At 45.2% G+C, this 144,179-nt stretch overlaps 1 protein-coding gene and 2 long non-coding RNA genes across 7 annotated transcripts in view; 1 reads left to right on the top strand and 2 right to left on the bottom strand.

Moving 5' to 3' along the window:
• The first annotated feature begins 31,185 nt into the window (after positions 1 to 31,185).
• On the top strand, positions 31,186 to 115,699 carry GNB1L (G protein subunit beta 1 like). 5 transcript variants are annotated; one of them, XM_082203400.1, is made up of 8 exons: positions 31,186 to 31,290; positions 33,818 to 33,888; positions 78,720 to 78,860; positions 80,293 to 80,421; positions 84,778 to 84,940; positions 92,572 to 92,670; positions 101,693 to 101,908; positions 115,258 to 115,699. In XM_082203400.1, exons 3-8 carry the CDS (start codon positions 78,745 to 78,747, stop codon positions 115,522 to 115,524), a joined length of 990 nt encoding a protein of 329 aa, XP_082059526.1. In that variant the 5' UTR covers positions 31,186 to 31,290; positions 33,818 to 33,888; positions 78,720 to 78,744; the 3' UTR covers positions 115,525 to 115,699. The 5 variants fall into 5 exon arrangements, with proteins under 5 accessions (XP_082059526.1, XP_082059530.1, XP_082059528.1 ...); XM_082203401.1 differs by lacking the exon at positions 31,186 to 31,290 and adding an exon at positions 32,436 to 32,576; XM_082203404.1 differs by lacking the exon at positions 101,693 to 101,908.
• On the bottom strand, positions 66,441 to 76,083 carry LOC309521221. The gene is made up of 3 exons (XR_014214578.1): positions 75,800 to 76,083; positions 73,940 to 74,162; positions 66,441 to 66,693 (listed from the first exon to the last, which is right to left on the bottom strand). It is a non-coding gene; the product is annotated as an uncharacterized lncRNA (long non-coding RNA).
• Positions 115,700 to 144,150: 28,451 nt separating the features above from the next.
• The window catches only part of LOC309521217, a 57,190-nt gene continuing 57,161 nt past the window's right edge, over positions 144,151 to 144,179 (bottom strand). The window contains exon 2 of the long non-coding RNA XR_014214574.1: positions 144,151 to 144,179. This exon is cut by the window's right edge and continues 1,885 nt beyond it. This is a non-coding gene — a long non-coding RNA (uncharacterized lncRNA).

Genomic DNA, 144,179 nt, shown 5'->3' with positions numbered 1-144,179 from the left:
AACCTCAGTCCTGAGGGCCACATGTGGTCCTCTAGACCTCTCTATGTGGCCCTTGGGACTTCTCCCACACCCCCTCTATAAAAATGACACTTGCTCTTCTGCTCACTTTCGCCTCTGGCCCTGTTCTCCAATGGCACGTGGCCCTCAGAAGGCTGGCCGTATGAGAATTTGGCCCTCGGGCTGAACAGAGCAGAGGCAACAGGCCGGGGGAATTCCTGGCTACTGCTTCTCGTGTCAGGTGGCTTCGGTGAGATCGTGGCCTGATCCATAGCTGGCAACTTTTCCCTTTTATTGCGAGGAATCCTATTCGGAATAAGGGAATTTCCCTTAAAAAGGGGAAAAGTTGACAGCTATGGCCTGATCCCCAGGGGCAAGGCAGGGGTAAAGCAGTCAGCCTCAGCCTTGAAAGCAGCTCTTCCTAATGACTCTTGTTAATGTATTTGCTCCAAAGGGAGAAAGGAAGTGTATCTTTTCCCCCTTCCAGCCTCACGCTAAGGGAAACTGCGTAACCACAGCTGAGAATGTCAGGAAACCCAGGCCTTTTCCTTAGAGAGGTTGGTAATAATTCCCGTATGCTGTTGGCAGAGGAGCTTTCGAGATAATCCGGAAAGCATTGCTCTTAAATGCAGCGGTTTTGGGAATCTCACCAGACTTACTTCATTCTTTCTATCACTGTTGTGTTTTTCAGGCACCAGATAGATAGGGTGCGAAAGGCAGGGAGGTGGAATTGACGGAGCAAAGAGCAGGAAACCATTCATTGAGCAAATGGGGCAACCAAAGGCCATCACTCATTTTCTTACAATGCCATTGACACCTGTTTGGACTCCCCCCCCCCCTCATTGTGTTGGGGAGGCTGATGTTTTACATTCATGGTGGGATAGATAGATAGATAGATAGATAGATGATAGATAGATAGATAGATAGATAGATAGATAGATAGATAGATGATAGATAGATATAGATAGATAGGCATAGTTGTCAACTTTTCCCTTTTTTAAAGGGAAATTCCCTTATTTCGAATAGGATTCCTTGCAAGAAAAGGGAAAAGTTGACAGCTATGTAGATAGGTGAGGGATGCAGGTGGCGCTGTGGGTTAAGCCACAGGGCTAGGGCTTGCCGATCAGAAGGTCGGCGATTTGAATCCCTGCGACGGGGTGAGCTCCCATGGCTCAGTCCCAGCTCCTGCCCACCTAGCAGTTCGAAAGCACGTCAAAGTGCAAGTACTGTAGATAAATAGGTACCGCTCTGGTGTGAAGGTAAACAGTGTTTCCGTGCACTGCTCTGGTTCACTAGAAGTGGCTTAGTCATGCTGGCCACATGACCCAGAAGATATACGCCTGCTCCCTCGACCAATAAAGCGAGATGAGCGCCACAACCCCAGAGTCGGCCATGACTGGACCTAATGGTCAGGGGTCCCTTTACCTTTACCTTTACCTTTATGTAGATAGGTAGGTAGGTAGAGCATCGTTCAATGCTTATCAGAGCAGCCGATGAAGGCAGGAGCTGAAATATAAAATATATCCTCTTTTGTTAATCACGATAACATATGTATTGTTTTGGTGGGCGACCCTTTTGGGGCCACATAGCTATCATGGGCAGGACCAGAGGCAAATGTGGGCAGAGAAAGGAAGGTGCATTTTATTTCATTTTTTTCTGCCCCCCCCCCCAGAATTTCTAAGCCCTGTATGCCCCTGTTCATATCTGATGATGGTTTATCTCTCTTAACTAACCGATATATCCATATCTATGGCCCTCACAGAGCCACGCTTCCTGGTGTTATAAGAATCTAAGGTCTCAAATATATAAAACAAATGTTCAAAAAATTACAAGGCAAACACATACATAAGTATATAAACCACGTGTCTGAAATAGTCCAGGAGAACAATCCTGAAACCATTTTGACCCACCCAGTGACCTCAAATATTCCTCTGCAGTAGGGAGGGAAATGGGGGAGGCCTTCCCATTGTCTCTTTCCTTACAAATCCTGTCTTAAGGGCGTATTTGTGTATGGATAGGGTGAGCCCGTGACCTGGATCCAGGAATTAAAGCATTTACCATCACAAAAGAATGGTTGGCTGCCCAGGTAAAGCAACCAGTGACCATTATCAAGTATCCTGGCAGACAGGATTTCTGCTGGAGACTGCCTCTTTCTGTGATATATTTCTGCTGGAGACCACCTCTTTCTGTGATGTACGTATGATGTTTTGGGGGGTGGTCTTGGGCTACAGGGTGGGCAATTTCAAAAGTCTATATAAAGGTAGCACACCATTGTTCTGGGTTCCTCCTCCCTCCTGCGTGTGGCGAGTGAGGACCCTGTTGCAACAGTTTAATAAAGATCAGGCTTACGAGCTGCTTTGCTTCTCAGTACAGTCATACCTCGGGTTACAGACGCTTCAGGTTGCGTTTTTTCAGGTTGCGTATCGCCGAAACCCGGAAGTACCGGAACGGGTTACGTCCGGGTTTCGGTGGTCGCGCATGCGCAGAAGCGCCGAATCGCAACCCACGCATGCGCAGATACAGGTTGCGAATGCTGCGGGTTGCGAATGTGCATCCTGCACGGATCACGTTCGCGACCCGAGCGTCCACTGTATTCTCTGGCTGGCCTCTGTTATTTTCTCCTCCTGATAGGGGACCTACTTAAGGACTCTGTATGGGCTCTTGGATACCCCATAAGGGAAAAGGAGCAGTTTTTTCTTATAACACTGGGAACAGGGCCAACCCACCCAGGAGGCATGGTGAAGCGACCGCCTCGGGTGGCAGGATCCACATGGGCAACAGAAGGAATGCATCGCCAGCTGCTGCTGCTGTGGTAGCAGCGATGGCTCTGGCAAAAACTTTGGAGTCCAGATCTGCCATCTCCTCAGCAGCAGCAGCACCCCCCATGCCTCTACAGTCATCTGTCACCCTAGGAAGGGAGGAAATGGTAGGTGTTCCCTCTGGGGTCTCCTGGGGTCTGCATGTGCCCAGTGAGATTCAGAGTGCACCCCTTTCCCCTCCACCACGGCCTTTGATTCCCACCCCCAGTTTCCAATGTAGATCTTCCTTCACCCCTTCCCTGGTGCTGGTGGGTGTTATGTACTGAAGTTCTCACCCTGGGCCAGCAGGGGGATACTGTAGATAGTTTTCACTCAGGTTTGCATACGCAAATAAGGGATTGAAAGTGACGTTCAGTGATTGGATAGTTACAGAAAGTTGTTACTGTTGCTTTGTAGTTCAGCTCTATATAAGCAGGCTGGCTGAACCCTTCAGTTCTGTTCTGTTCTGGCCTGTGAATAAACAAGAGCTGTCTGAAGAATCGCTGTGTCGTCTGATATGTTCACCCACAGCTTAACAGTGGGGGTGCCATTTTGTGGTTTGCCTCAGCCACCAAAATGTCTCGGGATCGCCGAAATGTCTGGGAATTGTAACTTTGTGAGGGGAAGGGGGGGGGTCTCCTTACAACTCTCAGCGCCCTTAATGAACTACAGTTCCCAGAATTCTCTGCTTTAAATGCACAGTGCAGATGAGATCTGAACCATCAAAGTCACTGTAATGGGGAGAAGCCAGACTCTTGTGTTGTTGAACAATTGTTTTTCTCATTATTTACAACCAATGTACATTGTTGTTGTTTTCCTGCCAGAGCGCTAGAGGCAATTTAGGTTTGATAAGAATGACTTGATAGTGATCTCAGGCTGATTCTGCGACAAGCATCCTGAAACATAACGTCACAAACAAATATTCAGTTTACAAAAAAAGATTCACACGCGATTGCCCACGATGAAAGAATCAACACCAGCCTTCCTGAACCACATTGACACAACAGTGTGGTGTAGTTGTTAGGGATGCCAGTAGCCCCCCTTGGGGTGGGTAGAATTACCTCGGGGGCACTGAGGCAAGGGGGGTGCTGGAGGTGTAAATAGCTCTCAGAAAAACTGGTATCAGTTTTTATAAAGAGTTTTGTTTAATTCATTAGACTCGATTGTTTTAATTGGATTTTGAATAAATGTGCAATTCACGGTTACTATTTTGAATTTTATTGGCTTATCTCCTTTGGCGGGCCTTGCAAGCTGCTGTTCTGCATAATGCTTTATAAGTAGCCTTGAAAGCTGAACATTTCTCTCATCCTACTCCTCTGGGTCTCCTCCGCTGCAGAGTGGATGGCAAGTCTCCCTTTGGTGATAAAGAAAAAGGCCCCATCGCCGTGCCTGTGAAAACATTTGCCGCTATCTTGCCATACTGACAGCAAGCCCTCCTTTTTCAAAATAAAAATTGTGAACTGAGGACAAGGTGCTCTGGATCAACAGAGGCAATGCAAGTGTCGCGGCAGCAATAAATCCTTGCAAGGACAAACTTCAGAAATAATAATGAAGTCTTTAGTGGTCATTTGAAGCCAGTAACCATGGTCAAAGGAAATGCGTGGGGTAGAACTAACAGCAATGGGTGGAAATTGCAGTAAGAAAGAAATATTAGGAGAGGGGTATAGAATAAGAGGTTAAAGCTATGGTTTTCCTAGTAGTGATGTATTGAAGTGAGAGCTGGACCATAAAGAAGGCTGATCGCCGAAGAATTGATGCTTTTGAATTATGGTGCTGGAGGAGACTCTTGAGAGTCCCATGGACTGCAAGAAGATCAAACCTATCCATTCTGAAGGAAATCAGCCCTGAGTGCTCACTGGAAGGACAGATCCTGAAGCTGAGGCTCCAATACTTTGGCCACCTCATGAGAAGAGAAGACTCCCTGGAAAAGATCCTGACGTTGGGAAAGATTGAGGGCACAAGGAGAAGGGGATGACAGAGATGGTTGGACAGTGTTCTCGAAGCTACCAACATGAATTTGACCAAAATGCGGGAGGCAATGGAAGACAAGAGTGCCTGGCGTGCTCTGGTCCATGGGGTCACGAAGAGTCGGACATGACTAAACAACTAAACAATAACAGCAACCATACCCTCCAACATTTCTCCAGTAAAAATAGGGGCATCCTAAAGAAAGGTGGGGCATTCTGGGATCAAATAAGAAACCAGGATGGCTTCTGTAAAACAGCGACGTCCCTGGAAAATAGGGACACTTGGAGGGTCTGGTAGATTGAACGATGTAAGAGGAAGTGGGAGAGAGTGTCACTTTTTCCAACTTCCTCCTTCAGCTCTATGCTCTTTTCAAGGGAGAAAAAGGCAAACACCCTCATGCCCAAGGGGGCAGTAAATGGGGTCTCAGAGGCTTTGTGATCACAGGGGAAAACCTCAAGGATGCCATGGCATCCATGGGCAGTGTGTTGCCGCCCCCTGATTTAAATGGGTCATTGTGCTTTTCCCAGTTCTCCAAATGGTGAGGACAACCCAGGGTGCAGAAGGGCTTACAGTCGTACCTTGCTTCTCAAACACCTTGGTACTTGTATGTTTTGGCTCCCGAACGCTGCAAACCTGGAAGTAAGTGTTCTGGTTTGCGAACGTTTTTTGGAAGCTGAACATCCGACGCAGCTCCTGCAGCCAATCGGAAGCCACGCCTTGTTTTTCGTAAACGGTTTTGGGAGTCGAATGGACTTCCGGAACCAATTAAGTTTGAGAACCGTACCTCTGTTCGCTCTCCTTTGGAATGAGGTCGTCGTAGACATTCCTGGAGAGATAACTGAAGCTCAGTCATAGAGCATCCCGCTTGACATGCAGAAAGTGTCAGGTCCAATCCCTGCTGTTTTCAGGTAGGGATGACAAAGAACTCACTGCCAATCACTAGACAATACTGAGCTAGATGGACTAGTCTTGAAGGAGGTGAGGACAGGTGACCCCACCTAGGCCCGAAGTCACCCCCCACTCAATAATCAGCCCAGGCCTCAAAACTGTCCAAAATTCCCTTTCTCTCTCCTAAAAATCCACAGCTAAATTTTGCCTCTGCTTTTCTCACAAGATGCTGTACATAGGCAAAATGTTACTTTTATCAGCACGAGAAGGCTTCAAAAGGCTGATGAATAGGCTCTGTTCAAAGCAAGCCTGAGAACTGAGTCTTACCTCATTCAGTTGCAACATCTTGGACATGCTGAACTGCAAGGCTCCTCGACCCCCTTGGCTTCTCACCCCCCCTTTCCCAAAGACAGGAGCTTTCTGTTCCTGCTCAGGAAACACATCATGGGGCAGGATTCTTGAAGAGGAGGAGAAAGGGGAGGGAACTAGAAGGGGAATACAGTGGTGCCTCGCAAGACGAAAAGAATCCGTTCTGTGATTCTCTTCGTCTAGCGGTTTTTTCGTCTTGCGAAGCAAGCCCATTGAAGGATTAGCGGATTAGTGGCTTTTAGCGGCTTATCTGCTGATCGGATCAGCTGATAAGCGGCTTAGTGGCTTAGAAAAAGGGGGGAGGGAAAAAAACCAGCAGGAACTCGCAAGACATTGTCGTCTTGCGAAGCAAGCCGATAGGAAATTCGTTTTGCGAAGCACCTCCAAAACGGAAAACTCTTTCGTCTAGCGAGTTTTCCGTCTTGCGAGGCTTTCGTCTTGCGGGGCACCACTGTATATGCTCTGTGCAAATGACTGTGAACCCGTGATTGTTTTGTGAATCTATCACACTTGCTCCTTCTACCAGTTCATGGATGGTAGAAATAAAGCTTTTTCTCCGAAACTATTCCTTGAGTGTCTGTTTTGACTCCCATCTCCCTTTCCCGGGTGCAATACTTTTTCCCACCCGAGGGCAAAGCCTCATAAGGCTGTAGCCTGACTCAGTAAAAAACAGCTTCTAGTGTTGCTCACTTTGGTATGTATGTATGTATGTATGTATGTATGTATGTATGCATTTATGTATTTATTTATTTATTGATAGTATTTCTGTCCCAAGCATCCTCTGTTTTCCCCCTCCTGAAATGCCACGCCAACCCACTATGCCTTAATTGCATTTATGCTGCTAATCTTAGGTTGAATTTGGCCCAGTATTTCTGGAATTCCGTTAATCTTTAGCATTCTTTAAAATAAAATTAAAAAATAGGGTCAGATTGCAACCAAATGGTAACTGATTCCTATAAAGAACTTGAACGCTTTATAGAATTACAGTCCTCCTCCTGCCCAAACAAATTTGGGGTATTGCTTTCGGATTCAACTTTTTTTACTGGAGGCATTAAAATACTTACGTCAGTCACCCAACCAAATAAAACAAACATATTGAATGGGGTCTATTATACAGGTCGTCGGTTTTTGTTTTTGTTTTTTTAAAAAAACTAGAAACAAATATCCCACAGGTCTGTTCTTTATTTATAAGGGTTATTTTTTGCATTTCTCATCTAAGCTCATATTAAACGGGATTGTGGTTTCCACATCTGCTAGGCTGATGCCCGGCTTAAGCTGCAGCCCAAGATGAATTTGGGCACCCTCCAAAATGCTAAATGGAAAACACACAGCTCGACTGCGGCGATCTTAAAAGACCTCAGACGCCAACTGGAAATCCAACCAGAGCATACAAAGGGCCGGCAACCTTTTTTTACATCTGGCAACACATTTTGAATGTTGAGAAAGGGCACCAGTCACAAAATGGCTGCCGGAATGGGTGTGGCCTAACACAAAATGGCTGCCACCTCCAGAAGAACACACACAAAAAGGAAACTTTTCCCACTTGGCTCCCATTGGTTCTGCCCACCGTCCGACCTATTGAAAGGGATGCACATCACTAGGGTTGCATCTACACCAAAGTTTGAGGAGGAGATGTTCAGGGAAATCGAAGCAATAATGAGGCAAAATGTCATCAGGTGTCCATAGTTGGCATTTCTTGACTTTTCTTTGGGAGATAATGCAGATCTGCACTCTAAATCCTGTTTTGAACCATTATTGCTAGCAGCAAGACCAGTGATAGTTGGATCCTGGAAGCTTTTGCAGAGTGCCACACTGACTTCATGGTCCAAGAAATATTGGCCACTAGCATTAACAGAAAAAGCTAACCAATAAAAGAAAAATACCAAAGGAAATGAAAACAAAAGACACATTTTCAGTAGACTGGTACCCCTTTATTACATACACAGCAATAGGGGAGAATGGTCGGTCCCCCTCACATTGCATAATTTTTTAGCTGGTAGGATTGTATGCTGCAGCCAATGTTTTCACACAACAGGAAACATGATGTTGTGAGATTTATCTCCTGAGAGTAATCCAAATTCATGTCTCCTGTGGTGGGGTACGATGATTTAAAATAAAAAATAAAAATACATACTATATGTGTCTCTGTGTGTGTCGGTCATTAATCGTTGTAAGAAGCTGGGCTTTCCCCCTCTTTTCTACTGAATTTCACTGCTGTGTGACAGTCGTAAACAATTCCTTCCACAAATGAATAAAGGTAGGTGGACACAAACAGGTCTGAAAATGCTTCCGAGTCGATATTCAGCATCTGGATCCCGACCCGGAGAGCTGAAGATGTGACGGGAAGATTTTTCACCTATGCTCTTGTCTCTTGGCAATTGCCAAGGAATAAGTTATGCCTCTGAGATGCAGGACTGTGGAGGCTGTCAGGCAGAGTGTGAGCTATATTCAGGGCCAGATTCACGTATAAGCTAAACAAGCTATATCTTAGGGCCCCACTCTCTTGGGATCCCCCCCAAAAAATTAAATAAAAAAAACCTGGATGTACATTTCCAAAACAAGATAAAAAACAAATAAAATAAAACCTACATGCAGCAGCAGCAGCAGCAGTGTTTTGTGTTGTAGCTCCTATGATGGAAGTAATGGGCCCCGTCTGCTGGCCTGCTCCCTAAAATATCACTGGTTTGCTCATTTCTATATATAGGGTGCCTACATTCTGCATGATCTGGTTGCATGGCAACATGTGCAAATGGCTTTAGATATAATAATAATAATAATAATAATAATAATAATAATAATAATAATAATAATATATTATTTATACCCCGCCCATCTGGCTGGGCTCCCCAGCCACTCTGGGCGGCTTCCAAAAGAATATTAAAATACTATAATACATCAAACATTAAAAGCTTCCCGAAACACGGCTGCCTTCAGATGTCTTCTAAAAGCCTGGTAGTTGTTGTTCTCTTTGACATCTGGTGGGAGGGTGTTCCACAGGGAAGGTGCCACTACCGAGAAGGCCCTCTGCCTGGTTCCCTGTAACTTGGCTTCTCGCAGTGAGGGAACTGCCAGAAGGCCCTCGGAGCTGGACCTCAGATACCTAGTAGGTCCATAAATTACCATATAGCATATATTCAACACAAAAAACAACAACAATTTGGTGTTGACAAAGGACAGCTGGACATATAAAGGACCCAATTACCTTCAGTAAATGGGTAGGCAAACTAAAGCCTGGGGGCTGGATCCGGCCCAATCGCCTTCTAAATCCGGCCTGCGGACGGTCCGGGAATCAGAGTGTTTTTACATGAGTAGAATGTGTGCTTTTATTTAAAATGCATCTCTGGGTTATTTGTGGGGCATAGGAATTCGTTCATCCCCGCCCCCCTCCAAATATAGTCCGGACCCCCACAAGGTCCGAGGGACAGTGGCCCGGCCCCCTGCTGAAAAAGTTTGCTGACCCCTGCTTCAGTAGCTTAGGGCCTCATCAAACCTAAATCTGGCCCTGGCTACATTGGTGCCAACCCCCAACCTCAAAGCAGGAGTCTATAGCCAGAAAGAGTGGCTCCTGAAATATACTCGGAGTTGAGAGTGGATTTCTTGCTCTTTATTCAGCTCATAGTGGTGAGGAGGAATGAATGAAGTCCCCTCAAAGTATCTGCTTTATATACATTATTTACACAATGGGCTGCACATGATTGGCTAATTCCGGAATTCTACTGTAAGCCAATCAGGTTGTGGATTCACTTCTATCTCGAGCATGATTGAGTGGTTCCTGCCAACCAATCATACTGCTGCATTGTTCTAGGCCCAATCAGACTGCTGCATTCTGAATCCTATTGTTCTAGGACCAATCAGACTGCTGCATTTTGGATCCTATTGTTCTAGGACCAATCAGACTGCTGCAGTTTGGATCCTATTCAACTCAGTCCATAACAGCTCCCTTCATTGTACAGATCTGGCTGTGCTTTTCATGTGCTGAGCTATAACACACCGCCAGCCTCAGGTTTCGCTAGAGCACAGCCTGCAAAGTCCTTTCTTCATCAAATTAACCTAGATACAAGCAAGATCCATTAAAGGAAATGACAATTCATGTCGCAGCAGAGACCTCCTGCTCCTCCCCACCCAAGTCCAAACAATGATCTCTGAAGCCCAACTCAACCCTTTTCTACTCTGCCCCCACCCCACAAAACAGTAATTATGATGTTTTCCTCTAGAGCAGGTTTGATCCTGACACACGAATGACGCACCGCCGTGCCATAAAAACATGTTCTTTCAGATTACAGTGGCATCGTTTGAAAAGGGATGGTTCAGGCGGTGTTAGAAAATCGCACACGCGCCGATGTGCAACACGGCCGATGCTGTGATGACAAGTAATTCTCTGGTTCTTTCAGTCTCATTTGACACTGCGGGAAGTTCAGAAGAATCTGAGGAGAGACCGTTTTGGAGGCTGCAGTGTCCTTCTGCAAAGCTGTAGGGCAGGGGCCCTGGGGGGGCCTGAGAGCCGTGCTCCCTTGGGGCCACATACAAGGGGCAGTGGGCTCAGATACAAAAAATGGGTGGGGCAGCTCATGCAAATTTTATTTTTGCACAGCAGGCTGGTTTCTACACACAACTCATTCCCTCTGTAGGCAAGAATAGTGCGATTCATGGAGCATGAAGCTCATAAGCTCACAGTTGTGGGTTCGAATCCTACTTTGGGCAAAAGATTCTTGCATGGCAGGGGGTTGGACTAGATGACTCCTGTGGTCCCTACCAAATCTAAAAAAGAGATTCTAAACTTGTGGGAAGTGCTTCCTTTTAACTGTCCCCAACCTCCCAAAATTCAACTGCAGTGGATGGCCCCAAATTCCAGTATAATAATAATAATAATAATAATAATAATAATAATAATAATAATGGGCGGCTTCCATAGAAACCAAAAAACACTAAAATATCATACATTAAAAGCTTCCCTGAACAGGACTGCCTTAAGATGTCTTCTGAATGTCAGGTAGTTGTTTATCGTTTTGACATCTGATGGAAGGGCGTTCCACAGGGCGGGCGCCACTACCGAGAAGGCCCTCTGCCTGGTTCCCTGTAGCTATGCTTCTCACAGTGAGGAAACCGCCAGAAGGCCCTTGGCGCTGGACCTCAGTGTCTGGGCAGAACGATGGGGGTCGAGACGCTCCTTCAGGTATACTGGACCGAGGCCGTTTAGGGCTTTAAAGGTCAACATTATGAGAGAAGGGAAGCGGAAAGTATTTTTTTTCTGACTTTTTACACACCATGCATAATATTATACAGGTCCTCCCACTTACCTGCTTTCGTTTCTAAGTCTGTAACACCCATCCCTAAAAGCTAACCTATACCTTGGGATCATAGAGTTGCACCTCCAGCATCCCTGAGAGGTCCAGCCTCTGCCTCAATCAGTGGCGTAGCGTGGGGGGTGCAGGGGGGGCCGGCCGCACCGGCCGGAACATCTGGGGGGGCGCTCGCACTCGCAGCTCTCTGCCCCTACCTGGCTCACTCACTCTCTCTCACTGCAGTGCTGGCTGTGCGAATCCGATCTGAGCCGCTGGGTCGCTGCCCACTGTGGAGGGGGTGGGTGCCAGGCGTGCGGTGCGGAGAGAGAGCGAGGGACTATCTGGGGGAGGGACAGTGCGGCGGCCGCCCAGCGCAGCGCTGAGCGCGGGAGAGAACCACACCAGACCAGACCAGGCAGCAGCAAGAAGAAGCTGGCAGTGGCGGTAAGTTAGGGGTTAGGGGGCGCAAATTACTTGCCTTGCCCCGGGTTAGGGGGCGCAAATTACTTGCCTTGCCCCGGGTGCTGACAACCCACGCTACGCCGCTGGCCTCAATACTTCCAGTGACAGTATTGCTATGTACTGAAGTTCTCACCTTGGCCACCAGGAGTATTGTGTATGTAGTTTTCACTCAGGTCCACGTCAGTTATTTTAGGCGGGAAACCCTGGGTTGTTGTTGCTACATTGTTGACAGCTGGCTGCCTATAAAAGCAGGCCGGCTGAGCTGCTTGCTGTTCAGTTCTGTCCAGCTTACAAATAAAGAGCTGCTTTGGAAGAATCGCTGTGTCGTCTGCTATGTCTACCCACTATTCAACAAGTATGTTCCGCTGCTGAATAGTCACAGTTATGAAGGTCAAAGTGGTGGCCTCCAGACCTTGGACTACAACTCCCAGCAGCCCCAGCAGGATGGCCAGTGGTCAGGAAGGATGGGAAGAGTAGTAGAGCAATGTCTGGAAGGCACTGTGTTGGCTACCCATGTGCAGAGGAGGGAGACCAAGATGATAAATTGTCCGGAAACCCAGCTTTATGGGGAACGGTTAAGAGAGTTAGTTTAGCCAGGAGAACAGAAGACCGAGATGTGATACAACAGCTTTCTTCAAATACCTAAAGGGCTGTCACATGGAAGATGGAGGAAGCTTGAACCCAAACCAATGGATTCAAAGGAGATTCCGACCGAGTAACAGTAATGTGTTTCTGATGGTAAGAGCTGATCAACAGAGGAATGGACTCCCTCAGAAGGTTGTAGACTCTGCTTCATTTGGAGGTCTTTAAGCAGAGGTTGGATGGCCATCTGTCATGGATGCTTTAGCTGAGATTCCTGCATTGCAGGGGGTTGGACTAGATGACCCCACAGGGTGCCTTACAACTCCATAATTCTATTATTCTATGTTGCTGTTTAATCATTTAGTCATGTCCGACTCTTAATGACCCCATGGACCAGAGCACGCCAGGCACTCCTGTCTTCCACTGCCTCCCAAAATTTGGTCAAACTCATGTTAGTAGCTTCGAGAACACTGTCCAACCATCTCGTCCTGTCGTCCCCTTCTCCTTGTGCCCTCCATCTTTCCCAACATCAGGGTCTTTTCCAGGGAGTCTTCTCTTCTCATGAGGTGCCAAAGTATTGCAGCCTCAGCTTCAGGACCCTGGAAAACACCCTTTCACATGCGGACCCTGAGAACTTGCCAAGCAGGGAATGTGGCCCTTAGGCTGAAAAGGTTTCCCCCACCTCTGGCCTAAATGGTTTCCAGAGCAAGGATAATAAGTGCAGGAGGGTAAAAGTGCAATAAACATTCTCTTCCTTCTCTAATGGCAAAAAATTAAATAAAAATGTCTCTCAGACAGGGATAGCCTTCTCCCACTTTGTTAGCACAGGAAGAAAAATAAGGAGAGTTTGGTTCCATTTCGGTATGCAAGTTTTGTTTCCCTTCCACTTCTCAGGAATCTTTTTCTTCCCTGTCAGCTGTTTGCATGAAGGAACTGACTACACAAGTGAAAACATTTCCATGGCCCTGACATTTCATTGTTCAAAAGGCAAGAGGGTCACTCAAAGCAAACTCCCTCCAGAGCTAGACCAAGGGTTTCTGAACGCTATCCTGTGCGGAATGTAGGAAGGTAATATATACACTGTTGAGACCTGCTGTTACTCACACGGGAGGATCATGGCTTAATGGTACATCCCTGGCGTCTCCAGCAGACAATCCCTGCCTGGAACCCTGGAGAGCTTCTGCCAGTGTCAACAAAACACTGGGAAACTGGCCTGCGAGCGCCCCAGTTGGAGAACAGCCTTTACCAAAGGTGTTGTGGGCTTCAAAGACGCTTGAACTCAGGACGCATAGGAGAAACGTGCAAAGAAGAAGGCACGCTTGGCAAACCCTCACCGTGATCAACTCCCACCCAGAAACCTATGTACCCACTGTGGAAGGACATGTGGATCCAGAATTGGCCTCCACAGTCACCTACGGACTCATTGTTAAAACTGTGTTCATGGAAGACAATCTTACTTGACTACGAGTGATCGCCAAAGAAGAAGAAGATGGACAAATGGTGTTGTCTCCACCAGGGGCAGCAAACATGGCACCCTCCAGATGTTGGACTACAATTCCCATCATTCCTGACCATCGACTATGGGGCTGATGGGTCCTGTAGTCCAGCAACATCTGGAGAGACCATGTAGGCTACCCATGGTCTACATCTGGTTTTCTACATCTGGCACATCACATTGGTATAGCAGGAAAGGAGATTCAAGGGCAATCAAAGAAACATTTAAGCATTCAGTGTTGTGTAGCATACTATAGTATCTATATCTATCTATATCTATCTATCTATCTATCTATCTATCTATCTATCTATCTTCTATCTAATTTGCAGAATATGGATAGATTTCCCCTCCCAAAATGAGAGTAAGAGCATCAGGTGATAGCGAGGTCAATCCTAGCTGTGATGCAGAATCGCCGTTCGGATAAAGGGCTAGGGAAAACTCGTTTATTAATTATATTTTGGGAATAATTCCTGCTGTTATGCAGCTATATTGTTTTATACTTTCCGTGTGTCCTGAGATATAATAATAATAATAATAATAATAATAATAATAATTATTATTATTATTATTATTATTTATACCCCGCCCATTTGGCTGAGTTTCCCCAGCCACTCTGGGCGGCTTCCAATAGAGCGTTAAAAACAATACAGCATTAAATATTAAAAACTTCCCTAAACAGGGCTGCCTTCAGATGTCTTTTAAAGATAAGGTAGCTGCTTATTTCCTTCACATCTGAAGGAAGGGCGTTCCACAGGGCGGGCGCCACTACTGAGAAGGCCCTCTGTCTGGTTCCCTGTAACATGGCTTCTCGCAGGGAGGGAACCGCCAGAAGGCCCTCAGTGCTGGACCTCAGTGTCTGGGCTGAACGATGGGGGTGGAGACGCTATTAAAAAGTGGTTGTGTTCTGTGTTATATAAATCAAGCACCGCAAGGCGTTGTTTATTTTTGTTTTCCAATGCAATTTCTTATCAATAAAAAATTCAGTGTGGCGAGAGCAAATTCTTACAGTGGTACCTCAGGTTAAGTACTTAATTCGTTCCAGAGGTCTGTTCTTAACCTGAAACTGTTCTTAACCTGAAGCACCACTTTAGCTAATGGGGCTTCCTGCTGCTGCCGCCACACAATTTCTGTTCTCATCCTGAAGCAAAGTTCTTAACCTGAAGCACTATTTCTGGGTTAGCGGAGTCTGTAACCTGAAGCGTATGTAACCTGAAGCGTATGTAACCCGAGGTACCACTGTATTCTAAACAAGTGGCTCTGAGAAAAAAAGTTATGGTGCCACTGTGGTCTACACACAAACTGACTAGCTAAAATGCTGCATTTTTCATGAGGACTATTTTTTTAATAATTAAAAACCGATGTGGATATGCAGAGAACTGAGCTTAAAACTGGAAAAATGAGAAACTGAAATTGAGCATGCATATCTCCATAGTTGCTATCTAGCTGGGGGTGATGGGTGTTGTAATCTAACAATTCCTGGATTCCCAAGGCTGAAGCACACTGTTTCAGGACGCTTCTGTTAGCTTGCATGAAACCCAAGCAAGACATAGGTGAACACTCAAAAGTAAACACTTTGATTTTATTTCCTAGCTAATCAAAGCCTCCACCCCCTTCCCCAGGGAAAGGGTGTCTGATTTTGGCAACTGTTCTGAAGCCCAAAGCAGGTTTTCAATTGTTACATCAGAAAACGTGCCAAATAATAAAGAATGTTGCTTTTTTTTAAGAGAGAAGGGGAGGCAGAAACAGCCCTTGGTTCTACAGAACTTCTCAACAACTTGACTAATACAATAATTGCTGCACTTATATTGCACTGCCTGGTGGCAATGTGTTTGTGTGTGTGTGTGTGTGTGTGTGTGTGTGTGTGTGTGTGTGTCTTTCATTAAGAGCATTTGTTCTCTCTACAAAATTAACACTGAAAATCAACTTTCCATTTTTTAATCATTATTACCAGCCATCAACAGCAAGGAAGGCGATCAACAACATCTAGACAGAGAAACGAAGCACATATTATTTACTTTTCCCTGCGACAAAGATCTACGTAACTAGGGGCTGTTAATCTTTATTTTAAGATTAAAAATAAGATGAGAGGTATACTAGGTTTAAGTTCAGTTCAGAGCCGCTGCTGAACGTTTTGCTTTGATTTTGCTGATCTTGGCTAAATTTTAATAGTACTGTTTATTGGCCAATGGCCAAAGTATTTGTGTGCTTATATCATATGTTGGCAGCGATTTTAACAGGCTGCAATTATGAAGGCTTTGTGTTACCTGCACCAGGACAAAATCTGGCAACTGGTGCCAAATTAGTCACCCTGAGAACACCAGCGTGTTCTTTCATTCTCTACCGAAATTGGCTTCCTAGTTCTCAAGGTTGTTAACAAAATCTGGATGCGTTGGGGCAATTGCTCAGATCCAGGGAAACCTCATCAAAGGCAGTGTGTTGCAATGGTTAGAGTTTGGGAACTAAGGCTGCGTACACACTGCCAGTTGTTTTCCTCCCCTCTCAGTTTGGATTCAAGCTGGTTTGGGGGGAAAGGCATCAAAACACGCAAAACAACAAATTGTGATTATCCAGCAGTGGGTGTGAACTTAAATGGGAGTGTGTACATGATCTAAGAAGCTTGACATGAAGTCACACAGAAGGTGCACGGTACATTGTAAATAGTTAAACTCCAACAAGACTTTGGCTTCTGAAGTCTTTATTTTCGGAATTGTAGGTGCCGAAATCCCAAGGGAGCAGAAAAGACTATTTATGTACGCGACCACGGCTGCGTGGATGTTATTGGCCCCAAGATGGAAAGAAGATAAAGTCCCGACCAGAGAAGAATGGCAGATGAAGTTGATCGACTATGCTCCAATTGGCAAAAATGACCAGAAGAATCAGAAGCCAGGAAGACCAAAGTTTTAATAAGGAATGGGGAAAATTTACAATTTGTCTTAAAAACCAGTAAACAGTTAAAAATTGTTAGTAGGATTGGAATAACACTTGTAGTTTAATGGTGAATTTTGGGTTGTAAAAGATCTGGATTATTATAAAAGATGCAGGAGGAAATGACTAACAATAGGGGAGAAGTCAAGTCCAGGAGATTCTTTGGAATCTTGTTTTTATGATGTATGTTGGATATGTGTTTGTAAAAAAATTAATTTGAAAACCAAATAAATAAATAAACAAACAAATATTTAAGAAACTTGCACTCAGCACTTTAAAAAAATGACATCCCCACAAGGGCACAGCCATTCACAAGGGGCAGGGATGGTTATACAGAACACCTGTGTATAAATACACTAAAATAAATACTGTATTTTTCACTCCATAAGACACACTTTTCCCCTCCTAAAAAGTAAGGGGAAATGTATGTGCATCTTACGGAGCGAATGCAGGGGGGAGGCAGGCAGGAAAAGCCCCCAAGAGCCGCACACTGACACTGGAGAGGCTGCGCGTGGCTAAAGAAGCCAAGACAGCGAGCAGGATCCATCCCGCTGGCTGTCCTGGCTTGTGCCATAGCCGCGCAAAGCCAGAGGGGCTGCGCGCAGCTATGGCACAAGCCAAGACAGCCAGCGGGATGGATCCCGCTCACTGTCTTGGCTTCTTTGCTCTTTGGGGCTGGGGGGGGGCTTGGGCTTCCCCCCAGCAGCCCCGAGAAGCTCTGGAAGAAGCGGACAGGCTTTTTTTCCCTTTATTTCCCCCTCTAAAAACTAGGTGCGCCTTATGGTCCGGTGCGCCTTAATGAGCAAAAAATACGGTACATTCTCTTGATTTTAGGCACGCAAATGACTCTCTGAGCCTTGAGAAGCTTTCTCATTCTGCCTCGTCCGGTGTTCTTGAAGAAAAGGGACTCTCGTCTGTCTGTTGGGAACTGTTTTGGGAACAAATAAATAGGCGAGAGGTACAGGAGCATTAACAAAATTTCTCAGAGGGTTGTGTTGCAGAACTTAATGATGCTGACTCAAGTCACATGTAAAGATTTTATGAGACCGTTAAATGGCATTAAGTAAAAAAAAGAGAGACTTCGATATAACGACTGCAACAGCCTGTGCTGAGAAAATATATGCTTCTTTGATACAGATCCTGCTTTTTGGAACCCGAGGTTGCAATTCAATATACTTTTATCCCGGGGAGCATGCGTCCTTAGAAACAATGAAGCTTAATTCTGGGTAAGCATGTGTAGCAAGAGTGGTCTCGAAAAGTTACTGGAAAACAACTGCCATCAACCTCCATTAGCTCGGCCAATGGGCAGGGATGATATGAGCTGTACTCCTGCAACATCTAGAGGTCCCCTATCCGTGATTTATAGGCTCTATAGAAAGCTTGTCTAGGGACGCAGGTGGCGCTGTGGGTTAAACCACAGAGCCTAGGACTTGCTGATCAGAAGGTCGGCGGTTCGAATCCCTGCGACGGGGTGAGCTCCCGTTGCTCGGTCCCTGCTCCTGCTAACCTAGTTCAAAAGCACGTCAAAGTGCAAGTAGATAAATAGGTACCGCTCCAGTGGGAAGGTAAACAGCATTTCCATGCGCTGCTCTGGTTCACCAGAAGTGGCTTAGTCATGCTGGCCACATGACCCGGAAGCTGTACGCCGGCTCCCTCGGCCAATAAAGCAAGATGAGCGCCGCAACCCCAGAGTCGGCCACGACTGGACCTAATGGTCTGGGGTCCCTTTACCTTTACCTAGAAAGCTTGTCTACATCACCACCAGTGCCTTTGGAGATAGCAATCATACTCCCCAGAGGAAGCAGACTCTGCTGGATTTGCTAACTTTGGGGTGATTGGAAGTCTGCCTTTATTCACCTTCTTGGTGTAACTGTAAACTGTGGTTTCATTAAACCGGGACCTTAAGTGCTAACGAAGGTAGGAGGCAAGGAGAGGAGTTGGGAAGGAGTGTGAAAATAAGGAGAACCTTGTTGGGTCAGGCCAGAGGAGTTCCTCTAGCACTCCATTCTCACAGTGGCCAGCTGGATGCCTATAGGACGCCTGCTCTCCTCGCATGTGATTATCAGCAACTAGTACAGTGGTTCCTCGGGTTACAGACGCTTCAGGTTACAGACTCAGCTAACCCAGAAACAGTACCTCGGGTTAAGAACTTTGCTTCAGGATGAGAACAGAAATTGTGCGGCGGCGATGTGGTGGCAGCAGGAGGCCCCATTAGTTAAAGTGGTGCTTCAGGTTAAGAACAGTTTCAGGTTAAGAATCGACCTCCAGAACGAATTAAGTTCTTAACCCGAGGTACCACTGTATTATGAGGCAGACTGCCTCCAACAGTGGAGGGAGAACATAACCACTTCATGGACTTTCATAGGCTTATCACCTACAGTGGTACCTCAGGTCACATACGCTTCAGGTTACAGACTCCGCTAACCCAGAAATAGTGCTTCAGGTTAAGAACTTTGCTTCAGGATGAGAACAGAAATTGTGTGGCGGCAGCAGCAGGAGGCCCCCATTGGCTAAAGGGGTGCTTCAGGTTAAGAACAGTTTCAGGTTAAGAATGGACCTCCGGAATGAATTAAGTACTTAACCTGAGGTACCACTGTACAGATTTGTCTGACAGACCTGCTTTTAAAACCATCCAAGTTGGCTTCCATCACTACCACCTGTGGGAGTGAATCCCATAATAATGATAATGATAATTATAAAGATAATAAAGATAATAAAGATAATAAAGATAATAAAGATAATAATAATTATTATTTATACCCCGCCCATCTGGCTGGGCTTCCCCAGTCACTCTGGGTGGCTTCCAACAAAATATTAAAATACAATGATGCATCAAACATTAAAAGCTTCCCTAAACAGGGCTGCCTTCAGATGTCTTCTAAAAGTCTGGTAGTAGTAGTTCTCTTTCTTTGACATCTAGTTTGACTTCTGCTGTGTGAATAAATCTTTTCTTTTGTCTGCCCTGGATGTCTTTGAGTAACGAGAGCGGGAAAACAATTTTTTGCTGTCCGCTTTCTCCACACTCTCTGCTTTCTGCCTAACTGTAGGGCCGGCCCTGACTAGAACACAGTTTAGCAGCTAGGAACAAGCAATAAATTCAGAGAATAGGAAAGTCAGAGGTGGCATTATAGAGAAGTATGAAATTATGCATTCGTGCCACCTCTGACTTGACTTTTCTCTGAATTTATTCCTTGATCCCAGCTGCTAAACTCTGTTCTAGCCAGGGCCGGCCCTATTATTAGGCAGGAGGTTGTTCCCTGGCCTTAGATTTCCATTGAGGATAGAGTTGCATGTACCACAGAGCCTGCCCTGTGCCCCCCTAACTAGCCTGCTGCCCTCCAGTGTTATGGAGGATACTGTTATTATTTAAATAACTTATAATGCCGCTCCATGCCAAAATGGGCTTCTAAGCAGTTTACAGGTATAAAAACCAATTGCACGAGCATTAAAATATAAACATTCACAATGAAAATGCATAATGAAACAATCCATTTAAAACAACACAGCACTTAAAACAGTAGACTCAGGTTTGGCAATCAAGGGAAAACCTACGGTAACAGCTGCATACTCAAAAATCGGCAGAATGCCAGTGCAGATGGGACTTCTCATATTTCAGCAGTGTGGCCATTTTGTAATGCCACTGTCTTAATAATAATTTATAATAATAATAATTTATTATTTATACCCCGCCCATCTGGCTGGGCTTCCCCAGCCACTCTGGGCGGCTTCCAAAAAAATATTAAAATACTGTAATGCATCAAACATTAAAAGCTTCCCTAAACAGGGCTGCCTTCAGATGTCTTCTAAAAGTTTGGTAGTTATTTTTCTCTTTGACATCTGGTGGGAGGGTGTTCCACAGGGCGGGCGCCACTACCGAGAAGGCCCTCTGCCTGGTTCCCTGTAACTTGGCTTCTCGCAGCGAAGGAACCGCCAGAAGGCCCTCAGCGCTGGACCTCAGTGTCTGGGCAGAACGATGGAGGTGGAGACGCTCCTTCAGATATACTGGACCTTGGTCGTTTAGGGCTTTAAAGGTCAGCACCAACACTTTGAATTGTGCTCGGAAACGTACTGGGAGCCAATGTAGGTCTTTCAAGATGTAGGTCATCAGTGGAAAAACTCACCTCTGCATCGCCACAAGTTGATTTTCAGTAGGTTGTGGCAAGACTAACCAGGTCTCATTTGTTGATCTTAATGACCATACAGGGCAATATACTGACATAATTTTCAACTGTCACTCCAGCTGAATAAATGTATGTGGAATGGAGGGAACTAGAATAGTGTCCACCATAAGCAGCAAAAAGTCGTTGTCTGGCCTTGAGCTTAGCAAACTGAGCCGTGAGTGTGGAAACCAAGCCACTGACTCCATTTGCAGGCTGGCCTCATATTAGGTTGGAGGCGTATCTGTTGATGGATTTGCTCTTTAAGCTCCACCATTTAATTTCCAGTTCAGAGTGCCTGTTCTGTTTTCTTTTCATAAGCAGAACAGTCATGTATGAAAGAAAACTCCCACTTAGGCTCTCAAATATTTCCATCCTTTTATGATGATGGCCTTGACTGGGGAGCTGATAGCATTGTCTATGTTTTTCTTTACCCGCTAAGGGAGTAGGAAAATCCTCCTCTCCTTTCTTTTTAACCATTTGGAGAAGTTCCACTATAATGTCAAGTCACTTGCATCTCCTATGCTATAAATCAACTGTACTCTAGTTATCATATCTTGCAGTGTCCTTCTAATAGATCCTCCTACCTCACATATTAAGGTTTTTTCAGCTGGCAACAGTGATTGATTCCCCCCCCCTTGTCCCCACTGCTATACTCTCCTGCAAGATTTCCCACCAGTTCTTCTTTTTTAAAGTATTGTAATATTAAATTATTAGGACGCGGGTGGTGCTGTGGGTTAAACCACAGAGCCTAGGACTTGCCGATCAGAAGGTCGGCGGTTCGAATCCCCGCAACGGGGTGAGCTCCCGTTGCTGGGTCCCTGCTCCTGCCAACCTAGCAGTTCGAAAGCACATCAAAGTGCAAGTAGATAAATAGGTACCGCTCCGGCGGGAAGGTAAACGGCGTTTCCGTGCGTTGCTCTGGTTTGCCAGAAGCGGCTTAGTCATGCTGGCCACATGACCCAGAAGCTGTATGCCGGCTCCCTCAGCCAATAAAGCGAGACGAGCGCCGCAACCCCAGAGTCAGTCACGACTGGACCTATTGGCAGGGGTCCCTTTACCTTTTATTATTAAATTAATCAGCCATGTAATGCAGGGAAGGGGAACCTGTGCCCCCCCCGATGTTGGACTCCCATTAGCCAATGGTCAGGGGTGATGGGAGGTACATATTTCGGCAACATCTGGAGGGCCAGTTTCTCCACTCCATAGTGGCCTCCTCCACATATCACAGTAAACCAGGCATGGCCAAACTTAGCCCTCCAGATGTTTCGGGACTACAACTCCCATCATCCCTAGCTAAGAGGACCAGTGGTCAGGGATGATGGCAATTGTAGTCCCAAAACAGTTGGAGGGCCAAGTTTGGCCATGCCTGCAGTGAACTATAAACGTGCTGGTCTTGGCCATGATTCCTGGCTTAGCGTTAGGTCCAACCCAGGGTCATGGCTTATTTCATTCCACACAAACAATCATCTGTAGCTAAGGATTCCGTTCAACGTTTAAAGATGGAAATACCCAATTTGCTCTTTCCAAGCAATATGCAAACTGGAATACAGCCACTGTTCCAAATTTGCACTTCTCCCAATTTTGCAAGGCCATCCTCCAGCTGGGGAATGTGTCAGTTCCAAAAGTCAGTTTGGTTTATTGTGTTTAGCAAGCATTGTGTTTTCACAAACAACAACAACAACAACAACAACAATGGGAATACTGCTACTAATGATGGTTTACATTTCCACTTGCTGAGCCCTAGTGGATGAAACACCGTATTTTTCTGTGTATAAGACGCCCCCCATGTATAAGACGACCCCTATTTTTTGAGCCCCAAATCAAGAAATAAATAATTGCAACATTCCTTGTATAAGATGACCCCCAATTTTAAACTTTAAAAATTTGGGGGGGGGGGGACATAGTCTTATACATGGGAAAATACAGTATTTCCCATCCCAGCCTTAAGTTTTGCTATATGAATCTGTAAAGCCTTAACAATGAATTTAGATGTTCTAAATCTAAAGCCTCTCTCTCTCTCTCAATTTATTTATTTGGTTTTTCAAATTAAAGTTTTACAATCATATATCCAACATACATCATAAAAACAAGATTCCAAAGAATCTTCCAGACTTCCCTCCTCCCCTTTGTGGGCCCTATTATGAATCATTTCCTCCTGCATCTTTTATAACGATCCAAATCTTTTACATCTCCATTATATCCAAAATTCACCATGAAGCTACAAGTGCAGGATATATATCTCTCAACCTCGGACAGCAAAAGACAGGTCTTTGCAAGAGACGACCTTCCCTCCTGCGATCTTAGCAATGGGTGGATGTGATTGTTTCTGAGATTGTCACAGAAAGGGCACACAAGGAGTACATGAATTATGTCTTCTACTGATAACAGAGTTGCAGCTGCAAACTCTATCCTTCTTAGGAACTCCTTTATGTCGGCCCGTCCAGTCTGCGGATGGAAGGACGTTTAGTCTTGCCTGTGTAAAGGCTATCCTCATTTTAACATTTGGTAAATCTACCAGGTATCTAGGTAGGCAATGGATAAAGGTAAAGGTAAAGGGACCCCTGACCATTAGGTCCAGTCGTGGCCGACTCTGGGGTTGCGGCGCTCATCTAATTTTACTGGCCGAGGGAGCCGGCGTACAGCTTCCGGGTCACAACTGTTTAAAGTAGTATCATAGCGCTTTAAATGCATGGCGCTAATTCAGCATTGCTCAATTGATAGTGGCCAGTCTTTACGCTAATATATGCCTTTTTTTACCCACTGAGAGTCGCCAAGATGCAATCACAGGTGGCTGAGATCAAGACCTGTCAATCTAATAAATTGCATGCTTCTTTTATCCCATTGTATCCATTCCCTGGGGACGTGGGTGGCGCTGTGGGTTAAACCACAGAGCCTAGGACTTGCCGATCAGAAGGTCGGTGGTTCAGATCCCCGCGACGGGGTGAGCTCCCGTTGCTCGGTCCCTGCTCCTGCCAACCTAGCAGTTCGAAAGCACGTCAAAGTGCAAGTAGATAAATAGGTACCGCTCCGGCGGGAAGGTAAACGGCATTTCCGTGCGCAGCTCTGGTTCGCCAGAAGCGGCTTAGTCATGCTGGCCACATGACCCGGAAGCTGTACGCCGGCTCCCTCGGCCAATAAAGTGAGATGAGCGCTGCAACCCCAGAGTCGGTCACGACTGGACCTAATGGTCAGGGGTCCCTCTACCTTTTAATGTGCTATTGTTGCATTGAATACCTGCAGAATACCTGCAAAAAAACCCAAACCCGCCCATCAGAGTGCCTGCAGAACTCTCAGGAGCCTCCATTCCCTGTGACGTTCTAACCCAACCTTATTTTTTAAAACACATTAAACACAGCAAGGCAACCAAACTCCCATTGACAATTATGTCCCTAGACATCCTCAAAGCCTTTGATTGCTTGGAGTGGAAATACATACTAGCAGTACTAACTAACATGAAATTTGGCCCCAACTTCCTACAAATCCTCAAACAAATATACTCCCAAGCCTCAGCAAAATGCAGAACTAACAATATGGATTCTAACACTATAGCTATCCAAAGAGGCACGAAACAAGGATGCCCACTGTCTCCCTTCTTATTTATCCTGGCTCTGGAACCCCTAGCAATCCGCATCCGAGCAGCCGCAGACATCAAGGGAGTGGAAATAAAAGGCAGGACCTATAAATTAGGGCTCTTTGCAGATGACCTAATGGTCACAACACCAGACCCCGTAAGCACAGCAACCTCCCTAATCAGAGAACTCAACGCATTTGCAATGGTGTCGGGCCTACAGGTAAATTTCACAAAGTCAGAAGCTATGTGCTTCAATACCCCTCCTCACACCCAAAAAGAACTCACGAAGGTCACCAAAATAAAACTTTGCCACACCAAGTTCAGATACCTAGGGGTACAAATAACCAGAAACCTCAATAAATTGTACCTCCACAACTACAAGCCCCTGTGGCGACAAATTAACAAAGACCTAAAGAGATGGAATAACATGAATTTCACTCTCTCAGACAAAATAGCCATGATCAAAATGATCACACTCCCAAAACTAACCTACCTATTCCAAACCCTCCCAATCTGGATCCCCTCAACCCAACTTCACAGTTGGCAGAGAAAACTACACTCTTTCATCTTCTCACATAAAAAACCAAGAATAAGCCCCAAATACCTGCACCTCCCCACCTCAGAAGGAGGATAATAATAATAATAATAATAATAATAATAATAATAATAATAATTTATTATTTATACCCCGCCCATCTGGCTGGGCCTCCCCAGCCACTCTGGGCGGCTTCCATAAAAACCAAAAATACAATAAAATATCACACGTTAAAAACTTCCCTGAACAGGGCTGCCTTAAGATGTCTCCTGAATGTCAGGTAGTTGTTTATCGCCTTGACATCTGCTGGAAGGGTGTTCCACAGGGCGGGCGCCACTACCGAGAAGGCCCTCTGCCTGGTTCCCTGTAGCTTTGCTTCTCGCAGTGAGGGAACCGCCAGAAGGCCCTCGGCGCTGGACCTCAGCGTCCGGGCAGACTGATGGGGGTGGAGACGCTCCTTCAGGTATACTGGACCGAGGCCGTTTAGGGCTTTAAAGGTCAGCACCAACACTTTGAATTGTGCTCGGAAACGTACTGGGAGCCAATGCAGGTCTTTCAAGACCGGTGTTATATGGTCTCGGCGGCCGCTCCCAGTCACCAGTCTAGCTGCCGCATTCTGGATTAGTTGTAGTTGTAGTTGTAGTTTCCGAGTCACCTTCAAAGGTAGCCCCACGTAGAGTGCATTGCAGTAGTCCAAGCGGGAGATAACCAGAGCATGCACCACTCTGGCGAGACAGTCCGCAGGCAGATAGGGTCTCAGCCTACGTACCAGATGGAGCTGGTAAACAGCTGCCCTGGACACAGATTTGACCTGTGCCTCCATGGACAGCTGTGAGTCCAAAATGACTCCCAGGCTGCGCACCTGGTCCTTCAGGGGCACAGTTACCCCATTCAGGACCAGGGAATCCTCCACACCTGCCCGCCTCCTCCCCAACATAGAAGCATATTACAACGCCAACCAAATACGCCATATAATCCCATATATACTAGAAGATGAGACAAAACAATGGGTACACCTAGAGAAGGACACAATTGAAAACACCTGCACCACAACATACCCACTCCTCCCAAACAAACTAAAGAAAATTCCCACAACACTTAACAGGTACACACAGACCATGCTCAAAGCATGGAAAACACAAATAGGCAAACTATCCCCAACCCCATCCCCACTAATCCCCCTGGCATACCACCCATTATTCCACCATGCAGCACAAAACCTCCAGATAAAAACCTGGCGAACCAAAGGCTTGTATCGCCTAATAGACTTTTATAAAAATAACAAACCCTTGTCAACACAAGAAATACAAGACAAACTAGAAGACACCCAAATGCCCTGGTTAACACAACACCAACTACATGCCCTCTTAAACAACCCAACAGTAAAATCAGCAGCAACTAGGCCCCTGACAACCTTCGAAAACCTCCTTCTAACAACAAAGGGAAACGGTAAAGGGATGGTATCCGCAATATACAAAATACTACTCCAAAATCCCGCAAACCCCCTAGACGCAATCAAAAAACAATGGGAGAATGACATAGGCTATGAGATTAACCCCACTCAGTGGACCAGAATGTGGTCTAAACCCCCCTTTAAATCCATATCAACGAAAAGAAAAGAACTCACACTGAAACTCACCTACAGGTGGTACCTAACACCAAGGAAACTAGCGCTAATACACCCAGGAACCTCACCAAAATGCTGGAGAGGGTGCACCTCCACAGGCACATACTTCCACATGTGGTGGGAGTGTCCCAAAATCCAACTGTTCTGGACAACAGCCATACAAGAAATTTGTAAAATAACTAAGCAAGTAATAGACACCACCCCAGAATTGGCCCTACTAAACATCTTCCAAGACAACAATGCTCATTTACACCACAAAGAACTCATAACCCACCTGCTCTCAGCAGCCAGAAACACCATAACCAGACACTGGAGAGACCTGTCAGGAGTAAGCATGGACCAATGGTATCAAATAGTATGGGAAACAGCCCTACCAGAAAAATTAACTAATAAACTGAAACTGACACGGGGACAAACAGAAGAAGACACCTTTACCCCGGTATGGCTCCCCTTTATCACACACACAGCCCAACAGGACAGTGACAATAATCCACCAACAGCATACAAATCAATATGGCTAACCTGATCCAAAACACCCACCCACCTCACTCACACACGAAAACAAAGATCACCACAGCCAATCACAAACAACCACCCACACCCTAGGCCAACCCCAACCTCTCTCCCCACCAAAGGAACACAAGTGAACAACACAAGCAACGCTGACACCAAACTCTACATACATTAAACATAATAGAAACACCGCCACCCGACCCCACCCTTATCCATCTTCCCTCTCTCCACCCCTTTCTTTTTTCTCTCCTTTTTTTATTTTTATTTTTATTTTTATTTTCTTCTCCCCCTAATGCCTCAACAAATGAAACGGATTTGTAAAAATGTTACATGGGGAAAAAATATATATGAGGCACTACACTTCTGTAAAACAAGAAAATCCTTAATAAAATATTTTTTTTTAAAAAAAAACACATTAAATTGCCTGTCAGCAGGGGTCCTCCTTTACTATTCTGCAAAACAATAGGTCCATATTGCCAATTACCAGCCAAATTGTGCTTCAATCTGCTGCTTTTAGGGCAAGCTGCCAGCAGCTCCCTTTCTGCTTGTTTAGTAGCCCTCGTATTTAGCATTATGAGGAATCAGGCTTAAAGGCTCAAATGTGGCATTTTGGACAGTTTGAACGATCTATAAAATAAGAAACCAGCTCAGGGTGGTTGTTTTTGAGGGTTTTTTTTTTTTTGTAAGCTTGCAATGTCTAGACATGCTCCTTCTTTCGTTTTCTTCGACATGCCCAACCACCACACAGCGATATTACCACTTTTTCTTTCTTCTCTCGCTCCCCCCACCCAAGCAATCAGACACGGCATAATAAACCGCCAGCGAGACCCCCACCCTGCTGTCTGCAAAATAAACATTCTTATTGTGGCCGCGGCCAAGCTCCTTAGGGAGAGCTTTAAGTCTGAAAATCCAAAAGACACACTGTGTCCCTTCTAATAATTTAATAGTCGAGTGCCCCTTTATTTGCTCATTCTGTGGTGTCATGGAAGTTTTCAAAGATGCTGGCTTAGGTTTCGGGATTAGGTGAAACCAGAGCGCTTTAAACCTCTTTAGAGGCCTGGGATTAGGCCTACATCAGGTCTAATGCAGCCTTTTCTGTGCAAAGCTAAATTAAACAGCAAGAATATTTGTTGCACTCTTCGCTGCACAGGTGTTTGGCAGCTTCCCAGAAAGACTAAAGGAACCACTGGGGGGAGCAAGGGAAGGGAAGGGGGTGGGAGGGTGCCGTCGAAACCTGAGCGTTAGCTAAGTACTGCCGTATCGCTTGCAAACCTGGGGTCCCTTCTCCTTGCCCCCAAAGAGCGGTCTGAGTGGTTTAAAGCATGGGTATCGTTTTTATGACTCTCCCCCATCCCCCCCGCCCTCAACACGAACGCGAGTAAATTGAATATCTACGGCACAAACGGACCAAGGGCTCGGTATGGCGTGTGGGTAAAAACCACGGATTGCTTCGCAGCGAATGGATACGCACCGGTTGGCCAAACAGCTGCATTGTGTTGCAAGAACACAAGTGGGACCAATGTGACAAAAAAAAAAGAGCAAAATGCGGTAGCAGGGAGTATTCTTGATCAGAATCCGCCACATGGGCCCATGGGCTGCCCACTCGGCGAGTCCCCACATGCCGTGCCAAACCAGCGCAGCACATCGACTCACTTCCGCGGTGCCGGAAATCGCATCTGCGCAGATGGAGCAATGGGAGTTCACCCCATCGTGGGGATTTGAACCGCCAATCTTCTGATAGGCAAGCCCAAGAGGCTCAGTGGACCCAAGTACCTAACCATCTCAGGCCCTCTGGTTGGCAGGGGAGTCCCCGTTCCTGATGCCACTTCTGGCTGTTCTTACAGGGTCGTCATGGTGGTGGCTCCTCATCTGTGGAAAGCCCTCCCTGGTGAGGCTCATCTCTCCCTCTCTCATGATGTACTTTCAGCAGAAATTTTAAAACATTCCCATTTACCCAGGCATTTGATGGCTGAAAGACCCTAGTCACAGCAACGATTAGTAACAGTGAGTTATTGGATTGCTTTTAAATGCTTTAAAAATGTTTTAATTGTTTTTGTTTGTTTGTTTTGTGTTTTTTAATGGTAGTTTTGCCATTCTGATGATTGCTGCCCTGGGCTCCTTTGGGAGGAAGGGTGGTATAGAGATAATTAATAACAATAAGAAGATTACTGGGGACAGATCCGTGCACCTCAGAAAGTGTATTGTACACCTAGAAAAGGTCAACCAAAAGAATCAAAGAACTGGAGCGACTTCCCTATGAGGAAAGGTTACAACATTTTTTGGGGGGGTTTAGCTTTAGGAAAAAAGAGTAATGGGATAGATAGGTGATAGAGGTATGCAAAATGATGTACAGTGTGGAGAAAGTTGTTCAAGAGAACTCAGGGACATCCAATGAAGCTGAATATAGAAGATTCAGTAAATGCAAAAGGGCAGTCCTTCATACAGCTCATAGTTCACAGTGTAAAATTTGTGACTAAGGATGTTGTGATGGTCGCTAACTTAAGATGGCTTGAAGGGGTTTAGACAACTTCAGGACCCACCTACACTATACATTTAAAGCAGTATTTTGCCACTTTAAACAGTCATGGCTTCCCGCAAATAATCCTGGGAAGTGGTTTGTTAAAAGTGGTTAGGAGACCCCCTTTTCCCCTCTTGAAGCTTTGTAAAGGGCATTGTGGGAAATTAAATGGGCTCCCAACCACCAAGGACCACTGTCTGGTGAACTCACAGCCTGGGGGGGGGGAGCAGGCCTTCAGTAGCCAAGGGTTCTGTAGACATTTTTGTCTTGCAGGTCAGACACCTGGAGCTCCTTGGAGGAAAGGTGGAATGGAAAATCAATCAATCAATCAATCAATCATGCACCCTTTTCTATGGCCTTTGACCTGATCCAACAAGGCTCTTCTTAGATCCCCTTATGGTCCATCCCCTTATGACATTAGTCATTAGATCCACTGAAGTCAATGGATGTGACTTAAGTCTTAATGTCAATGAATCTACGCAGGACTTAGCTGGATACAACCCCATGATTCCAGTCCTCTTCGTTTTTGCCAAAAGGGCTGATTCACATAGGAAGCTCTCTTCTACAGAGTCAGACCAGACTCTTATCTAGCTGAGTAATGTACTGCAAACTGGCAGTGACGCTCTGGGTTTGAGACTTAAAAGAGTTTCACTGGAAGAATGAACATTGAGCATTTTTTGTGCAAAGTAGGAGCTCTGGGACGTGGGTGGCGCTGTGGGTTAAACTACAGAGCCTAGGACTTGCCGATCAGAAGGTCAGCGGTTTGAATCCCCGCAACGGGGTGAGCTCCCGTTGTTCGGTCCCTGCTCCTGCCAACCTAGCAGCTTGAAAGCGCACCAGTGCAAGTGGATAAATAGGTACCACTCCAGCGGGAAGGTAAATGGTGTTTCCGTGTACTGCTCTGGTTTGCCAGATGCGGCTTAGTCATGCTGGCCACATGACCCGGAAGCTGTACGCCGGCTCCCTCGGGCAATAAAGCGAGATGAGCACTGCAACCCCAGAGTCGGCCACGACTGGACCTAATGGTCAGGGGTCCCTTTTACCTTTAGGAGCTCTACCTTTTAGCGTGCAAAAGAATGCAAAGGCTACTGGACCTGTAACAGTTGTGCAGAGCAGTAAAGAGAAGAGACAGATTCTACTGGTGCAGGCAGCTTGTCCTCCAATCTACACCTGGGGATTGATTGATTGCTCGAACACAACTATTAAAAGCGCAGTGAGTGTGTCCCCCTTTTCCTTTTGCAACCGGCCACCTCCACCTACCGCTAAATACATACCCCTTTGCCACACGTACCCCTTTGCTAGCGCCCCCATTAACACCTGCCCCTCCCTCCCTCCAAAACTCCAGATTTGCAACATTCCTCAACGTTCCACCGCGCAGGGCTGCAGCCCAGCCGAGGAATCAAGCCCGCGCATGCGCCGCGGAGCAGCGAAAGCCTTGCCGCAGAGGCGCTCGAGCCGCCTCGGAGTCCCCGTCACGTGACGGTGTTGTCGGCGCGCCCGCGCGCTCTCTCTCCTTCTCTGTGCTCCATGCGTAGCCCTGCGCGCTGTGCAGCCGGGCAGGCATCGCCTGCAGATCGCCGATCGATCGTCTTCCTCATGGGTGAGGAATGTAATGTAGTTAGCGAGTGAGGGGGGATATTTGTGGGGAGGGGCGAATGGGGGCTTCAGTTAGTGTGTGTGTGGGGGAGAGGCCTGTTGGAGAAGAGGCCACTCTCCTATCCAGTAAGGCCTTCTTTGGATTCCCCCCACGCTCCGTAGCTTTGGTTTTACAGCTGCAGAGCAGGTTGAAATTCAACCGGTCTAGCCTTGCCTGTGGTGAGGGGGGGGGCTTTGACGCCTCCAATAATGCGGCACTCTTGGGATACTCCTCCCCCTCTGGCAGGCCTAAGTTAGCAGCTGTGAGGCAGGCAGGAACCCAACAGGGCAAGCCTTTAACCTTACCTGGTGAGGCATGCTTTTGGGTTGCATGGTGGTCCCCTGCTCAGCCCATCCACCCCCACTTGGCGTGGCCTTTTTAAAAAATAATCATAATTTTTATTAATTTTCCATTTAAACATATATAATCACATTGTTATTGATTGATTTGATTTATTACGGCCATTGGCCCATATCTAAAACAATACATCAAGATTTATCCATAAACAAACAATTTAAACAGTTCCAAGTTAAAACACCCATATAAAACCAATTTTACTTCAATTAAGTAAACACTATATACAATAAGCTCCCTCTATGTCAACCGCAATTCAAATCCCTCGGATTTTGGGGGATATGCGTCTTAGTTCTGGCACTTATTGATGGTTCTTAAGTTTGGCTAAGCTGTCAGAGTCGTACAGTGATCCATTTCTCCTCTTATGAAATAAGACATTAATCAGGTATCTAGCGACTGCAAGGGATCTACTTGAGTCTTCGTCGTTTAATAAGTATATTATTTGGGCTTCCTGAGGTCTGTCCTAATGTCGTATTAATACCCTCTGCATTGTTATTATCCACTTCTTTGGCTCTTTAGAGCCTGTCGACTTCCTTCCCTCCCACCTCTTGGCTTTCAAAACTAACCTTTATATCACAGCATTCTATATATTTTCCAATTCTAATGTAACTCATTACTAAATACTGTACCTCAAAATTTAAATAAATATAGAAAGGTTAAAAAAAAAACCTTCTCATTACAAGTCTTCAGATAACCCTCCTAGCGTTGTTAATTGCTTACAACGATCTTTCAAATGTTGTATAAATTTACTTCAGTCTTTTTGGAATATTTGATTGTGCTGGTTTTGGATTTTTCCTGTCAGTTCCGCAAAGTCCATCATTTTCACCTGCCGCTCTTCTTCTGTTGGTACTTTGGCCTGGCCTTCAACAGCTGGAATGCAGGGAGAAATTCAACAGGTGCAATTTCCTATAGAAAGGTTGCAGTATTATAGGGTGGAAGGGGGCTTGACGCAGGGAATTCAGCAGGTGTTGCCTTGCCTGCAGGGACAAGAGCCATTTTATTTGGTAAGGGGCTTTCTTTGGATTCCTGCTGGCAGAGCTAAGTCTCTTGCAGCCGTGGAGCAGGACTCCAACAGGTAGAGCTGGCATCTTTACTGTATATGGCACAGCGCTCTTTCGACTGCATGCTGCCCCCTTCCTGCCCGCGCAGTGATGCAGAATGTGAATACCAGGGCAGGGAATGGAATGGAATAGAAAAGGAAATAAAAGCAGCTAAGCAACTCATAACGTAAGCAAAAACACATAACACAACACACCATCAAACAAACAGGACAGCTAAAAACAACAGAGCGGGTTGAACAATGATCAGCTTACAAAACTTAAAATGCCTGCGCAGATAAATATGTCTTAGCCTGGCATTGGAAAACTAACAATGGTGGCGCCAGACATACCTGAAATGGGAGAGGTGTTAAACAGATGGGACACCACAGTGGCTTTAACAAGAGGTTAAAAACCCAACAGGAATTACTTCCCTTCTAGATATTCTGGGTGAGGCCTTTCCAGCATAAAATGAGAAGGATTCCTCCATCTAAGTAAAATAAGATTAATACAATGATAAAGAAGCTTAAACCCAATAGTGAACTGGTGGTAACCTTCTGCACATTGACTCTCATGCTTTCACAGTGTCAGACAAAAGCCTTATCATTTCCCCAGGCTTTTAAAATGTTAGATCATTTGTTGCATTGACCATGTTTATTATTTTTCTATTAGGTATTTGTTTTATTGCTGACGTGTGTGTGTGTGTGTAAAAACTAAGCTTATATGGTGGGTGGGGAATAATTTTCTTAAATAACCAAATAAAGATGCACCCTTTGAAGGTGAAGCTGTGTTTTTAACAGGAGTGAGCAAGGCAGGAATCCGAAAGGTGTGGTCTTCCCTTGTGAATACAGGGTATGAGGCAGGATTTGTTGCTGAACCTGTCCCTCCTCCCTAGCATTTCCCCCTTGCCTTACCAACTGAATGCGGGCAAAAAAATCCAACAGGTGTCATCTTCTTCATTGACATACAGTGAATTTCTGCCTGTCCCTTGATGCCAGTTAAGAAACAGGAGCACTTGCAGAAAGTGAATCTGGCAATCAGAAATGATAGAGATGATACTGAATGGTTCAATAGCTAATAGATAACTTTCCTTCTTTTAGACATTGCATGTTTTTTCAAGTGTGTGTGAGGTTGCCTCTTCAAGGACTAGTACCTGCCAGCTACAGTTTCTGTAAGTATCTGGGTTTAAAATAATGAACCTTTTTGCGATTTTTAAAATATCTGCTCGTCCATAAGAACACAAGAGCCTGTTGACACTGGCGGAGGAAGAGGCGTGTGTGGGGAGCGCCTTGCCCCCGGGATGCACGCCAGCCCCGCCCCCACCTGCTCTCCACCCCCGCCGCCCCCCATGCCAGAGCATGAAGCTCCGCCAGTGCCTGCTGAATGAAGCCAGGGGCCCATATAGTTCATCACTCTGTTCTCACAGGGGCCAAGTAGATGCTTCTGGGAAATTCGCAAGCTGGACCCAGGCACAAGAGCCTCTCCCCCCTGTAGTTTCCAGCAATAGGTATTCAGAACCATTACAGTGGTACATCGGGTTACATACGCTTCAGGTTACATACACGTCAGGTTACAGACTCTGCTAATCCAGAAATAGTACCTCGGGTTAAGAACTTTGTTTCAGGATGAGAACAGAAATCGCGTGGCGGCGGCATGGCAGCAGCAGGAGGCCCCATTAGCTAAAGTGGTGCTTCAGGTTAAGAACAGTTTCAGGTTAAGAACGGACCTCCGGAACGAATTAAGTACTTAACCTGAGGTACCACTGTACTGCCTCCAACCGTGGAGGCAGAGCATAGCCAATGTTAGCCTTCTCCCTCATGAATTTGTCTATTCTTTTGTTAAAGTCATTAAATTGGTGGTCTTGTTTTAGGCCATTAAGAGATGGATTGATTCAAAATATTGTTTCTTTATACAAAAAAATTATAGATTGCTATTTCATAAACTATGTGAAAGCAGTGTACAGCAAAAATACGTAAGACCATACAATAAAAACCACATAAGAAAGTTAAAAACAGGCATCACTTAACCATTCTGTGAAGATGTATTATTAATTTCTTGCATAGGCCTGGCAGGATGGAATTTTTTTCAGCAGGTGTAGAAAGAGAAGGTGCCATACCAGTCTTCATCAATATGATCAAGGAGCAATAAAAATATATTTAAATTATGTCAAATTCCATCTATAGCAGCCACTTAAATTATAACCTTAAGCTTGGTATTAATAACCAACAAATACCGTATTTTTTGCACCATAACACTCACCTTTTTCCTCCTAGAAAGTAAGGGGAAATGTCTGTGCGTGTTATGGAGGAAATGCCTACGGGTGGCATGCCTACAGATTTTCCTCCTCTAAAAACTACGTGTGTGTTATGGTTGGGTGCGTGTTATAGAGCGAAAAATACGGGTAAGTGCATGAGCAAATAAGTCTTGCTTGGGCACAAGTGAGGGGCCACCATTAAAAAGGCCTGTCTTTGTGTCGCAACCATATGCAGCTACATCAGAGGGGGACACACAGAGAAGGGGTTCAGATGAATGCAGGTTCTGTGTTCTCTCTGATATACTACATGCACTTCCCTGCCTGGTCATGTAAAGATGATTTCTTACTTGCTCCAGGCGAGTGGTTGTTTTCAAGCTTACAAGTAGGGATGCAATAATATTCCTGTAGTTTTATCTGTTCATCAATTCTTGTAGTAGGCTTAGGGGGGGGGAATGCAAATTGCCCGTGACCTGGAGCATTTCCTTTTTAGGTCAATCAGTTTGCTGATTTTTTGCCTCATTTACCTGAGCTTATAATATTGCTCGGCGCACCTCATTTTAGGCAGCGAGCCAAGATAATAAGCGCATCCAAATGTGTAATTTTGCACAAAGCAGCCTCTGGTGCCTTTGGGTCCTTTGCAAATAAGCAGGAACAATTTTTAAGGGATGTTTGGACATGCTGGAGACCAGCAAGGTAACTTAAATCAGGAGCAGTACATCAGAATAGGTGTGCACACGTGTGATCAGTGGTGGCTGGGGCCCATTTGGACAGGCAGGGAACCCGGACAGTAGGTGGAGCCAGAGGCAATGGCAGGCAGAGCCAAAAAATTCTACTTTCATCGCCACCCTCTTCCCTCCTGAGTTCTAGAAGGGCAACGCTGAGACTCAGGAGGTGAAAGCTGTCAGGCAGGGCCACCCCAAAGGCCTTTTTGCAAGTAAGAAGGCAGGCAGGTGGGGCATTCACCTTAATGGACCCAGCCTCCACTGGGTGCAATGAAGCGTTTCGTTCCAGGCAGCATTTTCGTTCCAGTTTGGAATTATCATCTTAAGAGCACTTCAAACCCCTGTGCAGAAGATCAGGGGAAGAAGGGGAAAAAAACTTCCTCTTTTGCTATGCCAGCTTTCAGGTTGAAACACCCTTTTCAGGGATTTCTGCTATCGCCATTGACAATGCAGCTGGCTTCCGGGCGGGTGCATTGATCAACTCCCTCACTGGTTGAGGCAGCACAGTGCAGAGGGACTCCTCCACCTCAACTAAACATCCCCCAGCCTGTCCTAGGCTACGATCCTAAGCGCATGTGCTAGGAACATCCTCTGAACTCTGTATTTGTATGCAAGCATGCATGGGACGCGGCTGCTAATGTCACTTATTTCACAGTAGGAGAGTTTGGGCAATTGTATCTTGACTGGTTTGTTCACTTGCACTGCGAAGGGAGGAACAAAGAGTTTACTTGGGCAGGCAAAAGGCTCATTCATATTTCTGCTTATTAAGCCGAGATAAGGATCACTCGGATGTGGTTAACAGGTTACACTGATGCAGGCATTTTGTGCTAAGGAAAAAACAACAACACAGTGTTTTGGAGGGTAGTAGTGTAAGCAGGTACAGGGTTTTTTTTGGGGGGGGGGGTTAGCAGAGCCCAGTCGTATGTCCATTTTAGTTGGAGGTAAGTCCCACTGGGTTCAATGAGGCCTCATCCTCCGTAATATGTACCACTGCACTTGCACTGTGGAAATATCCTATGCATGTTTTTAAATGTTTTGCTCAATACAGTTTACTCCCTAGTCAATGTACTTGGGTTTTAGTTTAAATATCTTTGGATCAATAGGGTCAAAAGCTTATGAAATGCTGATGGATATGCAAACCACTTTTATTCCTGATTAAAACAGCTGCTTTGGACTATTACAAATGCAATTTTTGGAGACGTCTTGAACTGGCATCATTAGGGCTCCAGAGGGCAGCTGGTGCTTGGGATCTTTGTACCATGAGATCATATCAAACCACCTCCCAGATATTTAATCTCAGTGACCTGTAAATGCCCAAACAAGTGACCCACACCTTATAATTTTGTGCAATTTGAATTTGATGGTCTCTCTCTCTCTTTTATTATGACTCTTGAATGCTAACTGCCAACCCTGTGGTTCAAGACCTTGCTGAAAAAGGTGGAGTTAAAGAGCAGTATTGCCATCTAGGCAAGAAAAGCCCTTCTAAATTCTATTGATCTCAATGGGAGGATTACCTAAATATGGGCTTAGATTGCTCCGTTTGAGATTGGTGGGACTTGAAAGGCTTGGTTCTCAGTATGTGTTTTCATGGTGAAATGGTCAAATCACTGCTTAGAGAGTCTTGTAGTTTAGGAGGAGATGAGAAGTAGAGTATCGCTGCTGTAGTAAGCAATTAATTTATTAGTGATTTAGAGAACAAACTTCAGATTATGTTTTTGAACCTAAGACGAGCCTGCTGGATCAGACCAATGGTCCGTGTAGTCCAGTGGTCAGCAACCTAAGGCCCATGGGCCGGAAGCGGCCTATGAGGGTTTCTTAACCGGCCCATGAGCCGCCCCTGAACCAAGCCGCCAGCTTGGTGAGTCCCCATGCGCTGTGCTAAACTGGCGCAGCACGGCATGGGGACTCTCTTCTGCGGCTCCAGAAATTGATTCTGCGCATGCCCAGATGCCAGAAATCGCGTCTGCGCATGTCTGCGGCTCTGGAAATCACTTCTGTGCATGCCCAGACACGGGAAATCACTTCTGTGCAGGCGTGATTTTGGGCATCTGGGCATGCGCAGAAGCGATTTCTGGCGCCGCAGACATAACCAGACGCGATTTCAAGCATCACACTGCGCCGGTCCGGCCCACAGAGGATCTCCATGGGAGTGATCTGGCCCATGCACGGGAAGCCTTGCTGACCCCGATGTAGTCGAAGATCCTGTTCCCAGATGTCCGTGGGAAGCCTGCAAGCCGGTCATGAGTGCAGCAGCACTCTGCCCACCTGTGATTCCCGGGAACTGACATTCAGAGGCGTGCTGCCTCTGGCAGTGCAGGTGGGACATTGCTTCCCGTTGACAAGAGACCACCTGCTGCTGGTTTGAGCTGCTGAGAACTATAGGCCAAAACATCTGAAAAGCACCAGATTGTGGGATCTAATTCTGAGTAGACTTGTCTAGGATAGTTCTGTAAACACTGGAGCCTGCCTTTGTGATTTGGTGCCCAAAATGTTGTAGGCTGGCCATAGCTCACAAACCTTACCAATTACTTATGAGCTTTGGATAATCTCTCTCTCTTTTTTGTATCTTTTAATATTTGGGGTTAAGCAATGAAAACAGTAGTTGAATGGGGTGCTGATCATACAGAAAGACTCTGTTTATTATCTAGGAACATACCCTACTTTTCCATGTATAAGACTATGTTTTTTTCTTTAAAAACCATGCTAAAAAGTGGGGGTCGTCTTGATTGGTTGCTGCTGCGGCTGTCATCGGCTATTGTGCATGTTATTGGTTGCTGTGTCAATGGGTGGTGTTGACTGGCTGTTGCTCTGGCAGTTGGGCGGGCGATTGGCAGCTTCTGCTGGCGATGGGGACAGATGGGAGGCGGATTTTGCGACGCGGGCAGGCGAGCGATTTTTGGCAATCCCCCCCTGAAAAAAGCTCAACAACTCTGTGCCATCTCCCCCCATTTTCTTAAATTTGAATCTCCCCAAAATAGGGGGTGTCCTATACATGGGGGCGTCTTATAGATGGAAAAGTACGGTATATACTGAGTCAGATTGCTGCTTCGTCTTGCTCAGTATTACCTACCTAAATTAACTAGGATTTTCGGGAGGGGTTGCTTCCAGTCTTACCTGAAGATGCCTGGGATCGAACCTGGGATCTTTTGCATTCAAGGCAGAGGCTCTCCCATTGAACTATGGCTCCTTCCCTACAAAGTCTATAAAGTTATTGTACTCCACACACTCGTGCTTAGCATATGAGGGCATTTGTCTGAACACAGCTTATTTCTTTATTTAAATGTAACGGCATTATTCAGTCACTGTAATATTTTCTTCATAACCTTAAATCATTGTCCCTCACATGTTGTTAAGGTTCCTAGCCAGACATTTTCCTGTTCTTTCTGTATAAACCATGAATTGCAGACACTATTGTATTGCGTATTCTCGTGTCTTTTTATAGAATTTCTTTTTTGTCCCTCAGGGTGAAGATTTTCCATAAGCTTATCCATAAAAAACACACATAGATCTGTTTCACTGGCAGCCTAAAAACTGTGAACCAGTCAGCTGTAACGAGTTGGCTTTCGTCAAGAAAAAACAACTAATTCTCAGGATTCCCTTTTCCAAGATAGATGAATGTGCTCTGCCCCTATTGGAGGAGGAGTAAGTTCTGAGCGGTGAAAAAGTCAACACTCAAACTTTCCCCCTTTCTCTCTTTTTTGCTTATATATATAAAAAAGTCACCATCAAGTGGAAATTTGCATAAATGTCCAATCTAACCCAAGTGTTTTGGGTTTTTTTGGTGTGTGTCTGTGTGTGTATAGGATCTGAAAAGGAAGGAATATTGCTTTGATCCAACACACCCAGATGGATGGATTTACTGCTTCTTTAATATTAAAATGTCGACATATGAAAAAAGTGAGGTTGGCAGGATGAGTCAAGGGTTTCGAATTAACACAGGCTCAACATCCATTGTTTAAACTCCTGAGCCGTTTCAAAATTATGAGCCTCTCTGGAGCAGTTAAAGTGATCCCCCTAAAAATGAGAATAAAATGAACCTATGAAAACACTTTTTAGCTCTCGATCTTCCTGAGACTTGAGGACAAATTTCTCTCCCAGGAACTTTGTTTAAACATGGACAAAAGTGGGTTCTGTGGGCTTTGGTTTGGCCGTACACAGTGGCTGCATTTTGATGGGTCTTATGCTGGCTCTGTTAGTATTGATGTTGCGGAGGTAGTTGGGGAATGTTCCTCAGGGGCAGAAGGGTTGGTGCACCCATAGCTCCCCCATAGGTGTTAGAGGGAAGCACCCAGCTCAGTTGGAGAGCACAGATAGTGGGACCAGAGGCAAAAGTGGATGGAGCAACATGTGCAATTCTTAGCTGCTGTATTTCAGATACAAAAAAATTGCCAGATGTTTATATGACATTGTCTCCTCCATCTCTCCATTCTCAAGCAAAAGATGTTATCACAGTTCAAGGACACGCTCAAGCCTGGCAAAAGCACTTAAGGCAAGCTTCCTTAACCTCGGCCCTCCAGATGTTTTTGGCCTACAACTCCCATGATCCCTAGCTAGCAGGACCAGTGGTCAGGGATGATGTAGTCTCAAAACATCTGGAGGGACGAGGTTGAGGAATCCTGATTATTGGTAGACCTAGGACTACTGGTGGACCAGGGACTGGGCATAAAGATCTCTGGATGAATCACATGATGATGTTTGAATGGGTGGTGTTTATGGGCTGTCAGTCATTCCCTGTCTCCTCCAGAAGGGTGAATTACCCATCCTCTGCTGGCATCTTTCCAGACATCCGGCCACAACAAAGTCAGGCAGCCCCGACCTGACTGCCTTCTTTCTTAGAACTAGTCTAGAAGGTGGCATTTGGCTATTAACTTACTGCTGCTTAGTCTCAGTGTTAAATAACTCAGCAGGGAGGAAGATGGCTACAGAACTAGAATTGACTCTGCCTGTCATTTGTTAAGGCTGCCCCTATTGTTGGCCTTATACCCAACCAGTCCCAATGAACGCCAACAACCACGAGTCTCAGGTTTACTGTCCCAGGCCAAATGTTTTCTGCGAGGATTGAGCACCCTCCCTGTTGCATCTTGTTTGGTACTTCAAGAGAAAGATACTGCCTATAAAAATTAGGCAAGACTTTCCAAACCCACACAGCTGCAGCGGTTTCCCCAGGGAAGCAGTCTGTTCTGCAAGGCTGATAGTAGAAAGAGTAACCAGAGTATTAAGTGGAAGGCCAAACTTTGGCTCTGTGTTGATTAGAAAGAAAATCCTGGTTGTAAAAATAAATGAGTTTGATGCATTATTTTCCTAAATATTCTTTCCCCCAACCTGGGCCATAAATCTATTTTATGGTTCGCATGAGAGAGGGTGGAGAAACTCCTTTTTTATGTAATCTTCCCAGAAACTGAAAGGCACATGAGTTGGAATGCTCATCCAAAAATGCGCAGCCAGATTAGGCTTTTCATTATTTTCCTTAGCCCAACAATATTTCACTTCATTTAGCCACTGGCTGACAAAGCTTGAGCTTGCTCCATGTTTTTCTGTATCACAGTTGGGGGACCCATAAGCCTTCCAGATGTTGTCGGCCTCCATCTCCCATCAGCCGTGGGCCTCCAAATGCAGTTGGACTTCATCTGTTCCGGTCCAGCATGGTTGGGGATGTAGGGAGTTTCAGTCCTGCAACATCTGGAGAACCACAGGTTCCCCATCCTTGGTCTTCCATTGATTCTCATCTAGTAGGTCACAAGCTACACTGGGGTCGCATGCTGGTTTAAGGTGACTGACCAGTGGAACTCGCTCCCACAGGAAACAGTAATGCCCACCAGCCTGGGTGGCTTTAAAAGAGGATTAGACGAATTCATGGAGGAAAAGACTTTCAATGGCTATTAGCCATGATGGAGGCAACATCTTTTCTGAATACCAGTTGCTGGAAACTGCAGACAGGGAGGGTGCTCTTGTGCGCAGGTCCTGTTTGTGGGTTTTTCCTAGGTATCTGGATGGCCTCTGTGAAAACAGGATCCTGGACTACATGGGCCATTGGTCTGACCAAGCGGGGTCTTCTTACATTATGTAACCTTAGATATTTTCTTTCTTAAATAATTTTTGATGATGATGAGGAGACAGTAAGAGATGGGACGTGCTTAAATGCTTAAAAGGGGATCCCATGATGAAGATGGACCCCTGGTCTTAGAAAGTCAAAAGCTATTCATCCAAACTTGTTGCTTTCAAAGTCTGAAGTCGCTGCTCGATGGAAACACGAGGCCTTTCCTAATCGCTCTTTGAATGTGTGCATTCATTAATACAGTGGTACCTCAGGTTACATACGCTTCAGGTTACATACGCTTCAGGTTACAGACTCCCCTAACCCAGAAATAGTACCTCGGGTTAAGAACTTTGCTTCAGGATGAGAACAGAAATTGTGCGGCACAGCGGCAGCAGGAGGCCCCATTAGTTAAAGTGGTGCTTCAAGTTAAGAATAGTTTCAGGTTAAGAACAGACCTCCAGAACGAATTAAGTTCTTAACCCAAGATACCACTGTACAAGTGTTTCCTTGTCCTAATGAATCATCCTGACACTGTGTGTTGTGATGGATTGTCTTGGGATAATTTGCCTACTTCTTAATATTATAGGTGTTTCGTTACACTTTGGGCCCAAGTGACTGCCAGTTTTCACACCTGGGCGAGGGTGTTGCCAGCTGAGCGGTTCATCCTTGTCATGCCGTTAATTATCCTTGGAGAAGCTCAGGAGCAGGGGTCAGCAAACTTTTTCAGCAGGTCTGTCCCTCAGACCTTGTGGGGGGGGCAGACTATATTTTTTGTGGGGGAGGTGAACGAATTCCTATGGCCCACAAATAACCCAGAGGTGCATTTTAAATAAAAGGACACATTCTACTCATGTAAAAATACGCTGATTCCCGGACCGTCCGTGAGCCGGATTTAGAAGGCGATTGGGCTGGATCCGGCCCCCGGGCCTTAGTTTGCCTACCCATGCTCAGGAGTGTGTTTCTCCCCTTACCCTTTTCACTTCGGGAACTTTTTTGGTGACAACCTTTGAGAAGCCAGGCTCATAGCTCTTTCTCAGGTGTCTCTGTTTGCTTTATCAGACGTTCAGAAATCAGAAACCCAACCATAGAATTGACACTGCCAACATAAGTTGACTGAGCATAGAGGCGATGAGGCCTAAAAAGACTTCTGATATGACCGGTGTTTGGAACAACTTTTGTAACTACAGTGGTACCTCGGGTTAAGTACTTAATTCGTTCCGGAGGTCCGTACTTAACCTGAAACTGTTCTTAACCTGAAGACCACTTTAGCTAATGGGTCCTCCTGCTGCTGCTGTGCCGCCGGAGCCCGATTTCTGTTCTCATCCTGAAGCAAAGTTCTTAACCCGAGGTACTATTTCTGGGTTAGCAGAGTCTGTAACTTGAAGCATCTGTAACCTGAAGCGTATGTAACCCGAGGTACCACTGTACTCTGAAGTAACTGAGTAGTTTCAGCTACATATGTCACCTTGAGCACATTGGTGGCAGGCTGGCTTAAACAAATGAATAAAGCACATGTTACGAGGCAGACACAGGGTTCCTGATGTAAGGGCCTGGGAAGGCTGAGCCAAGAGATTTTGCTGTCTGAGGCAGAAGAACAAATGTCACAAATCCCTGCAAAAGTTCATAGTAAGTCCCCAGGTTTTGGCACCTGAGGCCACCTACCCCTACCCTTAGAAGTAAAAATATAGTGGTAATAAATTTGCCCTTTCATGATGCCAAAAACCAGTTGCCCAAGGCGGCCTCCTGACTCTGTCTAATAGTTGGGCCGGCTCAGGCCAAGGCATTTGAAAGAGATAATTGGTAGGGAGGAAGAGGATATTTAGTCTTCTCCCCCCACCCCTAGCCACCAAGTCTCCCCGGCAGATTTGCTCTCCCCCCTTGCCCATTTTAGCCCATTCTTCCTGTGGCGGCTTGGCGATCAGAAGTAAGCCCAGCTGAGGGGAAAGTGTGTTTGAGGCTGGAGCATATGTGCAGACGAGGTTGATGTGGTGGTGCAGGGGAGGGTTAAGCACCGCCCACCCGCCAGTTCTCACTGACAAATGCCCCGCCCCCACGTGGGCGCTCCCTTGGCAAGCGCAGGTTTGGGAATGCAAGCCGTTCCGCCTGAAGAGCTTAAGCCAAAGGCTTATTACATGCATATTTCCTGAGATCATCCTTTCAGATACTTGAAGCAATTTATTTTTATGAGTCAAGAGATGTGATGATGAGGGATCCGGTCTCTGCATAGGACAAACCTTCCAACATCTTGAATGCCTTCCGAACAACTTCAGATGGATGCATTTCAGAATCTGTTTTGTTTATTTAAAAAATGTATATGATACCCATCAAGTAGTACAGTTAATGGAAATCGAAAGCAATGGACCAATAACAAAACAGGGTTGTAAGGTGGTGATATGTTTGCCATCTCCAAATATCTGAAGGGCTGTCACATGGAAAATGGGAAAAACTTGGGTATTTTTGTCACTTCAGAGCAGGGGTCAGCAAACTTTTTCAGCAGGGGGCCGGTCCATTGTCCCTCAGACCTTGTGGGGGGCTGGATTATATTTTGGAGCGGGGGGGGGGGGTGGAGAACGAATTGCCCCACAAATAACCCAGAGATGCATTTTAAATAAAAGCACACATTCTACTCATGTAAAAGCACCAGGCAGGCCCCACAAATAACCCAGAGATGCATTTTAAATAAAAGGACACATTCTACTCATGTAAAAACACACTGATTCCCGCACCATCCACGGGTGGGATTTAGAAGGCGATTGGGCTGGATCCGGCCCCCAGGCCTTAGTTTGTGCCTACCCATGCTTCAGAGGATAGGAACTATAACAATGGATTCTTATTACAGTGGTACCTCAGGTTAAGTACTTAATTTGTTCCGGAGGTCCGTACTTAACCTGAAACTGTTCTTAACCTGAAGCACCACTTTAGCTAATGGGTCCTCCTGCTGCCGCGCCGCCGGAGCACGATTTCTGTTCTCATCCTGAAGCAAGGTTCTTACCCTGAAGCACTATTTCTGGGTTAGCAGAGTCTGTAACCTGAAGCGTATGTAACCTGAAGCGTATGTAACCTGAGGTACCACTGTACAAGAAAGAAGATTCCGACTTAACATTAGGAAGACAATACTGACAGTGAGAGCTGTTTGACAGTGGAATGGTTTACCTTGGAAGGTGGTGGGCTTACCTTCCTGGAGGTTTTTAAACAGGTTGGAAGGCCATCTGCCAGGGATTCTTAAGCTGTGATTCCTGCATACCAGGTGGTTGGACTAGACTTCCAACCCTTCAGTTACATGAGTCTTTGGACGAACAGGCCAAACCTTACGCCAAAGAATAAACGGACATATATCTGACATCAAGAATCACAAAACAGAGAAACCAGTAGGAGAACACTTCAATCTCCCAGGACATTCTATACAAGATCTCAAAGTAGCTGTTTTACTACAAAGGAATTTCAGAAATAGACTGGAAAGAGAAGCTGCTGAATTGCAACTCATTACCAAACTTAAAACCATGGAGAGACCTGGTCTGAACAAAGACATTGGATTCTTATCTCATTATACATGACTAAGCCATTTTTCACCTTCTCACCCCTTGCCTTTTCCTGTAAGACCTATTGCAGTCGTTAAGAGTCGTCAACAGGCTCATCTCAGCTATCTGCCAATCTCCCATTCCCACCACCCTTCTAAGTAATACCCCTCCCCACCTTCTCACTATATAGAAGGATCTGGCAACTTCTGTTTCAGTGTATCTGAAGAAGTGTGCATGCACACGAAAGCTCATACCAAGAACTAACTTAGTTGGTCTTTAAGGTGCTACTGGAAGGAATTTTTTTCTTTAAATATAGTTATTATATATACTGCTAGAAAACAGAGGTAGATGTCAGGGTGGAGAAACATCTCCTGCCAGCAAGGTAAAGCATGTAACGGATCGATAAATCATCAATCAACACCCAAGCATCCGTCCTGCCTGCGGAACTGAATGAAGCGAGGAAGAATGGAAAACTTGGACAGAATGCAAATGTGGACATACACGAGCATTTGAAATCTTCTTTCTCCCAACTAGTTTTTGGTGCTGTTCCATAGCGGGTGGAGGCGGAATTAATTGTTCTTTAATTGCAGTGGGGTGATAGGGCTTGGCTTCTTACGCACACCCTGCCATGCTTATCCCGCGGCTAACCTCTCTGAAGATTGAAGATAAGCTTCCGAGTTTGTTCCTAAGAATGGGTGAGACTGTCACATATGCAAGGCCTGTGCCACAAAGCAGTCAATCTGGACTGGTTGGATTTGGCCCTGCTCTTCTGCCTCCGGTGGAGCTAAGTCCAGGGCCTAATGTGTCCTAGTTTTGTATTCAAACCATCTTTGTTTCATCCTGGCACTCAGCCCTTGATGGCGCAGGAATATAGTTCACTACCATTTCCCAGGTCAGATGGGTCATCTTGCCCAGCAGAGTTGACCCTGGATGGCAGGGTTTCTGGCAAAAGCCCTTTCCCATTTCCTGCTACTGGGTCTTCCTTTTTATTTTTTTAAACTGTAGAAGACTGCGATGAACCTGGGACTTTCTTCCTGCTTCTCGCCGCATAGAGCCAAGATCTGTTGGCTCCTAGCAATCTTCTCCTTTTTGTTTTCATTTAAGAAGTGTTGGATAGGATGAAAGCATTCTCTGCAAATCCAAGCGAATCCCTTAGACACATTTTATTTTCTCATGGCCGTATAACAAGCTTCCCAGGATAACAAATCATTTTGTTTTAAGTGAGCAAAATAATCCTTTTTTTGAAAGAGAGAGGGAGAGAGGGAATCCAGGAATTGGCATGTATATGGAACATCCAGGTTGACTGCTCATCCGAGATTAAAAGGAAACGGCTGGAGTTGTTATCTCAGAAGGCTTTCATTCATCCTTCTAATTGTCTTCCTCCTTGGCATATGACACCTCCTTCGCTCCTGCGCTTGGCAGTGAGTTCATGGATTTGGACTCTAAAACCTCAAAATGTCTGGGGCATTGTGGAAAAAGTGGCATACCTCGGACCGATTTGTGTTTTTCTTTTCTCCGTGTTCAGTTCTCTGTTTTCGTTTTTTATAAAGTTGACATTGGAGAAGCCTCTTTTCTCAATTTAACAATTAAAGGACTCGGTTGTTTCCTCTTCCATTCATGGAAGAAAAGCTTTTTATAGCAAGTTTTTCCATTTGCGATCGCACTTCCTTGCGAGACCTCCATCCTCCCCAAACAAAACGATCGGAAACTTTCTCTCGCATTCCTAAATGTTGGGTCTGCTCATAAAAATGACTCCCTTTCCAGCTTGGAGACTTATCTTCTGGTGTTACTTGTTGCTTATTTCCCTGTATCTGATTTTTTTTTCCAATGCAGAGGTTTAATGAGTTTACAGATTGGAATGGGTAGACTTGTACAAACCCATGCTCAGTTGATCTTCTGAATATCCAAGATTTATTAGCGGGGTGGGTGGGTGTGAAAATTAATTGGTTTGCCTTTTTTTAAAAAAATGTATTTGTCTTACATAACCCCATTAAATTTACTGTAATTAGTAATTATTAAAATTAGTTGATAGGTTAATTAGGATTCTCCCTGTAGGGATGAACAGCTAGGCACATTGCCTTGACACCCATGAGCGAGTTCAGTTAAAAGGCAGCACTTAAATCACATAATTTGTAGGCTCTTCTCCCATCTGTGAACCAGGGAAGTGCCAGATGCCACAAGGCAGGCATAGGCAAACTCAGCTCTCCAGATGTTGTGGGACTCCAGCTCCCATCAGCCTCAGCCAACATTGCCAACGGTCAGGGATGATGGGTGCTGTAGTCCAGGAACATTTGGAGCAGGGTCTCCAGCTGGTTTTTGGACTGCAGCGCCCATCATCCTGAGCTAGCAGGATCAGTGGTCAGGGATGATGGGAACTGTAGTCCAAAAACAAGCTGGAGACCCAAGTTTGGGAAACCCTGATCTAGAGGGCCACAGGTTCCCATCTGTGCCATAAGGGTGTGAGTGAGAAGTCAGGGCCTGGCTCCATGCATGTAGCAAAATGAGGAGTGGCATGCATTGCACCACGGCAAATGAGAGACCTTGAGGACTTCCTGATCCCTGATGTCCCTGCCCGATCCCTGATAAATAAGAGCAAAGCATTTTTCCACTTGCATAATGGAGATGTTTTCTGCTGAGGCTCCATAAAACTGCTGTTGGGAAGGTTATTTAGGTAGCGTCCTTAATTGCAAGTAGCAAAACTGCGGTGGAAACTTTGAATCTATCATTAAGAGTTTAATCACGCTTCCTCATGCTCCAGATCCGGGAGATCAAATGTTTACATCTTCATCTGTCAGCCAGCTGCATGGCGAGTTATTGCAGCATGTTTCTTAAGTGTCACTTTCTATTAAGTAGCGTTTCAGTTTGGTTCGCCAGTTGTTTGTAGCTCTGGCGTAGTTATGTGGTGGGTGTGGAACCTTTAACGCAGCCTAGGTTGAAATTCTGTGTTTCTGCATAGAGGGGTGTTGGCAGGATTTCTGGCAGAGGGAGCTAGCCGTCTAATCTGTGCTGCAGTGCCCCCTGCCAGGGTGGCCAGAAGTGGTACTGCGGCTCATCTCTCTTGGCTCGCCTCCCCTTTGTTTTTGCCTGATCACCAGCTGCCAGCCTGCCTTTGCGCTAGGGTGGCCACTAAATGCATCACCCCCAAAAGAGGAGAAAAGGAGGCAGATTTGCATATGCTAATTTTTATATGCAGGTGCAAACTAAGAAGCTTCAAAAGAGAACTGAGAAGTTAAAGAAATCTCACCATAATGGGAAAAGACCGTGACTGGGTGAGCCACATGCTTGCTTAGTCTGTTGCTCACTGTTGATGAAAAACTTTAGGTATTTATTAAATTTAAATACAACACATAAAAAGTGCTTTTGAAAGAAAGTGAAGAAAAAAAAGGGGGGAAGGAATTTTTTTGATAAAGACCCCTGCTCTCCCTTCGTGGAGTTCTTCATCTTTAAGCCAAAGGAGACAGCTCTTCATTTCTTGCCTGGCTTCCCAACACGGACCGAAATTCTGCTTCGACCATGTTACTGTCTCCGATCCTATGTCCTCCGTGTTGGCTCTGCACCAGTGCCTGATTTACGTATAAGGTAGACAAGCTATAGCTTAGGGCCCCACTCTCTTGGGGCCCCCAAAAAAATTTCAAGGAAAAAAACAAACTGGATGTACAATTCCAAAATATAAGATAAAAAACAAATAAAATAAAACCTACGTACAGCAACAGTGTTTTGTGTTGTGTAGGCTCCTATGATGTAAGTCATGGGCCCTGCCTGCTAGCCTACTCCCTAAAATATCACTGGTTTGCTCATTTCTATATATAGGGTGCCCACATTCTGCATGTGCAAATGGCTTTAGATACCTAAAGGTAAAGGGACCCCTGACAATTAAGTCCAGTTGCAAACGACTCTGGGGTTGCGATGCTCATCTCGCTTTAAACGCCGAGGGAGCCAGCATTTATCTGCTTCACAGACAGTTTTTCTGGGTCATGTGGCCAGCGTGACTAAGCCGCTTCTGGTGAAACCAGAGCAGCACACGGAAACTCCATTTACCTTCCTGCTGCAGCGGTACCTTTTTATCTACTTGCACTGCGTGCTTTCGAACTGCTAGGTGGGCAGGAGCTGGGACCGAACAACGGGAGCTCACCCTGTCGCAGGGATTTGAACCGCCGACCTTTCTATCGGCAAGCCCTAGGTTCAGTGGTTTAACCCAAAGTGCCACCCACGCCCCTTTAGATACCTGTTAGGTCCATAAATTACCTTATAGCATATATTCAACACAAAAAACAGCGACCATTTGTTGTTGACAAAGGTCAGCTGGACATATAAAGGGCCCCATTACCCTTAGTAGCTTAAGGCCTCATCAGACCTAAATCTGGCCCTAGTCTGCACGGCCATTCCTTTTCCCCCTCCCAGAGTAACAGCAAAACAACTGATTGCTAGACTTTTCTTTATGGATTGACTAATCAAGGCGCGAACAAGGCACATTTTGTGGCTTCCGTATTTGGATCGTTTTTCAGAGCTCTGTGCAGCTGCGACATTGCCCCTCTACGCCTTAAAGTCTTGATCTAGGCCTGGGGTCAGCAAACATTTTCAGCAGGGGCCGATCCACTGTCCCTCAGACCTTGTGGGGGGGGCAGACTATATTTTGGGGGAGGGAAATGAACAAATTCCTATGCCCCACAAATAACCCAGAGATGCATTTAAAATAAAAGGACACATTCTACTCATGTAAAAACACACGGATTCCCGGACCGTCCGCGGGCTGGATTTAGAAGGTGATTGGGCCAGATCCGTCCCTGGGCCTTAGTTTGCCTACCCATGATCAAGGCCAATCACGAATATTTCAGAGAAAATCTTGCTTGCTGACGATCATTACTTTTAAATGAAGTTTAATAGGGCATTTAGAAGGGCCTTCTCAGCAGTGGCGCCCTCCCTGTGGAACGCCCTCCCATCAGATACCAAGGAGATAAAAGAACTACAAACTTTTAGAAGACATCTGAAGGCAGCCCTGTATTGGTAGGTTTTTTAATGTTTGACTTTTTATTATGTTTTTATATGTGCTGGAAGCTGCTCAGAGTGGCTGGGGAAACCCAGCCACATGGGCGGGGGTATAAATATTATTATTATTATTATTATTATTATTATTATTATTATTATTATTATTTCCTGTTGCTCGGCCCATTGCCTCTTGTAGCAGTTTCAGGAAACAGTGTTTTCACAAACAGAGGGTGGCATAATTGTTGCTTCTTTGTATGCAAAGGAGGTTGCAATTAATGAGCTTGAAGTTGGTTTGCCTGTCGCTGAAAAGTTTTTGGTACCACCGCAGCTTAAGGAATTACGGGGAATGTTTCATTTTTCTTTTATTGTGCCAAAAAAGCAGAACAAATCCAAAAGCCCCAAATGCATCTAGGAGCACTAGCTGCAAACTTTGGGGTGTTTGAGTAGGTGTAATAAGATCACACAGACACATTCCATACCAAGGCCCTCCAGGGAATTGCAAATGTAGCAGAACTAGCAAAATACCTAAAAAGTTCAGCCCCCATAAACCAGCCAAGTTCCATAAAGATTATATAAGTGTGTGTGTGTAATGGTGGCTTCTACAAAGGCAATTAAATGCATAGTTTATAGCTAATGCCCAAAATATCCAATTTACTTTTAAAAAGGAGTTGTGTTGCCAAATCATAAATGCAGACCAATAAGCAAACAGAGCCAAAGTTTGCTGTATCTCTAATCATCCCCCCAAACCCTATAAGACAGAGAGGTCTATAGAGGAAACCTATAGGGCAGGAGTGAGGGAACCTGTGGCCCTCTAAATGTTCTGCGGGAGAATATTCAGACTGATGATTGTGAGCGCCAACATGCCCTACAGCAGCCTTCCTCAACATTGTGCCCTCTAGAGGTTCATAGAATCATAGAGTTGGAAGAGACCACAAGGGCCATCGAGTCCAACCCCCTGCCAAGCAGGAAACACCAACAGAGCACTCCTGACATATGGTTGTCAAGCCTCTGCTTAAAGACCTCCAAAGTAGGAGACTCCACCACACTCCTTGGCAGCAAATTCCACTGTCGAACAGCTCTTACTGTCAGGAAGTTCTTCCTAATGTTTAGGTGGAATCTTCTTTCTTGTAGTTTGGATCCATTGCTCCGTGTACGCTTCTCTGGAGCAGCAGGAAACAACCTTTCTCCCTCCTCTATGTGACATCCTTTTATATATTTGAACATGGCTATCATATCACCCCTTAACCTCCTCTTCTCCAGGCTAAACATGCCCAGCTCCCTTAGCCGTTCCTCATAAGGCATCGTTTCCAGGCCTTTGACCATTTTGGTTGCCCTCCTCTGGACACGTTGCCCTCCTCTGGACAAATAAATGCAGAAACCACCGAGTCTTGCAACCTTCATTCAAGAGTGGCCAGAGAGTGAGTTAAAGTTATGGCCTCCATCTTTTTGCATGTACCCGTAACCTAGTATTCAGTATTTTGGTAAATTGAGAGGCAGGATAAACATGATTAATCCCATGTTTTAAAATTGCTGAACTGTTTTTTTTTTAAGCCGTTCCTCATAAGGCATCGTTTCCAGGCCTTTGACCATTTTGGTTGTTGAATGATAAATCCCTTCATCCCTGATCATTGGCCATGCTGTCTGAGACTGATAGGAGTTTGGTACCCTGTCCACAGGGTACCAAAATGGGGAAAGACTGATGTAGAAGAGCACTTTGGACTAGGCCATGGCAGGCTTGGGTTCTGCACTCAACCATGAAATGCAACGAAAGTTGCCTTAGGCCAATCACACACACACACACACACACACACACACACACACAGCCTAACCTGCCTCACAGGGCTGTTGTGAGACTAAAATAGGGTGGTATATATACCGGCGTTTGTCCACAGACAGCTTTTCCTGGTCGTGTGGTCAGCAGGACTAAACAGCTTCTGGTGCAATGGAACACCGTGACGAAAACCAGAGCGCACGGAAACGCCGTTTACCTTCCCACCGGAGCTGTACCTATTTATCTACTTGCACTTTGTGCTTTCAAACTGCTAGGTTGGCAGGAGCTGGGACAGAGCAACGGGAGCTCACCCCGTCGTGGGGATTTGAACTGCCGACCTTCTGATCAGCAAGCCCAAGAGGCTCAGTGGTTTAGACCACAGCGCCACCCGCGTCCATAAATTACCTATAAATAAATATAGCCCGCAATGTCAGGTTTTCCGTTTCATTCATTAGTCTGGTCAGGTTAAAAGCAAATATATCTAATTATTAGTTTTAGGGGATTATCTGCATATATGTCTCTTTACCTGTGCATTTTGCTGGTATAATTATTGAGCATATTTTCTGGGTGGGGGCGGAATCTCTATCATTGTTAAATGCATTTTTGTTTCAGAATTATTATTATTCATCCTCCCTTCATCCTAAGATCATAGGGCAGGTTACAACCTAAGAACACAATATTAAATTATGTCTCGTGTAATTTAATGGGAACATATAGTTTTGGAGCAAGACCAGGTAAATGATCATAGGATTGCAGCCTCAGATCTCATTGAAAAATCATTGAGGCTTAAGTGAGGCTTAGTTTTTTTGCACTGATTTGAAATGGCAAGAAAGCATAAGTAACTTAGACTGAGTTCAGTCCATTCATGAGGTGGGGGGGGGGAGCAGTTTGCAAGCATAAACTCCATACATTGATGTGGGGGGGACGGGACTTCCCTAACCTCACTCAGAAAGAATGTATTACAAGATCTAATGTGCTTGGCACAAAGTACAACCATAAACCCTTTACATGAGGAATTTACATGTCCATAAAATTTTGCAATAGATCTCCAGTTATTCAGTATATAATTATTTGTCTCAAGACTTTTTAATATTTGAGGGCACTAAACAATAAGCATTTTTTAAAAGGGCCTCTTCTGCAAAGCACATGAATAATGTAATCCCACATAGTTCCAGTTCTACAGAAGCAGGAGTCCATTTATGCACTGTTTTACCTACGAAGAAATAGCCATTATATAGAAAAATACACAGGTCATAATGTAAGAAGGGTGGTCTTGTTCTGTGAATGAGCTTTGAGCTCATCCCTTCTGCCCTCCCCTCTCTTCCTCTGTTGCAATTTCGCAGAGGAGATTGGAGGCTTTTGCTTCTGTTTAAACCAACGTGGGTCAGTCTTTGTTAAGATTTACTGTAACAAACCAACTTCAGACTCGAGTTAGTTAGGCTGGCTTGTTTCAGTAAAACTATACAGTCGTACCTTGGTTTTCAAACAGCTTAGTTCTTGAACGTTTTGGCTCCCGAACGCCGGTTTGCAAACTATTTTTGGAAGCCGAACGTCTGACGGGGCTTCCGATTGGCTGAAAGAGCTTCCTGCAACCAATCAGAAGCTGCGCTTTGGTTTCCAAACGTTTTGGAAGTCGAACGGACTTCCGGAACGGATTCCGTTCGACTTCCGAGGTACGACTGTAGTTGAGTTCAATCAAAATTTAGGGTGTGAGCATAACAGTAAACTGTGGTTAATCAAAAATGGACGTGAAAACCTCCAGTCCCCTCCACACTCGTATGGAGTAGGGAGTTTGTGAATTATAGGCTCATTCATTTAATGATATTTTATTCTTAAGTTTGAATGCAGCCAGTGGTGGACTAATCCATGGGCGTGGGGCAGAAGGAAGACAAACCCAGAAAACACTTCCTCCTAGACAGGAAGAGCCATAAAGAGTTTCCTGTTTGTTCCTTGGGCAAACATCCCATCACAGGGTGGTACTCATGGGTCTGGTATGTTTCACTGTGTGCATCAGCTCTGGCTCCTGGCTTTGTTTCTTGGATTGGACCTTCCCCCACCCCCTGGAATAGCTTCTGGATTTTGACATCCTTGACTGATGCCTACAGTTCAGTTTGGGTGACCCAAATCTCATGCCTAAGATCCTGGCTCTCCACTGCCAGTCAGATTGGACAATACTGGGCTGGGTGGACAAATTATCTAACTTTTGTAAGGCAACTGTGCTGTAGGGGTCGGATTCTGCACATGATTTGTTATGCCTCTTGCTGTCAAAAGGCTCCTTTGCTCACCTAGCTGGTTTCTCTCATCTAGAGCAGAGCAGTGTCTTTCAAGGAAGTTCCAGTCTTGCCGACTCTAGGGGAGTTCTGCAAACTTTTTTGTAACGGACCTCGTCGGAAGGACAGAAAGATAGGCAGGGGGAAAGGACAGAAATATCACTGGAGAAGGGACACATCAGAAGAGGGTTTTCTCATACAGTGGTACCTCGTGTTACAGACGCTTCAGGTTACAGACTCCACTAACCCAGAAATAGTACCTCGGGTTAATAACTTTGCTTCAGGATGAGAACAGAAATTGCGCAGTGGCAGTGGAAGGCCCCATTAGCTAAAGTGATACATCAGGTTAAGAACAGTTTCAGGTTAAGAACGGACCTCCAGAACGAATTAGGTTTTAACCCAAGGTACCACTGTATCTTCCATGGCTCCACACCTGGCTTTAGGCGGGTAAAAGAAGGCAGTGGTTCACTTCTGGCCTGCTGCAATTTGGCTTTATTAACGAAGACAACATTAAAATGTGTTATGAAAAAGTGTTCTGCAAAAGCAGGCACGTTAGGCAAATTTGAGTACCAAATGTGTATATCAGGAGAAATGCACACTGAAAAGAGGGCTTAAAAAAAAAAAGCAAAGAGGCATCAAAATGCATAGAACTGAACTTAAGATTTGCAGAATGAGAAACTGGGAGAAACTTGACAGACGAGCCCATTCCCAGTAATCATGCTACTTATTGCCTTTTGAAGGACACATTTTTTATTTTTTTTATTTGCCAGCAGTTGACACGGAGTTTGTTTATTTATTTTATTGCCTTTAGATCCTGTCTTTTATCCAAGGAGCTCAGTATAGTTCTCCCCGCTCCTCATTTATTCCCCACAACAGCCCTGTGAGGTAAGTAAGGCTGAGAGGCAGTGACCACAGCCAAAGGTCACCCAGTGACCTGCATAGCCGAGTAGGGATTCGAACCGTGATCTCCCAGGCCCTAGTCCAAGACTTTAGCCCCTCTGCCACACTGGCTGTGATGGAGTTGCACTTTACTTCAATTTTGTGGTTAAAATATTGGCTACGATCCTGCGCGCAGTTAAGCACTCTTTAGCTTATTGATTTAAATAGGCTGAAGAACACCTAACCTCTTGCTGAATTGTGATTCTCACGCTGCCTTAAAGTTTTCGTCTGCGTGGGTTGTGAACGTGATCCGTGCGGGAGGCACGTTCGCAACCCACAGCATCACGTCTGTGCCTGCGTGGGTTGTGATTCGACGCTTCTGCGCATGCACGAGCACCGAAACCCAGAAGTTACCCGTTCTGGTATTTCCGGGTTCGGCGCGGTGCGCAACCCGAAAACACGCAAGCTGAAGCGTCTGTAACCCGAGGTATGACTGTATTTTGATTAAGTGTGTCTCATACAATAACCACAGCAAAAATTCTTCTCAGTTGTTCTTTTTTAAAAAATCTTCAGCCTCTTTGCCAGCTTCTAATCAGTTGTCTGATCATCTCTTCCTGCGCATGAATGTCTAATTTACATGAGATGGTGAAATATGAAAGACATAAGTTCTAAGAGCTACAAAGCCACCTTTATGCATTCTAAGCAGACACATCCATGCCCCTTTTTAAGAAAGGAAGAGGGCTGTGTTTGGGGGGGGGGAGTTGGAGGAGAGAGGAAACAGGACTCTGGTTGTATTATAAATGCAGCATCATAAAAAAAAGAAAGATTAAATTTCTGGCCTCCCATTGTCTTCTGCCATAGTTTCCCTGCTGATGGTTATTCTGATGGGAATATTTGAACCTCCATGGGGGAAAAAATGCCTCTTGCACTAAATGAAGGGTGTGGGTTGTGTGTTTCTGGGCTGAGCACAATGCAAAGGTCAGTTTGTGATGGTTCCTGTCTCTCCTTTTCGCATGAAGTTTGTGTGTACATGAATGCATCCCTGGAATTCCACGCTGGGATCTGCCATCTTTTGAAGCCGCTGCTAAAATTACGGCCTCGCTTCTTCCAAAGGCGGATACTGATAGAAGATTCAATGAAATCGAAGGCCGCAGGTCTGGGCAGTGTTGAAAGATACCTGGCTATGATACTATTTCTGATTTAATAATGCGGACGAGAGGCTAGCCCTTTGTAATAATTAGGACTAATTACTGAAGAGGTGTTGACAGATGGGCTAAGAGGAAACAAACTGCCTTTATCCAGTAGCTTAGAGTCGGATTACTAGGCTTGTGTTATCTGTTTCTCAGAAAGTAGACGCTTCAATCATTCACTAAGTCTTCAGAGGGAGGCAAAAGGGATCCTAACAATATACAGAATTTGGGGTGAAGCTATGAAATAAGTCTTTGATTCAGAAATGGCTAAATTAATCCCCTTTCCGTAAATTGTCCTGGGGTTTGTTTGTTTTTTTAAGTTTGAATTACAGATGGAGAATCTGATTTGGAGTACTTGGAATGAAGTCAACCAAGTATCAATGGCTTGTCTTGGTAGCGACTGTGGAAGTTTGTGGATTAAGCAGTGGCTCCCCCCCTCTCTCTTTCCTGTTATGGTGACAATAGCAATTTTCTATCCCCTCTTTTCCCCCCAAGTCCTGCTCACTGTCCCCTTTGAGAAATCAAAGGTACTTTTAGAATTTTCGGCTCTTCCTTTGGCATTTTGGCAAGTAACAATTTGGGTGCTGACAATGGTAGTTGGCAAAGAAATAAGGAAACTGTCCAAAAGAGGCACACACCAAAATAAACAATTTAGAAAGAAGGGGGAAATGTGATCCCAGGGCAGAGAGAATAAATTTTTGCAAAAATGATAATTATTATTTATTAAATTTCTATTTAATAAATAGCAACAACGAAGTAGTAAGGCAATATTATTATTATTATTATTATTATTATTATTATTATTATTATTATTATTATTATTACACCCTGCTCATCTGATTGGGTTGCCCCAGCCACTCTGGGCGGCTTCCAGCATATACAGAAACATAATAAAACAACAAGCACCCTCCCATCTGATGCCAGGGACATAATAAAGAGCTGCACAACTTTTAGAAGACATCTGAAGGCAGCCCTGTATCAGGAAGTTTTTGATGTTTGACATTTTATTACATTTTTATATGTGTTGGAAGCTGCCCAGAGTGGCTGGGGCAACCCAGCTAGACAGGTGGGATATAATAATAATAATAATAATAATAATAATAATAATAATAATAATAACAACAACAACAACAACAACAACAACAACAACAACAACAACAACAACTTCCCTAAACAGGGCTGCCTTCAGATTTCTTTTAAAGGTTGAATAGTTACTTAGCTCCTTGACATCTGATAAACATAAAATAAAAATGTTACCACTGAACATTTAAAAACATTAGACAACCTGGGCACTGGTCTTTCAAATCTAGGAGCCATATGGTTTGTTTTACAATCCTGTATGTCAGGGCTGGGGAAACTTTGACTTGGAGATACCATGATCACAAAAAGTGGTTTTCCCAGGGTGAGACTCATCCATTGTATTCCAGGTGTGCTGACCCTTGCGATTTCCCCAAATGCAGGAAACCCGACTGCGTAATTTGTCGTAGTTGCTGGACTACAACTCCCATTATTCCTGACTGTTCTCCATGCTGGCTGGGGCTGATGGGAGTTGGAGTCCAACAGCATGTGGAGGGCCACATTATGGCTATATGTGTTTACTTGGAAAAGTACCTTCAGATTGCTTCTGGACCACTCAAGTCACACTGCTTTTGTCCCACCTTCTCAGTATTTGTACATATAACATATAATCATATAGAAAATAGTTCAGTAAGATACCTACAGGTGGTACCAGGTGACAGAAGGAACGCAAACTTTTCCACGTCTTATTTCAGACAAATGTCTTGGGCTACAATTCTGTGCCCACTTACCGAAGAGTAAGCCCCTTAGAACTCAAAAGTCATGTATAAATTAAGCAGCTCTCCAGGATTTCAAGTGATGACCCTCTTAACAGATGCCATTTTCCAGCCGCTAACCAATCTTGACCCTGTTAGCTGCAGATAAATCCCATCATGATGGATATTAGAGACGTAGATTTCAATTATTAATAACTTGCAACAATGGAGGCATTTAAACTAGCGTTTTAAACATTTATAACGGTTTCATTGTGCGGTAAACCTGGTCATACTTTGATCTAGATGTTCTGGTTTGAGCTAATAGCGCTGGTAAAAGTCCTTAATAAATTTGGTTGGAACACAACATGATCTGATTATCTGATGAAAGATTGACAGTGCAGTTCCTGCCAGCTTGACAGTGCAACACAATAAGGGGGCTATTCAGAATGCATTTGGAGGCTGATGGTTCAAGTTCAGGTACCGGAGGAGGATTTGAAATTCAGGCGATGGCAAACACTTTTAATTTCACAGTGACTTTTTGTACCCGGTGTAGAAATAACATTTCCCAGTCTGTTAACGATGGTTTGGAGAACTCTGGAACTTACAGGCTTCCTCCCTCTCCTCCCCTCCTTTCCAATGCAAACGTTTCTGTTAAGTTGTGGGTGAACATATCAGACGACACAGCGATTCTTCAAACAGCTCTTGTTTATTCACAAGCCTGAACTGAACTGAACTGAACTGAAGGGTTCAGCCAGCCTGCTTATATAGAGCTCTAGTACAACGCAACTGTAACAACTTTCTGTAACTATCCAATCACTGAACGTCACTTTCAATCCCTTATTTGCATATGTGGACCTGAGTGAAAACTATAGTATCCCCCTGCTGGCCCAGGGTGAGAACTTCAGTACATAACAGTTTCCCATCCCTTTCAAACTCAACCATGGTGCAGTGATTACTCTCTGCCTTGGTGTCTCAGTCAGTAGAGCAGGAGACTCTTAATCTTAGGGTTGTGGGTTCGAGCCCCATGTTGAGCAAAAGATTCCTGCGTTGCAGGGGGTTAGACTAGAAGCCCTTGTATTCCCATCCAACTCTATGATTCTATTATTCTAATGTTAAACATGGTTCACTTGAAACCAGGGTCATAACCCACTGATGAAAACAGGTCTTCCTTGTAATTTTGTTTTGCCTTGGTTTTCTCATATCTGCATCCTTCTATATACCATCAGTTGAAGGTGGGTACCCCTCTCTGTTGCAGTAGTGTGCACTGGAAGCAAGATGCGTTTAGTAAACATAAGAGGCGTTTTTTTAAAAAAACCAATCCTTTTTTGTGGATGGGGGGGATGTTCATTAAATTTCTAAGCTAATACCTTTGACAGATCTCAAGGCACTTAAAAAAATTGTGTGCGTATGTGTATTTGTGTTGGTGTTTACACACACACACAGAAGAATTCCTTAAAGGAAAGACAGAAAAAGTGAAAAGTGTGTAACCTATAAATATCTCAGCAAACTGCAGGAAGCTTCCTTGTACAAAATCAGAACACTGGTCCATCTAACAGTATTGCCCACTCTGACTGGTAGCTGCAGTCCAGGATTTCTGGCAGGAGTTTTTAACCTTGCCCTCCCTGCAGATGCCAAAGATTGAACCTATGTATTCAAAGATTTGTGGATGACACAACTTTGATGGCAGAAAGTGAGGAGGAATTAAAGAACCTCTTTAATGAGGGTGAAAGGAGAGAGTGCAAAATATGGTCTGAAGCTCAACATCAAAAAAACTAAGATCATGGCCACTGGTCCCATCACTTCCTGGCAAATATAAGGGGAAGAAATGGAGGCAGTGAGAGATTTTACTTTCTTGGGCTCCATGATCACTGCAGATGGTGACAGCAGCCACAAAATTAAAAGACGCCTGCTTCTTGGGAGAAAAGCAATGACAAACCTAGACAGCATCTTAAAAAGCAGAGACATCACCTTGCCGACAAAGGTCTGTATAGTTAAAGCTATGGTTTTCCCAGTAGTGATGTATGGAAGTGAGAGCTGGACCATCAAGAAGGCTGATCACCGAAGAATTGGTGCTTTTCAATTATGGTGCTGGAGGAGACTCTTGAGAGTCCCATGGACTGCAAGAAGATCAAACCTCTCCATTCTGAAGGAAATCAGCCCTGAGTGCTCACTGGAAGGACAGATCGTGAAACTGAAGCTCCAATACTTTGGCTACCTCATGAGAAGAGAAGACTCCCTGGAAAAGACAGTGATGTTGGGAAAGATGGAGGGCACAAGGAGAAGGGGACGACAGAGGACGAGATGGTTGGACAGTGTTCTCGAAGCTACCAGCATGAATTTGACCAAACTGTGGGAGGCAGTGGAAGACAGGAGTGCCTGGCGTGCTCTGGTCCAGGGGGTCACGAAGAGTTGGACACAACTAAATGACTAAACAACAACAACAAAGACTGGCCATAGCTCAGTCGCATCTCAATTTTATCTTGTATGCAGAAGGTCCCATGTATCTAGGGACTATCCCCTCTTTGCTGGAGTTCAGATAATACTAAGCGAGATGGCCCCAGTGGTCTGCCTCTGTGTGAGGCAAAGTTCCCATGTACCTTATCAATCCGTACGTTCCTAAGGAAGGTTTTGTGTGGTATTTTTGGCAAAGACACAGTTACATTGAAACGTTGCAAACAAGCAGTATAAGGTCTTCACGCCTGAACCTCCTGTCTCATACAAAGTGGAAGAGGACAGGACAAGGTCAGTCACAGTAAAATGTACGGCACTGTGTGCCTTTGGGAATAAACGAGAAGTGTTCAAAACCTAACCTTTATTTATCTTAAGTGCAAAATCGTTTCCCCACCCTACCTGCTTGCCTCTCCTACTGGCCTTCCTGCCTCTCCACAGCTGGCATGGCTCAGACGTGCTCAGAAATGTTGCAGAAAACCAGGAGCCGAGGTGGGAAAAGAGGGCGGAACCAGTGGTGTGTGGTGCAGTTTTTCGTAAGGGAACAGTTAGGGTCCGAGGCACCAGCTTGCGAGGGCGATTCCGGGGGAGGACGTCCTGTTGTCCCTTTCATGATCATCGCGCCTCCCTCCCTAAGATGGGCAGAGGCTTCCCAGGCTTTGGGAAGGAGCCCACCATGCTTTAATACTCTTAAGTTACCAGGAACATTTAGGGGACTAGCCCAGTCCACTGACCGCACACCACCGGGCGGCACCCGGCTGGAGGGGAGACAGCTGCCCAAGGGAGAGAGGGAGGCGCCAACTTGCAGAAAATGTTGGGGGGAGTGGCCTTCCTAAATATTTTATTGGGGAGGCCAAAGGGGCCAGCACCCCAATAGAGTTTGGTGCCTGTGATTGGTTATGTTCAGCATTATTCACGTAAACCAGGCATAGGCAAACTCCGGCCCTCCAGATGTTTGGGACTACAAATCCCATCATCTCTGACCAGTGGTCCTGTTAGCTAGGGATGGTGGGAATTGTAGTCCCAAACATCTGGAGAGCCAGAGTTTGCTTATGCCTGACGTAAACAATAGGCTCATGCTAAGCAGAAAGCAGTTTCTCCTTACTTTTTGGACCTTTAGAGACTATAAAACCTTGCTTATAAGAAAATGTGGCCCACATCTTTGCTTGAGCCGAAGCTGGCGCTAGTAAGACCCATTAAGTACCTATCAAAAGGATTTGTTTTGTTTTTTTCTGCCTGGGTTGCAAATAGTCAGCTTGGGTAAGTGGTGTGCATTCTTAAAGGAGTTAGGATTTTGGTACGGGGACCATTGTTCTCCTTCAGGTTAGAAATGTGTTTTCTTTCTTTAAGGACGTGCTTTGCCGTTTGGAGAGGAAGAGAGCGATGCGAGGTTGTCTATCATGTCTCATGTTCTTATGCCCCGTGGGTGGGAAAGCAAAGTAACAGAACAGACAAATAAATAAATGGGGTGTTGAAAGTGGCGCTCCGTGAGTCGAGGGGGGGTTGCGCAACCACATTGCAATCAGCTTAACGTCTTCCACTGGGGAAGTGCCAAAAGTTACGATAATGTTATACCAAGGCTGGATTAATTAAAAGGTAATTAGAAGGGAATAAATCGGGCGCTCGTAAAAAAAAGTTTGTCATGGGAAAAATATTTGTCTAGGATTAATTAGGTTGCAAACGAAGTGTAGCTTCAAATTGCTGAAAATTATAGCGTCCTTAATTGCAGTGCGGGCTCGATTAATTTCAGATATTGTAACAACATGATATACTACTCTTGCTGTCATTTCCCCCTCTTTTTATTGTTTTTCATTGTGTGTGTGTTTTTAAAAAAGCCTGCTCTTTCAAATGAGATTATTTCAGGAAACGTCTGCTAAAATGACTGGAAGGTGTTTAATTAAACCTGTGCTGTCTAAGGACGTTCTTAGCTAGATCTTGCTGTTGGATACATGAGGCTTTGTGCTTGCTGCTGCTGCACCCCTAATTAAGGGGGCTGGGCCGACTGATCTCTAGCTGACAGATGACTCTGCGTGGCTGAACGGGAAAGCCTCTCCAAAATAACCTTTGCAGTGGTCCTTGGCTTATCAATTTTCTGCTAGATTGCCATGGTTTATCAAGTGTGCAGGGCCCGAATGCACTTCTAAGCTGTGAACGCCAAGGGACAGATCCACCCTCAACCCTCCCCCCCCCACTTAACATTGCACATTTTTGCATTCTTTTAATTTTCTAATGAGATGAGCCATTTTCCTGTGAACTTCTTTTAGCTCCCACCCACACGGTTCTCATTTAAGGGATTAGATGTGCTTGTTTGGGGCTGATCTGGTCCCCACAAGCACCAATGGCTAGGTTGGTTCTGTGAATGAGTGGGGGTTGTGGGGGAGGCATCCTCTTCTTCAATTGTTGTTGTTGTTGCTGTTATTAGCTTTTTTTTAAAAAAAAAATGAATTTTCCAAAAAGAAGCAAACCCAAAAATTGTTATTGTCATTATTTATTATTTGTATCCTGCCTATCAGATTGGGTTGCCCCACTTATGGGAAACTGTGTATAGACTCCCAAGGGCTCCAAAATGGCGCACAGGAGCTCTCATTGCTGCCACGCTACCCCACTCAACAGCTGTTGGGTGGGAAGCTGCGGGCTCTCTATGTAAGCGCATTTCGCTCATGCGCGCTGCGGCCTGGAACATAAAACCCATGTAATTGAGGCGTCGCCTGTATAAAAACAAGGAAACTAAAATATAGCCAAAACAATACATTCTGTGCATACATTTAAGGGGAGGAAACAACTGGAGGTCAAGACCAGACCAGCGCTCAAACATTCAGCCAAATAAATCTGCATATGGAGTCCACATATCTGAGAACTTCCCATCTTCCTTATGTTTAAGGACATCTGCCATCTCATAAGCTGCCAGCTGAGTTTTGTCTTCTGTCCATTGTACATTGCGTGGGGAGGAGTGGGCAGACCTCTCCTTCCAGCATTAAGGTGCTTGAGTGTCCTTAATAACCAGTTAAATTGCCCCACTCTCAGGCTCCAGAGGAACAGTACATACTGCAGTAGTACAGTGCAAAGGGCACCCTTTTGTTAATGGGGTTTACTTGCCTGGTTTTATATCCCATGATAAAGCTTAGAGGCACCAAGCATGAAATCAGCTGAGAAGATAGAAGCTAATTTCAATGGGGAAAGTATTTTAAAAATACCCACAAAAAGCAATCAAATGTCCTTAAAGACTCAGGGACAGATTTTGCCAACTGCCTGAAAAAAGACTGAAGGTTCCAGGTGGAGTTCCATGCTTTAGGTTAGGAGTCAGGAGTGAGGGGAGCCTGTAGCCTTCAAAATGTTCCTGGACTGCGGCTGCCATCATCCCAGGCCATCAGCGATGCTGCCAGGAGCTGATGGGACTTAGGAGTTTAGTAACATCTGGAGGTCCAGAGGTTCTCCAGCTTTGCTTTGGGGGACTACCTCATCCTGGTGGTTCCATAATGAACGTGATGTAGCCACTGATAGACTTCTCCATGAATTTTGTCTAGTCTGCTTGTGAGCCATGCAAGTTAGTGGCCGGTCCCACTTCTTTGTGAAGAAGTACATTTCCCCTCCACCTGCTCTGAACCTCCCACCAGTCAATTTCATGGAGAACCCCAACTTCTCAGAGAGGGGAAACCATCCAATTGCAAGCTCAGGACCCAGCGGCTAATGCATTGTTTTTCTGCCTTGCCTGTGTTTGACTCCTGTCTGCTGGACCATTTCCCAGCTGCGGCTTGTGAAGCTATGCCTTTACATGCGTTAACATTCACATTAAATAGAGATCCATCCTTGGGAAGAAAGTGGTGCAAAATCGAGCCCTGTGCTTTTCGGAATTAAATTATTGTGGGGTTTGTTTTAGTCTTTCTTCAATTTCATCCTTGCATTTTATCAGGGAATTTATGGCTTCGTAAAGCAGAACAGCTGCATTTCTCTCTCTCTCTCTCTCTCTTCTTCCCTCGCCCCCCCCCCCAATAAGCTAATCTACAAAGTTGAACCTGTGTAGGAAAAATAAAGTCTCCTTAACTTCAGCTGTTTTTCATGCTGCATTTTAATGTTACATATTTCAAAGCATACGCCAAATGTGAAACTCAGCTATGTTTCAATCTCTCCCTTCTCCCCACTCCCACCCCCCACCACAGTTTTTTGGGGGGACATTTTCATCTTGCCGTGCTATTTGGCTGTCTTAGAAGACTTTGCTTTCAGTGCCCAAAATGTTTTACTGTGTTCGGAAAGGTCAACCAGCTGATAGCTGAAGGCAAATGTGTCAGAATGAAAGACTGAAAAAAAATTATCACTGTGACACACCGGGAGTATTAGAATGATGAATGTTTATGTTAATATATGGGGTGTACATATTGATTAATAGCACTTTTTTGTTTCACTGACTAAAATATATAAATGGCAATGAGATCCATATGCTAACTCGGTGTCCTAAAAATAATTACCATCACTCTTAGTTTTGCTCCCATGCTGAATACGTGTTTTCATATGGAAAATAGTTATAGTTGAAATTTCACAACACACAGATGGAAGCATTTGAAAGTGATCCTCAAGGCACCAGCTCAGATTCCAATTTTTCTGAAAGTCACATTTGATACAGCGTGATTTTCCTTATAGGACATTAGTTACCCAAAGTAAAATACTCTATTTTTTATTTTATTTTTTTTATTTGCCTGTTTGTGGTCAGTGAGAGAGGTGACTGAAAAAACGTAACTTGGTCTCATATCTTGCTGTTTTCAACTCACAGTTTATTTGATTCAATCAGATGTCTTAGATTAATGCAGACAATCCTCTAAACCATGGTTTAGAGGAGGCTTCCTTCAGATGTTTTGGATTACAGCTCCCATCATGCCTGACTGTTATCCATGCTGATGGAAACATCTGCAAGGCACCAAGTGAAGTAGCATCAGGCATGTGATATAGGTTCATATGTATCCTCTAGTATGTCGATTTCTTGTTTCCTTTAACCACAGTTTGCTGTGACATACTAATTAGGCAAACAATGGTTAACACTCAGCATGGTTTGGAAGCAATGCCAGGGAGTGCTAACCATGGTTTCCCCAGACTGGCCCTGGTGAAGTGGAGTGTGGCTGTAACTTTTACTCTGGTTTGCATAAATGTGTTTAATTGCTTCCTGCCCCTGGTCTTCCATATAGGGTGGAGCTGCTGATGGATGTTTAAATGAACAGAAGATATGGTCATTACAGCCTGTCTAGTGTCTTGTTTTAAAATGCAGGCTGCTGGCAGCATTTATTGTTTCCAGGCTGTTTAAAAAAATACATTTGGTCAATCAAGACAGAGGTGATGACAAGTACAGAGTAGCAGCTATTATCGTACAGACGGATGATAAAAATCGGCAATCTCTTGATGACATTCTTAATGTCTACTTAAAACTTCCAAAGGCAACAGTGTCATGTCATTTCATATGACTCTTGAACCAAGACTAGTAGTGTTTATAAAACAAAGTAATCCTTATCGCAGCATGTTTTCCAATTACAGACCTTTTAATTTTTTAATGGGCTAAGGTAACTTCACCGAGTCTCGTTTGTTGCCTAGTAGGCATCATTACCTGCAAAGGAGACAGGTGTTGGGTTAGAACAAGGGTGGGTGAACATCTGTGACCCTCTGCAAGTTATTGGACTCCAACTCCCATCAGCCCCTGCCAGCATGGGGCAACAGTCAAGGGTGATGGGAACTGGAGTCCAATAACATCCAGAGGGCCACAGGTTTCCCAGCCCTGGGCTAAAACATAGACAATATATTTGATTCTTCAAACTTTCTGGAACTAAGGAGATCTGAGTTTGGTCTGTGCCTGGAAGGGGAGACCTCCTTGAAACATGCGTACCGGAAGGGTAAGGCATAATTGTAATGCACAGAAGCTCGCAAACAAGTTCCACTGCTGTAAATAATGGTTTTTAAGAATACACATCAGTTTTGGTATGTGTGTGTGTGTCTTCTTAGGAGCCGAATCATTCCCACTGTACTGTGCCATCAGAATTGTGTGTGTGTTCATCAGGCTTAAGTTAAGAATATCATTTCCGCAGCGAGACTAATGTGGCCAACGTCCTTCGCTTATGTCAAATGCAATTTTCAAACAGTTTTGACATGTTTCTGGAGTGTGTGTGTGTTTTTTGGGGGGTGGGAATACAAGTTAGAATTTGAATTAAAAGAAGCTTGGTCAGCAGAATTCAAAGCAGAAATGTCTACAGTAGGTGTATGGTAGGATTTCTGTATTGATCATTGAAAAGATGTCTGTGGACAAACGATGCCTCTCTCGGCCTGAAAACAGAGATGAGCACTGCACCCCATATTGAATTCAGCTGGACTGAACTATCCAGGGGTCCTTTACCTTATTTTAAAATACCTTCAGAAAAATTTAGTTTACAGACATTTTTAAAATGCAATGCATTTTATGAATGATGTGGCAGATTAAAATGATGAGGCTTCATTCTTTAAAAAAAAACAAAAAAAAACAGTTCAGCAATTTTAAAACATGGGATTAATCATGTTTATCCTGCCTCTCAATTTACCAAAATACTGAATACTAGGTTACGGGTACATGCAAAAAGATGGAGGCCATAACTTTAACTCACTCTCTGGCCACTCTTGAGTGAAGGTTGCCGGACTCGGTGGTTTCTGCATTTATTTGAAAGGGTTGGCCATGTTTAGCCTGGAGAAGGGACTTTCACGGGGAGATGGGATAGAAGCCTTTGAATATCTGGCTGCCTGTAGCTGCACTAGAGCCAGTGGGTGGAAATTTCAGTTTCCTAATCTTTAGATTTCAGATAAAGATTACAAGGAACTTCCTTATGGGAAGAGCTGTTTTGACAATGGAATACGCTGCCTTGAAAGGCTTTCCCACGCTGGAGATCTTTAAACTCATTGTGAATGGCCACCTGTTTGGGGATGCTGTGGATTCTAAATCCTGCATTGAGCACTGGGTTGTAGATGACCTCCAGGATCCTGTCCAACTCAGATTGAATGGGTTGTGTACAGTTACATCCTACTTAGAGTGGACCCACTGAAATAAGAAACCTAAGCTAGTCATGGCCATTAACCAGTGGGTCTAAGTACAGTGGTATCTTGGTTCTCAAACTTAATCTGTCCCAGAACTCCGTTCCAAAACCAAAGCATTCCTAAACCAAGTTGCACTTTCCCATAGAAACTTATGCATTAATCCGTTCCAGACTTTTAAAAACAACCCCTGAAACAGCAATTTAACATGAATTTTACTATCTAACGAGGCCACTGATCCATAAAACGAAAGCAATAATCAATGTAAAGGTAAAGGTAAAGGTACCCCTGTCCGTACGGGCCAGTCTTGACAGACTCTAGGGTTGTGCGCTCATCTCACTCTATAGGCCGGGAGCCAGCGCTGTCCGCAGACACTTCCGGGTCACATGGCCAGCGTGACAAGCTGCATCTGGCGAGCCAGCGCAGCACACGGAACGCCGTTTACCTTCCCGCTGGTAAGCGGTCCCTATTTATCTACTTGCACTGGGGGGGGCTTTCGAACTGCTAGGTGGGCAGGCGCTGGGACCGAATGACAGGAGCGCACCCCGCCGCAGGGATTCGAACCGCCGACCTTTCGATCGGCAAGTCCTAGGCGCTGAGGTTTTACCCACAGCGCCACCTGCGTCCCTAATAATCAATGTACTGTACTATAAAATAAATAAGACAGTTTTGTAGATGATAAAAATTAAAATTATTTTTTTCTCTCACCTGCACCGATGATTGTCATTGTTTGGATTTCCACAGTCACACTCAGTCAATTAATCAGTAGCTGAACTGGGTTCCACACAGTCACAAAAACAAATAAAACTAAAAAGCCTCAAAAACAAAAATGCAAAATAAATAGCAAAAACAAAAGTGCCTAACTTAATCCTTTCCGGAACTCCATTTGACTTCCGAAATGTTCAAAAACCAAGGCACAGCTTCTGATTGGTGCAGGTGCCCCAGAAACAATAGCTGACAGCCACTTCAGATGTTCGGCTTCCAAAAAATATTCGAGAACCAGAATACTTACTTCCGGGTTTTCATTGTTTGAGAACCAAGGCATTTGAGAACCAAGGTACCACTGTAGAGCCATTGGAGACACCCCTATGATTCATTTGTAGCCCACCTTCCGTCATAGGATACCAGGTTTAGGATTCTCAGGCAGTGGCGTAGCGTGGGGGGTGCAGGGGGGGCCGGCTGCACCTGGCGCAACATCTGGGGGGGGGGCGCTCGCACCCGCAGCTCTCTGCCCCTACCTGGCTCACTCACTCTCTCTCGTTGCAGTGCTGGCTGTGCGAATCCGATCTGAGCCGCTGGGTCGCCGCCCACTGTGGAGGGGGTGGGTGCCAGGCGTGCGGTGCGGAGAGAGAGCAAAGGACTATCTGGGGGAGGGACAGTGCAGCGGCCGCCCAGCGCAGCGCTGAGCGCGGGAGAGAACCACACCAGACCAGACCAGGCAGCAGCAAGAAGAAGCTGGCGGCGGCGGCAGGTTAGGGGTTAGGGGGCGCAAATTACTTGCCTTGCCCCGGGTGCTGACAACCCACGCTACGCCACTGTTCTCAGGCACCCATCCAGCCACTGGCCGAATCTGGACCTACTGACTATTCAGCAAAGCTGCTGTACCATATGCCTTCAGATTGTGGCAAGGAGCTCCCCCCCCCCCATTAGATGGCTAAGAGGAAAATGGATTCCACCTGCTTAAAATCGGGTGTGCCATGGAGCTCACTGGGTGGCCTTGGGCCACTCTCAGCCTCTGAGGCCCCCAACCTATAGGGTTGTTGTAAGGATAAGGTGGGAAGGAAGGAAGCCATGTATCTCACCTTGAGCTCCTTTGAGGAAAGGCAAGATACAAACATAATAGATAAATAAATGTCCCTCTGGAATTTTGAAAGCAGGCACATTTTTGCATCCAGTAACACAAGTTGGAGCAGGGAAGAAAAAAAATCTAATTGTCAGACCTTGGTTGCTGTTCTTTGAATCCCAGACCAACCCAGAAACTACCATTTGTTATTGTATTTATGGAATTCCAAAGCTGTCATTTTGCCATGCAATCACAAAAGAAGTTTCCTAATTCATGTATATGTATATGTGTGTGTGTGTGTGTGTGTGTGTGTGTGTGTGTATGCAAATGTTAGCAAGATTATCTTTGGGCGGGTGGGGGTCAGACCAGAAAAAAGAACAACTTGGAAAAAAACCACCACATTAACTGTTTCCCACAGGAAAAATTCCAGCAGAATTCAGCAACTCTCCTGCTCCCACTCCTGTCACTTGCATTTCCATCGCACATTCAAGCAAAAACAAAATTGCTGGTAAAATATCGTGCGATCCCCTCCGTCTTGGCTGCTTCCAGCCCAATAATCCCGACATCTAGAGCCAAGACCCAAAAGTATGATTTTTCTAATCACTTTTAGAATAGTCATGAGATGGTGCCCAAGGAAAAACAAACAAACCGATTGTCAGGTATACCAGAAATAAATCTCTCCAAGGTACATCTGGCAAACCAATTGGGAGGACTCAAACCAGCAGGTGTGCAGCCATAATTATGGCCGCAAAAGTATTTGAAACATCCAGGTGTGCTACTGATCAAATATATGAAATCCCTGTTATTCTCTGGAAATTCCAAGCCCACCAGGTGCCCCTCCTTACAAAGGAAAGCAAGATTAAAGAATTAGCAGGCTGATCTTCAAAGTGCTGGCACAACACACACACACACACAATCCCTTTACTTCCCCCTCTTTTATAGTGCAATCCTATACCCATCTACTCAAAAATAAGACCTATTGAGTTCAATAGGGCTTACTGCCAGGTTAAGTGGACACAGGATTGTGTGTAAACATGGTTGTTTCTCAACAGATACGGAACGGATTGTCTCAAGGAATCCACAAAAGTGGGTGGAGAAGGGAGGAGAAGGACAGCTCCAGATATCTCCAGCCTTCTGGAGCAAGTCTTATTAAACCTAACCTCACTTCTGTTCAGGTCTTTGCGCTCTCTGAATGGTCCTTGTCTTTGAATTTTTCTTCCTCCTGAAATTGGTTCCGCTGGTATGCAGACCGTTTCTGAAGACTCTTCGCTTAGACTCTTCTTTTCCTTTCCGTTTATCTTGCAAGAGCTTTTTAAAGTCAATATCCCCATCCCTATGTATTTTAGACAATGGCATGGTTTGATTGCCATTCTGCAGCACGTACAGTGGTACCTCGGCTTACATACGCTTCAGGTTACATAAGCTTCAGGTTACAGACTCCGCTAACCCAGAAATAGTGCTTCAGGTTAAGAACTTTGCTTCAGGATGAGAACAGAAATAGTGCTCCGGCGGTGCGGCGCCAGCAGGAGGCCCCATTAGCTAAAGTGGTGCTTCAGGTTAAGAACAGTTTCAGGTTAAGTACGGACCTCCGGAACGAATTAAGTACTTAAACCGAGGTACCACTGTACTCCCAAGTACGTGTGTGTGTAGGTTTGTAGCCTAAAGCACCTATTTCCCCCCACCTCACCCAACTCCCCTGCTTTTTTTGCCATTTTTCAAGTTACGCAAACCATTTCTAGCAGAATGGGAATGAAGAATGGGTCGTTTTGAGGCACAGATGTTGAGCATTAAGGAGAACAGTCATTAAACAGCACCAGTGTGACATTTGAGGTTCTTGGTTTTGCAGTAATCCTTTTCTGTGCAAATGTTGGGTGTTTAGTTAGCCCATTATCTTAAAAAAAGGGGGGGGGAGGTTTTAGCTTACTTTCAGTCTGCCTGATGGAGAGGTTCAGTGCCACCAGAAAAATGACGTGTTCCTACACTATCAGAGCCTTAAAAGCTACTCAGTAGGTAGTGCTTTGCCAGTTTTGTATATCCAGAACTTGCATGACTCTTTAAAGAAGATGGAGGGCCATTTACTGGCTGGTTCTTGTTTAAAAGACAGGAGGATTGTGGGAAGCTAGATTTCTTGCATTAGGACTTTCCTATACAGTGGTGCCTCGCAAGACGAAATTAATCTGTTCCTCGAGTCTCTTCGTCTAGCGGTTTTTTCGTCTTGCGAAGCAACCCTATTAGCAACTTAGCGGTTTAGCGGCTATTAGCGGTTTAGCGGCTATTAGAGGATTAGCGGCTAAAAGGCTATTAGCGGCTTAGCGGCTTAGTAAAAGGGGGGAGCGGGGAAAAATCGGAACACTCGCAAGACGTTTTCGTCTTGCAAAGCAAGCCCATAGGGAAAATCGTCTTGCGAAGAAGCTCAAAAACGGAAAACCCTTTCGTCTAGCGGGTTTTCCGCCTTGCGAGGCATTCGTCTTGCGGGGCACCACTGTATTTAGTGGGAACATTCTGCATGAGAACAGGGAGGTGTTCCTTGCGCAGGTCTGGGGCCATCCTTGTTGCATTTCCAGAAGGATGCGACTACAATCATAAAAACAAGTGCGTCCTGAAAATATACACCTCAAGTGTTAAAAGCCAAGCTACAGAGGTAAACCTTCAGCATTCACCAGAAGCTGTATAAAGTGGTACCTGGGGTTAAGAACTTAATTCGTTCCAGAGGTCAGTTCTTAACTTAAAACTGTTCTTAACCTGAGGTACCACTTTAGCTAATGGGGCCTCCTGCTGCCGCGATTTCTGTTCTTATCCTGAAGCAAAGTTCTTAACCCGAGGTACTATTTCTGGGTTAGCGGAGTCTGTAACCTGAAGCGTATGTAACCCGAAATACCACTGTGCAAGGGATCTCCAACCAGTAGATCCCTGGGTGATCCTGGTAGATCACGGGATCCTTATTGTGTACAAAAATTTACTGGGGGGAAAGCTAAAAATCTGTGCAATCCTCCTAAGAAAAGCTCAACAACTCTGGGCAATCCATCCCCCCACCCCACGCACGCTCCTGCTCCTTCCAGTGACAATGGGTAGATCAATGCTAGTTTTTTCATACTGGGAGTATACATGCCTGCTGCATACTGAAGGTGCCAGATACAAATACAGTGGTACCTCGGGTTAAGTACTTAATTAGTTCCGGAGGTCCGTACTTAACCTGAAACTGTTCTTAACGTGAAGCACCCTTTTAGCTAATGGGGCCTCCTGCTGCCACTGTGCCGCCAGAGCACGATTTCTGTTCTCATCCTGAAGCAAAGTTCTTAACCCGAGGTACTATTTCTGGGTTAGCGGAGTCTGTAACCTGAAGCGCATGTAACCCGAGGTACCACTGTACAGTGGTATCTCGGGTTACGTACTTAATTAGTTCCGGAGGTCCGTTCTTAACCTGAAACTGTTCTTAACGTGAAGCACCACTTTAGCTAATGGTGTCTCCTGCTGCGACCGCGCCACCGGAGAACAATTTGTGTACTCATCCTGAAGCAAAGTTCTTAACCCGAGGTACTATTTCTGGGTTAGCGGAGTCTGTAACCTGAAGCGTCTGTAACCTGAAACGTATGTAACCCGAGGTACCACTGTATGCGGGGAGCAGAGGCTCCAAGTTGCATGCGACATTGGGGGGGGGAGGCTTGTCGCATGCATGTGTTGGGAGGAGACCACGAGGCCCGGGGAGGCCCTCTGCCACTGTGGGGAGCCCCAGCAAAGACCTCTGCTGGCTGGGTAGTCTTGACAGAGCCCGGCCCCTCAAGATTACAGATGCTCAGCCTCATCCCCACATACGTTGTGGGGGCTGAGCTGTCCTCAACCCGATAGAGTTGGTGCCAGTGGCAGGGAGGGAGTTCAACAGCTATGGGACTGCCGCAGAAAATAACTAAATAGAAATTCAGTCCATCTCACCACAGTTAGGAAGTCTGTGGCCCGTTGACCTGTCGATGGGAAACTTTGAGTCCTCTGCTGCCGTTCTCGGCTTACCTTTATCTTTAAACCAAACTTGGCCAGACAGCACATCACGTTGAGGGCTTCTTCCAGCAAAAGGCTGTCATCTGTGAGTTAAAGCACATGGCGCCCAGAATTCAGTTGCCCAGAGCCTAATCCTGCCAAGGCTTGAAATGTACACCATTTCCTGGTGCGTATATGGTGTGTGCCCTGTTTCACGCAGGGGCAGAGACTGGCTTCTGAACAACAAGGGGAAGGATGCAAATAAAATGAAACAATGGAAAACAAGGCTTTCACCACACACCTTAGCTCATTGCATCAGTAAGAGCTCTCTGGCGAGAAAAAGGAAATTCAGCTTTATTTATGAATGGATTTGGCGTATGTTTGAGATTAACTCCCCTCTCCTGCCCTTCCCTGGTGCTGTGTGTCTAAGAATCTTCCATGATGTTCTCCCTGTAGGGACATGCAATTGGAGTTCCAGCTTCATGCCAGCTTAATAACCCTCCCCAGATTCACACACACAAACCTTCCTTCTGTCAGCAAAACACTTGTGTGTCAGTAATTAGAAGTGTGAAAAAGAAAAAGAAAAACCTGGTATTAAATCCTTCCTCGTAATTCCAGATAGCCTCTGGGGTGACTCTCTTCTCCATTCTGCCTCCGTCTTTCTCCTGTAAAACTTCAGAGCTGTGCATTTTTGGCTTCAAGGACAACACCCTTTTGGGTGTGTTTTTGCAAAGTTGCCGTCTTTCGAGTCAACAGAGCGCTGCATGCACGTGCCCCTGTTTTGAAGGTGTTCGCGAGGGTAGTGACGCGACTGTGGAAGATAAAAGGACTTTAAATCACAACATGGTTCTTTTTGCAAAGGCATCATAATAGAGAGAAAGTTTGCTATAGGCATTGAGGGAAACAACCTTGTTCAAATGGTGTCGTTTTGTGCAGGTCATTTTGGACCTGGAAGAAGAAGAGTTTGGATTTTATATCCTGCTTTATCACTACCTGAAGGAGTCTCAAAGCGGCTAACATTCTCCTTTCCCTTCCTCCCCCACAACAAACACTCTGTTAAGTGTGTGGGGCTGAGAGACTTCAGAGAAGTGTGACTGGCCCAAGGTCACCCAGCAGCTGCATGTGGAGGAGCGGAGACGCGAACCTGGTTCCCCAGATTACGAGTCTATCACTCTTAACCACTGCACCACACTGGCTCTCCAGTGGGAAGAGGGAGTAATGGTCACTTCACCAACGCACGTGGGGGCCAGGAGCGAAACCCCCGCACAGAATGGTCGCCGCCTGTATATAAAAATAATACAATACAGTACCTTTGTTCTCAAACTTAATCCGTTCCTTCCAGTAGCACCTTAGAGACCAACTAAGTTTGTTATTGGTATGAGCTTTTGTGTGCATGCACACGTCTTCAGATAACAAACTTAGTTGGTCTCTAAGGTGCTACTGGAAGGAATTTTTGTTTGTTTGTTTTGACAATGGCAGACCAACACGGCTACCCTACCTGTAACGTAATCCGTTCCGGAAGTTTGTTCCAAAACCAAAGCACGTTTTCCCATAGAAAGTAATGCAGAGCGGATTAATCCATTCCAGACTTTTAAAAACAACCCCTAAAACAGCATGAATTTTACTATTGATCCATGAAATGAAAGCAATAAACAATGTACTGTACTATAAAATAAATAAAACAGTATTGTAGATGGGGAAAAAATAAAATTAATTTTTTTCTTACCTGTGCTAATTATAGTCATTGTTTGGATGGGGGGCTTTTATCCATTTCTGCAGTCACAATCAGTCAGTCAGTAGCTGAACTGGGATCCACACAGTCACAAAAACAAATTAAGCAAAAAAGCCTCATACAATAAATAGCAAAACAAATAGCAAAAACAAAAGCACCAAATATAAACTCCAAATATCACCTCAGAACACTGCAATCGGAAACAGAAGGCATGAATTACAATGGGGGCACACAAATTAACAACGCAACAGGAAACACAAAACGGAGCATGTTCGGCTTCTGAAAAATGTTCGAAAACCGGAACACCTACTTCCAGTTTTGCAGTGTTTGGGTTCCAAGTTGTTTGTGAACTAAGCTGTTCAAAATCCAAGGTACCACTGTACAGATTCCGCATCCCAAACTAAACTGCTACTACTAAAAACAGCAACAATAATAATTCCATATTTTAAGTGACATAATGGAGCGACAATACATATCTCAGAGCAATGTACCGAAGTAAAATAAATAAGAAACCACAAAAGCAAATAATTCTGTAATTCTATGACATCTTACACGAAACGCATCAAGATACAGCATCAAGCTGCCAGGTTTTATGCCGCATAAAAACCCCTGACAGAAATCGATCTTTTCCTTCAAATGTAACTCAATGCAGCAATGAAATGACGAAAGAAAGAGAAAAATCCAAACTCTAAACAAGGATTTGGGATGAAAATCACCTTAATTTCCCATGACACACTAAAGTCGTGATCCTAAGCATGCTTATCTTCAAATAAATCCTGCCGCAATCAGTGAGACTTGCCTCTCGGTCGACATGTTTCTGTTGGGTTGAAAGTTTTGTTGGTGCGATACGGTTCTTTTTGGGGATACTTGATTGCAACTGGCAGAGAGAGAAAAGGATCCCTTTGCCACTTTCTTCTTTTTTTAATGAAGTCTCCATCTCAGGAAACATTAAAAACAAACTCTTTTGACAGATTCGTAGTAGTTGACATCCATCATGATGATATCTCCTACCTTTTTTTTTTAGGAAAGCAGTATACAGGAAATAAAACACATGATGCTATGGGTTTGTTTTGTTTTCCTACGAAAAGCAGTATCTGTTTAAAAAAAAAAAAAACCCCTTGAGAATGCTCAGAAAATATAATTTGAAATACCCAGGAAAAAAACCATCCCAGATCAAATCATGTCTGTATCTGGACATCTGCGAAAGGCTTTCCTTTTAAGGATATATTGATTTATATATTTATTTTAAATGAAACATACTCCGCAGCAAAACCTTAGACATGTCTTCTCAAAAGTCAAGCTCACTGAGTCTTGAGGGCAGAGGAATCCTACTGGTGGGTTGCGGGGATCCAAAACAGGGGTGCCAATTTTAATAAAATATGGGGGGGGGCAGGTGACCTCCACCACATATAATTGATCACATGATGTGTTGCACACTTACCATTTGAATGGCAATGCCCAACATCTTTGGGGGGGGGGGCTAGCCTCTTCAAATATTTTTTTGGGTGGGGGGCGAAGGGACCTCATTCCCTTGGAGTTGGCTTCTATGATCCGAAATTTTGAAAAGTCTTCTAGGCAAGCATGGCGAAAAAGAAGGGAGTGGCCTTTCCCTAGTCCCTTGGGACGGCACTTTTTAAACTTTATATTTCCTTCCCATTGCCCCTCCCTTATAAAGAACAGAAAGGCAGTGGAAAGATGTTGAGCCCTTTGGTTCAAAACCTACACGCAGTCAGCCCCAGACAAATCCTTTTTTTTCCCCTGCCTCTGATAATATTGGAGCTCCAATGTCAGTAAACTAAGGCCAGTGGAGGGTTCTGCAAGAAGCGTTCTGAGGTCAGATCTCTGGAATATATAAAATGCAGTCAGATAAGCCTAAAACGAGCCTATATAAGCTTCCCTTTAAGCTGCAAAGGGATGGCACTCTGCTGAACTCACAAACGTGAGGAAGGAAGCATAATGTCTAATAAATATATCCTCTCCCAGTACTATTCACATTCCAACAAGATCTCCCCCTCCAAGGTCAGACCTGTCTCTCTGCCCTACATGGAGATCTAAGACACCCTGTGACCTCTGGGATACCATATGATCGTACCCTTAATTATTCTCGCAAAGATCTAGTTGGCCTGTGTTTTAAATTTACAGTGGTTTGCGTGCTACGGTTTGACAGTTTTCTCTTGAAATGGTGCTGTACCAACAGTGAGCCCCGGAAGCATGGGGGGGGGGTCTACATTTAGCAATAGGTGTTGGGGCACAATTTGGCTAGGACAGGCAAATCCAAAGTTCGTTTTGGGGCCTAATCTGGCCAGCCGGTTCAACCTAGCCCCTGTAGCAGTTTATTTGCTGGGGTAAAATCCTGACAACTTCAATCCTAAAAAAAGCTCAACAAAAAAGTTTGGACACCACTTGGCTTTGTCGTTTAGTCGTGTCCGACTCTTCGTGACCCCCTGGACCAGAGCACGCCAAGCACTCCTGTCTTCCACTGCCTCCCGCAGTTTGGTCAAACTCATGCTGGTAGCTTCGAGAACACCATCCAAACATCTCGTCCTCTGTCGTCCCCTTCTCCTTGTGCCCTCCATCTTTTCCAACTTCAGGGTCTTTTCCAGGGCGTCTTTTCTTCTCATGAGGTGGCCAAAGTATTGGAGCCTCAGCTTCAGGATCTGTCCTTCCAGTGAGCACTCAGGGCTGATTTCCTTAAGAATGGAGAGGTTTGATCTTCTTGCAGTTCATGGGACTCTCAAGAGTCTCCTCCAGCACCATAACTCAAAAGCATCAATTCTTCGGCGATCAGCCTTCTTTATGGTCCACTGGGCTAGGAGCATTCATTCTCCTATCCCCGAGCCCAAATATCAGTCTCGGTTTATTACTTCTGTTAAATCAAGGTGTTTGAATTCACCAAAGCTTTGAGGAAGTAGTGAAAGTATGGGCTGTATATGAGTATCCGGGTTTTCCATCTGTGGCAAGGGTGGGGGATCTCTGGCACATGGGCAAGATGGCTCAGGGGGTCAAATTCGGTCTGCAAGGCCTTTTCTCACAAGCTACGTCCACCTGCCCCACATCCCGACATCTGGGGCAGGTAGAAACCCGTGTGCGAATGCAGGGTTCTCCTGATTTGCATGGGAAAGCAGGCTTTGTCTCTCAGCTGATGGGCACCAGAGGTGCTTTAAAGCAGCGGTTCTCAACCTGCGGGTCCCCAGATGTTGTTGGACTACAACTCCCATCATCCCTAGCTAGCAAGGCCAGAGCTTCAGGGATGATGGGAGTTGTAGTCCAACAACATCTGGGGACCCACGGGTTGAGAACCGCTGCTTTAAAGCATTGCACAGGGCTGTCTGGAAACCCATTAGGAGACTCTTTGAATTCCCAGCTTTGGGACTTGAGAGCATGAAATCACACAGCATCATTATGATGCCAGGCGATTGACAGGTGGCTGGCCCCACCCACCCGTCAGATTTTGCCCGCGAGGCTAGGATCTTCTAAGGATCTGACCCGTGGAGCCAAAAAAAGGTTCCACACCCCTGATCAATGACATATGTACAGTGATGTACGTCAATAGCTGTTTGTTTCTCCTTTCAGTAACTGGGTGTGTGTGTATGTGTGCTTTGTGCTTCCTTTTGATATATTTTTTCTCTCTTACAGGAGCTTCTAATACATTATTGCTGTAATGGCTCTGCCTTCCCCGGATCCCCAGTATGTTCTGCGGGGAACAACTGATGCAGTCAATTCTCTGTGCTTTCATTGTTCAGATCCAGAACCGGAATTTCCCATTCTTTTCTCTGGGTGAGTACGGGGGGGGGGGTGTGTGTGTCAGGATCAGAGATAAAATTATATTAGAAAAAAGTCTTAAACAAGCATAGTCTTACGATCTGCTCAGCAGTTTGCTTTTAATGTACCGTACTTTTCCGTATATAAGGCTAGTTTTTTTACTTTACAATTATGTGGAAAACTCTGGGTTGTCTTATACACGGGGCAATCTCCCCCCTACTTTCTTAAATTGTAGTCCCTAAAAATAGTCTTCTACATGGGGGCATCTTATACACGGAAAAATACGGTATTTTATGTGCCAGGAATGTATGCATTGAACTCTGTCTGTTGGGTCTTTGGACCGCAATGAAGAATTGAATGGAAATTGGATGTTTGGTATTAATCTTTGTATTCTTTTTAAAACTTTTTTTTAAAATTTTGTTTGGTTAAGATTTCAGATATACATTTTCCACCATTAAATACACAACAGTACTTACGACGACTTCCCTTCTTCTCCTTTCATGGTTCCTTGTACTTCCAAAATTAGCTGCATATTTTATTCCCGCCATCTAGTTTCCCCCTTTCTATTATATCTTAATCAGGCAGAGGGCCTTCTCGGTAGTGGCACCCGCCCTGTGGAATGCCCTCCCACCAGATGTCAAAGAAATAAAACAACTATCTGACTTTTAGGAGACATCTGAAGGTAGCCTTGTTTAGAGAAGTTTTTAATCTCTGGTGTTTTATCATTTTTATTACTATTATTATCATTAATTATGTTGGAAACCGCCCAGAGTGGCTGTGGAAACCTAGCCAGATGGGCGGGGTATAAATTATTATTATTATTATTATTATTATTATTATTATTATTATTATTATTAATATTAATAATAATAATAATACTGTTGAATTTACAATAATCCTGCTAGCGTTTTCATTTGCTTGCAATTGTTTTCCAGTTACTCCACAGATATTTTCCATTCCTCTTTATATACCCAGTCTTCTTGTTCTCTTACCGTGCTGGCTAGACCTGCTAGCTCTGCGTATTCCATTATTTTCAGCTGCCATTCCTCCGTCTTTGAAACCTGTATTCTTTTTCTAACTTCAATAACATCTAAAAAGAAAACCAGTCTGTGTAAGACAAGCAAAGCAAGCATATTCAGATTCTCTTTGTATGGAGAAGTTTTTTTTGGAGTGCGATGGCTTAGGCATCTCTGCCATAAAATTTAACTTTCAAGGAACATCCCAACATTTTACTGATTTGTTTCCCCCCTAAAGGGAAAGTAATGATCAAATCAGCAAGCTGGTAGTGATTTAAAAACAAAAAACAAAAACCAGTCTCTGCAGTGTAGAAAGTCTGTAGGCAACTTAGGTAAGTTTGGAAGTACCACCAGATTGCTCATGCTTTGAAACAGTTGCTGATGAAATTAGCATTTGTCTCCCTCCCACCCTTTTTTCTTTTCTTGTTTAGCTCTTCTAATGGGCTGGTCCATATCTGGAATCTGAAAACACACAGGGTGGATAGGACACTGGATGGGCATGGCGGGAAATCAGTGTACTGGGTGAAAGCTTTACGCAACAGAAGAAATGCACTTCTTAGGTGAGTGATGCAATTCAGAAGGCGCACACTTAGAAGATTGCGGAATTAACGATGTCTCTATAAAAGGGCATCAGATTGAAAAGCTGGAGGAGTGGAGAGGGGAATTCTTTTTCAGCCCAGGAGCCCACATTCCCTTCTGGGCAACCCTTTTGGGGAAACATGGTAGCGGTGGGCGGGGCCAGAGGTCAAAGCGGGCGGAGCAACAGATTGCATGGCTCCTTTCTATGGTAGGCAAGTCTCTGCAACATCTGGAGGGCGACACAGGCTCCACATCTCTGGATTTCATTGACTGGGAGCAGCTCTGCAGGGTTTGAGACAGGAGTCTTTCCCAGCTGCAACCTTGAGGTGCCGCCAAGAATTACCGTATTTTTCGCTCTATAAGACGCACCCGACCATAAGACGCACTAGTTTTTAGGGGAGGAAAACAAGAAATAAGAAGCCTCCTGAGCGAAGAGGGAGCGCAGGGTCCTGGTCTCATGAGACAGAGCGTTCCACCAGGCCGGAGCCAGTGTTGAAAAGGCCCTGGCTCTGATTGAGGCTAATCTTACTTCCTTAGGGCCCGGGACCTCTAGGGTGTTGCTATTTATGGATCTTAAGGTCCTCCATGGGGCATACCACATAAGATTGTGAAGGATTGTTACAAGACCGCTGTCCCCTTCACAGAACTACAATTCCCAGCGTTCTTTAACTATCAATCCCTTTGCTGGAGAATTCTGGGAACTGAAGCCCTGTGAAGGGAATAGGGGTCTCCTAACAACTCTCACTATCCTTAACATACTACAGTTCCCAAGATACTTTTTTGGGTGGGAAGAAGCCATGCCTTTTTAAAGCGGTATGATACTGGTTTAAATGTATAGTGCGGGTGGGGCCTTGGTATGATTAACGTTGGATACAGGCCATTTAATACACACAGAGAATCAGCTGAAGAGAACTTTTCCTGCGTCTGGATGAGCAGGCTGTCGTCCACACAAGCTTCTGCCACAATAAATCTGCTAGGTGCCACAAGGCCTTCGGTTGTTTTGACTGACAGAACGCTCCACCTTCTTCTGGAGCGGATTGCCAAAGCGTCAGGGTAATTTGGAGATGTTTTGACATGTTTATCAAGAAAAGACATCTTCCGTAGCAGACCTTATTAGCATTTATATTTGTTGTCGTCTGCATAACCACAATTAACAACCCAGAATTAAATCTGCGTTGTTAACATAATTACATGGTTTTCATTTCGCATGCACTCTGTGCTCAGAAGCATTGACACAGGAATCTTTCAGGACTACAGTTATTTCTGGGTGGTGTTCCTTAATTCTCGATCTCCATAAGAGAATGTCTGTATAGGTTGGTCTCTGCACTTAGCTGGGGTTGATTGAATAAGCAATTCGGTCAGAATACCTGAGAAACCTCACTTGTGTTGATGGACTTCTGAGTCCCTCTTAACACCCACATTTCAAAGTGTCTATTACTGTACTTCGTATGAGGTTTGGTTCTCGTAATTTTAAGTATTTCATCTGTCTTCTGTAATGTTAATTGTACTGCGGATCAATATGTTTTGTTTATTTTCAAATTACATGGTCGCAACACAATGCAAATGTTTTGTTTGTTGCAGTTATTAATACTATCTTCGTATGTGGCGTGTCATTGTTGTCGTTTACTAGCAGCCTCATACCTGATGTGGCTCTGGAATTCTAAGAAACAAAAAAATCAGTGCTATTGTGAAAGGTTTAGTCCGCCATTTTGATGCAAAACAGTGTCCAGTTGTATCCAGACATGGTCAAAAACGTGCTTGTTTATCTCAGATATCATCGTGCAAAACCTAGTTACAATATCTTAAGAGGTGCCCCAATACACAGCAAATAACTTTCCAAAATGTCTATATTAGATTTTTGTGAATGGGGGGAGCTGGTGCATTTTATGTACTTTGACCTTTCATCCAAAACTGACAGGCGGCAATGTTCTTTTGGCTGCAACAGGGGAAAGCCATCCAGACTTCTTGCAAACTTGTTTGCCCTGTGGCCTGAAGCAGGGGCGGCTCGTCCCATTTCAGAGCTTGAGGTGAAATGGAAATTGCCACCCTCTCTGCCGCTGCTGCACTTCCCACCCCGCGGCTGCTGGCATCTGTACCAATTTCTGGGAAGATCTTGCCAAAATCTCACGAGATTTCATGTACTCTACGATATCTCATGAGATTTCATCGATTCTCACTGGAAATGGGCACCGATGCTTCGGCTGCTTCATTGTGGATGGGCTGGGCCGGGCCTGAGGTAAATTTAGCAGCCGCCTTGTTGAAGCTAAGCAGGTCTAGGTGTGGTAAGTGCTTGGAGCCACATGTGCACCACATTGTGTTCCATAATGGAAGAAAGGTGGGATATATATGTAATAGAACAAAAGCTCTTACCTGTTTCGGAAAGTTGCTTGTTCCCTATGCATCTTGAGGTGTCGTAATCAATTTGTTCTGAGAAACAAGGAGCAGGTTCCCATCTTTCTTTGGATACAGTTGGGTGCCATTTTGAATCAAGATGGCAGGCTGACTTTTCGAAAGCAGCACTGATTTTAACTACAGTGGACGCTCGGGTTGCAAACGTGATCCGTGTGGGAAGCACGTTTGCAACCCGCAGCGTCTGCAACCCGCAGTGCCACGTCTGCGCATGCGCAGGTTGCGATTCTGCACATGCGCAAGCACCAAAACCCAGATGTAACCCATTCCAGTACTTCCGGGTTCAGCGCACTGCACAACCCATAATCTCGCAACCCGAAGCATCTGTAACCCGAGATATGACTGTACTGATTTCCATGTCACCATGTGTTGGCAGTTCATCCCATTCCAACATTAGTCTGCAGTAAACAACAACAACAAAATTAAGCACACAGGTGATGCTGGAGGATCTGGATTGGTACTTCTCAGCCCACTGGGCCCCGTCCCAGGATCCAGTTCTTCCAGTTTCCCCATTCTCACTCCATTCCTCTTCCTACTCTGGCAATTCCCACCATGATTTCTTCATGGGCACCATAGAGCTAAACCCAAGGATGTTTGGTGCCTTCTATATCTGAAGGGCCTGTACTGCAGATTAGATATTTGATGAGTGCTATCACGTTCGTTGCCATCCCAGCCAGGTCTCCCCTTCTCCAGACCAAACACACCCAACTGCTTCAACCTGTCCTTTAACATTAGACTAGTTAGACCGATATAAGGGTAGCGGGTGGCGCTGTGGGTTAAAGCCTCAGCGCCTAGGGCTTGCCGATCGAAAGGTCGGCAGTTCGAATCCCCGCGGCGGGGTGCGCTCCCGTTGCTCGGTCCCAGCGCCTGCCAACCTAGCAGTTCGAAAGCACCCCCGGGTGCAAGTAGATAAATAGGTACCGCTTACCAGCGGGAAGGTAAACGGCGTTCCGTGTGCTGCGCTGGCTCGCCAGATGCAGCTTTGTCACGCTGGCCACGTGACCCGGAAGTGTCTTCGGACAGCGCTGGCCCCCGGCCAATAGATGTGAGATGGGCGCACAAACCCCAGAGTCTGTCAAGACTGGCCCGTTCGGGCAGGGGTACCTTTACCTTTTTAGTTAGACCGATAGCCCGATTCAGGATACATTCATGGCTCCTGAGCCTGGAGGCTTGAGCTCAAAACATGCAAGATTTGTTCTTGTCGTTTAGTCGTGTCCGCCTCTTCGGGACCCCCTGGAGCAGAACACGCCAGGCACTCCTGTCTTCCACTGCCTCCCACAGTTTGGTCAAACTCATGCTGGTAGCTTCGAGAACACTGTCCAACCATCTCGTCCTCTGTCGCCCCCTTCTCCTTGTGCCCTCCATCTTTCCCAACATCAGGGTCTTTTCCAGGGAGTCTTCTCTTCTCATGAGGTGGCCAAAGTATTGGAGCCTCAGCTTCACAATCATTCAACAATGATATTAATGTGACATGTGTTGTTTTCTTTAATTTGACTGGCAAATACAGTGGTACCTCGTGTTACAGATGCTTCAGGTTACAGACTCTGCTAACCAGAAATAGTACCTCAGGTTAAGAATTTTGTTTCAGGATGAGAACAGAAATCGTGCTCCGGCGGCAGCTGGAGGCCCCATTAGCTATATTGGTACCTCAGGTTAAGGACAGTTTCAGGTTAAGAACGGACCTCCAGAACGAATTAAGTTCTTAACCCGAGGTACCACTGTAAAGGAAACAGAGACCAGCTTCCCTCCTCTCGGTAGCCAGGAAGTTGACAGCTCAGGGTGGCTTATGCGAGGGCTGGGTATACAGGAGTGTTAGATACATATTGGCATGGAGCTCTGTTGAGGATCCATGATGAAGCTGCTTGGCAAGAGACGCTCAGAATCTGCAAATTCTGCCGTATGACAAAGAATGTTTCTGATTGTAAAAGCCAGGGCCGTGACCAAAACATCTGCCTGTGGGACTTGGCCGAAGGAAGGAGTGTTGTCACAGACTCTGTTTGCACGGAGAATATTGGGTTCTGCAAGTGCTCCCTCTTGGAGGTTGAAGAGAGACGGTGGCTACTAGCCATGCCATGGAAAGGCCTGGAAGAGGTAGGTAATGTATGTTTGACACCCTCCATCATAAGGTTCTGGAACAGATCACCATAATATAAAACAACATTAAAATCCATTAAAAGACTTCAGAATAGACCCTAAAAAATGTACATCCTGGCTGGGAAAGGCCAATGGCAACATCCATAGAGTGAAGGAGCCAGTTGCATCTCTCTGGGGAGGGACTTCCCAGACCATCTCCCACTAAAATGTCCAAGGCCAGCAGAAGAATCGAGAGTGCTCCCTTGGTTATCTGTAATGTGTATGGGTTGCTCGTGTGTAAGTTGCCACCTTTCCAGGCTTTGTTGCCTTGCTAAACCTTTCAGTCTGGGCAGCCCTTCACTTCGTGGCTGCCTCAGTTGCTAGCAGAATCCGTCAGTGGGCGTCTCTTAAATCTTTTCCAACATAAAAGTTGTTTGACACCCAGTCTCCTCCTACTCTCTCTGCGCGGAAGTCTTCTGCGCACGGTGGGCGTGGGTAGCGGAGGACCCGTGCTCTCCCCGCTGGTGTCCGGTGAAGAGTCCTGGAGCCCTCTCAACGATTCCCCCATCAGCCCCTCTATATCCCTGGTGTTGCGCTGATTTGCTTCCCCATCTGCGGAGCTGCCTCTCTCCCTGCTGGGCCCTTCTCCAGCATCATTTGAGAGCCTTCCCTCCGCCTCTAGCTCCGATGTCAGTTCCCTGACATTATCTTAACACCCAAGAGAGTCTGTAGGGAAGGAGGTGGTCTTTGAGATGCTAGGTGGAACATGAACAATATTTGGCATGCTCTAGTTTTTCCATGAGTTGGATGATCCAAAATGAGGAAATGTCCATTATCTATGTAAAATAACTTTTCTCAGAAGGAGGCGCAATGAATTCTTTGTGTTGGCTAATGAGATCTACCAAGAACACAATGGCCGCTAATGGAATATTCCAAGCCTGGCTTTAGCTGATGTTTGAAAATGTGTGGCTGATGACCTTCTTTATGTGTGCTCTGTGGGATCTGGGATGGTGATCCTGACTGGCAGTAAATTCCCCTCATTCTCAGGAAGAATCCTTCTATCTGGAAATGCCAAGGCCACCTTCTACATTCAAAGCAGTTGTTCTGTTTTGAGCTATAATCCGTTCCCCCAGAGGGTGGGCTTGGCTTTGCTGTTTGCAGTCACGGTCTTGCCAGATTATTTTTTTAAGTGCCCAAGTCAAAAATTCCACAAAATTCATGTGTAAGCTCCTTTTTAATATATATATATATATATATATTCTATCCTCAAACAGGTAACACCATGAGCCAAAGTACTTTTGAGGCTTATGATTAACATGAAGACTTAATATGTGTTTATGCTTGGCCGGGACCCAAAGGGGGTAATTTTGTCTTGAAGCAGATTCCGTCTATGAATAATAAGACCTGAACAGACATTTATTTGTTCCTGATTGCATTTAAATCACCAATTATGAGTTACATGCACTTCTCTTGCCAATTTGCCAGAAACATGCTAAAAAGCATTATAAATGTGCAAAAGGAGAAGGGTGTGTTTTCTCGTGGCCACCTATAGCCACCCAGGAACACTATTAGCCCCAGGCAAAGACAAAACTCACCTAGTAAGCACAAAAACGAAGGAGAGAAGATCAGCACGGAACGTCTTCTGGTTTCAGCTACAGTTGACAAAATACATGAGACCCGGGATTTATTTCTGAGGCTCGGTGGCAACCATTGCAGGCTGCTTCTTAGGTCTTCCATACTAGCAGACTTAACCCTTTTGCATGCTGCAGGGAGTGCCCCAAACTCACTGCCTTTTGGTCTTCAGCAATAGCAGCCAACAACCCTCAGGTCTTGCCTTCTCTTTCCTGAGCCGCGATGAATGCAGCTGATATTAAGCTGCAGAAATATTTCCTTCCCTGCCTAGATTGTGGATGGGGAAGCATGTGGCTAACCATATGTTGTTGGGCTCTCGGTCTCTTCAGTTCCAACCACCATGGACAATGGGCAGAGGTGAGGGGAGTTAGAGCTCAACAGAATCTGGAATAATAATAATAATAATTTATTTATATCCCGCCCTCCCCAGGCGAAGCCGGGCTCAAGATTCATCCATGATCTAGGCCAGGGTCAGCAAACTTTTTCAGCAGGGGGCCGGTCCACTGCTCCTCAGACCTTGTGGGGGGCTGGACTATTTTTTTTTGGGGGGGGATGAACGAATTCCTATGCCCCACAAATAACCCAGAGATGCATTTTAAATAAAAGGTCACATTCTACTCATGTAAAAACACGCTGATTCCCGGACCATCCGCAGGCTGGATTTAGAAGGCTATTGGGCCGGATCCGGCCCCCAGGCCTTAGTTTGCCTACCCATGTTCTAGGCTTTTCCACTTTGCAGATTTAGCGACAAAATAGACCTGATGAGGGTGATCTGATCACAGGTTTCCTCTTTTTTTAAAGGGCAGTGATGGAGTTGAAGTGGGGAAAGTGTGAACTGGGGGGAGGTTAACACACCATTTAAATTGCCCTCCTGAATCTGCTCCGGGGAGGAAACCTGCAGGTACCATACTGGGCAAGCTGCACTTTTGGAAGCATGTGCTTTTGAATCGGGGGTGGGGGGAAAGGGCCATTGCCCCAATCCAAATTATCTCAGTTACGCACACATGTCTGTAGCTGTTTTCAACTGAAGGAAGTTGGGAAACCTGACGGTGGCTCTTTCACAACTTGTTTAAGCTTGGCACCGGGACAGCAAACCTGAACACACTTGCTTGTGAGCAAGGCCTATGGAACTCAGAGGGACTTCCTCCTGAGTAAATGTGCATGGTTCTGCTCTCTGCTGAGAAATGCAAAGAATCCTTAGGAACGCAAGCACTCCTAGCTCTTTGCTGTCCTTTAAAATGAGAAAGGAGGCTCAGGCTGCTTTCCTCCACACACTTTCCTAATAATAACAAAATAATAATAATAATAATAATAATAATAATAATAATAATAATAATAATAATAATAATTTATTTATACCCCGCCCATCTGGCTGGGTTTCACCAGCCACTCTGGGCGGCTTCCAAAAAAGTATTAAAATACTATAATACATCAAACATTAAAAGCTTCCCTAAACAGGGCTGCCTTCAGATGTCTCCCTTCCTGGGAAACTACCATGGCAGGCGATAAGAGCAAATAGCAAACTTGTGGCCTCCTAGGTATTTGGTGAGACACAAGACAGGGCCTTCTTGGTGGCTGCTCCCAGATAATGGTATATATTCCCCCTCAAGGCTCGCCTGGTCCCCCACTCTGCTTTCCTTTTGCTAGCAGGCAAAGAGATGTTTTTGTTCCAACAGTCACTGGCTGTTATGACGGTTTAAAGTGATTTCAATGCTATTTTAAACAAGGTTACTTATTTAACGGGGGCAGAGAGTGAATTTTTAGTTGCGTTGGTTTGTGTTGTGAGATGCATTGAGTTTTTCACTGGGAGAAAGGTGGAATATAATATGAATAACTAAATAAAGACATAGACAGTGCTGGCCTATAGAGACCAATGACTCAGCATAAGGCTGCTTTGTGTGCAATGAATAATAATAATAATAATAATAATAATAATAATAATAATAATAATAAATTTTATATATATCCCGCCCTCCCCAGCCGAAGCCGGGCTCAGGGCGGCTAACAACAATAAAATAGTACAAAATTCTAAAATCATTCATTATAAAATTAATTCAAATAAAATTGATGGCAACCATTAGGCTAGAGTTCTGTGGAGATTGCCAAAGGAGGGAGTCAGGCTGTGCCCTGGCCAAAGGCCTGGTGGAACAGCTCCGTCTTGCAGGCCCTGCGGAAAGATGTCAAGTCCTGCAGGGCCCTAGTCTCTTGTGACAGGGCGTTCCACCAGATCGGAGCCACAGCCGAAAAAGCCCTGGCTCTAGTTGAGGCCAGCCTAACCTCTCTGTGGCCTGGGACCTTCAAGATGTTTTTATTTGCAGACTGTAAGTTCCTCTGTGGGACATACCAGGAGGAAGGGACCAAAGGTCAGCTGTAAAGCATGTGTTTTGCATGCAGAAGCTGTCCAGCATGGCCAAAGCCAACATATGGAGGACCACAGGTTCCTCACCCCCTTTGAGCACGATGCTGAGCTCAATGGACCGAGTATGAGGCACCTTCCTACATTTCTTGGTGGGATTTACTTCCAAGTCATTGTGAATAGGACTGTGCAGCAAGTTAGACAGCTGCCTTCCCCTAGTTAGAGCATGGCAGTACCTTCTCCTCCCTCCGCAAATGCCCTGATTTTCTCAGCGCTATGTCTGCTCCTGAGATGGTTTAATAAATTGGAGGCACAATTCGTTGGCAACCCCATTGAAATTGTGGGCGCCCTAGCAAGAGCTTTGAGCAAGCCCTGTTCATTTCAGTGGAACTTGGCAAGATGAGCTTCCTATTGGTTCGCAGGGGCGAAACTAGGCTTCGTTTCACCTGGGTCAGACCCAGTTTGGCACACACCCCAACTCGCATTTGTGTACAAATGGGACAGTCTGGGAGCCTCAGTGGTGCCCCTCTGGAGGTTTCACCTGGGGCAAAAAACCCTGGTAGCTACAGTTCTTCCGGATTGTGCCCTTCAAACCCTCCATGCACTCTTTCTTTGTCGTTCATCAGCAGTAAAACATGGACGTCGTTGTGCCTTCCACCTCTTGGGCTCTTGCGATTTAAACCACAGACTGCTCAAAGCAGAGCATGTGCTCTCAAAGCAGCTTGGTCCCCTTTGATTTTTCCTCCCAGGTTTTCAGCACGAGAATGCCAGTAAATTGTAAGTGTTGTGTACTGAACGCAACTCGTCGTGCTGGTACGGCTGCCTTCTGGCCCTTCTGAATGCCGAGAGTCTTAATGTGCCCTGAATGTGTTTCATGCAAATGGTTTGCCGTGGAAATGATTCATACAGGAAGAGGGAAGAAGATCAAGCGGAGAGAAGGGGTAGGAGGAACATCTAAAGAAGATGCTACATAGAAAGCTGCCGCTTACCATTGCTCCATCTAACTCGGTGCTGCCCACACCAGGGATAGTCCACAATAGAGTCCTCTAGATCTGGTTGGACTGCATCAGCCCAAGCCGATATGGCCAGCAGTCAAGGATGAAGGGATCTGTAATCCAGAAACATCTGCATTGACTGTTTTTGTTCTACACCGGACAGTAGGTCACTGGGATATCAGGACAGTGACCTTTCCTCAGTCTTAGCTGGAAAGCTGGGACTTTCTGCATGCAATTCCTGTGTTCCACTACTGAGCTACGATCCTCTTCTCTTTTGCCGTTGGGGAAATCCGACTAGCATGGGCTCTATTGCTGGATTGTGGTGGAGACTACAATCCCATGTCCTGCCTTTGGGAGTCATCCCCACCGAACAGAGCGAGAATTGTTTCTGCACTGCACGCCCATGGGGCCAGGCTGCTCCGCTCTTCATTTTGACACAGCTATTACCGCAAAAGGGAATGCAAGCAGGTGCAAAACTGTACAGATCTAAACTGACATAGGGCAGCAGTTCAGTTGGCTAGAGCGTGGTGCTGATAATGCCACAGCTGCAGTTTCAATCCCTGTATGGGACGGCTGCATAGTCCTTTTTATTATTTTTATTTTTATTCACTCTTAATTTTAACAGTTAGCTTCACAAATAAGTCATACACATAGGATTCTTTGAATCCCTGGACTTCCCTTCAGCCCTCCATGGTTTCCATAATTATTCTTTTCCAATGGCATCATATAATATTCTCCATATTTTCTTAACACTCAATTCTCACCATAGTTCTCTTTACATTGCAAGTGTGGTTTTTTAAAAAAATAAATCCTGCCAATGTTTCTAGTTGTTTACAGTGTTCTTTTAAGTAACTTATAAATTTTCTCCATTCTTTATTAAATTTGTTATCTTCTTGATCTCTCATCTTCCTGGTCATTTTCGCCATTTCGGCGTAGCCCATCATCTTTATCAGCCATCTTGTGGGTACTTTATCTTCCTTCCATCTGTGGGCTAACAGTGGGATGGCTGCATATTCCTGAATTGCAGGGGGGTTGGACGAGATAATCCTCAGGGTCCCTTCCAACTCTGCAATTCTATGAATCTATGATTCAGCAATGAAACTCAGGTACCTTTCCCTGAGGTTCAGAGAAAACTTTTCATCCAAGTACCTGACAGCCAATAACTTTTCAAACCAGTGAAAAATACAGTCACGGAACCAAGAAATTACACAAAACAAAAGAATTACCGTGAAAATCCCTGAAACGAGAAGTAATCGACTATAGAATTGAATTAAATAAAAAAAATTAAGGGAAAATTAACCTAGAATTAAACAAAGACTTATCGAGATGCCGGCTACAAAACTCGTTTCACTGAACTAATCAGTTTCCTCAGAAGGAAATAAATACATTTATAAACCTTAAATGATTTTAAGTGCTATCAAACATTATAAACCTTAAATGGTTTTAAATAATTTCCAGCAAACTCAAGAGCAGGGCTGAAACGCTTCCCCGAGTTTACAAAAAAGGTATGAAAACCTCATTGACAAGTTTTAAACATAGCCCTATTTAAGAGAACCAAGCAGTAGTAATAAGAAATTGAGGACTCGGTTGTAAAAACTCTAGTATTGCCTTTACAAAAAGGTTTTAAGTAAAACTTGAAAAGGAATACAAGATAAGCTGTTTAGGTTTCAAACAAACTCAAAAACAGGGCAGAAACTCAAAAACAGGGCTGAAGCTCTCCTGGTGCCCTGTTTTTGAGTTTGTTTGAAACCTAAACAGTTTATCTCGTGCATGTGCTCTGAATGTAGAAGAACCCAGGTTGGACACCCCCCACGTCTCCTGGAACCCTGGAGAACTTCTGCCAGCCAGTGGTGGAGGAAGGGGCAAGGGGGTACGGTCCACCCTTGGTGTCATCACTGAGGGGGGTGGGGTGACAAAATTAGTATTTTAATTAACAAAATTGGGCTCACAAAACTTTTTAGGAGTGATGTGGTGGCTTAGGCGCCTGCAGATTCCATGTTTCCTGAAATGGCAGTGTGGAAGTTGTGTCTGCCTACCATCTCCCCCTTAGCCGCCCCCCCCCCCAGCTGAGGGGGCATCGATGGAGAGGCTGTAAGCTTCGGAGAGGCTCACCCCGCCCCCACGGGCACGGATCGCACCACCCCTGGCTGCAGGACACGCCCCCGCACCAGGCACCCAAGCGGCTAGCTACACCACTGCTGTCAGCCCGTGTAGACAGTACAGTGGTACCTCAGGTTAAGTACTTAATTCGTTCCGGAGGTCCGTTCTTAACCTGAAACTGTTCTTAACCTGAAGCACCACTTTGGCTAATGGGGTCTCCCGCTGCTGCCACGCCACCGGAGTACGATTTTTGTTCTCATCCTGAAACAAAGTTCTTAACCCGAGGCACTATTTCTGGGTTAGCGGAGTCTGTAACCTGAAGCGTATGTAACCCGAGGTACCACTGTACTGAACTAGATGGACCGATATTCTGACTCAGTATAAGGTAGCTTCCTTTGGCCTTTCTTAGCAGTTATGATTTCTGGGGCTTCCTCCGGGTTGATTTGTTTTCTCCCACCATCCCTGAGCAACAAAAGAGCTTGCACCACCTTTTTTTGCAAATCACCTTAGGAGACTCATCCCTGTGCCTGGCGCCAGGCCAACTAAACTTGTTTTCCTGATGTCAGGTTCGGGTTTTGGAGCTGCCATCCAAGATTTCAGTCTGTACCTTGAAGCCAGAGGCCGATGCCAAGTTGGGCATGCCCATGTGTCTGAAGATGTGGCAGGTAAGCCAACGGGAGCTTGCTAATTACAAAACGCTTCCCTCGCTGTGATTCATTTCTCTATATACGGAGCCCATGAATCATTCTTCACTCTGAGGTTTTTATATTTATTTATTTTTGATTGATTGTCAAAAGCAATCAACTAATTATGCTATTAAGGGTGGGAGGGAAACAGGAACATCCTTCACATAACCGCTGGAGCTTTCCACACTTCATTAGATGGTGTGGGTTGCGAATTTTGTAAATACTCCCTGAAAAGTTAAGCCCGGGTAGTTTGGTTTTTTTGAAGTATCGGGGGGGGGGGGGGAATAACGATCATGGAACTTGGATTTGGCAAGGCATTTGATAGCCTGGCATTAATAAAACACTTGAGCTTTAATCAACATGACTGTATTTTGATTTGCTTGTCTCTAGTCTGGTGTGAACCAACCATGTTACTACCTACTTTGCCTCTTCAGATTTGGAGAGGTTAAACATATTCATTTATGTATAATGCTTACATTATCCTGTACTAGCAGCCTCATACTCAGCACTGCTTGGGGATTCTGAGAAACAACGATGACAAAATCGGTGTGGTTTTTAAATCAGTGGTTCAAATCGGTTTTGAACCATATTGATTCAAAATGGTGCCTAGTACCCAAACGCAAGACGGAAACCTGCTCTTGGATCTTGGGGACCATCACGCAAAAATTGGCTGAAATCACGACGTTTTGAAAGGTTCTGTGCGCCATCTTGACTCAAAGTGGCTTCCGGCATCCCAAACCTAGACAAAATGGATCCACACATGGAGGGAAACATGTTCCTTGGTCTTGGGAAACATCATGCAAAATGTAGTTGCAATATGTCAAGAGGTGTCCAAATGCATAGCAAATAACTTTCCGAAATATATGTTAATATATGTTTGGAATGGACTTTTGTCTTTGGAATTAAAGAAAGACTGGAGCCTGGATAGCCATCTGTGTTGGGCACTCTTCAGCCCCTGCACTAGGCACCCATCAACACTGATTTTGAGGGTTCAAATGTAATTATACCACTGGGCCTTATTTAGAGAAGCCTTAAGGTTCCCTCGGCCAATAAAGCGAGATGAGTGCCGCAACCCGAGTCATCCACAACTGGACCTAACGGTCAGGGGTCCCTTTACCTTTAAGGTTCACACACTTTGTCATATCAATAGAAGACATGAAGGCCCAGTTCATACTTTTAGCATAGCACCTATATTTAATGGAGGATTTACTTGGGTGGCTCAGCTGATGGTTGTCTAAACTAATAGTTTAGATCAGTGGTTCTCAACCTGTGGGTCCCCAGATGTTGTTGGACTACAACTCCCATCATCCCTGAACTCTGGCCTTGCTAGCTAGGGGTGATAGGAGTTGTAGTTCAACAACATCTGGAGACCCACAGGTTGAGAAAAGCTGGTTTAGATGATTGGGAATTATTTGCAGAGGGCTTTGTCTCCTCCTTTGCACACAAGAGGAGGAGAGTGAAACCTTCATGCTTTCCGTTTTGCCTCAACCATAGTGCCCTGGGGGTTTACAAACTTGAGGAACTGTGGTTCCTTCAATCGCTCTCTGATTTAATAAACCAGAGTATCAAAATACAGATGGACCCTGCTTTAACCAACTAGCTTTAGCGGGGGGCAGGTTCCTCTGACCGCAGTTTGGTCAAAAATGAAGGTGGGATTGGGCCTTCAAGATTTTCATAGAATCAAAGAATTGTAAAGTTGGAAGAGACCCTTTTCATCTAGTCCAACCCCCTGCAATGCAGGAATAATAAAAATTTGCTAGATTCCCAACTCCCAGCAGCTCCAGTTAGCATGACCTTTGGTCAAGGATGATTGAAGTTGCAGTCCAACAACATCTGGAAGACCACAGATTCCCTGTCCATGTTTCACTTGCTTCCCCCAGTGCTCCAGAGAAGAGTGGTAGGGAAGCCTATAACATTTAGTCTTCTAGAGAGACAGAAACGTTCACACAACAGAAAAGTTGTCAAAGCTTTTGTATAGCACTTCATACAGCCTTGTCCTAGATCCTGGTAAAATACAGGTAATCACAAAAATCGTAAATGAATTACAGTGACTAACAAAATAGATTGTTTTTTGATAGCAAAGCATTTCAGCTTCTGCCTTCATCGACTGCTCGGATGTGAATCAAAAGGTGCTGTAGTCAAGGTGGTAGTTATAGAACATTAGAATATTCAGAAGTGTTACACTTAACTGCAGAGACAGACAGACAGACAGACAGACAGAGGTTTATTGCTATTTCATTTGGAAGCCTGTCCAGGAAGGAAGGAAGGAAGGAAGGAAGCAAGCAAAGGAGAATCTCTGTCAATGTGTCAGGAATATGCATTAATGGAGTTTATATAATAAAGTACTTACTGCATTTCCAGTTTCTACATGCATTCTTGTTAGTTTTTTTTTTTAAATGCTCACCATTGCACAACATAGCACCTTTCCTGCTGGGAAAATTAAGGGAAGACAAACCTTGCGTTTGCAGATTCAACCCTTTCCAGTTGGCTATGATTTGCAGGAGCCCAGTGGATACGCATCGGATTATAAGACATATTCCTTCAAAGGAAGGAGGAATGTTCCATCCGACCTCAAGCTGCTGTTTGCACCTTCCTTTCTACTCTTCCAAAGATAGCAGCGCTTTTAATTTATAAAACATACGGCTCACATTCTCCGTTTTTTTAAAAAAAATGGCACCCAAGTTGCTGTACAATTCATCAACCATCATGAAAAGACAGCAAAACAGACTGCTATACAGTGGTACCTCGGGTTACATACGCTTCAGGTTACATACGCTTCAGGTTACAGACTCTGCTAACCCAGAAATAGTGCTTCAGGTTAAGAACTTTGCTTCAGGATGAGAACAGAAATCGTGCTACGGCGGCAGCGGGAGGCCCCATTAGCTAAAGTGGTGCTTCAGGTTAAGAACAGTTTCAGGTTAAGTACAGACCTCCGGAACGTATTAAGAACTTAACCTGAGGTACCACTGTATAGCAGTCAAAAAACCAACAATCTAATAATGGCACATAAATTAAAATAGGCCAGGGAATGCCGTCCAAAACAAGCTAACCAGTATACTTATGAATACCCATCACTGGGGAACAGCAGGAGAGAACTGTTTGCTGTCATGAGCTACCTGTGAGATTCCCACAGGTATCTGGTTGGAATACAGGATTCTAGATCAGGCAGGCCTTTGGTCTGATCAGGGGCCAGCCTCCCCATATGAACCAGCCAAGACCCTGCAGTTTTCGGCAGATGCCCAGCCAAGGGAGATGCAGAGAGTGGCCACATAAGAACAGGCCTTTTCAGTGGTGGTTCCCCATCTATGGAATGCTGTCCCAGGGGATAATAATAATAATAGTATTTTTTTATTTATACCCCATCCTTCCCAGTTCAAAAACCGGGCTCAGGGCGGCTAACAACAAATTTAAAACACTTTAAAACACTTAATTATAAAAGCAGCATAAAATACAGTATAAAAACATGAATAACAATAAAAATAAAAATCAATTAAACGGTTGCTGAATTGGTCCTACTTGGGCCAGCGAGGAGGCCAGGGGAGAATTAGCTGTGGGGTCTCAGAGCGGGTGATCTTCATAAAAGGGGAGGGGGGGGAAGAGAAGGGAAATAAAAGATCGGGCTGAATTCAAATTAAAGGCCAGGCAGAATAGCTTTGTCTTACAGGCCAGACAGAAGGAGATTAACTCTTGAAGGGCCCTAGTCTCATGGGAAAGAGCATTCCACCAGGTCGGAGCCATCACTGAAAAGGCCCTGGCCCTGGTGGAGGATAGTCTGACTTCCTTAGGGCCCGGGACCTCTAAACTATGGTTATTCATGGACCTTGAGGTCCTCTGTGGGGCATACCAGGAGAGGCGGTCCCATAGATACAAGGGCCGTAAGCCACAAAGGGCTTTAAAGGTCAAGACCAGCACCTTGAACCTGACCCTATACTCCACCGGGAGCCCGTGCAACTGGTAAAGCACTGGGTGAATATGGTCCCATGGTAGGGACCCCGTGAGGAGCCTCGCTGCAGCATTCTGCACCCGCTGGAGTTTGTGGGACAATTTCAAGGGCAGCCCCGCATAGAGCGAATTACAGTAGTCAAGCCCGGAGGTGACTGTCGCATGGATCACTGGCCCCCTCAGTCTTTACACACCAAGCTAAGACCTTTTCCTTTACTCAGGCCTTTGATAAGGAAGTTGCCTCCATCAGTGGAGCTCATCGTTTCTTGGGGCAGGTTAGGACCATACCTTTTATCTATTTTGTCTTGCCTCTTCCTTTAATTTTTTTTTTCTGGCTCTGAATTGCTTTCGTTCATTGCATTTTAACCTTGTCAAGTCGCCGCGGAACTTTTTTCCTCTGTACAAAGCGACGGACAAATCTAACTCATGACCTTCGTCATTATCATCCAACCAGGATTCTTACGGCATTCTTAAATATCTTCCCTTACAATGAAGAGTGGAGAGGGATAGATCACAAAGCAGACTTTAGCAGGAAGGACTGCTGCGAGGTTATTTTCACCAGCAGGGTCATCCATTGTAGCTAGCCTAGAGATTCTTAAAACAATTTTAGGACAGTGGTACCTCGGGTTAAGTACTTAATTCGTTCCGGAGGTCCGTACTTAACCTGAAACTGTTCTTAACCTGAAGCACCACTTTAGCTAATGGGGCCTTCTCCTGCTGCTGCCGTGCTGCCAGAGCACGATTTCTGTTCTCATCCTGAAGCAAAGTTCTTAACCCGAAGCACTGTTTCTGGGTTAGCGGAGTCTGTAACCTGAAGCGTATGTAACCTGAAGCGTATGTAACCCGAGGTACCACTGTATTGTAACATGGGTCTTGATACTGGTCTGAAGGAGTAATGGGAGAGGGAGAGGGTTTATTCATGGTTGTCTTGAGCATTTAATTCTTCAAAAGCTACCTCTAATTAACTAACTAACTAACTAACTAACTAACTAACTAACTAACTAACTAACATAAAGATCTGGCAAGAGGTCAGATCTGAAAGTGGGGCATCTTTGCGTTCTGTCGGAAAGTATTCGGGCATTTGTGCGTGTGTGTTTTCTCCTTTAAAATCTATAGCTGGCGTTAACAGGCAATTGGTTTTTTAAATTTGCTTTGATTACGACTTTTGAACCTTTTGCTCACATGGTGAGTCTTCCGATTTGCAGGGGCCATCCGTCAAGCGGCCGGTGCAATGATGAATATTTTCCTTAAGTGTGACACGTAATCCAGTAACGTTCCTTTCTTTGAGTTATTTCAGAGACTTAAATAAATTGGGTGGCTGGCCAGGGTGCCATGCCCTTTGACCTGTGACATCATTAATCAAAATATCTCTCAATTGGTTACAGCGGGATTCAGACCTGTTAACTCTTTGGGTTCAGGAGATTTTTTGCTTTTGCTTTTGGGGGAGGGGGAGAGAAAGAAAATAGTTTCCCTTGATATTGGAGATAGTATCCATGGACAGCACTTTACTTGAGCTTTTAAAAAACCACACACATATATATATTCTTTATTCCTCACTTATACAAACTCATATATGAAAATATGAACAAATTTAATATTAAGCAGCCACGTTCTTTGCTCTTTTTCCAAGGCCTGCTCAAAACTCTGGTGTTTGTTTATTTTTTACAAAACTGTTGATTTTATATATATTGAAGATTTTATTACATCTGCTTGCTTGCTTGTTTTAATATGTTTAAAATATAACAGGGGGAAAAGGATGCCAGCTCATATTAGCAGTTTGAACAATCCGTCAATCCTCAAATGTATCTATTATTATGAAACCATTCATATGTCCAAATAGATATCCAAATGAGATTGTCCTACCTATATAATCTATATGTTCAAAGGTTGAAAGGGCAGTGGATCTTGAAGAGTCCTTGTGGGGGCCAAGAGACTTATAGGTTTAAGGTTGGAAGGATATAAACACCCGCCATCCATTACACAGTGTTCTGAAATGTCTACTTGTTTTTAAAGTCTGTTGGTGTTACCAGTGTGAATATTTCACGTTATTTTGTGTAAACACCTTAGAATGATTTTTCAGAAATGTATGAGGCGGTATGTAAATTGGGTTACATCACAATGCAAACACTATAGTTTAAATGTTCTGTTGCAAGAGCGAAACAGACTTTCACTTGGGCAATTGGACTCCCCATTCCTCTCCTTCTCCCTAACACACCCTCAAAATCTGCTCAGGACCTTCCAGATAAAACTTTTGAGGTACAGTGGTGCCCCGCAAGACGAATGCCTCGCAAGACGGAAAACTCGCTAGACGAAAGGGTTTTCCGTTTTTGAGCTGCTTGGCAAGACGAATTTCCCTATGGGCTTGCTTCGCAAGACGGAAACGTCTTGCAAGTTTGTTACCTTTTTCTTAACACCGTTAATACAGTTGCGACTTGACTTCGAGGAGCAACTCATAGAACACAGTGTACATAGTAGCCTTTTTGAGGTTTTTAAAGACTTTGGTGATTTTTGAAGCTTTTCCAAAACTTCTTTTGCAGCCATTTGGTAAGTTAAGCTTTTAAAACTTTTTGGGGGGTTTTGTATTTTGGGTTGGGGTGTTTGGAATTCAAGGACTTGGTGTTGGGAAGGGGTTTGCAAGAATCTGGAAGCTTGTGTGTGTGTTTTCTGCATTTTTATGATTTTCTGTGACCATTGGGCCACTCTGCTGTTTTTTAAAAAAAAATTCTGGATTTGAATTTCTGTGTGCTGGGTGGCTGGGGGAACAGTTGGGGAGGGGTTTGCAAGAATCTGGAAGCTTGTGGTTTTTTTCCTGCATTTTTATGATTTTCTGTGACCATTGGGCCACTCTGCTGTGTTTTTTTTAAAAAAATCTGGGTTTGAATTTTGAAATGCTCTTTACAGTATGTGTGACTTTAAAGAGCACTTAATAAACTCTTGTACCAAATTTGGCTTTGTTTGGACTTTTTTTGACCACAGGAACGCATTAATTGATTTTCAATGCATTCCTATGGGAAACCGTGCTTCGCAAGACGAAAAATTCGCTAGACGAAAAAATTCGCGGAACGAATTAATTTCGTCTTGCGAGGCACCACTGTACATGGGGTGAGGGCTGCAGGTAGAAGAAGAGGACAGCAAACTGGGTTGGCTATCATCATGAATACATACCGTACTTTTCCGTGTATAAGACGAGGTATTTTTTCCTTAAGAAATTATCTTAAAAATTGGGGGTTGTCTTATACACTGATAGTGCATAGGGGGAGCATGGAATTGGTTGCTGCCACAAGCCGGAGACTGTCCTGGGCTATTGGGTGTGCTATTGGTGGTTGTGGCAAGAGCTGGTGTTGATTGGCTGTCGCTGCGGCAAGTGGGTGTGCGATTGGCTGCAAGGGGACAGACAATAGGTGGCAGCGTAGGCCAGGGCGGGTGAGCGATTTTTGGCAATCCCCCTTAAAAATGCTCAACAACTCTTCCCCCCCCCAAAAAAAGCTCAGCGACTCTAGGCAATCTCCCCCCATTTTCTTAATTTGGGGTCTTCAAAAATAGGGGGCATCTTATACATTGAAAAACATGGTAACTAAAGAATGCAGGTGGCGCTGTGGTCTAAACCACTGAGCCTAGGGCTTGCTGATAAGAAGGTCAGTGGTACGAATCCCCGCAACAGGGTGAGTTGCCGTTGCTCAATCCCAGCTCCTGCCCACCTAGCAGTTCGAAAGCATGTCAAAGTGCAAGTAGATAAATAGGTACCACTCCGGCGGGAAGGTAAACGGCGTTTCTATGCACTGCTCTGGTTCGCCAGAAGCGGCTTAGTCATGCTGGCCACATGACCCGGGAAAACTGTCTGCAGACAAACACCAGCTTCCTCGGCCTATAGAGCGAGATGAGTGCCGCAACCCCAGAGTCGTCTGCTACTGGACTTAACGGTCAGGGGTACCTTTACCTTTAAAGAACCTCAGATTAGCTCAAAACACATTCTTTAATTGTTCCTTAAATTAACCCAACCCTAAAACAGAATCCTTCCTAGGATTCCAAGGGAAAATATGTTTTGACATTTTAATGCCGTTTTCTTCTCTCTCCCTTATTCTTCCAACATTATAGTTTTAGCAGCTTTAAATTAAAGGCCCAGCGTTTGAGTTCCCTGCCCATCATTCCTGCTACTTTGCCTGCTTTTCAGTTGTTTTGTACTAACGCCGCGGTTGCCATCGATGAATAATGTCATAAATGCTTTATCTGAGTCAGATCCAATTCTTTCCATATACGACCAATAAAATTCAAATTATAAGGAGATTTTTGATGGAGGGATGGACCACCAGCAGAACTTGCTGTGAATTGAGTGGGAAATAATTGGGGTCCATACGGAACGCAGGTGTCGCTAGAAGCATTTTGGGACGATGAAGTGTTGAGAGGATGTTTGACATCACACTTCGGCAAGAGGAGAGAGGAATTTGGCTCTGCCAATTTGCATTCCAACCAGGCTTTTTTTATTAGGGCCCAACCCAAGATTAAACTAAATCATCATATTAAGCTTTTGAAATAATCGGCGTTATGAGATTTTAATTAAGGGTAGGGATAACTGTCTTCCAATTGCCCTTCCCCTCTTTAAAAAAATCAGTTGCCTACACATGCCAAGTTATGATAGTTAGTCTCAGTGGGTATTCAAGGTTTAGGGTATTGTAGCTTGTTTTAGCAGTGCCTTTTGGAGTTCTTTGCCCTGCTTGCATTTACCGTATTTTTTGCTCTGTAAGACGCACCAGACCATAAGACGTACCTAGTTTTTGGAGGAGGAAAACAAGAAAAAAAATATTCTGAATCTCAGAAGCCAGAACAACAAGAGGGATCGCTGAGCAGCGAAAGCAGCGATCCCTCTTGCTGTTCTGGCTTCTGGGATAGCTGTGCAGCCTTCATTCGCTCCATAACACACACACACATTTCCCCTTACTTTTTAGGAGGGAAAAAGTGAGTCGTATAGAGCAAAAAATACAGTACTCGCCGGGTTTGGGTCTAATAACTGGTGGGGAGTTCGCCAGGCCACTTCACTCATCTGTTCTGTGTTTCCTATCAGCCCAAGGTCAGTTCGCATCCTTCCCTTCTGGTCGGCTATGAGGATGGATCAGTGGTTCTGTGGAATTTGTCAATGGGGAGAATGCAGAGCCGACTCACATGTCATCAGGAGCCAATCATGGGCCTTGACTTTGACTCTGAGAAGGCCAAGGGGGTCTCGGCCTCGTCTGAGAAGATGCTTTGCTGCTGGAGCTGCAATGAGCAGCAGAGCCTAGAGGTCAGTGCCTTTGCCCTATCTGCACCATTTGTTCTGTTTTTTCGCTAACGGCTTGATAGACTGAAAAAATATTTAGTCATGAAGTGGGGCTGTTGCCAATCCCTAGCTAATTAATCACAGGCTGGTTATGATCTGGGGGGAAAGCTGGGTGAAGATGGAGACGCTTCTTCAACTTCCGTTAAGTCGTTGGTTCTTCTCTGTCCTTTTCGTTTTTTATGCAGGCCCCACTAAGGTCTTAACACAAGTGTGGGGAAACTTTTTTAGCCCGGGGGCCATATTCCTTTCTGGACATCATTTTTGGGGCCACATGTCGATGGTGGGCGGAGCCAGAGGCAAAGCAGTTGAAGCTATTAATGTAATAGCACAATTCAAAGTGTTGGTACTGACCTTTAAAGCCCTAAACGGCCTCAGTCCTGTATACCTGAAGGAGCGTCACCACCCGTGTCGTTCAACCCAGACACTGAGGTCCAAGGGCCTTCTGGCGGTTCCCTCACTGTGAGAAGCGCAATTGCAGGGAACCAGGCAGAGGGCCTTCTCGGTAGTGGCACCTGCCCTGTGGAACGCCTTCCCATCAGATGTCAAATAAATAAACAACCATATGACATTTAGAAGACATCTGAAGGCAGTCCTCTTTAGGGAAGTTTTTAATGACTGATGTTTTAATGTATTTTTAACCTTCTGTTGGAAGCTGCCCAGAGTGGCAGGGTAGAAATAATAATAAATTAATAATAATAATATTTACTCTGGTGAAGTAAGATGGCTCCACTGCACACACGTCCCCTTCTCTATCCACCACCTAGACCAGCATTTCCCAAACTTGTGTCTCCAGCTGTTTTTGGACTGCAATTCATTCCCATAATCCTTGACCACTGGCCCTGTTAGCTAGGGATGGTGGGAGTTGTAGTCCGAAAACAGCTGGAGACCCAAGTTTGGGAAATGCTGGCCTAGACCAAGGAAGAGGCATTGTCAGAGGACACGTTACAGGCATAAAACTCTCTAGATGTGGAGCAGGTGGGTAGTGAGGGGAGCAGCCATAGGAAAGTGGGTGTGGCCTGAAAAGGGGTTCTGAAGGCCACATTCTGCCCACAGAACTGAATTTCCTCACCCTTGGTCTTCTCAGCCTGATTTCACAACCTCACAGGGAATTCTGGGTATTGTAGCCCTGGGAATCAGGGAAGAGAGGCCTTCTAACAAATCTTGGCACCCTTAACAGGCTCCACTTCCCAGGGTTCTTTGGGAGAAGCCATGACTTTTTAGAGTGGTATGAGATTTTACTTTCTTGGGCTCCATGTTCTCTGCAGATGGTGACAGCAGCCACGGAATTAAAAGACGCCTGCTTCTTGGGAGAAAAGCAATGACAAACCTAGACAGCATCTTAAAAAGCAGAGACGTCACCTTGCCGACAAAGGTCCGTAGAGTTAAAGCTATGGTTTTCCCAGTAGTGATGTATAGAAGTGACAGCTGGAGCATAAAGAAGGCTGATTGCCGAAGAATTGATGCTTTTGAATTACGGTGCTGGAGACTCTTGAGAGTCCCATGGACTGCAAGAAGATCAAACCTATCCATTCTGAAGGAAATCAGCCCTGAGTGCTCCCTGGAAGGACAGATCCTAAAGCTGAGGCTCCAATACTTTGGCCACCTCATAAGAAGAGAAGACTCCCTGGAAAAGACCCTGATGTTGGGAAAGATGGAGGGCACAAGGAGAAGGGGAAGACAGAGGATGAGATGGTTGGACAGTGTTCTCGAAGCTACCAGCATGAGTTTGACCAAACTGCGGGAGGCAGTGGAAGACAGGAGTGCCTGGTGTGCTCTGGTCCATGGGGTCATGAAGAGTCAGACACGACTAAATGACTAAACAACAACAATACTTCCAAGGTGCAGTCCAGACAGGACCTTATATGCTTTCTGCCACCAGCTGAGGCTGATTTGGGCCGGGGAGCATTTACTTGGGGTGAGCAAGATGTTGCTCAAGGTGCTGATGTGTTGCTCATTTATAGCTTTCTATTCTTTAAAGTGTAAGTTTTATTGCATTTTTTTTAAAGTATTCATTATTACTTTTCTTGGGTTTTTATTACTTGAGAGTTGCCTCTGGCTAGAATGGCAACTAAAAAGAGTTATAAATAAAATACAGAACATATGCGCAATGCTACATTTATGCACATTAGAATGGCAACTAAAAAGAGTTATAAATAAAATACAGAACATATGCGCAATGCTACATTTATGCACATGAGTAATGTGTTTGTTTTTCAAGGTAGAATTTCCTTCTGCGCTTTATAGGATGGAATAGGCATTGAATATCTTCACCAAGCTCTCTCGTTCTCTGCTTCTCTCTGTCCCTGTGTCCCACATCCCAGAAATCTGCCACAGGTATCAAGAGGCCATTGGTCTCCCATCGATGGAACATTAATGTTCCACTTTGGACAATATACCTGCAATCAGCTTAACAAAGAAAGAAAGAAAGAAAGAAAGAAAGAAAGAAAGAAAGAAAGAAAAAGGTCCACAACTGTGATATAACATTGCATCATAAACTTACTGACAGCAATTGAGCATTCATCCTAACCCACCTTGTTGTCCCTTGAGATATTTGAAGATGGCTATCATATCTCCTTTTAGTCTTCTGTTTACCATGCTGTTGTTGTTTAGTCGTGTCCAACTCTTCGTGACCCCATGGACCAGAGCACGCCAGGCACTCCTGTCTTCCACTGCCTCCCAAAGTTTGGTCAAACTCATGCTGGTAGCTTCAAGAACACTGTCCAGCCATCTCGTCCTCTGCCATCCCCTTCTCCTTGTGCCCTCCATCTTTCCCAACATCAGGGTCTTTTCCAGGGAGTCCTCTCTTCTCATGAGGTAGCCAAAGTATTGGAGCCTCAGTTTCAGGATCTGTCCTTCCAGTGAGCACTCAGGGCTGATTTCCTTCAGAATGGATAGGTTTGATCTTCTTGCAGTCCATGGGACTCTCAAGAGTCTCCTCCAGCACCATAATTCAAAAGCATCAATTCTTCGGTGATCAGCCTTCTTTCTGGTCCAGCTGTCACTTCCATACATCACTACTGGGAAAACCATAGCTTTAACTATACGGACCTTTGTTGGCAAGGTGATGTCTCTGCTTTTTAAGATGCTGTCTAGGTTTGTCATCGCTTTTCTCCCAAGAAGCAGGTGTCTTTTAATTTAGTGACTGCTGTCACCATCTGTAGTGATGATGGAGCCCAAGAAAGTAAAATATACCCAATTCCCTCAACCATTTCTCATAAGACCCTTCCGGACCCTTGATCAACTGGGTCACCCTGCAGCTGGTCAGCATCCTTCTTAAATTGTGGTGCCCAGAACCGGACACAGTATTCCAGGTGTGATCTGGCCAAGGCAGAATAGAGTCATACTATTACTTCCCTTGATTTGGACACTATACAGTGGTACCTCGGGTTAAGTACTTAATTCGTTCCGGAGGTCCGTTCTTAACCTGAAAGTGTTCTTAACCTGAAGCACCACTTTAGTTAATGGGGCCTCCTCTGCCGCCGCGCTGCTGGAGCACGATTTCTGTTCTCATCCTGAAGCAAAGTTCTTAACCCGAGGTACGATTTCTGGGTTAGCAGAGTCTGTAACCTGAAGCATATGTAACCTGAAGCGTATGTAACCCGAGGTACCACTGTACTTCTGTCGATGCAGCCTAGAATAGCATGAGCCTTTTTTGTTGCTGCATCACCCAGTTGAGTCGTGTTAGGCTTGTGGTCTACTAAGACCCCTAGATCCTTCTCACATGCATTGCTGGCAATCCAGGTGTTTCCCCCATCTTACATTTGTTCAGCTGGTTCTTCCTGTCTAAGTGCAGAACCTTACCTTTGTCCCCATTGAAACTCATCTTGTTAGTTTTGGCCCAGTTCTCCAACCTGTTAAGGTCATCTTGAATCCCAATTCTGTCTTCTGCGGCATTGGCTGACCCTCCCAGTTTACCTTTGTCCCCATTGAAACTCATCTTGTTAGTTTTGGCCCAGTTCTCCAACCTTTTAAGGTCATCTTGAATCCCAATTCTGTCTTCTGCGGCATTGGCTGACCCTCCCAGTTTACCTTTGTCCCCATTGAAACTCATCTTGTTAGTTTTGGCCCAGTTCTCCAACCTTTTAAGGTCATCTTGAATCCCAATTCTGTCTTCTGCGGCATTGGCTGACCCTCCCAGTTTGGTGCCATCTGCAAATTTGATGGTTTTGTCGGAAGTTGCAGTAAGCAGAGCCTTGAGGGTCCTTCCGCCCTTGTGCTATGACTGATAGTGCAGCCGTTAGCAAGTGGATGATTGAAGATTTGCTATGAAGGTCTAATAGGATTTTGATCGTAGCGTTCTGAAATTAAGTCTCTGTTCTTTGGACATTCCAGTCTATAATGGGAAAGGGAGTTTATTATTACAGAAGGGCAGGGTGTGCAGTGTTCCACTCCAGCGAAGCAGCTGCCTTCATTAAAGACATCTCCCCGAGTAGCCAAGGTCGCCTAATGACAGCAAATGGTAGTGGCCACAGAGTAATCTGTACATGGACAAAAGAGCCGGTCAATGCCAAGAGGTTAAGTCGTACTTAATTAGGGGCAGTTCTCTCAAGCCTCCTGTTGCTGGATGGCCAAAGACGAGGCACCCGGATGCTTAGAAGTAGAACGTGTGAAAAGCTGGGATGAGTCATTTGCATAGTAGGCAGAGTCCTCAGAGTTATCTCCGTTGTTGGTTTTAATCCAAATTAAGTTCTAATCCTGCACATTAAGGGATCAATTTCCACTAATGTTCAGCGGCCTCAGACCTCATTTAACCCTTAAAAAAATGCAGTGGGGGGGGAGAATTGTGCCTGCCACGTGATGCCTCCCTGCAAGTGGAAAGATAGCATACAGAAAGCCTGATTCTTTGCCCATTTAAAATGTGGGTTTTTTGGGGGGAGGGTGTTATTGGAATAGAAAACAATTGAAAAGAAAAGAAAAGAAATAGAAATACTTTAGTGTCACTGTACCACTTGTTTACAGTGAGATTACATTATTGGGTTGGCCTATTGGGTTGTTTTTATTTTGATTATATATTTTGTGGTTTTATATTTTGATTTTGTTCTGTGAACCACCCTGGATCTCTGGGTATAGGGTGGTATATAAATTCTAATAATAATATTAATAATAATAATGTGCTCGCTTCCCACATGCAAAGCTTTTTCGATATTTGGATATGCAGTTCATTTGGATATGCGGTTCTCCTCCCATGCATGTACACATACACAGCCATTCTGTGATGGGGCAGTCCATTGTTTCTCAAGGTTGGGCCTCCAGCTGTTGTTGGACTACAACTCCCACCACCCCAACCACTGGTCCTGCTAGCTAGGGTTGATGGGAGTTGTAGTCCAACAACAGCTGAAGACCCAGTCGGCGTAGACAGTGCTGAGCCAATGGTCTGACGCAGCGATCAAGATTTATTATGGTCAAAGACCAGACCACAGAAATTGCAATAATAACACAACTACACAGCTTAAGGCAGGTGCCTCTAACTTCTTATTGCAGGCCCCACTAGTCACACGGCATCAGCAGCTATAGAATGGGCTTGTTGTCATCAGTATTAGAACTAGTTATTGTTACTTGGAGCGAACTCTGGGCCTTTTTGCCAAGGCTGGTTCTGAAATATTCCCCACTTAGACTGAGGGACAGCTCAGTCAGTAGAGCATGTGACTCTTAATCTTAGGGTTGTGGGTTCGAGCCCCACGTTGGGCAAAATACTCCTGCCATGGCAGGGGGTTGGGCTGGATGACCCTCGCTGTCCCTTCCACCTCTACAATTCTACGATTCACTGATTCAATTCCCCCATCTTTACTTGCTGTCTCTCCAACGAAAGCATTAAGAGGCTCACATCAGGTTATTTCCACCTATCCCCTCCCCCCCTCTCCTATTGGATTAATAATACGAACCAGATGCTTTTTCCCCCTCGACATTCCACATCCCTGAAGTAATGGTGGTGTTTGGAAAGCCACTCAGTGGCACGTTATTTTTACTCTCGATGCATTTTGGCGACTCCTCGCTCGGTAACCGGCTGTCCAAAGGCGTGACGCAAGAGCGGCCCCGTTTGGGATGGCTCCAGTCCAGTGTGCCGGTGAAGAGTTGGTGAAACGAGGCTCTCTTGTCTCCAGGAGGCTGTCCAGAGTCTGTGCCGGGCACCGCGGTGGGGAGGCCGCAAAGGAAAGTGGTTAGGCCGAGTCAGTGTAACGAAGGGATAATGGGTTTGAGGCTGTTCTTTCCTTGCGGGGAGGAATCTCAGAGGCTTCCTCAAAAGGCCAGGCATAGACCTGGAGAAGAAAACCGATTCATTTCACATTTGAAAGCGAACCTCGCCTCCGATCTGCAGCTTCCGAAATAATGCGCAATCCCAAAACTCAGCCCTCCTTTGAAATTTGCACTTCTCCAAATTGTGCAAAGCAGATCTCCAGCCAAGTTACGTGTAGGAAACTTTGCATATGCTTGGTTAAAACGTGCATGAAAGCGCATTGTATTATTAGAGAAGATCGCTTTGCAAACATGTGTCTGCTAGGACAGATTCGCTCTGATACGCCGACAAGTTTTCACAATGGCATTGTTACTTGTAGAAAAATTGCAAACTGATGTGGAAATGTGGAGAGCTGAATTTAAGAGTGGAAAAATCGAAAAACTGAAAGGTCCATCTATCCCTAGCCAAACATCATAGCTCATAATAAACTAGGGGCACGGAAGGTAGTGCATATGACCTAATACCCTGAAATTTAGCATTTAAAACAGTACATCTGTTTCTGTTATTTATTCGCTTTTTTACTGCATGTATGTCTGGTTATTTTAGACTTTATATTGTTATGCATTGACACTATACATACACTGTATGTATATAAACTTATTTAGACCTCTTTTAAAAAGTACTAAAACTCTATTTACATAACCAAACCTATGAAAGATCAGAATTGCCTTAGCCACCAGATAAATAATAGACATTAAATTAAATGCCAGGTAAGTAAAAACCAACACCCCTAATAATAGGGCATTTAAATAATGCTTTAAATATCTAACTTTTTCACATTCAGTTCATTAGTCTCTTGCTATGTAAAGAGTCTCTAAGCAACTTACAGCATTTTAAAAAACTTTAAGGCATAACATAAAATTGAGGGAACAGTGCATTGCAATAAAAACTATACAAAAATCTATACCAAACAGCCCCAGTAAAACATCAGAAAAAAAAGCTTAGCAGAAAAATGTATCATCATAATCCGTCCAATGCCTGGGGAAAGAGAGAGGTTTTTGCCTGGTATCAAAAATGCATTAACAATAGTACCACGTGGACCTATGAACTTACCTTATGTCCTTCCTCAGATTATAATTCATTAACTTTGACTGAATGAAATTATCCCAAATTTTCTGACGGAGGAGGATAGACATATCCTGTCTCCCACCCCAAGAAAATGGAGTGGATGTTGTAGCTGCTATCAAAAAATAAGTGTGCGGTAAAGGTAAAGGGACCCCTGACCATTAGGTCCAGTCGCGGGCAACTCTGGGGTTGCGGCGCTCATCTCGCTTTATTGACCGAGGGAGCCGGCGTACAGCTTCCGGGTCATGTGGCCAGCATGACTAAGCCACTTCTGGCGAACCAGAGCAGCGCATGGAAACGACCATATATCTTCCCGCCGGAAGTATTTATCTACTTTCACTTCGTGCTTTCGAACTGCTAGGTTGGCAGATGCAGGGACCGAGCAGCGGGAGCTCACCCCGTCACGGGGATTCGAACTGCCGACCTCCTGATCGGCAAGCCCTAAGCTCTGTGGTTTAACCCACAGCGCTACCCGCATCCCTCTAAGTGTGTAGAACCTGTAACAAAACATTGCAGCAGGTTCCTCTTCAAGGTTCCAGCCAGCTAGCCGTAACTTCTTTGAATGTAGTGGGACTTAATTCTGATTTAACATATCTGCTGGTAATAAAGTACCTGTATAGGATCTTAAAAAGTAGAGACATCACCTTGCCAACAAAGGTCTGTATAGTAAAAGCTATGGTTTTCCCAGTAGTGATGTATGGAAGTGAGAGCTGGACCATAAAGAAGGCTGATCGCCAAAGAATTGATGCTTTTGAATTATGGTGCTGGAGGAGACTCTTGAGAGTTCCATGGACTGCAAGAAGATCAAACCTATCCATTCTTAAGGAAATCAGCCCTGAGTGCTCACTGGAAGGACAGGTCCTGAAGCTGAGGCTCCAATATTTTGGCCACCTCATGAGAAGAGAAGACTCCCTGGAAAAGACCCTGATGTTGGGAAAGATGAAGGGCACAAGGAGAAGGGGACGACAGAGGACGAGATGGTTGGACAGTGTTCTCGAAGCTACCAGCATGAGTTTGACCAAACTGCGGGAGACAGTGGAAGACAGGAGTACCTGGCGTGCTCTGGTCCATGGGGTCATGAAGAGTCGAACACGACTAAACGACTAAACAACAACATAGGATCTTAAATAGAATTCCAGTTCATGGTGATATTTCGGAGTAGCCAGTCATTGGCCAAAATCATCCTGTTCTTTTTATTTGTTAAAGTGCCGTGAAAAGGTTCGGTGCAAGTAGCTACTATAAACAAACAAACAAACAAACAAACACCTCAAGGCTCTTAACAGTTTTGAACAAGGGATTCAAGTGCCTTTCAAAAAAAATAGGTTTGTGCAACTGAAGCAGATTAAATCCCTACAAACTCACTTTGCAAAATGGGGGGGGGGCTTTGTGGTTAGGAGACTGATGAGGAAACGCACTGAAAAGTATGGCAGGATCAAATGACTAACAGGAAGACACAGAAGGCACCCTGCAAGCAAATCAAGATGACCGCACATTGTCACATAACCACCCTGCAAACAAATCCAAATGTTTGGTCCAACCTTATGCCTGGTCCAACCTCTGCATAAGCTTTGCACCAGTAAATCGGGACGAATGCTCAAGAATCAGGTCATCTGAGGAGCAGGTAGAGCTGAGCAGCTACAACTTTCTTTTTTCAAATAATCGCCACACACGTTAAGCCTTCCATCTCATCCCCTTGTAAGCCAAATCATCTCCCATCATTTTTGTAATGCTTCAACCTGTCAGGCCGGACGTGACTGCTGTGGTTTGCGGAGTTCGAATTACTTTCCCATCTGTGCAGAAATTGAAGCGAAAAGGGTGTTTCTCTCTTCCTTCTCTAGGGGGGTCCAATAGGTCAGTGGTCTTCAACTGGCTGGTCAGGACTCACTTCTGGACTGTGGCAGCAACACTATCGCCCTGCTCCTTTTCAGCTTTTTCTTGGTATCTGTCTGTCCCATACAGAACAACAAAATTGGAAAATCTACATCAGACATTCAAAAACCAACAAGCCTGCTATCCCAACTATCCCAGCCTGGTTAGCCCTTAAAAACTCTGATACCCCATAATTGAATACAATATACTCACATAGAGACTACCTTAAAGGTAAAGGGACCCCTGACCATTAGGTCCAGTCGTGGCCGACTCTAGGGTTGCGGCACTCATCTCGCTTTATTGGCCGAGGGAGCTGGCATACAGCTTCCGGGTCATGTGGCCAGCAGGACTAAGCCGCTTCTGACGAACCAGAGCAGCGCACGGAAGCACCGTTTACCTTCCCGTCAGAGCGGTACCTATTTATCTACTTGCACTTTGACGTGCTTTCGAACTGCTAGGTTGGCAGGAGCAGGGACCGAGCAACGGGAGCTCACCCCGTCGCGGGGATTCAAACTGCCAACCTTCTGATCAGCAAGTCCTAGGCTCGGTGGTTTAACCCACAGCGCCACCCACGTCCCCAGAGACTACCTTACATTGTGTTTAAAACCAAAATCACATTTGGATAGAAACTGTTTCTCAGGCAGCTAGTCCTAGTCTTTATAACCCTGTACCTTCTTCCAGAAGGCAGAAGCTGAAAAAGATCATTTCCGGGGTGCGCACTAACCTGCACTATTTCTGCAGCTTTCTTATGACACCTGGAAGCGTAGATTTGATCCAAGGTGGGAAGAGTGCGCCCAATTATTCTCTCCGCATTCTTTACAACCCTGGACAGCATTGTTTTTCCCCTGACCCTGCAGCTCCCAAACCACACACAGAGACCATAAATTAATACACTCTCAACAGTACAATGGTAAAATGCCATCAACAGGTCTGCGTTAGCGGCACTGAAGTGACTTCCCTGGGACGCAAACCTAGCCAGTGGGTGTGGAGGTCCTGGGCTGCCCAGACAACAAGAGCCCACTCTCAGCCTCGCTGATGTGGTCCAAAGGAAAGCAGAGCAATACATTTGGCACCAGCTGGGCTGCAGGAGTTGCCGGAAGGAGGCGTACAAGGCGCCATCCAACCGGCTTAGGGACTCCATTCCGGATTTGTGGAGGGTTTACTCCTTAGCCTTTTCAACTATGCTAAAAATACACCTTGGGAGAAAAGCAATGACAAACCTAGACAGCATCTTAAAAAGTAGAGACATCACCTTGCCAACAAAGGTCCGGGAGGCAGTGGAAGACAGGAGTGCCTGGCGTGCTCTGGTCCAGGGGGTCACGCAGAGTTGGACACGACTAAACAACAACAACAAAAATACACCTAACAGGATAAATCCAATGTTAGCCGTACAGATGTGGCGAACCTTTAGCTCTCCTTGGTCATTGGCCATGCTTGCTGGGGCTGATGGGAGTTGTAGTTCAGCAACATCTGGAGGTACCAAAGGTCTTCTACACCTGGTACATACAGAGAATTGGAAATTGCCCGTGGTGCCTGTTTCAGACCCCATTTGTTTTTATTTCAGCTTTGCACATGAAAACAACCAATTTCTTCCTTTTCTTTTCCTTTGATAACGATTTATTGATTTTCCAAGAACAACAAAATAAACAAAACAGAAAAGAAAAATTCCATAACCAAATTAAACCATAATTTTTTGGTTGACCTCCCTCCACTCCCCCTCTTGGTTCCATTATAATATACCGTATTTTTCGCTCTATAAGACGCACCACGCCACAAGACGTACCTAGTTTTTGGAGGAGGAAAACAAGAAGAAGAAAAAATTCTGAATCTCAGAAGCCAGAACAGCAAGAGGGATCACTGCGCAGCGAAAACAGCAATCCCTCTTGCTATTCTGGCTTCTGGGATACCTGTGCAGCCTGCATTCGCTCCATAAGACGCACACACATTTCCCCTTACTTTTTAGGAGGGAAAAAGTGAGTCTTACAGAGCAAAAAATACGGTACTTGTTTATGCATGTCCATAAAACCTTAGATACTTAACAATCCAATTTTAAAACCTTCTCCAACCAGTTTCAAAGCAACTCTTCTCTCCTACCCCTTGCCTAGCTCAAATTCATTATCTTCCCATGATATGAAGACCCTCTTTACTCCACATCCGGAAAGGGATGCTCTGTGAAAGGAGGAAAAGCTTGGGCAGACTGGGAGGAGAAAGGCGACGGTATAGAAGCATGCAGAAAGTGGATGGGGGAAAAGTTCTTCTCTCATAACATTAGAACTCGTAGGTGTCCAAGGAAGCTGAACGCTGGACAATTCAGGACAGATAAACGAAAGTATTGAAGCCAAGAAGCATATAGTTAAACTACCCGCAAGAGGCAGATGACTACCAACTAGATGGACCATTGGCCTGATCCAGCAAGCTCTTCTTATATTCTTACGAGAATGGTGGTGGGAGACGGGCCTCTTATGGAGCTTTCTCACATCTGGTCTCCTTCGCTGGAGCCAAAGGGTGTCAGATTTTACAGGGCTGCTTCTATATTTGTTGCAGAGAAGGGCTGCCCAGACGATCAAGGGTCTGGGAAACCGAGCCATATGAGGAACGGTCGAGGGAGCTGGGTATGTTTCGCTTGGTAAAGAGGAGACTGGGAGGAGATACAATTTGTTGTTGTTTAGTCGTGTCCGACTCTTCGTGACGCCATGGACCAGAGCATGCCAGGCACTCCTGTCTTCTACTGCCTCCCGCAGTTTGGTCAAACTCATGCTGGTAGCTTTGAGAACACTATCCAACCATCTTGTCCTGAAGTATTGGAGCCTCAGCTTCAGGATCTGTCCTTCCAGTGAGCACTCAGGGCTGATTTCCTTAAGAATAGAGAGGTTTGATCTTCTTGCAGTCCATGGGACTCTCAAGAGTCTCCTCCAGCACCATAATTCAAAAGCAACAATTCTTCGGCGATCAGCCTTCTTGATGGTCCAGCTCTCACTTCCATACATCACTACTGGGAAAACTATAGCTTTAACTATACGGACCTTTGTCAGCAAGGTGATACGATCTTCAAATATCTCAAGTGCTGTCGCTTGGAAGAGGGAGCAAGCTTGTTTTCTGCTGCGCCGGAGGGTAGGACCTGAACCAATGGCTTCGAGTTATGAGGAAGTAGGAAGAATTTCCTGGCAGTAAGAGCTGTTTGACAGTGGAATGGACCATCTTGGAAGGTGGTAGACTCTCCTTCCTTGAAGGCTTTTAAATAGGCAGGGTGGCCGTTTCTCAGGGATTCTTCATCTGTGATTCCTGCATGGTAGGAAGTTGTAGAAGACCCTTAGGCCAGTGGCGTAGCGTGGGGGGTGCAGGGGGGCCCCGGCCGCACCGGGCGCAACATCTGGGGGGGCGCTCGCACTCGCAGCTCTCTGCCCCTACCTGGCTCACTCACTCTCTCTCACTGCAGTGCTGGCTGTGCGAATCCGATCCGAGCCGCTGGGTCGCCGCCCACTGTGGCGGGGGTGGGTGCGGAGAGAGAGCGAGGGAGGGGAGGGACAGTGCAGCGGCCGCCCAGCGCAGCGCTGAGCGCGGGAGAGAACCAGACCAGACCAGACCAGACCAGGCAGCAGCAAGAAGAAGCTGGCAGCGGCGGCAGGTTAGTTAGGGGTTAGGGGGCGCAAATTACTTGCCTTGCCCCGAGTGCTGACAACCCACGCTATGCTACTGCCTTAGGGTCCCTTTCAACCCTACAGTTCTATGGTACTTTGAGTGCAGTAACAAATCATTCTCCAGGGTCCGCGGCTTTGGCTTGGAATCAATTTGATTCCCTCCCCCCTCTTTCTTTTTTCCTTTCTCCTTCTGTGTTGGAACTCCTATTTGGGGACTTCCCTGGCTTTTTTCTGGCCCATGTAGGACCAGCCTGGGTAGTTAACCTTGGTGAAGACTTGACGTTTTTATCTCCCCCAAAAGTTTTTGATTGAGTTTCCACTGAAATGAGTTTGCATTTTAATGTTTTAATGTTGTATTTTAATCTTGTTTTTTAAGCTGTATTTCAATCAATTGTTTTTATATTTGGCGTTAGCCGCCCTGAGCCTGGTCTTGGCTGGGGAGGGTATAGATGATGATGATGATGATGATGATGATTATTATTATTATTTCCCCCTTCTTTTCTCAGCTCCGACAAACGTATGAACTCACCAATCCCGGGATCGCCGAGGTGACTCTCCGCCAAGACAAGAAAATCCTGGCGACTGCTGGCTGGGATCACCGCATCCGCCTCTTCGGCTGGAAGAAGATGAAGCCGTTGGCCGTCCTGGACTACCACACGGCATCAGTCCACTGCGTAGCCTTTTCGGACCACAGCCAGCCCCAGGAGAGACTGATGGCGGCTGGCTCCAAAGATCACCGCATCAGCGTCTGGTCGATATATAATCAAACATGAAACGGGGTTGGAGCTGAAGAAGGAAGACAGGGCAGAAGTTTGCAATTTAGAGTTAAAGGGCGAGGCAGGGCAAGGCGAGAGGGAGAATAGATGGTACCATTTCAGCAGGACTTCAGGACACACAATCCCACTTAGCAGGAGGAGGCAACAGGGTTGCTTTCAGGGTGGATAAAAATCAATGGTTTTTGTAATAAAAAATGGATTTGTATTTGTATTTAAATCAGATTTTTTTGATTTGAATCTATTTTTTTGATTTAAATTGGATTTCTAAAATAAAATGCTTTTGGAGGAAAAAAATCTTTCTAAAGATAGTTTTCTGTTTAAGTTACATGATAGTCCAAAGGCTATTCATCAGGAAATCCTGGGGCCTCAGCAGGGGCCCAATGTTACCAGTTTCCGTGCCGGCTGCCCTACATTCCTGTGAGTAAGCCCCATTGAACAAAATGGGGACTTCTCTCTGAATAAGCATGTGCTGTGAACCAGGAAAGGGAGGTTCTTGCCATAGTTTGTGATTGTTCTGCCCACCTGCCACCAATATATAGCAGTTTGAAGGAGTGAGGGACTGCAGGCAATGTCTTGGAAGGTGGGAGGTAGATAGATAGGGGACTGGATTTAGGTTTGATGAGACCCTAAGCTACTGAAGGTAATGGGACTTCCAGTCGGCGCCAGCGTTTAATGGCGGTCCCTCCCCGAGCTCCGGAGGAGGACTGCTTCGCGAGTTCGGGTCTGACCCGCTACGGCAAGCGGGGGACCCCTAAAATCACAGGCGCGGAAGCCTGTGAACAAGGGGACTCGTGGGCACCAGAAGCGCCCCCCTTACTGCGAAAGAGCCTTTTTAAAGGCTCCGGAACGGCATCGGGAGAGCGCGGTGCTGAGAGTCACAACCCAGCTCGCGGAGCGAAGCCGCGTCACCATGAACGGAGAGCGCTGATTCCTTCCTGTAAATTGAAATTGGATCGAAAAACCCGTGAGTAGGACTGAACGATTATCTGGACTTTAAAATTTAAATCTGAAATTTGGCCGGAAACGGGGAAGGTTAAAATTAAGGAAGTCTGCCTTCCCCCGACTGCATGACAGATAAAGCAACGAAAATATAAAGCTGCATCTGAATGAAAATAAGCTACTGAAGGTAATGGGTCCCTTTATATGCCCAGCTGTCCATTTTCAACAACAAATTGCTGCTGTTTTTTGTGTTGAATATACGCTATATGGTAATTTATGGACCTAATGGGAATCTAGAGCCATTTGCACATAACAAATAGGAGCTTACAGAACACAAAACACTGTTGCTGTATGTAGGTTTTATTTTATTTGGGTTTTTTAACTTATATTTTGGAACTGTACATCCAGTTTTTTCCCCTTTAAATTTTTTGGGGGCCCCAAAGAGAGTGGGGCCCTAAACTATAGCTTGTTTAGCTTATACGTAAATCCGGTGCTGGATAGATAGATAGATAGATAGATAGATAGATAGATAGATAGATTAGATATGGATGTATTATACAGTGGTACCTCGGGTTACATAGGCTTCAGGTTACATACGCTTCAGGTTAAAGACTCCGCTAACCCAGAAATAGTACCTCGGGTTAAGAACTTTGCTTCAGGATGACAACAGAAATCGTGCTCTGGTGGTGCGGCGGCAGCAGGAGGCCCCATTAGCTAAAGTTGCGCTTCAGATTAAGAACAGTTTCAGGTTAAGAACGGACCTCCGGAATGAATTAAGTACTTAACCCGAGGTACAGTGGTACCTCGCAAGATGAATGCCTCGCAAGACAAAAAACTCGCTAGATGAAAGGGTTTTTTGTTTTTTGAGCTTCTTCGCAAGACGATTTTCCCTATGGGCTTGCTTCGCAAGACGGAAACGTCTTGCAAGTTTGTTTCCTTTTTCTTAACACCGTTAATACAGTTGTGACTTGACTTCGAGGAGCAACTCATAGAACGCGGTGTGGTAGCCTTTTTTGAGGTTTTTTAAGACTTTGGTGATTTTTGAAGCTTTTCCAAAACTTTCCTGACACCGTGCATCGCAAGACGAGAAAAATCGCAAGACGACAAAACTCGCGGAACGAATTAACTTCGTCTTGCGAGGCACCACTGTATAATAGAAACATGTGGGGCAAGACCCAACCCAATGGATTCAAATTACAGGAAAGGAGAGTCCAGTGAAGCATTAGGAAGAACTTTGTGATGGTAAGAGCTGTTCAAAGGTGAAACGGACTCCCTCGGATGGCGGTGGGAGGTGTTTCGGCACCTGTGGCCATGTGTCAGGGATTCTCTAGGCCTGATTTCTGCCTTGCATTGGGTTGGACTAGATGACCCTTGAGTCCCAGCTCTACAACTCTATGATTCTCTCTCTCTATGCAGAATGTCCTTTTGCAACATTTACTCCCCGCGACACTTATGATCCCCCTCTCTTTCCCCCCCTTTTGCCTCTCCCTTTACAGTCTTATTAGGGCCGCCTTTAATATGTTCACACTCCTGTCAGGTTTTCAAACTTTTAAATCGGCCAAGAATGTGGCAAGGGACAGCCTCTGGCATTTGTGGATTGCATGGTCTCCTGTCACCCTGAGCTTTGCAATTAATCAAGAGAAGGGGGAGAGAGAGAGAGAGAGAGAGAGAGAGAGAGAGAGAGTTTTTTGCCCAGGCCACAGTCTCTGCTTGCAAAGCTGTGTTTAAGAACCGTTTCAGAGCCGCTGTTAAATCCTTCCCCCTGTAGACCAGCTCTAGCAGGAGGATTTAACTTGCCAATCCAATTAATGCCTTTCTCCTTGGAGACTTTGGCATACTTTTTCAGTGTGGAGAATCAGGCAAGTTTGGGGCGCATAATTCCCATTCCGCGATCACAGAAGCAAGAAGACAAGATCCTCCTGCCTGTCTGACCTGGAGCAGCCAACCGCCCCCCCCCCCCCAGTTTCAACTTTTGCCGTTGCTTAATGATTTGCCTCTTAACCCAGTTGGTGGATTCAGCTTCCGTTAAATTGGTGTGCTTCCACACACCCTCAGTGTCAGCACCTTTCTTGAGAGACTGGGCACACTTTTGAGGTGGCAGCTTCAGAAGCAAAGCCCTGCCATGCGTTGGTAGAAGGAAAGGGCCATCTTTCGGGGGCACCCTGTGGCCAGATTTCTTAGACTACAACTCCCATCATCCCTAGCACTTAGCCATGCTGTCTGGGGCTGATAAACACTGGAATCTAACAGCAGCCAGAGGGCCAAACCTCTCCAGCCTTATTCGAATTGTATGTCACTCCTTATCGCAACACCTAATCTCAAAATAATAATAATGACAAAAAGTGTCCCCTTAATTCTCAAAACCTCCCATTAAAACTGACCCTGCCAGCTAAAGCTGTTGGATGATCTTCTGTTTTACCTGGTCAAATCTTACAGCCCAAAGATAAGCTTATTCCTAGACACCCTCTGTCTATCCTTTAGAGAAGGAACGTTTTGATTTGTTTTTAGGCCTTTTCTGCTGAGCTTTCTGCAGAGGAGAAGTGATAGTTTACCCCTAGAAAACAATTCAGGTATCCAGGATTTCAATGTAGCCGTGATGGGAGAGTCTTGTTTCAAGTAAAAAACAACAACCCAGAACGTCACAGCAGAGATAGGGCTCATTTCATACTCCCCAGAGATGTGATCCTCTTCCCTCAAGTTTCTAAACATTCTTTTAAAAATGACTCTGTTAATTCCTATGTACATAAAGTCCCTCATTATTGTGCTCATGTTTCAAGAGTGGCTGGGGAAACCCAGCCAGATGGGCGGGGTACAAATAAATTATTATTATTATTATTATTATTATTATTATTAGGTGGGGTGTGCAGTGGCGTAGCATGGGTTGTCAGCACCCGGGGCAAGGCAAGTAATTTGCGCCCCCTAACCCGTGGATTTGCGCCCCCTAACCCTAACCCCCAGATGTTGTGCCCGGTGCAGCCGGGCCCCCCTGCACCCCCCACACTACGCCACTGGGGGTGTGGCAAAAAGCTCTTCATCCAGTGGGTCAGAATCTCAAAGCCATCCCCAGGTGGGTCATGGCAAAGCTGTTGCCACCATCTTGATCTCTGGCTAAGGCTCGTCAGACCAAGGAATCGCTGTCTGGGGAATCTCTCTGAAAATGGGGTCCATGTTGCAAGTGGGGAGTCGGTGGTGGGTCTTGGGCCTGGACCAGTTGAAGGCCACCTAGGGATGGACCAAGCTGGCCTTTGCCATGCCCCTGTGCTCTAGCTGCAAGGCAAGCATTGCAGCCACCTTGGTTCCCCCGGCCAATTACAGCCACGTCCCAACGTGATTTCCAGCAACTCGTATTCAAGGTCTTCCTGGAAGTAGGTGTGGAGTCTGCCTTGGCTGACCTGCCCAATGGCAGAAGCCAGAGTGTGCTGCCCTTCAGTTCAATCTGTCCCCATATCCAATCTGTGAACTGGTCTGGCTGGGGATTGTCTGCAACTCTCAAGACCTGCATTTCCACATTTCCTGCGACGTTGGAAGTGATGCCCCAATTGGGTCATACGGTGCAGCTGCTTGCAAAGGCATTTTGTTTTTCGCTCGACTCCCCTCCCCACCCCCAGATGGGAAATTAAAGGAGAGAGAGAGAGAGCATGAGCCGCCTGGGGCCACTGGAGTCATTTATTTCAATTACTTCACAGTTTCCAACCTGCCCTTGCTCCTCGTGCTCAGCTTGAGTAGCATCTTGAAGAAGATTAAGATTTTTAAATTATTACACATGGAAGAATTAAAGACTGAAAGATCTGGGACAGGTTTTAAAAAGGACTTCTTCTTTTTTTGTAAATTTATTTATTTGGGTTTTTCAAATTAGAATTTTACAAGCACATATCAGCATACAACAGAGAAACAAGATTCCACAGAATCTCCTCCCCTTTCTATTGTTAGTCCTTTCCTCCTGCATCTTTCACAACAATCCAAATCTTTTGCATCTCCCTTATGTCCAAAATTCACCATTAAACTACAAGTGTTATTCCAACCCCACTAACGATTTTGGCTGTTTACAATGGTTTTTAAGATAGATTATGAATTTCCCCCATTCCTTATTAAAATTTTGGTCTTCCTGTTTTCTGATTCTTCCGGTCATTTTTTGCCATTTCGTCATAGTCCTTCAACTTGATCTGCCATTCTTCTCTGGTCGGGACTTTTTCTTCTTCCCATAAAAAAGGACTTCTTCATGCAGAGCAAAATTAAACTTTGGAACTCGCTCCGACAGGAGGCAGTGAATGCTACCAGCTAGGATGGCTTTAAAAGAGGATTCGTAGTCTATTGATGGACTATTTGTAGTCTAACATAAAATTTATTACGGTCAGAGACCAACTTGAGAAGCACAAATGGAACTACAATCCCAATAGCAAAACAAACATTTAAAGATTTTAAGTTTAAAAGTGTGATAGGCATATAAATACATAAAAACTTTAAAATAGAATTCCTTAGAGAAATGACCCAAAGTAGCCTGTGGATCCGGGTTTGGGAATTTTCTTAACAAACTAGATTGAATCGGGGGATGGTCTGCGTCTACATATCTGTGCGCAGAATCTGGTGACAATCTGGGTCGTCTTGTGGTCTTTGCCTAACAGGAGAAGATCGAATTTTTGCTTTACCGGGAGGTCAGTAAGCCTCACCAGCAGGGGATCAATGGTTTCTCTAGGTGCCTCATCATAAAAGGGACATCTAAAAAATATGTGTTCAGGGCTTCCTATATCTCCCAATGGACAGGCGCAAATTCTCTGGTCATATGGGACTTTTTTAAAGGATGCTTCCGAGACCGGCGAGAGCAGAGCCAAGCTTCTGGCAAGTGTAAAAGCCCTTCTTGCATTTTTGGATACAAGAAAAAAGAGATTTGCTGCTGGTGCAACTATATAGATTTATCTCAATTTCTTATTTGTAGTGTATACTCTGCCTCCACAGATGGAGACAAACCTAGAATCATAGAATCATAGAGTTAGAAGAGACCACAAGGGCCATCGAGTCCAACCCCCTGCCAAGCAGGAAACACCATCAGAGCACTCCTGACATATGGTTGCCAAGCCTCTGCTTAAAGACCTCCAAAGTAGGAGACTCCACCACACTCCTTGGCAGCAAATTCCACTGTCGAACAGCTCTTACTGTCAGGAAGTTCTTCCTAATGTTTAGGTGGAATCTTCTTTCTTGTAGTTTGGATCCATTGCTCCGTGTCCGCTTCTCTGGAGCAGCAGAAAACAACCTTTCTCCCTCCTCTATGTGACATCCTTTTATATATTTGAACATGGCTATCATATCACCCCTTAACCTCCTCTTCTCCAGGCTAAACATGCCCAGCTCCCTTAGCCGTTCCTCATAAGGCATCGTTTCCAGGCCTTTGACCATTTTGGTTGCCCTCCTCTGGACACGTTCCAGTTTGTCAGTGTCCTTCTTGAATTGTGGTGCCCAGAACTGGTTCTGAATCGCCAGGAAGGGAGAGGGCTCTTGTGTTCGAATCCTGACTTCAGGTTTCCCATCTAGTGGACCACTGTGAGATCAGGATGCTGGACTCGGTGGGTCATTGGCTTCATCCAGCAGGACTCTTCTCATATTCTTAGGACTAAAAGTGATTATGGTGCATTTAATATAAACTTAACAAAGGCACACTTCGCAAGACAAAGCACAGTAAAACAGCCCCTTTCTAAAACGTCAACTCTGGCAAAATTAAAGGACTGGTTTGTATCCGAAGCCAAGAGTCAGCATCCGAAGGCGATGAAAGCAACACGCTGGCTCTGCAAAGGCTGCCCTCCCAGCGAGTTTTACGGGAAGGGGTGAGAACAAGCAACATTCCAAAATTAATTGATATAAATCTTGAGCACTCGCATTTGTCCACCAATTACATGGGATATTTATCACAGCCGAAAGGGACGCTGATCTCTGACCCCCAGACATTTCCTGCAAATGAATCAATTAGTTCCAAAGTCCCTTTCCTTCTGCGCTCCAGCGAGAAGTTCCCATTCCGTCTGAGCCAGCAGAGAGAGGACCGTGAACTAGCCTTTGGAGCTGGAGGTCTGGGGAATGAAAGTGACTCGGAGCCACATCCTGGAGGAGCACAACTAGACTCAGTGTCCTTTCTAGACCACTGGAGTGGCCTAGCAGCCTCAGCCAGAAAGGTCCTCAGTGAGAGATGACTAATAATAATAATAATAATAATTTGTTATTTATACCCCGCCCATCTGGCTGGGCTTCCCCAGCCACTCTGGGCGGCTTCCAACAAAATATTAAAATACAGTAATGCATCAAACATTAAAAGCTTCCCTGAACAGGGCTGCCTTCAGATGTCTTCTAAAAGTCTGGTGTTGTTGTTCTCTTTGACATGTGGTGGGAGGGCGTTCCACAGGGCAGGTGCCACTACCGAGAAGGCCCTCTGCCTGGTTCCCTGTAACTTGGTTTCTCACAGTGAGGGAACCACCAGAAGGCCCTCGGTGCTGGACCTCAGTGTCCGGGTAGAACGATTGGGGTGGAGACTACTGTACCTCTAATATAGAATAATACATTTTAATATAGAAAAAATAGGTCTTAAGTAGCATAAAGGAAATCAAAAGGCAGCAGCAAATGTTACAACAATGCTCAATAAAACCATCCGTCATCAACCGCCTTTCTGTTTTAGCCTCTAAATACCCACTGAAAACTTTTCCATGCCGCCAAGCTTAATGCTGGCAATTGAAAAATGTATTTATCTAAATACCAGAATTATTAGAATGGAGAACCAAACTTACTGAATTCGTCGAGATGGCAAAATTAACAGCATCAATTAAAGGCTACTCTAATCAAAATATTAATAAAGAGTGTGAATGCGTTAAGGAATACAGTGGTACCTCTGGATGCAAACGGCATCTGTTTCGGAGCCCCGTTCGCATCCTGAAGCGAACACAACCTGCGTCTGTGTGTCTGCGCGTGCGCGGGTCGCAACTTGCCACTTCCGTGCATGCACATGATGTCATTTTGAGTGTCTGCGCATGCACGAGCGGCGAAACCCAGAAGTAAAGTGCTCCGTTACTTCTGGGTTGCTGCAGAGCACAACCCGAAAATATTCATCCCGAAGCGTATTTAACCCGAGGTATGACTACATGAAAAAGTCGGTGCTGGAGATTAAAAATTAATATGCAAAAGTTTAAAAGTCGCAAGGAGATAGGATAATAATATATTAAGGATGGAATAACAAATTAAGTGAATAACACAACAATAACAACAATAATAGTAGGTAAGGAAGATTGCACATGGGTGGAGGGAAGCACTGGGCTGTGGGGGAGGGAGGTGAAGGGATTAATTGAAATTGTTAAAGATTGGTGTAGGATTTAAGAGATTTAAATTTTGTTTTTCTTTTATATGTGTTTTTTCTTCTTTTCTTTTTTGTGTTTAATGTTTGTATTTTTGTATTTTGTATTTTTGTATTCTTGTATTTTGTATCTGTTTTGCTTTTGTTTTTTGTTTTTTCTAAACTTTTCTATCGATAAAACCTAATAAAATATCATAAAAAAATAAAACAAATTTTCATAAAGATTCTATAAGGAAACAAGAAAGCAGCAAGAAATATCAAGTAAAGGTATCGGAGAGGAGATCAGTGTAAACGAAAACATGAGACTTACGGTTTTGTTACATACGATTTTATTTTGGAGTTGTCTGATTATATTGGAGTTGTTTGTTGTAAGGAATGTATATTGTGTGAATAAAATAATAAAGGGTTTGGAAATTTAAAAAAGGGGAAAAGAGAGAGAAATGTATTTATCTTTTTGCAGACCCACCTTTTTTTCCTACAAGGAGCCTGGCATGGTATAGGTGGTTCTCCCCCTTCTCGTTTAATCCCCACAAGGACCCTGAGAGGTAGGCGTAGGCTGAAAGAGGCAGCGACTGGCCCAAGGTCACCACCGCTCCAGTGAGCAGTGTGGCTTGGGGAGGATTTTGTGTTAGTTTCTGTAAGAGAGCACCGGAGGATTAAAAGGAACGGGATTTCAGCAGGTCAGTTATGGAACACGCACCGGTTGCAAACGACAAGGTGTGTCTGCCCTGAATTTTTGGTAGGCACAAACGCTATGGAAAACTGGGTTGTGTCTAAGCACCCTTTGCTCGACTAATTCATGGAGGAGTGGGCTATTGATGGCTGTTAGCCATGACAGCTATGTTCTGCCTCCACAGATGGAGGCAAGAGTGCTTCTAAATCCCAGCTGCTGGAAACCTCAGGATGAGAGAGGGCTCATGTGTTCAAATCCCAGCTTCCCACAGGCATCTGGTTCGCCACTGCGAGAACAGGGTGCTGGACTAAATGGGCTCCTGGTTTGATCCAGCAGGCTCTGCTTATGTTCTTATAACAGGTGGTCATTTTATTGGCAATCTCTGTTTCATATACAGTCAAACCTCGGGTTACAGACGCTTCAGGTTGCGTTTTTTTGGGTTACGGAACCTGGAAGTACCGGAATGGGTTATTTCTGGGTTTCAGCTGTCGGCATGCGCAGAAGCGCTAAATCACGCTTTACGCATGCAACAGAAGCGCAGAATCATAACCCGCGTGCGCACAGAAGCACCGCTGCAGGTTGTGAACGCTACGGGCTGCGAACGTGCATCCCGCACAAATCACGTTCGCAACCTGAGCGTCCACTGTATATATGTGTATACACACACACACTTTTAATTACATTTTCTGTTTTATGATTTAAAATACTCATTTTTGCATCCTTAAAACATCAGTGACTTCCCTACTTCTCTTTCCATGGTTCATTTTGCATACCATAAATCCCTGCATATTTTACAAGCAACTAAACCATTCCACAGGGATGCGGGTGACACTGTGGTTTAAACCACAGAGCCTAGGGCTTGCCAATCAGAAGGTTGGTGGTTCGAATCCCCGCAGCGGGGTGAGCTCCCATTGCTCGGTCCCTGATCCTGCCAACCTAGCAGTTCGAAAGCACGTCAAAGTGCAAGGAGATAAATAGTCACTGCTCCGGCGGGAAGGTAAACGGCATTTCTGTGCACTGCTCTGGTTTCACCAGAAGCGGCTTAGTCATGCTGGCAACATGACCTGGAAGCTGTACGCCGGCTCCCTCGGCCTTTAAAGCGAGATGAGCGCCGCAACCCCAGAGTCTGCGACTGGACCTAACTGTCAGGGGTCCCTTTACCTTTACCTTAAACCATTCAGTATTCCATTATTACATCCATAAAAACTTATTTACACTGTCGAATTCATCTTAATGCTGCCAACATTTTCAAATGTACACAATTTCCCCCCATATGTTCAATAAAGGCTTTCCAATCATCTCTAAACATGTGTTCTTCTTGTTCTCTTATTCCATATGTTAAGTCTGCAAGCTGCGCATATTCTGTCAACTTAAATTGCCATTCTTCTTTGGTTGAGACCTCGCTCGTTTTCCATTTTGGGGCTAACAAAACACGGGCCGCAGTAGTGGCGTACATAAATAACCTTTTTTGACACCTGGGAATTTCAGTCTGAATTATCCCCAACAGAAAGGACTCTGGGATTTTTTTTAATTTTTATTTTTGGAAAGTACTTTTAAACATTTTTTTCAATTCATTATGGATTATTTCCCAATACTCTTTTACCCTTTTACAAGTCCATGTGAAAGAACGTCCCCTCAGTCCAGGGCTGGATTTAGGTTTGGTGAGGCCCTAAGCTAGTGAAGGTAATGGGGCCCTTTATATGTCCAGCTGTCCTTTGTCAACAAGAAATTGTCACTGTTTTTTGTGTTGAATATATGCTACATGGTAATTTATGTCCCTAATAGGTATCTAAAGCCATTTGCACATGCAGAATGTAGGCACCCTATATATAGAAATGAGCAAACCAGTGATATTTTAGGGAGCGGGCTAGCAGGCAGGGCCCTTTATTTACATCACAGGAGCCTACGCAACACAACACAACACAATGTTGCTGTATGTAGGTTCTATATTATTTTATTTTTATCTTATATTTTGGAAATGTACATCCATTTTTTCCCCTTGGGGCCCTAAGCTATAACTTGTTTAGCTTATATGTAAATCTGGCACCGCATGCGCCATTCTTCAAGTTTTCGGTAAAGGAAAAAACAACGGCCAATCGTTTTCAAGAACAATAAAATCCCTAACACGCAACAGGGGCGACACTGCGGTGTGTGGTCAGCTGAGCATGTTGCTAACCGTTACTTCAAATGCATGCGCAAACACAAACACACAAACCTGCTTGGGCCTTTCCAGACTTGTCTGCATTTTGAGATTTGCCTGAAACGCTGGAGTTATGAAGCTGTTTTCATTTACTTTCATTTTTTTTTTAACGTAATATACTTTTACACTTGCGATCCAATTAAAGATTTCCTGCATTCCAACTTGCCCTTGGCAGATTTTTGATTTTTTTTAATGAATACCAATTGCATAAACAGTGTTTTGCTCCAGCTATTAAAAAAGTCAGACATGAAGGGTAATTGACCCCTTTCAGGCAGGAGTGTAATGACTTGTGGTTGAACAATTCCAGCTACCTTTACAGTGATGTACACGGTTCAGGCTTCGGTTGGAGGATGGATGGCGGCCAACAGATTGAGGTTGAATCCTGACAAGACAAAAGTACTGTTTTGGGGGGACAGGGGGTGGCCGGGTGTGGGGGACTCCCTGGTCCTGAACTGGGTAACTGTGCCCCTGAAGGACCAGGTGCGCAGCCTGGGAGTCATTTTGGACTCACAGCTGTCCATGGAGGCGCAGGTCAATTCTGTGTCCAGGGTGGCTGTCTACCAGCTCCATCTGGTACGCAGGCTGAGACCCTACCTGCCTGTAGACTGTCTCGCCAGAGTGGTGCATGCTCTAGTTATCTCCCGCTTGGACTAGTGTAATGCGCTCTACATGGGGCTACCTTTGAAGGTGACCAGGAAACTGTAATTAATCCAGAATGCGGCAGCTAGACTGGTGACTGGGAGTGGTCACCGGGACCACATAACACAGGTCCTGAAAGATCTACACTGGCTCCCAGTACGTTTCCGAGCACAATTCAAAGTGCTGGTGCTGACCTTTAAAGCCCTAAACGGCCTCGGTCCTGTATACCTGAAGGAGCGTCTCCACCCCAATCATTCAGCCTGGACACTGAGATCCAGCTCCAAGGGCCTTCTGCTGGTGAGGTTACAGGGAACCAGACAGAGGGCCTTCTCGGTAGTGGCGCCCGCCCTGTGGAACCTTCAGATGTGAAGGAAATACGTAGCTATCTTATCTTTAAAAGACATCTGAAGGCAGCCCTGTTTAGGGAAGTTTTTAATATTTAATGCTGTATTGTTTTTAACACTCGAGTGGGAGCCGCCCAGAGTGGCTGGGGAAACTCAGCCAGATGGGCGGGGTATAAATAATAAATTATTATTATTATTATCTTGCTCTGAGGTATTTGTCCTGCAAATGCCAGTTACCACATATTCCCTCTCGCTGCCAGCTTCTTAGGACTGAGAAACTAAAAGCCACATTGCGAGAGATGGGCGAGGCAAGAGGCAAAAGGTGGGAGGAGCAATGAACGCAAATTTTTACCTTTGTAAATATTGCATCTCTTTGAATAACATAGCTATGGGCTATGCCGTGCAGGGCCACCCAAAATGGATAGCCGAGAGTTTAGACTAAATGTGATCCACCCAGAGAAGGAACTGGCAAACCACTCCAGTATTTTGCCAAGAAAACTCCATGGACATAAAAAAGGAGATGCTTTGGAAAGAAAGTGAGAGTTTCCAAGGCATGCTGTGGTTCATGGGGTCACGGAGAGTCTAACACGACTAAAACGGCTAAACAACAAAAATACTGCATACCTTCCAACAATTATCAAATGAACATAGGGACGTCCCATTCCATAATGATAATTTTACTATTTATACCCCACACATCTTACTGGCTTGCCCCAGCCACTCTGGGCAGCTTCCAACACACATAAAACATAATAAAACATTTTTTTAAAAAAAAAAAAACCTTCCCTATACAGGATTGCCTTCAGACAGCTTGGGGGGGGGGGTTGGATAACTCCATACCCTCCACCATTTCTCCAATGAAAAAAGGGACACCCTAAGGAAAAGTGGGACATTCTGGGATCAAATCAGAAACTGGGACGACTTTTCTAAATCAGGGGTGTCCCTGGAAAATAGGGACACTTGGTGGGTCCGCAAGATATGGTCTGTCCTTTAAAAAAAAGAAGTAGGATTCTAGTCCTCAAGGCTTTGAATGAAGGAGTAAACTAAATAAAAAAGATTGGAGGCTGCCTTATACTAATCAGAACAATTGGTCCAGTCTACCCTGACTGGAAGAGGGACGTGGGTGGCGCTGTGGGTTAAACCACAGAACCTAGGGCTTGCCGATCAGAAGGTCGGTGGTTCGATTCCCCGCAACGGGGTGAGCTCCCAATGTTCGGTCCCAGCTCCTGCCAACCTAGCAGTTCAAAAGCACAAAGTGCAAGTAGATAAATAGGTACCGCTCCAGCGGGAAGGTAAACGGCGTTTCCGTGCGCTGCTCTGGTTCGCCAGAAGCGGCTTAGTCATGCTGGACACATGACCCAGAAGCTGCTCCCTTGGCTAATAAAGCGAGATGAGCGCCGCAACCCCAGAGTCGGCCATGACTGGACCTAATGGTCAGGGGTCCCTTTACCTTTACCTTTACCCTGACTGGAAGTGGTTTCCCAAGGTTTCAGGCAGAAGACACACCCAGCCTGGAGCTGCAAGTGATCAAATTCAGGGCTTTCTGCATACAAATCAGATGATCTACCGCTACACTACAGCCCTTCCCTGACGGGAAGCATGTAAGTGAAAAGAAAAACACTGTCCTCTTCTTCTGTTTGGAAGGACCTCAGAGGCTGACTTTCTTGTGTTAACGTAATGCATGAAGATCATGGGTCAGGAAGCCAAACAAACATTGGCTGCAGCCTACATTTCTCCAATGAAAATAGGGACATCCTAAGGAAAAACCGGGAGATTCCGGGATCAAATCAGAAACCAGGAAGGCTTCCCTAAATCAGGGATATCCCTGGAGGGGCTTTTATTGGCTGGTGTGGCTCAATGACGCCTCTATACTGGGCCAATCCCCTCGTGAGTGGCATTCCAGGGTCACATGCCAGGGCCAGGCAGCACACAATCTTAGATAACTGTATCGTGTGTCCCCCTTGCTCGCCTTTCCCCCCTTAAGCCGCTATTCAGAAGTACAGTGGTACCTCTGGTTAAGACCTTAATTCGTTCTGGAGGTCCATTCTTAACCTGAAACTGTTCTTAATCTGAGGTACCACTTTAGCTAATGGGGCCTCCTGCTGCCACCGCTGCGCGATTTCTGTTCTCATCCTGAAGCAAAGTTCTTAACCTGAGGTACTACTTCCGGGTTAGCAGAGTCTGTAACCTGAAGCGTTTGTAACCCAAGGTACCACTGTACTTAAGAGGAGCCCTCGTGGATCAGTCCAAAGGCCCAGCTATTTTCACAGTGGCCAGCCAGATATCTCTGGAAAGCCCCAAAACTGCTTGCGATTGCCGGCACAACTGGTATTCAGAATCATACTACCTCCAGCAGCAAGTTAGCAGCATAAGCATCTTTTCCAAGTCGCCGTCTCCTCCCTGTACATGCCTTCGAGGTGGGAGGCAACAAAAGGCCTAATAACTTTAGACGGGTGCTACGATTTCTGCAAAAGATGGAATTGCAAGCCGCTGCGAGAGCGTCACTCAGCCTGTTTGATACCTAATAGATCTGCTCTCTCTCTCTTTTTCCCACAGAGCTGAGCTCTACATCACAGCTGGAATAAAGCGGCGTGCCGGGCTGGCAGTAAGAACATGGCCAGATACGTTTCACGCCATTAATCACATGGGCAAAACCCTTCACCGCGCAGGAATTAGGTTGCTACAATCCCAACTGCGGGCTTTTCGTACATTAAAGTGCCAAAGGCTCCGTGATGAATGGCGCCGGGAGGGAATCGACCCCCAACCGCTAAAAGCCGAGAAGGCAAACCCCACGCAGATAGGCACGCTGGAAGCACAAGGCTCGTTTCTCAGGGGTTCGTTTGCAGAGATTACCAGGAAAGCGGGCAAAAAAAAAAAAAAATATCCCAGGCGGAGGAAACGGAGGGGGTGTAAAATCTAAGGCAGATTCGGACATTGTACAAGCGTTATACTCCCTGGTGGTTGGTGCCCATTGGGAGTGGTGGGGTGGAAGGCAGGGAGGCCCAACAGTAGGTGGCGCCAGAGCCAATGACAGGCAGAGCCAGCTGATTCTGGAATTGTCCCCCAGCCTCCCTGATGAGTTCTACAAAGGTAACACTGAGACTCAGAAGGAGGAAGCTGGCAGCCAAAGGCACCCTCTGGACTGCGTGTAAGTAGTGCACACTTTACCTGGCAAATGCAACTTTGGATGCGGGTGGCGCTGTGGTCTAAACCACTGAGCCTAGGGCTTGCCGATCGGGAGGTCGACGGTTCGAATCCCTGTGACGGGGTGAGCTCCTGTTGTTCGGTCCCTGCTCCTGCCAACCTAGCAGTTCGAAAGCACATCAAAATGCAAGTAGATAAATAGGTACCACTGCGGCGGGAAGGTAAACAGTGTTTCCATTCACTGCTCTGGTTTCGCCAGAAGCAGCTTAGTCATGCTGGCCACATGACCCGGAAAAACTGTCTGCGGACAAACATCGGCTCCCTCGGCCAGTAAAGCGAGATGAGCGTTGCAACCCCTGAGTCTTTCGCGACAGGACTTAACTGCCAGGGATTCCTTTGCCTTTTTACGCATTACTTTGGTGGAGAACTTGCATTGCAAAATTCAGAGGAGTGTGAATTTTGAAGGGCTGCTGTGTTTTGGCTTACTTAACTGGTGCAAATTAGGCAGGTTTGCCTTTAAATGCAAACTGACTCGAATCGCTGATGAGAAGAGGGGCACCTCTCGCTTGGCTTCCCAGCCCTCTCATTTCCACACAGGTGGTGCATCCTTCAGGGCTCTGGACTTGGGCCAGAACCCTGCCACCTGCAAATCTCTCTCTATCGCGTTCCCATGCCTCCGCAGCACGTTTTCAAACAGACACGCAGCAAAGCAGGTTCCCTGACCTGACTGTGATCCCAAACCCGCCCCCTAAGGGTTACTTGCGTTGTGGGGTGGAGATAATCCAGGGGTGCGCAGTTCTGGCGCTGCCCCAGTCTGCCTCCCTCCTCCTGGGTGATGTGGGACTTTGAATCTCTGCTGGGCATAGGCAGGCCAGCTGATCTGGCCTGTCGCAGCTTCATTTGCTCTCATTTGTAAGAAGTGCGCTCGCTTCCGAGCTCTTAACCACAATCTCCTTCATCATCGCAGCAGAGACTAATTTGTGCGAGGAGTGATTACGGGTGCCTTACCGCAACTGAGCCCATCGGCATGGGTGGATACTCACTGGAAGAGCCTTTTCCGGACAGGGAGTGGAAGTTTTCCCCTAGGCCAGGGGTGGGGAGTCTGTGGCCCCTGCAGGTGTTGTTCGACTGCAGCTCCCATCAATAGAGTGGCAGCCCAGAAGCACCTGGGATCACAGGTTCTCCCATCTTTGCTGGAGGTTCCTCAAGGTATCTGCTGGGAATCCTTCTACAAACACTGATATTGCAGCAGCAGTGGAGTCTCAGAACAGAAGAACATGGGATGCCTTTACTGAGATGCTGATTTAATTTAAACTAAATGATGAACAACAGATACAGGGAACCAGGCGGAGGGCCTTCTCGGTAGTGGCACCCGCCCTGTGGAACACCCTCCCACCAGATGTCAAAGAGGAAAACAACTACCAGACTTTTAGAAGACATCTGAAGGCAGCCCTGTTCAGGGAAGCTTTTAATGTTTAATAGGTTACAGTGGTACCTCGGGGTACATACGCTTCAGGTTACAGACTCTGCTAACCGAGAAATAGTGCTTCAGGTTAAGAACTTTGCTTCAGAAATCGGGCTCTGGCGGCGCGGCGGCAGCAGGAGGCCCCATTAGCTAAAGCGGTGCTTCACTTTAAGAACAGTTTCAGGTTAAGAACGGACCTCTGGAACGAATTAAGTACTTAACCTGAGGTACCACTGTATTGTATTTTAATATTCTGTTGGAAGCCACCCAGAGTGGCTGGGAAACCCAGCCAGATGGGCGGTGTATAAACAATAAATTATTATTATTATTGTTGTTGTTGTTGTTGTTGTTATTAAAGTTTGCTGGATTAGGCCAATGGCTACTTTCTTTCTTTTTTTATAAATTTTTTATTGGTTTTTCACAATTTTTATAACCACAAACATTACACAATACAGACAAACAAACACATACACAAACATGTATAATTTCAAATCCTTTTTTCTTAAACCTTACTTCACCGACTTCCCCATACCTCCCCTTTCTGCATCCCAATTTCCAAATTTGTTTCAGCAAATCCTGCCCCTTGGTTTTATCCGATTTTCCCTTATTCTTTTCTTTTCCTTAGTCTTTTACAGCTGTAATCCCCTTTTTTCTAAAACTTCAACATTTTAACATTCATTAATTTTACAATGTTTCTTAAGATAAATTCTAAATTTCTTCCAGTCTTTATCCGCCGTCTCTTTCCCCTGGTCACGGATTCTTTCGTCCAGCATCCTGTTCTCACGGTGGCTGACAAGATGCTTGTGGGAAGCCCGTGAGCAGGATCTGAGCACGAGAGCACTCTGCCCTCCTGTGATTTTCCAGCAGCTGGTAGTTGGTCATTGGTTGGATGCAGACTGGATCTCGGTGGGTTCCACTAGATCTCACTTCCCTCCATGCATGGAAGCAGCCCTGCCGTCTGTGGAGGGGCGCCTGCAGATACTTCCCCTGATTTTGAAACCCTGTAGAATTTGTTGGTTTTTTTTTAAAATAGTGTTTATTAAAGTTTCACAAACAATAAAAAGTTTCAAAATTTAAACGTAAAAAAAACTTCAGGCATAAAAACATACAAGACCAAAACATATAAAAAATACACAGTAAGAAACAATTAACAGAAGAAAAGAAGGAAGAAAAGAAAGAAAGAAAGAAAGAAAGAGAAGAACCACCAAAAAGCAAAACAGAAAATAGGTTAATATTTTCATCTCTTATACTTCATTCACTAGTTTCTTGACCTCCTCACACCTCCCATTTTGTATTCCAGTTCAAATATTAAATTCAGCAAATCCTTGCCCTCTAGCATTTATCCTTTATCAATCCCCATTTACATTTTCTTAAAAATCTTTTTACCAGTACCACTTCTTTTCAATCAGACATCATTTTAACATTCCTGAATTTTACAGTGCTTCTGCAAGTAGTCTTTAAATTTCTTCCAGTCTTCCTCCACCGACGAAACCCTGTAGAATTTGGAGTGTGGATATCGAGAGCAGGAGGTTGCCAACCTTTTAAAGTCCATGTACGTTTGGAATTTTTAAGCAAGCGCTGTGCGCAACACCTCCTCTGGTCACTTTCTCCCGCACCCCTCAGATCAGCCCCATAGCAAGACAGAAAGGGGAAAAAACCCCACATACACTCACGCTTCACTTTTTCGAGGCATTTGGTAAAAGTCAGATCCAGTAGATTTAATATGAGCAGTAAAAAAAAAAAAAAAAAAAAAGAACGTAGAGCTGAAGGAAATGGGAAAGGGCATCACTCTTTCCTTCAGCTCTATGTCATTTTCAAGGGAGAAAAAGGCAATTGCCCTCACCCCATCTTGACCAAGGGAGTGGTGAGAGGGGTGGGAAAGGCTCAAAGGGCTTTGAAGAAGACTTCAAGGGTACATTTCACCCCAGGGCACTCTGTTGGCAACTGATCGAGCAGGTCATTTCCTCTGGTCATCCATGCAGTTCTCTTTTTCGACAGCAGTGCATTTTCTAAAACAAAACGTAGGCTAGTACCTTATTGGTCTGCCTTGCTTAATATTGTCTGCACAACAGTAGCTCTTCAGGGCAGCAGACAGGAAGCTGAAGAGGAGTCAGGGCTTAGTGAGAAGGGAGAGTCTGCAACAGAGAAAAGTCTAGAAGCAGAGGCTGGAGAGGAGGGGGCCTAAGAGGCAGAGATGAGTCTGGCTGAGGAAGAGTCTCTCTCCCTCCTGCTGGGACAACCTCCTCTCCCCACTTGTCTCCCAGAGCCAGAAGAGACATGAAAAGGGCGGAGGAAAGACTGGCTGCATGCAGGCGCAGCCTCCGATTGCTTGGGGAAAGGCCCTGGAGACGAGGGAACTTAGATGGCTGTTGCGAGGCAGGGACTTCCAGTCTCAGCAACTGATCCATGGGGCAAGACCTACTGGGAGCTGCGGTCACTCTAAGGAAATGAGTGACACTCTGCCAAGTCTGTGTGAGTCGTGCTCTTCCTAACAAAGAGTTAACTCCAACTTTAACAGTGTGATTTACTGCCGGCTTGTTCCCGACACCTACGCAATTTATGCTCTCTGAAACAATGCGCCAGCCCAAAACACATCCAACGTTTGAAATTTGTGCTACGATGAGCCTTGCAATGCAACTCTCCTGCCAAGTAATAGGTGCACAAAATGCATAAAAGCATGTACTGGACTAAAGTGTGCATAAAAATGCATATATTAGGAAAATATACACATATATTAAGTTGAAATTGCTCTATGTGCAGAGTTGCATACGTACGTTCGTATCTGGGATAAATTCTCACAACAATGCGGAGGAATTTTCTTGAGGATCTCTCTCTCTCTCTCTCTCTCTCTCTCTCTCTCTCACACACACACACACACACACACACACACACAATTGCATACTATTAGGGAAATGTAGAGATCTGGAGACTGGAAAAAGTGAAAACCGAAACTGACGGATTCATTCAATCCCTGCAAGGCTCGGTCCTCAATGAAATAGAGACATTGAAATATTTCAGAGGGGTTTTTTTTATCTCATCAACTCATCTGGTTTGAAGCAACGCACACAGGAAAGGGAACGGAATCAAAGGCACTCGCTGTGGTTGCTGAAATAGGAGAAATATGTGAGGTGATGTTTAAAAGGACTCCAAGAAAGTGTCTCTCTCCCCTCCTCCCTCCACCCCCCCCCCCAAATATTCTCAGCCTCCTTTATCTGGCAGTTATGAAAATGCAGCGTCTCTGAACGTGCCTCTCGTAGCATATCCAAACAGAGCGCTTTGAGCCCTGGCTGTCGATATGGAGGCCTTCCAGAAACCCTCCTCCTTGTTGCATCCATGATGGTCTGTGCTCAAGATGGTATCGGGGCAGTTATACATGATCTCGCTTTCAGTACTGTCTGAGACGGCAAAAGATCCCTGAAAGGTATGCAGCTTCTTTTCCAATTGTTGCAAGTCCCCAAACATCCTGCCGAGATCCTGTGATTTTTTGTACCACTCGTGGTCCAGGGTTTCCTCCCCAGCCAGTCTCATTTTCATCGTGGTGTAGAAGAAGAAGAAGAGAAGAGTTTGGATTTGATATCCCGCTTTATCACCACCCAAAGGAGTCTCAAAGCGGCTAACATGCTCCTTTCCCTTCCTCCCCCACAACAAACACTCTGTGAGGCGAGTGGGGCTGAGAGACGCCGTGTGACTAGCCCAAGGTCACCCAGCAGCTGCATGTGGAGGAGCGGAGATGTGAACCCTGTTCACCAGATTACAAGGCTACTGCTCTTAACCACTACACCACTGGTGTAGTGTTCTTATTTCCCTTTTGACTCTGCATAGATGCTAACCTTACTGTATGCTTGTGAAACATGGACCACTTAAAAATGCCATCTCCAACTCCTCGAAAGATTCCATCAACAGTGTCTCTGAAAAAATGCACACATCACTTAGGAAGACAGGTGAACTAATGTCAGTGTACTGGAAGAAGCAAAGATCACCAGTGTCGAAGCAATGATTCAACATCAACTTCATTGGACTGGTCATGTTGTGTGGATGCCTGATTATCGTCTTCCAAAGCAACTACTCTATTCTGAACTTAAAAATGGAAAGCGTAATGCTGGTGGTCAACAAAAGAGGTTTAAAGACTGTCTCAAGGTAAATTTTTAAAAATGTAGTATGAACACCAACAACTAGGAAACACTTGTCTGCGAGCGCTCCAACTGGAGAACAGCCCTTACCAAAGGTGTCATTGAAGACACTCATACTCAGGGAGAAAGGGAGAAATGTGCTACGAGGAAGGCACAATTGGCAAATTCACACTGTGATCAACTCCCACCCGGAAATCAATGTCCCCACTGTGGAAGGACGTGTGGATCCAGAATTGGCCTCCACAGTCACTTACGGACTCATTGTTAAAACCGTGTTTATGGAAGACAATCTTACTCAGCTATGATGGATCGCCAAAGAAGAGGAAGTGAAGAAGATACAACTGCCTAATTAGATTGCTGGGAAGATTCAAGAACAAGCAATAGGATATTCTGTAAATGATCTGTGTTCTTATGTAGCTGAACCGTTTTATACATTCTGGATGTCCCATGATCATATTATAAAGTAGTTGTGTTCTGTGTTATAAATCCAGCACTGCTTCTTGTTTCTTTTTGTTTCCCAATGTATTTCTAATCAGCAAGTGAATTTTTGTTCTGAAAGTGTTACCCAGGAAAACAAGTTTGAGAGCCAATGGGTTAAAGTGTCAGACTAGGACCTGGGTGACAATGATCAAATCCCCACTCAGCCATGAAACTCACTGAGTGGCCTTGGGGGTCAGTCACATACAATCTCACTGCCTAACCCAGAGTTGTTGTGAGGACAAAGTTAGGAAAGGGAGAATTGTGAACGCTGCCGTGACCTCTTTGGAGGAAAGGTGGGATATATAAGTGCTATAACAAACAAACAACAATAATAAATAAACAACAAGCAACTGTGACCACCATGATCTTTTAAGGAAGCGTTTCCCAAACTTACAATCATCATGTACCCCTTTCTGAGTTTTCTCCCATTCTCACATGAAGATAGTTTGGAGAGTAGTTTCAATAACGCTATTTTATCTAGACCAGAGCAAATTATGCCATGAACCTTTCGAAATGCCTTTGCACACACTGCCTTAAGGGATCCCCATCTCGATCCACCAAAGAGCTTCATTCTTTGAATTTAGTATTTTACAAAGCACTTTTCCCTTTTGTAAGGCGATTTCTGCTTATAATGTGAAAATCCTGAACTTGAGATTCATGTGTGACTCAAACATCAGGTTTGTGGATTCTCTTCCTTTTCTCCTTCCTTCCTTCCTTCCTTCCTTCCTTCCTTCCTTCCTTCCTTCCTTCCTTCCTCCCTCCCTCCCTCCCTCCCTCCCTCCCTCCCTTCCTTCCTTCCTTCCTTCCTTCCTTCCTTCCTTCCTTCCTTCCTTCCCTCCCTCTCTCTTTTTCTCTCTTTCTTTCATACCTAATGGAAATAAATGTGAACAATGTATTGTAATTACTTTGATATAGGCTGTTCTCAATACTTTTCTCTTCACAGAAATCTGGAAACACATTTAATTCCCCATATGGAAAGGGGGAAAGCCCACATTTATCTTAATTTAGCCATAGACGGGTCAGCCAAATCTGTTGTCCGTATATGCAAAACAGATGTGACATATACAAACTGTTTGAGTGTCATAGGCTATGAAAGGGAATATAATAGGTATATTACACCAACATGTGTGCCTCGTTTGCAAACCTATCGTGGGCGGAATTCGAGCACCGAATGAGGCAAAACCAAAACGTAAGCCAGAATCGAAACAGATCATTGGGAGAATTGTGGCATCTGCGTTCGTGCTGGGCCGCTCCATTCCAGGCTGCAGGTGGGGAACGGCACGTTTAAATGTTTCCTCAAATTGAGAAGAAAAGAAGATTGACGATAGATTCTCTTTCTTTGGTGACAGTATTTTTCTGTCTGTGTGTGCGCACGCGTGCATGTGTGTCTGCATGACAGTATTTTTATGCAAGAGTCTGAGTGTGTGGAATGCGGCCCCCAACAGGTTTCCATAGGGGCAATGTGGCCCTCGTCCTGGAAAAAAAAAATTCCACGCCTCTGCACAGCAGCTTGAACCAAAGAATCTTCCAGCCCCTTTTGTCTCCCTTCTCAGCAGCTTTTCCAGAGACGCTGTGGCAACTGGACCCTCTTACTTCCTGCGATACAAGCGTTGTTCTCTAGAGGGCACTTGCTATTAAGCTGCTGGCTGAATTCTCAATGGCTGACAGTGCAATCCTATACATTTAGAAGTCAACACTCCTTCAGTCCTGTGGAACTTACAGGTAGGGATGGGCAAATACAGGGGTGGGCAAACTAAGGCCCAGGGGCCGGATGCAGCCCAATCGCCTTCTAAATCCAGCCCGCAGACGGTCCGGGAATCAGTGTGTTTTTACATGAGTAGAATGTGTCCTTTTATTTCAAATGCATCTCTGGGTTATTTGTGGGGCCTGCCTGGTGTTTTTACATGAGTAGAATGTGTGCTTTTATTCAAAATACATCTCTGGGTTATTTGTGGGGCATAGGAATTCATTCATATATATTTTTTCAAAATATAGTCCGGCCCCCCCATAAGGTCTGAGGGACAGTGGACTGGCCCATGGCTGAAAAAGTTTGCTGACCCCTGGGCAAATATATCAAATTCAGTTCCTCGCTTTTCCAACCTTATGTTCAGTTTTCTGCATTTATAGAACAGTTGGAAAATTCACCAGTATTTTTGGTGTGAAATTCTCATGGTGCACACATTTCTGTATGCAATTGTCCCCGTTATGCACCTTTTCACAAAGCAAGTTGCCTAATATAATGCATTTTTGGTGATATTCTCACTACCAAATGCATCTCTTTGTCCACTTCACCTTAGCATTTGCAGTTTTGCACAGCTGCGCCACAAAATCCAGAGAAGTGTGAATTCCAACAGATCACCGTGTTTCAGCTTGCACCTTATTTTCCAAAGTGTGGCTTAGGTAGATTTGCCTTTAAATGTTGTGTTTCATCCCCCATCCCGATATAAGTGTGTATAAAACAAGAGGCTTGTTCCTTTCCCTTGGTGGCATGTAAAATCACACTGCTTTAATGCAGCAAATGTAACACAGGCTGCCACAGCAGGTTTTGCCACCTCACCTGTAAACCAAAAGGAAGCACAAGACAGCATTGCTGATTTCTTCCCATGTTGCATTCCAGTGACAGGCAAATTCTCCCAAACCATATATTTGCCCAATGGTCCTAGGATTGTAGGCTTTTGCGAGCAGAGCTGACAACTGGTACATAAGAACATAGGACGTGGATGGCGCTGTGGTCTAAACCACTGAGCCTCTTGGGTTTGCTGATCGGAAGGTTGGTGGTTCGAATCCCCATGACGGAGTGAGCTCCCGTTGCTCTGTCCCAGCTCCTGCCAACCTAGCAGTTTGAAAGCACACCAGCGCAAGTAGATAAATAGGTACCGCTGTGGCGGGAAGGTAAACGGTGTTTCCGTGCACTCTGGCTTCCATCACAGTGTCCCGTTGTGCCAAAAGCAGTTTAGTCCTGCTGGACACAAGACCTGGAAAGCTGTCTGTGGACAAACGCCGGCTCCCTTGGCCTGAAAGCGAGATGAGCACCGCAACCCCTTAGTCACCTTTGACTGGACTTAATCGTCCAGGGGTCCTTGACCTTTTTTACCTACATAAGAACATAAGAGGAGTCCTGCAGGATCAGGCCAAAAGGCCAAGCGGATGCCCCACTGGGAAGCTCAGGAGGAGGATGTAAGTGCAACATCAGCTCTCCTCACTTGGAGTTCCCACAACTGGTTCTCAGGAACATAGTGTCTCTTTTGCCATAGTAGCAACTGATAGTCTTGGGCTCGCAGAATTTGTCTAATCTTCTTCTACAGCCATCCTAGCTGGTGGCCATTGTGATTTCTTGGAAGAGCATATGCCATAGATTGTTTTCATTTGTCCCAAACCTTCCAGCACTCATCTCTGTTGGGTAGCCCTGAGTTCTAGAGTTGTGAAAGAGGGAGAAACACTGAGCCAGTGTGGTGTAGTGGTTAAGAGCAGTAGACTCATAATCTAGTGAACCGAGTTTGCGTCTCCCCTCCTCCACATGCAGCTGCTGGGTGACCTTGGGCTAGTCACACTTCTTTGAAGTCTCTCAGCCCCACTCACCTCACAGAGTGTTTGTTGTGGGGGAGGAAGGGAAAGGAGAATGTTAGCCGCTTTGAGACTCCTTAGGGTAGTGATAAAGCGGGATATCAAATCCAAAATCTTCTTTTGTCTATCCACCAGGCAGAATTCTATACACCTCATCATGTCCCCTCTAACTTGCATCTTCAGATACAGATAGGTAGCCGTGTTGGTCTGCCATAGTCAAAAATAAAAAAATTCCTTCCAGTAGCACCTTAAAGACCAACTAAGTTAGTTCTTGGTATGGGCTTTCGTGTGCATGCACACTTCTTCAGATACACTGAAACAGAAGTTGCCAGATCAACACGCTCATCTCAGCTATCTGCCAATCTCCCATTCCCACCACCCTTCTGAGTAATACCCCTCCCCACCTTCTCACTATATAGAAGGATCTGGCAACTTCTGTTTCAGTGTATCTGAAGAAGTGTGCATGCACACGAAAGCTCATACCAAGAACTAACTTAGTTGGTCTTTAAGGTGCTACTGGAAGGAATTTTTTTTTATTTTTGCATCTTCAGAGTTTGTCTGAAACCCTGGTGTGATTCAGGTGTAGCATGAACCTGGGGAAACTAAGCCACACAATCGGTGTCATGACGCGGTACAGCTCTTTCTGAATGGTTCCACTTCAAGCTGCTTGCTGGAGCATGATGTGCCTAAATTCTCTCCCTTATAATTAAAAGGACAGCAGCAACCTTCCACCTAGAACACTAGGAAGATGGAAAGATCACTTGCAGAGGGACTGGACAGTCATGAAAAGGCCCTTGTCCATTTAAACTGTGCAGAAAATCTCATAATGATCCAATAAATACTTGCCCCCATCTTCCAGTCCCACTCAGGAATTATCATCAGAGTCTGCCTTGCTCTTGGTTTCAATTTTGGAAGGTTTGGTCTGCGAACACAAGACCTGGGAGCTTTTCTGTGACAGCACCACAGCCCTGGGTTTCTTTGCTGTTCAAACGCCACACGTTTCTTCTAACTAAAATTAAATACACTTTTAAATTTCAGTGGGCTTTTAATGGGTTAGCACCCCATTTTATTGCCTCTCACATACCGTGGTATCCCTGGGTACCCACACCTCTGGTTGCGCATCCTTCAGGATGCGAACACGGCAAACCTGGAAGCATTTTTCTGGGCTTCGCTATGCACACATGCACAGAAGGGCTCTACCACGCCATGCGCATGTGCAGAAGAGACACCTCCAGTTGCGAATTCCCCAGGATCCGACCGGAGCTCCAGAACGGATCCCATGTGCAACAGAGGTACCACTGTATAACATCTTTGAAACTCATTTACATGAGGTTTTTGTTTTTGTTTAAAGTGCTGCTTGCTTTATTTAGGCGTCTGGTCATTTTGGGTAGTTTGCGGTGAAGCCAAACAGGACAATTTTGATGCACATTGCCTCCATTTTTTGCTATTATAAATAGGGAGAGTCATAGAATTGCTTCTCCCATGACTCACTCCTTCTTGTGGTTGGACTATATAGAGTCATATTACAATCTCGGCTATATGTAACTGCATCCCTATGATTAGGGGTTTTTTTTCCCTCCTGGATATGCCTCGAATATGGTTCTGTTATTGTTTGCGTGGTTATTTGTTATTTTGTCCATGGGTTCATGATAAATCAATTTTTTAAAGAGTTGCTTGTGTTATATTCTTCGTTCATTGGTTCTTGCATTTGTACAACTGTGCTCCAGTTAGGGTTATTTCAGCTAAATAAATGGTTGTGACATTATTGGAAGTTGTAGCTGCAACAAAAAGTTGCAGTGGTGAGCGCTTTGGATCAGGGTTCCACCCGCTTCGTTCTGTTCCTGTCTTCTCTGCTCCCAAAAGCCTGTCTTTATTCTGAGCCCGTTGAGTGTACCCAACCCCTGTTGGACTGCCTGGGAGCTCCTTCCTCCAACATTTTCCTCGAACATCTGGAGGGCCAAAGGTTCCCTGCACCTGCTCCACTAGAACAGGATTAGACCCAGGAGACCCAGGATTCCCTTCCCTGTGAAGAGGCTTTTTTCATTCATAAAAGTTGAAGTTCACCAGTCACAACTGAGAATATCAGGGAAATCTAGGAAGAGCCCTTTGGAGGTAAAAAAAAAAAAAAAGTGGGGTAGAAATTTTCTTAAATAAACTAACCAATGTCCTGGGCAGAATTACCGTATTTTTCACTCCGTAAGATGCACCTGACCATAAGACGCACCTAGTTTTTAGAGGAGGAAAACAAGAAAAAAAATATTCTGAATGAAACAGTGGATGTATGATTTTTGTGGTTCATGCTGCAGTCATGGAAATGATATGTGATCTGATGGTGAATTTAGGGAGACCCAATGCAAAAATCTTGAGGATCCATGTGGATTGGTGCTTTGTAACCACATTTTTGCGCCATTGCGGCCCCACGAAACAGTGGATGCATGAGGGTTTTTTTGGTGCAGGCTGTAGCCATGGACATGCTATGTGATCTGATGGTGAATTTGGGATGACCCAATGCAAAAATCCTCAGGATCCATGGGCTTTTATCTCCCCCCCTCCCAGGCAGCCTCCTTTATCGCTAGAGTCCCTTATCTCCCACCCGATCGCTTGCCGATCAGCTGTTCAGCGGCTTCGTTTCAACACCCCCTTCCCTCTTTCTAAAAAAAAAGCATGATCTGATTTTCTCCCCTGGGCAACTCGGCTCCAGGGACCACACATTCGCTCCATAAGATGCACAGAAATTTCCGCTTACTTTTTAGGAGGAAAAAAGTGCGTCTTATGGAGCGAAAAATATGGTAGTTGGTCTGAAGGAAGGATGGGGAACGTTTTTTCAAACCAAGGACCAGATCACCATCTTGGCAGTCCTCTGGGGGCCACATGCCAGTGGGTGAGGGGAGCCCAAGGCCAAATGGGGTGAGGCACAACAGTGGAGGAATGACAGATAAAGATGATAGATTTTTTGGAGCTAGCCGACATGACTGGAAGAGTCTGCGACCAGAAGGAGGAGGAGTACCAAGAGGAATGGAAGAAATTCAAAGACTACTTAGTTAACTATGTTAAGATAACTTAAATAGAATTACTTGCGAGTATCAGATTGGCCTAGGATTTAAATATGTGATGTTGTAGAATACTATGGATAAAAGTCCAAATGAAAAGAAAGAGAGATGTTAATGGACCAAGTAAATTTTATGTGAAAATAGTTTTGGAAAACTGCTATAATGACTTCTATGGAAACTCAGCCAGGGGGATTTGAAGAAGTCACCCAACAATGACAACAAAAGTGGAAATATTATAGTTAGGATACATGTTTGTTTGTTTATAACAAACATATCCACAAGCATAAATTTGGAAAAATAAATAATTTTTTTTAAAAAAAACAACAAATGGATGTGAGGCAACAAATATAAATGTTAACCTTCCTTCCCCAATTAGCAACTGTCCTCCACCCAGACAAGTGAGAGGCATGAGTGTGAAGCAAGGCAGAGAGGTAGCCTGGCGAAAGTTCTGCAAACCCGATTGACAGCCCTGGAGGGCCACACCCGGACCCTAGACCTGAGGCTCCCCACCTCCTGAGGTTTGTGCTTTTAGTATTGCAGCTCCAGCCGTCTGGAATCAGGATGTGTGAAGAGCTCTGTTTTGCTTTTGTAACGTGAAATGAACACCGCTGCCGCCCCCACAAGCATGTGATTTCGAAGGGGAGGGAGAAAAAAGACAGGAGATTGAGAAAGAAGGAAGACGAAAACCTTTTATAAATGT

This window comes from Podarcis vaucheri, assembly GCF_965113315.1.
Source record: "Podarcis vaucheri genome assembly, chromosome: 16".
Taxonomy (NCBI): domain Eukaryota; kingdom Metazoa; phylum Chordata; class Lepidosauria; order Squamata; family Lacertidae; genus Podarcis; species Podarcis vaucheri.
Note: the sequence above shows the minus strand (reverse complement) of the source record. Positions and strands in the feature narration are given on the sequence as shown.

Bases quoted from the DNA above. Each gene is read 5' to 3' on its own strand.
- GNB1L (XM_082203400.1), top strand. From the start codon at position 78,745: ATGGCTCTGCCTTCCCCGGATCCCCAGTATGTTCTGCGGGGAACAACT. The intron at 78,861-80,292 runs GTGAGTACGGGG...TTTCTTGTTTAG, and splicing joins TTTCCCATTCTTTTCTCTGG to CTCTTCTAATGGGCTGGTCC. The intron at 101,909-115,257 runs GTCAGTGCCTTT...TTCTTTTCTCAG, and splicing joins ATGAGCAGCAGAGCCTAGAG to CTCCGACAAACGTATGAACT.